We start from the raw sequence: 144179 nt of genomic DNA on the forward strand, positions 1-144179 counted from the left end.
TCTGCATGGACTGAAAAGTGACATTTGAATAGAGATGTCAGATCAAGTCACATGTCAGTATCAGGCCATAAAGAATGTCTTCTTAAGTGGATCATCTAGGAGACAATCCCACCTCCAGGCTAACAAGCCCATCCCTCCCCAAGAAAAAAATAAAAAATAAAAAATTTATCTGGAGAGATCTGGAGACTCGAGAGTGCTCTAAATCTAACAGTTTATTATATTTCATCTTGAGAATGTTTTGTTAAATCATGAAGTCTCCTTTAATTTAGATCGACAAGACCAACTTTTATGGGTTCCACCCAAGCGATTGACTCCAGCTCAACTACCTCTACAACTAATGTGGGAAGACCCAAATATTTTGTGCACATATAATCATTGTCTTTATGCTTTTTTCCCTACTGAAACTCATAATATGAAATATTATTCATGGTTGAACTTTAAATTCACATTTAAACACTTTCCATACTCTCTTGAGTTGAAAATTTCGACAAGAAGATGGACGTTAGGTCTTCTATCATATAGAACACCCCACCTTGTTAGTCACATGATAAACTGGTGATGGCGAAATGTATGTAAACTTGGTAACTCCTCAACAAACCAAGATTGACTAAGGCTGCATTTGGTAGGCATTCTTGAAATGCGTTATAAGTTATGTATTATCGGATGATATAAATAGTTGTTTTTATCATCCGAGAATGCGAAATCGATCTAGAATACATTCCAAGAATGCATACCAAACACAGCCTAAGTGTAGTTCAGTCCAATTTTATCGAATGTCTCCGAAGAGACACATTGACTAAGTGTAGCTACAGCTACACAAACTCCTCATATTTTGCGCAGATATTTCCTTTTTCTCTCTTTTTATTTATTTATTTTTGTTTTTTTGAGATATTAAAGTTTCTTCATGACATGTACTGAGATCAATGTCAATAATTTTCAATCCTTATTTCCTCTTATTGTCACAATGTTTTTTTTTTTTTTTTTTTTTTTTGTTTTCTTTTGTTTTGTTTTTCGGACTCTGGCTTTCTTTCAGCACCCAACAGGTACATAAAATTATTCTTTCCTATATTAGCATGAATATCATAATTGACCTACCTCTAAATTAGTATCAGGCATCACGACATTTTTTTTTCCTTTCATTCATTTTATTCTCCCACATGGTAAGCTCCCTATTGGATCTCACACTTACATGGGTGTGGATCCCAAACTCCAAAGGTGTGTCCCACATCCCATGGACGGTGTGAAATCCAATGGGGAGGTTACCACGTGGGGAGAGGAACTGGACTCCCCCAGTGCAGCCCTTTATGTATGTTTTCACTTTTCCTCAAGGATTATGGTGATCAAGTGCATTAGGGCAACATCCTTAACATAGCCTTTTTCTTTCTTTTTTATCCTCCATCCCCTTTTCTTGTGATAAACATGGATTGAGAGAGAGTTAGGGCAACATCCTTAACATAGCCTTTTTCTTTCTTTTTTATCCTCCATCCCCTTTTCTTGTGATAAACATGGATTGAGAGAGAGTGAGGGGTGAGGGGTGAGGGGTGAGGGGTGGGGGGAAACTGTCTGGGGTTTCTAGTCCAGTAAGTGTAGAAAAATTCATGGTCTGTAAACCTATTTCTACAACGTGACATGTTAGATGAAGCTGAAATTTTGTGGACAAGTAGACCTCAAGGTAGGATTCGCATATCAAGTTTCAACCCAGAGGGAGCTTACCAAAGCATTGAACAATCTGGGAATACAAAAAGGTGGTTAAGGACACACATATGAAGGTATGCCACTTGATGTGGGATCTATGAGTGAATTTGGATCTGCAATTTGACTTGGGGCCCATCTAGACTAACTCCTAGATATCCAGTGGTTAGACTTTCCCCAGCTCTCTTATTTTGATGTTTAACAAAATTTTCCATTCAGAACTAATTACACGTGGAATTGATCAACAATGTTCTGGTTGTCAATCTACCAATTTAACAAACATTGCAAGATACTGAGCTACATTTGAAAGGAACCATAAGTTGATATATGATGCGATATTGAGAAAACTTCAAAGGGAAATTAGTAGATCTACAGAGGATTACTCCTTTACAGCATCAATTTTTGCTTCCAGAGATTCAAGAAGGATCAGAAAGCTGACTCAGTTGCTTACTCCTCGCTCTCTGGAAAGACTATTCTCAGGTCCTCGTTGTCCCTATATACTTGAACCAAAGCAGCAGCCTTATAGGCAAACATCCCAAACATTGCTGGAACAAGCTGTGATAAGACAAACAAAAATTTGAATCCAAACTATCAACCTCCTGTTTTGATGAAAAATTGTAATAGGATAGGGGAATTCAATTGTTTTCATGTTCCTTCTACCAAAAAAAAAAAAAATGTTTTTATGTTCCACATTGTGTAAAAACCAAGTACAAAAAAAAAAGGGTTTTGCTGCTCTACCTGTAGAACATCCAAGCACTCCATTGACACGTGAATGTGCTTCAAAGGGGCCTTGTGCAAGCATAAGGCTCAAGCCTCAGAAGATGAGATTGTATTAATATTAAATTGAGCAAGTAAATATGAAAATGGACATGCCATTGGCCATAGTTGTCATGACAAGAAAGCAATGTCAAGGTGATGGCCAACTAATATGATGCCTAGGTGATCTAGGCGAGACTAAGGCACCCAACACTAACACCATATTCTGGGTATGTTTCCTTCATCTTATGGGTATAGATACCTTAATGCATAAGGTGAATGATAGCCTTGGGCATCAAGGCCCACCTTGTTTCCTAGATGATGCCTTGACAACTGTGCTGCCAGCTATAAAATGCTTAAATCCTACATTTAAAGGTTAACGGGCTTCTCCAATTTTCATATAGAAAGTCACTGGTTTTTCTTCTACTCTATGAAAATCCATACATCTAACACAGGAACTTAAGAACCAGAAGCACAAGATTCCCCTATGCGTATTCCACTATTCCTTCTATTAGTTTCTTTCCCATCCTTTCTTTCTTTGACTAATAGTTTTCTTTAAAGGTACACTGTCAAGTTTAAATGTCCAATGGAAAGATGCAGGTTTCTTTTTCTTTTTCAAGGGAAGAAGACTTGGTGATTCTCAGGGCCAGCATGATGCAGGAAAAACAAAGAAAAATATTTATTTGAGCGAAAATAAGAATTGGGATTTGGTTATTCATATATTGGGATTATAGTCCAATGGGTTTTGCATTGTGATGGGTTTCTTTTAATGAGCCTATGAGGCTATGATATGGGTGATAAGTAGGAAAATGAGTTCTGTTTAGGAGTTTAGTCCAGTTTTTATTTTCTTTGGTTTCTAAGTTTTAGTTTCTAATTCCTGTAATTAGAGAGGTTTGTCTTAGCAGATGATCAGTTTCTATTCTATCAGAAACTAAGCTCATAGAATAATTTCTAATTTCCGTTCTAGTTCCTAGGATAGTTTCTAAATTCAGGATGTTTTGTTGGCTCTATGAATAGTTGAATCTGGTTCTCTATTGGCCAATGTTTTTTATGCTAAAGTTCTGGTGTTTCACATATACTATCTCGATTTGTGGAGGTTCTGTTAGGGTTGGACTCCTCTAGGCTTCGGTATGGATTCCAAGGTCTGTTCCCTTCTATTCTCTGTCCTTTGTTGCTATTCTATTATCAATTCCTTCAAGTTTCTGTTTGAGTGTTTAGTCCAGTTATATTGTCTGATTTTTATCAAAATTTTAAATCCATTTCTGAAATTTCCTGGGTTTTCTGACAAAATTTCACTGCTTCGGTACATTCTTGTTAAAATCAGACCAGTTTAACAAAATTTTACTCAGTTCTCTCCGAATCTCGACAGAGATCAGGATCACTAAATCAATCTAGGGTTGGGGCTTTGATTTCTGCATACAGAAATTCTTCATCAGGAAGCTCTACGTGCCAAGAAAACCACAGGCAAACCCAAGGGGGTAGCTCAGTTGGCAAGGACCCACACCTCACAATTTAAGAGGTCATGAGTTCAATTCTCCTCGAGGCCTGCCTATCCAAGAACAAAAAAAAAAACCAAAGCAACCAAAGGCATATCTGGGAGAGCCTCTTGTGCCCAGATTATATGCTGCTTCTGGAGATTCTACAAATTGAGTTGGAAGATTACTAATGAAATAATTCCAGTCACACTTTTTTAGCAGAAGGTAGATTCACAAAATCTGAGAAGCAGAAGCTGGAGAAGCTCCCCCAAACATACACCAAGGGGTAATACCATATGCAGTGCTGTTACTTTTCCAAAGTAGACCAGGATTGAACAAGCTTGTGGGTAACTGGCCCAATAGGGAAAATAGGAAAAGTGAAGAAGAAATCTGATAAAAGTATCTGAGGACAGATCTGATCCTAATTTGATGGTTTAGTATGGATCAGATCAATTTCAAAGGCCAGGTACAAAGGAATATTAAGACAAAACTTAGTATCTAAAATAACAAAGAGCAACCCAGTGCACAAGGCTCCTGCTATTGCAGGGTCTGGGGGGGGCAAATGTACACAGCCTTATTTTAGTATCTAAAATAACAGAATTTTTGAAGTATATCGAGTTCTAGGGCTAGAGAGTATCTCAATTAGAATATTCATTATTCTAATCGAGATACCTAGCCCCTAGGTGTCTCCCTTTATGCTTATAATTAGGTGCTAGTTAGTCCTAGTCTTAGTTGGTTTCCTAGTATTAGTATGTTTCTAATTTTGTTTCTAAGATTCTTAGTAGGATTAGAAATCTTTGGTTGTATTTTGGTTTCATATAGAAATAAAGGTTTGTGAGAGGGGACTGACTAGTTCGATCCAATATCACTAATCAGTCCCCTTCTCTCTTCTATTCTCCACCCTCTCAGCCTTGGTTCTCTTGGGTTTATTTCGTCACAAGAATTAAATAAAAGGTAAAACTAGCATTAATGAGGAACTCAATAAACGTGGAGTGGATGTGGGAGATAGTGCTGTTGAGAGGATCAGAATTAGAGCTGAATGCTTGGATGGTCTAAGGTAGACCCCAAGCCATTTATTTATAATAAGGGATGAAAATTTCATGGACAGAATTCTCCCTATCATAGCCGACATGGCTGTACACGAAATAAAACAGTAAAAAGTCCAGAATACCCCCACGGTATTCTGGCCCATACAATCCAACACTCCCCCTCAAGTTGGAGCATATATGTCGTGCTTGCCCAACTTGACTAAGATAGGAAGAAACACTTTGCCACTTAGCCCCTTAGTGAACACATTGGCCAACTGGTCAACAGACTTCACAAAGGGAACACAGATGAATCCGGCTTCGAGCTTCTCCTTGATGAAATGTCGGTCAACCTCCACATGCTTAGCCGATCATGCTGGACAGGGTTATGAGCAATGCTAATGGCTGTTTTATTATCACAATAAAGCATCATAGGAAGATGGAATGCAACACCAATATCCTGCAACAATCCTCTAAGCCACAAAGTTCACAGATTCCTTGTGCCATTGCACGGAACTCTGCTTCAGAACTAGACTTTGCCACAACATTCTACTTCTTGCTACATCATATGACAAGGTTTCCACCCACAAAAGAACAATAGCCAGAAATGGATTTTCTGTTAGTAGAGCCAGCCCAATCGGCATCAGTATAAGCTTCAACCTTTAGATGATCATTGGGAGATAAAAGGATTTCTTTTCCTGGAGCAAACTTCAAATATCGCAAGATGCGAAAAACTGCCTCCATATGAGAGGAATAAGGATCATGCATAAACTGGCTCACCAAACTTACAGCAATGGCTATGTCTGGTCGTGTGTGAGAGAGGTAGATTAGTTTGCCCACTAATCGCTGATAACGACCTTTGTCAACAGGTTCACCTTCTTTCTCCTTAAGTCTTGTAGTAGCTTCCATAGGAATATCTGAAGGATGACAACCTAGCAACCCAGTTTGAGAAAGAAAGATGCCCTTTGAAGATCGAGCAACCTCTATCCCTAGAAAGTATTTTAGAGTTCCCAGATCCTTTATTTCAAACTCACGGTCAAAGAAAATCTTCAACTTGTTGATCTCATCACCATCATTTCCAGTCACAACAATATCATCAACATAGACAATGAGGATTTACCTTATTACCAATAAGTTTGATGAACAACGTGTGATCAGCATTGCTTTGCTTGTATCCCACAGAAATCATAGCCTTGTGAAACCTGTAGAACTAAGCTCTAGGTGACTGCTTCGACCCATAGAGAGCACGCTTCAATTTACAAACTTTGCCCTTGGTGGCATGTCCATATAGACCTCTTCCTCTAGCTCTTCATGGAAGAAGGCATTCTTTACATCCAACTACTGAAGATCCCAGCCAAGATTCACAGCACAAGATAACAATACCCTTACTGTGTTGAGTTTTGTTACTGGTACAAAGTTCTCCTGGTTGTCAACTCCATACGTCTGAGTAAAGCCCCTTGCAACCAGACGTGCCTTGTATCGATCCACTGTTCCATCTGTCTTCTGTTTGACCACAAACACCCATTTATATCCTACTGGTTTTTTCCCTGGAGGAAGAGCCATAAGATCCCATGTATTATTTTTTTTTCAATGCTCTCATTTCTTCCAACATTGCTGCCTTCCACTTTCCATCTATAGATGTTTCGTGCACATGTGATGATTGTGCCTTCTCTTAATCCTGGCCTGACAGTCTAGACTATTTCTACCCTCCTCTTTTGTGTTTATACCCACTTTTGTATAGAAATGATATTATAGTTTGTAAACATGTCTGTCTTGGGTTACTTTTGGAGAATTGTACAGTTGTAACTCAAGCTGAAATTATAATTATACGAATGAATTATCACTTAGTCTTCCCCATTACTGATGTTATCCTTATTATTTAATCTCTTCTGCTACGTTTAAATTACTATATTGTGATAATTGTTGTGAATAGGGTACTGCACTTGCGATCCTTGGGATTGGTTGGATGTCGAATGGCATCCAGTCATACTAGGCCCTTATTAACCGGGCCGGGGTGTGACACCCTCTAGTGATGGTTTTTTCTCAACGAAGTCTGTCTGGAATGAGGTGAGACGTCGCTCGTCTGAAGCTCCCTATTCCAGATGGATTTGGAACCAGACCTTGCCCACCAAGATTGCTTTCTTCACTTGGCAACTCTTTAATGGGTCGATACCTACGGATGAGTCTATCATGGCTGTTGGTATTACCTTGGCGTCAAAATGCAATTGTTGTGGGAGTCCTAGGAGTGAGTCTACGGACCACTGTCTTGAGTCCGACGGGACAACTTCCAAGGTGTGGAGGTTTTTCTCAGGGGTTTTTTATGTTTCATTTGTACATGCTCAAGATGTCAGAAGCAGGTTTTTGCTTTGGCATGAGTCGGCTAGCTGCAGCAGTCTCTCTGACTACATCATTGGGTACTTGCCCTCTTTGATTGTTTGGGAGCTTTGGAAGGAGAGGTGTAATAAAAGGCATGGGGAAAGGATGAGGTCGGCTATGGGGGTCATTGACTGCATTAAGGTTTGGGTGAGGCGCCTTCCATTGCCCTCCAAGCTTGGAAGAGCTTCCACGGTTAGAGGTAGGCAGATTCTTCATGCCCTTAGGATATTGGCTCTCTCTCCTAGACCGGCTCGCCCTCTTCCGGTTTTTTGGTGCCCGCCTTTTGTGTTGGTAAAGCTGAATATGGATGGTGCATGTAGAGGGAACCCTGGTGAAGGTGGAGGGGGAGGTGTTATTAAGGACATGAAGGGTTTCATCTTAGCTACCTTTTCCAATTTCTATGGTCCTAGCACGAACTCTATTGCTGAGCTCCGTGCTTTGAGAGATGGGTAGAAGTTATGTTATGACTTGGGCCTTTCTGGGGTTGTGATTAATTCGGATTCCAGCTCCACGGTGCGCATGGTTAGCCTTAAGAGATGTAATTTATTGAGGGGCTGGTACTGGTTTCAGGAATCCTTGGGGCTGATTGGGCTGGTCAAGCCTTGCATTGCATTTGCATATAGGGAGAGCAATAGGGCTGCCGACTGGCTGGCTAGGGTTCACCACGTTCAGTCATGACAATTGTCCTCAAGGAGAGTTCCAACGTATCCTACGGGAAGACAGATCAGGTTTGTCTATCCTCAGAACGTAGTGTCCAAATTCTTATGTTTATATCTTTTTTTGGGTTTAGGGGTAAGGTGGCATGTCCCCCCATGTATTCATTCATTCTTTTTGGATATTAATAAAATTCTAGGGGCTGCCCCGGGTCCCAGGTAATATTCGGGTTTAAAAAAAAAAAAACCTCTTTCATTATAGTTTGATAAAATGTATCAATGGCTGAAATACAAGAAAAGACTTAGATTCATATAATTTGTATGCTAATGTTTAAAGTGTGCTTAGTGAAACTTTGCTACGTACATGCAAATGATGCAATGCATGACATGCATCATACAGACATGTAATTACTTGTATAAATTATTGATGTGTGGATTTTAATATAATTTAATACTTATATAGTTATTTACTTTTGTTTGGTGTTTTGGACGATGCCTCAATAACAACACATTGGGTGGTTGTATTGTACCAAGATAAAGAACAACAGATTGCATACACAGTGTAACTTCTGTGGCACTCAACATCTTGGAGGTGCGGTAACTCGGCAAAAAGAACACATGGCAGGAGGATATGGAAATGTTGCCAAGTGTACAAAGTGCCATGTAGAATTAAGCAGGGCAATGCAAAAACACCTTAGAGATAAAAAAAAAAAATCCACCCAAGCACATGAGGATGAGGAAGTTTTGGTGGAAAATTTGATGGAAGATTTTGAAGCTTATGCAGGATCGGATATGGAAGCAGAGGAGGACCCAGAGTTGGCATGGGCAATGAGACAATCAAGACATGAAGCAAGAGAGGAACAATGGAGACCTGAGCAATTGATAAGAAGTCAATCAGCTCAACCCCAACGCCAGGGCCCTGTAGATATTGGTGTTGGCTCCTCTTGTCGTCCATTTGTAGGTAAGGGTAAGGAGCCTGCTGGCCTTAGTAGAGCAACCAGTGTCAAGAGAATGTTTGACCGGTTTACTAAGAGTGGTAAGGGTAAGAGAAAGAAGAGCCCAGATATCAGAGACATGGATCCTAATGTCTACAGACCAAGGGATGCTGGCCAACAGAGGATTGAAGAAAGCTTTTAACCCAAAACACTAGTAAAAGGATAGACAGAGCAATCTCCAGATGGTTCTACAATTCCATGATTCCACCACATAAGGCCAAAGATTCCCATTTCAAGGCCATGGTAAAGGAGATCAGCGGTGTGGGAAAAATGTTAAGCCACCCACACCTTATGAGATTGTCGGGCCTTACTTGGATGATATTGTCCAAAAGGTGCATGAGTATGTTGAGAGGTTCAAGGAGAAGTGGCCATTATATGGAGTAACCATCATGTGTGATGGATGGAGTGGACCAACAAGATTATTCATCATCAATTTCCTTTTCTATTGTGACGGAAAGACGATCTTCCACAAGTCAGTCAATGCATCTAGCCAAATCAAAGATGTCCGTTACTTGTATAAGTTAATGGATGAAGTTGTGGAGGAGGTAGGAGAAGAAAATGTTGTCTAGATAGTAACTGACAATGCAGCAAATTTCAAAAAGGCTAGTCAATTACTTATGTTGAAGAGACAACATCTATTTTGGACACCATGTGCGGCTCATTGTATAGATTTGATGTTCAAGGTCATAAGTGAATTGTCAAAGGTCCAACAGTTGATTAGTAATGCAAGGAAGATCACCAACTTTATTTATAACCATAGTTGGGTTTTGGCATTGATGAGGAGTCACACAAGAGGGGATTTAGTGAGGCATGCAACCACAAGATTTGCAACAAATTACATTGGAATTGATAGCCTCATTTCCCGAAAGGATGGACTGCTTAAGATGTTCACCTTTGCTGACTGGATGACTAGCAGTTATGCAAGGTCTGAAATTGGGAGATATGTTCAAGACCTAGTCACCTTCTCAAAGTTTTGGGATCAGATGCACCGACTTGATATGATTATGCACCCATTCTTTTGTCTTCTTCGAGAGGTTGATGGGGATAAAGAGCAGACCATGGGTAAGATGATAGGGCCCATGCAAGTGGTTAAGAAGAAGATCCATGATGATAACCCAACATCAAGCAAGAAGTATTTGAAGATTATAACCGATCGATTGGAAAAGATGTTGGTTCAAGATGTTCATTGAGCAGATAATCTTATAACTCATCCTTATGTAGATGACTTTGGTTTCATTTTAAACACTTACTAAGTTACTATTTATTTATTAGTATTCTAGGTTTCTAACCATCAATTACAAACCATCTGCAACACATTATTTGAATCCGGATCTTCAATACAATAATGATGTAGGGTGTAGACCGGATCTATTGAGTGCCCTAAGGAATATTGTCAACAGATTGGAACTAGATGTGGCCAAGGCCACACTTGCCATGGAAGAGGTTAGTAATACATTAGTTGTATAAAAGATTGAAACCAAGAATATGTCAAATAACAGTTTCAGTGGTAATTGGTGAACTAATATTTTAATTTTTAATACCTCTTTAAGTTAAGTATTTTCAGGAGGCCACTCGTGGTTTTGCTGATAGAATGGCTATCCATAGGAGCACAACGCCTAGGTAAGTTAGGTTTACCCAATTTATTATGCTATATAAAATTTGTTTCAAGGTTTAGTCTTTTAATATTTCATTTATTATCGTGCAGCTGATTGGTGGCTCAATTATGGGGATACTAGTGCTCCACACTTAACTCGAATTGCAATTCGAGTGTTATCCCTGACGACATAACTGCAGTACATTCGGGTTGATACACACCAAACCCCACAATCGTCTCAGTTATTCAAAGTTGGAGAAGCTAGTGTATGTCCAGTACAACATGAAGCTGAAGCTTAAATATTTAGAATTGGAAAGAGAAGGGGATGAAGTAAATGTCAACCCAATCGACATCAACCACCTAGGCACGATGAAGATCCAGTTAGAGCATGGATACAGGACACCGATAAGGTATTGGTGATGGATCAGTCAAGTGAGGATCGCCAGCCAACCAAACCTGATCCACTCATAGAGAACATCATTCGACAGATGGATGATGATGAAACACAGATACCATCAGAAGATCTTTATCCTAATGTTGAAGAGGATGACAGTAGCCCTGAAGAAGGTTTAATTAGGAGGACGAAGTCAGGTCATCCATATGGAGGAACTCAATAAGATGTTGATGATGATGATGAAGGCGACAATGGTGATGGTGATGGTGATGGGGATGGTGATGGTGATGATGGTGGTGGTGGTGTTGTTGCTGCTGCTGCTGCTGATGATGATGATGATGATGATGATGGTGGTGGTGGTGGTGGTGGTGATGGTGATGGAGGTGGCTATGGTGGTAGTAGTGGTGTTGGTGGTGATGCTGGAGGTGGTGCTGGTGCTGGTGCTGGTGGTAGTGGCGGTGGTGACAACATTATGCTGGGATGCAGTTCACAGGTGAGGCAGGATACACACATGCTACCCAAGATACTCATCATGGTGGTCACCATCTGACTTACACTCGGAAGGGCAAGGGCTAGGCTGGCAAGCGTTCCTACAAAGGCCACAATCCATATGATAGTGATGTGCTCATGAGTGACATGGAATCACTTAGCATTAGTTCTGATCATGCAGGTGCTTCATCAGGCCATGGGCGTTATGCATCAGGTTCTTCTTTAGGCTATGGACATAGGGCTTCTATAGGGTATGGAAGTTATAGATACAGAGAGGCACAACCACAACCTAGTGCTTTCATGACATTAGCAACTCCAGAGCAGTACACACGATTCTACTATGAATGGAAGAGTCACTACCATCAGTATTTCGACTGGGCTCAGTATTGTGCTTATGTTCGGTCAGTACACAACATCATCCTAGTTGCTCCTATTCTTGAAGACCCTTATAGACATGACTTTGATCCACCCTGACATTCTTCATGGCAATAGAGTGATTCTACATGTAAGAAATCTCATCTTTTAATCTTTTATAACAATTTCAAAGTGTCGCATTTGTCTGGTTATTGATTATTCACAATTTCTAGTGTATATGCATGATATATGACATAAATTGATTGTTTATATTGTTTTTTGTGTCCAAAAGTGTATTCCCATGTGTACTTTGATCATTTTCATGCGTTTCTGCACCGATCGATACGTATCTTCAATACGATACGATACGTAATCGCCTGATACCGATACTTTAAACCACCTTGGTGATCATGTGACTTGGTTAAGTGGTCATGTGACAACTTAAGTGGTTATGTGACTATTTAATTTTTATTTAAGTTGGGCTGGATTAGGACTTTATAAGTCTAACCATGTTTTGAGTTTATTTCCTTTGTTATTTCACTTTCCTAGTCAGTTTAGGTTACCTATTAGGTTAAACATTGGGTTAGGCCTTTCCTTTTTAGTGTAGGAGTCTATTTTTGAGTCTTTTATATAAGGTTGTAAGGTGGGCAAGCATTGAACACGAATTTTGATATTAATGAAAAGCTTTTGCTGCTCTTCTTCTCCATTGACGATTTTTGTCTTGTGTTTAATCAAGGCTGGTGGGATCAGTGTTTGATCCGATTGACACCTTGCGGTGGGAAGCCCGGGTGGTTCGTTGGTGGGATTGGTGTTTGATCCAATCGACACCCGGCAGTGTGAAGCCTAGGTGGTTCTATTGAAGCTTTCTTTCAAATTCTACTTTCAAGATCTGATTTTTATTCAAGTTCAAGTTCAAGTTCAAGATCTGCATTTTTTTTCAAGTTCAAGTTCAAAGATTTAATTTTTATTCAAGTTTCATCCTCAAACAAGCTGCTGCCAAGAGTAATCTGCTACTGCAGTAAGTTTGAGACATCCCCTTCCCCATCCTTCTACTTCTAATCCTCTACAACCCCAACCCTAGTTTTCCTCTTTGTTATTTTCAGTTTTTCCATACCCTAAATTCCCCACAGATCTAATCAGCCATCAGAACTTCATCAAATTTCAACCACAACACCCCCTGCCCATAAGGAAAATTCGATCTCCCTTGCTGCCCATCCCAACCACTGAAACCCTAATTTCCCCCCATCTCAAATCAAAATCCAAAACCCTAATTCCTGCCCAGCCCAAACCAACCGTCAGAACAGTCTACAAATCTGACCGATTACCTCTCATACCCTCCTAAGAAAACCATTCAAGTATACTTTAACTTCTGTCCAGCCAAACCCTAGAAATCCATCTTTTCCTCTTTTCCAAAACCTGAAACCCTAACCCTAACTTGCGGCCCATTCAAGTTTACACACTTCCGCCCATCAAAACATCTCAGGACCTTCACTGTTAGAATCCCCTATACCTACCTAGCATAACCAACACCTCAAACCCTGACTCTAGCCAAACACTAACCCTAATTTTGACCCAAAATCATATTCTGCCCTAATGGGACTACTAGTTCATATTAGATCCTGGTGTACTAGCTCCTAGTTGGTCTCCAACCATTCTTGGACTACATTAACGACCAAGTATAGAGGGTCATCAGTGCTACATGGTTCAACCACCTCAAAATCATAAAATAGAAAACATTGGTTTAATATTGTTTAGATCTTCTTCAGGGTTTAAGAAGATAATACTCTTGTTTTCCACTTAAACTCACCAGTTCAACAGCTGATCCATTTTTTGTGTGCCTGGATTTCTTAAATTCCTGAACCTTTTATGCATCTGGTTATCGGCCTCTTGCAAGATGAGCAGGTTTTAAATATTGTTTTTAAAGCATCTAAAATATGAAAGAGAAGTCTCTTAAACTATATAAAAGAAGGGAAAAGAATGCCTGATTGACAACCTGGAAATCAAAGAAATCATTGGAGAAATGCTGAGACAGGCCCCAAACTCCATATATTGCTGCAGGGATCACAAGTCTTGGAGATGAAAGAGCTATGGCAGTACCCTTGATAGATCTCTCTAACAGATTCTTTAGGTCCTCACTTCTTATTCCAATTCTGATTGAGAAAAAAGTTACGAAGTCAACAATAAAATCTGCAACATCAGTGCCAAAGCTCAAGGATGAAGCTGTAAATGGTGAACCTACTTCTTAGACTTCTTCACCATAAAGATCTGAGGAACAGTTTCCTTGGACAAGCTGTCAGCATGGCGGTACAAGAGCTGAAGATATAGAGAGCTGTACAAACAAATGAAAGACATATGGAAAACTAAGTTTCTGTAAAAAGCATTTATCTGTTAAATCAACACAAATTAGGATAATTGAATGAAGATGGCTTTTGCCCATTGTTCTGTGGTGATTCAGAACTTTGGAACTGTGGTGATTCCAATCAAGGCTTTGATGGTGATTAAGTTATATTCCTCTTTGGAACTTGTTAAGAGTTGTCGTTTGTAGAAAACCTAGGACCTGCAACCAATAACCTTTTAGAGGAGAAAAGAGAATAGAAAGAAGAGAAGAAGAATAGCTGCAAGGGGAGGAGCCGTATGTATTAAGTTGCTTCCTCCTTCAAGTATCTTATTTATAATAAAACCATTACAATCATAATAGGAAAAGGAAACTAAACCTAATCTAAAATAGGTAACTAACTTAGACTAGGAAACTGACTCCTAATTCCTAACAATTAAAGACATAAAACAATAAAGGAAACCATATGGACTCAACCACAATAGGGACACTCCCCCTATCGTGGTACACTTCTCAATACTCCCCCTCAAACTGGAGTATACAGATATCAAAAGAAAGGCTCCAGCTTGGACTAAAAAGAATAGAAAATCAAACTCAACACCAGTCTTGAATAGTAGTTGTAGACTTCAGTGAGCACAGAGGAAACTCCAATAAAACCAATAGAAATATCAGCCCAGGCACTGGACAATAGATAACATCAACCGCAATCCAAAAACAGCAGATAGGTAACGATGACAGATGTTCTCCAGTAATTGCGGAAATTGATTTCTAATAAGAGAATACTAGATCTTCAATATAAGGAAAGAACTCGATCTTCAAAGTAAGAATCAATTCAATCGCACAAAATGGAATTTTCCTGTTGATCTTCAAAAAACACCATAGCATTCTCAAAAGATGGAGGGTAGCAACTTTGAAGTTTCCCTTCAAAAGTAGAGATCTTCACTGAAATAAATCTTGAGAAATCTTCACCGAAATATTCTTGAGAAAGATAAGACTCTCCAATTGAGAAAGGTAAGACTCTATAATTGATGACTTGTTGATGACTTGTGCAGAGCAGATATGCAAATAATAATATCCAATTCCAATCTCCCCCTCACATGTAGCAGTACATGTGAACAAACAACAGCCAATAATCAACATCGCAAAGCATGGGCATCTCAAAAAATTCCATAAACAAGAGCACCGCAAATAACAGTCGTAGATAAAAGAATCCCAAAATCAGTTTCTAACCTCCCCTCACTGGAGCCAACAACCACCATGCAAGGTCCAACCTTCAAAGAAGTACAAATCCCACATGTGTTCGGGGCCCATCTGGGCAACTATACTTTAAGAATTTTAAAGAAATGCCGGAATTAAAAGGGCAATGGTAGTTTGGTATATGACTAGCATCTCAATAATTTCCAATCTCCCCCTCAAAACAAACTCCAACCTCAATATCATTTAAATACCAATTTGCCAAAAAACAAATTGATGTGATCTGGGCCCACCAAAGCAATAATATGGCATATATGTGAAACCCGGTCAAATTTCCTAATAAATTTGAACTTTTTGGAACTTGTGTAATTACAGGTTCCAACTCTCAATCTATGATAGCATCGATGCTATGGGCTGCATCGGTCGAGGACACAGAAGAAATACTCGACACACCTATGGAGGACTTCGAGGATCCTTCCAAATATGCCCTTCTGGAGTCAGAGGACCCCTGTGAGACCCCGCACCGGAGTTACTTGTGCCAGATCTGTTGCCTGGAGGCTATGTAGAGCCTCTCCCTGAATTAAAAACATTGTAAGTATGATTTAAATGAATTATATATATTGTTTGTACAACCGAATAGAAATTTAGGGGTATTTTAGTCAAATTGCCCCTGTGGGACCCACTTTCCCAATGAAGAATGTTGTTCTAGACAGTTACCCGTATTCGGATAATCTCTTATGTCATCCGGCATTACATTATGGTTAGAATAACCTATAGAAACGCATTTATAGTCATAAATAGCTTTAAGAATCAGTTTTAGGACTGATTTATGCCCAAAAGACTATTCTGCCCCTTAGTGCTTAAGTAGAGATGTATATATCAAAATCATCCTAAATAACCACTATTCACAAATCTAAAGAGGGGAAGCTGTAAAATTCGTTCCAGCTTTGGGAGCAAGAAAGAAAGAAGAAAAGAGAAAAGAAGAAAGGAGAGGAGAAGCTTATACCTGAAGGCTTGTCTTCTACATCTGAAACTGAACTTGGAACCTCCATTAGAAGGCTGATCTGCACCAAAGAGAGCTGCCTTTACCTTGTTTTTCACTTCTGAGTTCAGGTAGGCCATCATCCCATTCTTATTCCATCTTCTTCTTCTTCTAATCTTCACCATATTCTGGCCTAACTGCAATTCCTGCCATTAAGCTCTAAATTGAGCTCAAATACTAGAAATCCTACCCAATTGCTTCCTGTCCTAATGCTATTAAGGTTCAGCTATGCCTGAATCTGCATGGCAATACCTATAATGGGCCCAAATGCTGTTTCTAATGGCAAATTATAAACCCTAAGTTAACCAATTTAGGTTTAATTTATAAAATCCCCAAAGTAGGAAGTTAACCATTAAATTGAACCCCCCTTTAAGCTGACCCACCTTGAATGTGGCTTGGAACCTCAAATTGAAGCCATGCATGCAAGGATCTGACCATATAAATCAAAACCCCCAAATTCTGTCAAACTCCCGGATGGAGTTGCAGGCCTAAGGCCAGTCAACCGGCCCTCGAAGCCCCCTGAATCCGGCTGGTCCATTTTGTGCTGTTGCGGCCCTAGAAGTTTGGGAATTGACCTAACTTCTATTGGAGCCTAATACATGCTATTCTTATATATTATATAGGTATGTTCCTGCTGTTCTTTGACTGTTTTGCTTGGTTATCTGACTAGGACTAAACTACATTACAGGTAAGGGGACCTTGACCTTAATTTAAGCGTGTTTATCATTTTAATTTCACTGTTATGCTGAATGCCATGTCATGCATCATTACAAATATACTGATGCATATAGTTTTCTAGCTTATGATTTAATGCATTAGAATGCATGTGAGTTAGGCCGCACATTGGCATACTGCATTACACTGCATTGATATTTTTATTATGTGGAAATTGTTGAAGGTGGAAATGCTTGTATCATCATAAATTCATAATTAGACTGCACTGGGTTAGGTTGATATTCATTACCCAATACTACGCCCCTTACCAACAGGGGGAGAGGTGTTGGACAACCCGTGGTACAGCCGAAGGGAAATGCCGGGGTGCCATCTTCTGTCCCATATTAGTGTGTCCGCTCCGCTGTGGGAGTAAACAGTCAGGGTTGGTCTTTGGGGGTCTGTCGGGGTCCGACGTGTTAGTTCGGGAACTGGCGGGTCCTCACGGTGGAAGAATGGTTTTGCTCAGGTGACCGAAGGGTTAGTTCCGGGACCGAGGTTAGCATCTACCACCAGTAGTACTTAGACCTCATGAAACTTAGTACTTGTGCTAGGAGCATGTTAGTTAGGGCATGCATCATGGATTTATTGTGTTTGTATGCTTGTACCCCCCCTTACTGGGCTCAGTGGAGAGCTCACCCTCGTGGACGTCCTTCTTTTACAGATGAAATTGCTACCGTTGCTGTTGCTGGTTCTGTGGGGACTACTCCTACTGAGGATGCTTCTCCTACTGCTGGAGTTGATACTCCTTTCTTTGTTAAGCACGTTGCTTCGTGCTCCTACGACGACTGCGTGTTCTCCTGAACGTCCAGACTGATCAGGCTACTTCCTTTCCTTTTATTTATAACACTTTTGTAAATGTGATAGTATATAACTTTTTGGGTTCTTGAGTTACTGTCTTTTTGGGAAACACAATGTAACTGATGTACATACAAGTTCATATGAATATAATGCTATCATTAGTTTTTCCTTATTTATTGTTTTATTGCTCTATTATTGCTTCCGCTGCATTTTAATTTTGATAATTATAAATGAAATTGCAAATAGAACACTGCACTTGCGATCCTGGTGGGATTGATTGGGTGTCTGAGACATCTCGTCACACTTGGCCCTTATTAACCGGGCCAGGGTGTGACATTTAAGTGGTATCAGAACATCATGCTCTAACTATATTCGCAGTCAAATTCATAATATGGCAGCTCTTGGACTCATTGACCTGAAGGTGAGTTCAGTTAGGGATAACTAAAAATCTTAACTAAAAGCTATCAAGTAAAAATGAAATTGATTGTGAAATACAAGATAAGTAAAGAGATATGTAATTATATATATTCATACGTTCAACATGTCTTTACAAAATTTCAGCCCTTAGGCTGATTGGGTACATCAATAAACACACTACAATTAGGACCTAGTCCTTACAAGTTAAAGAAAGGAAATATAGACTACTTCTAGCATTAACTGAAGACAAGTAAAGTGAAACCTAAACTAAGTTGGTGACATGGCATCACTAATGTGGAGGTGGTAGTGGTCCCTGACTAGAGAAGAAAGACCTCCACTGGACTAACTCAGTCTCCACCGCCTGGACACGACCACTCATATCATCAAAGCCCTGCTTCACTGTCCTTTCTACCAAACTGACTGAGCAGCTGTCCCCAGGGAGTACCATCGATAGGAACAACTGATGTAGAAGAAGAAGCCACTGCATGACCATGAGTAGCATACTGGGGTGGATCTCTAGGTACATCTGCAGCCACTCTCTCTGTAGCCTCCTCTACATCAGTAGTCTGGCCTAGATCAGTGCAGTCTGGATGTCCAAGCTCTAGAGAGAATGGAGGGAGTTCTATACTCATCTTCACCAGAGTGACACGGTTGATGCTCATTCTCTTCTCTGTAGAGATCTCCTCATTCCTCAGGTTTACCCCAAATCTAGGAAAGATTTTGGTCAGAAGCCTACCAAGCAACAGGTTACCCCGCCCAGGATTATCATGCAGATGTGCCATGGTGCGCATGATAGCATAAGGCAGACAGATCTGGTAACTAGTGTAGAGACAATAAAAGGCTAGAATCTACATAGTAGACAACTCAGTCTGATGGCCACTCCTCTGGACCACATTATGCCCACAGATCCTAGAGAGTACGCGAGCTGATGGCAGTAAATCCAACTCAGATTTTGGCATATCATAGAACTTCCCATTGGTCAGAACTGAATACAACCATTCCAGCTCCTCATCAGCCGGGAACTCAGATGCATCTACAGCTGGAGTGCAATACCTCCACTCTCCCTCGTGAGAAACCTCCAACATCTGTGCCAAGTCGGCTGTGGTAAAGGTGATGGGTGTCTCCTTCACATAGGACCGGATCACAAACTCCTCACCCTCAAAACCATAGGTTAGGCTGCTTAGAAACAGCCGCACCAACCTAGGATAACAATGTCTCTGGGGCTGTAGCATAGATAGCCACCCCAGCCTTTCGAACCTCTCCTGGACCTTGAATGCAACAAGGTCAGGTAGCACCACATTCCTCTCCTCCTCTACTTTCCTTTCCATAAACCACTCAGTATAATACTCTTCTTCCTGCACACTTCAGAAGTACCTTGGGTTGAACTGAGGTGGAGCAACAACTCTGCCCCTTCCCCTGCCTCCCCTACCTCTTCCTCTTCCCTCTCGGCCTTGTGCTGCAGCCATCTTTTATGTGCTGCATTTATTAACAAGAAAAGAGTTTAATTAGTAAAAATGCAGGACAGCAAGCAAGCCCATTTGACATGAAACTAATAATTTAGCCTATGTTTGGGCACTTAGCCCAACATTAAATTATAGGATATTGTAAACAAGAACCTTAGTGGGTTATAGGATGACAACACATCAAGTATAGGCTAAGAACAACCCTAGGGTAGTACTAGAACAGAACTTATAAGGACTAGACAGTACATAGGCAGATCTGGAACAAGTAGTAAGTAATAGGAAAAAGGGGGAAAATACATAACTATGTAAAATAGGACTAAAAGAAAATATAGGAGAGAAGAGAAAACCCAGAATAAGTAAGAAAATAGGAAACTTTAGCAAAGTGTAGCAAAGATAGGTTAAAACAACTACATTTGGTTTAGAAACTTGAGAAAATAGAGAGATTATGTCTAGACTTACATAGGAAACAAGAAGAACAAAAAAATTAGAGAATTGGACACTTACTTGTTAGATTGAAGATCAAATCCAAGAATCAAACCTCAAATTGAGTGTAAGAACCCTAGAAAACCCTTAGGAAACCCTTAGAGAGAAGTTAGAAGAAAGAAAAATGAGTTTGGGACCCATTTGGGTGGGACCCGAGCTCTATTTAAGTGGACCAGTACCGCCAGCCGGTCGACCGGCTCGGCTTGGCTTGGCTCGACCTTGAATCTGGCCTGTGCATCTGGCTCCTCAAATTTTCTTGTGAAGCCACTGACTCCACTAGCGGACGATCCGGCTTGAATCCCTGTGAATCCGCCACTTTTTGAGTTTCCATCCAACAGATCCAATAAAAATACAAAAAAAAAAAAAAAAAAATTAAATAATTTTAATTAATTATAACTATATATTATAATTATAATACATATTATTTAAATATAATAGGTGTATTTCTAAGTTTTCAAAACAACAAAAAAAATAGAACTGATAAAGGCTATAAGCCTAAGTAAGGTGAAGGTGTATATATAATTGCAATTATATAGGTAATATATATATATATATATAATATATAATATATGTAAACTATAATATATTATAATGTGTCTTATCTTGTATAATGATGTGCCGTGTATTACGTATATAATATGTACATTTTTGTTTATTATATAAAATAATGCAGAAATTACTTGTATATTTATTGCTATATATGTACATACATCTGTGTTGTATATTATATAATATTGTATTATTTCTTTTAGGTATCCGAACCGTTGGCTTAACACATAACCACGACTCGAAATGAGTTATGTGCTAAGGCCAATTGAGGAATATGCCTACAACCCTAAACACATCGACGAGTTGAATCAAGTACTCGAGCTACTCGTCAATGACCGCTTGTACCTCCAATCGATCCTCTGGAATGACAGTAAGTCCTTGATGGCTAGGGACTTCTATGTCATCAATCGAAGGGTGGAATACCTTCAAGCTCACACCACTTGCATCGAATCCATCCTCCACAGATGGGCGGATAAGCTTCAAGGCCTTCCTTGAACTCTGTTAAGTATGAAGAATCATGCTTTATTGTTCTACTGCTTTATATGACTGTGCATTCCATTTTATCAAACTGATGCTTATGCTGATAGTTTGATGTCTATCTTTCTTTCTTTCTCAGATGATCATTATGGATCCACGGCCTCCTAACACATATCAGAGGCGTACTGTTGAGGGATGTGTACAAGCAGCCTCCTCTTCTAACCCTGCCCATAATGATCCTCCAGCTGGGGGTGCACAGGCAAATAATCCTCCTCCACCTGATATGACTCCCCCCGATGTGGCTAGTCTTATAAGAACCATAATGGCGGGACAACAACAACAGATGCACCAAATGATCACCGCTATGGGTGATCAGTTCCAAGCAGCCATCAGGAACATTCAGACTTCTCAGGCAGCCCCTGCAATTCCTGCAGCCACTGCTGTTCCTCCCCCTCCTGCTCCACAGAATGACACCGAAGGCCGCATGATGGAAAGGTTCTTCAAAATGCAGCCTTTCACTTTTGTTGGGATCAGCAAGGACACCCTGTTACCTGTCAAATGGGTGAAGGAGATGGAAAAGGCTTTTAACTTCCTTGGCTGCAATGAACAGCAGAAGCTTACTTGTGCTAGATACAGACTCCAGTACGAAGCACAAGCCTGGTGGGACACCACTAAGCCTATTTTACGAGCTGCGCACCCGGTCTTAACATGGGAGATTTTCAAGCAAGCTTTCTTTGGGAACTACTTCCCCACCAGTGTGAAAAAGAGGAAAGAAGTTGAATTGGCTGAGTTAACTCAAGGACCAAGGTCAGTGCTGGAGTACCAGCAGAAATTTGAAGAGCTGTTCTTCTTTGCTCCTCCTCACTTGGGCACTGATGAAGCTAAGGCACAGAAGTTCGAAGATGGGTTGAGGCCACAAATTGCCTCAATAATGGCCACCAGACCAACCCAAGCGTACTCAGAAACTGTGCAGACAGCGAAGAAGGTTGAGGATAAGCAGAGGGATGCTTATCATGTTGGTCAATCAACTGGCAAGCGGGCAGTCCCGTTCTATGATAGGGGTTATAGCAAATTCAGCAAGCCTTCTGGATCTACTGCAATACCATCTTTCCCATAGAGAACTCAGTCCGAGCATAGTTCAAAATCTCGTGAAATCTCGATCGAGATTTTGAGAATTTCAAGAATTTCGACCCCCTCGAAACGAAATGGCCCCTCTAATAAAAAAAATGCAAATTTCGATCGAAATTCTCGAGATGCACCAAATGATCACCGATATGGGTGATTAGTTCCAAGCAGCCATCAGGAACATTCAGACTTCTCAGGCAGCCCCTGCAATTCCTGCAGCCACTGCTGTTCCTCCCCCTCCTGCTCCACAGAATGACACCGAAGGCCGCATGATGGAAAGGTTCCTCAAAATGCAGCCTTTCACTTTTGCTGGGATCAGCAAGGACACCCTGTTACCTGTCAAATGGGTGAAGGAGATGGAAAAGGTTTTTAACTTCCTTGGCTGCAATGAACAGCAGAAGCTTACTTGTGCTGGATACAGACTCCAGTACGAAGCACAAGCCTGGTGGGAAACCACTAAGCCTATTTTACTAGCTGCGCACCCGGTCTTAACATGGGAGATTTTCAAGCAAGCTTTCTTTGGGAACTACTTCCCCACCAGTGTGAAAAAGAGGAAATGGCCCCTCGAATAAAAAAAATGCAAAATTTCGATCGAAATTCTCGAGATTTTGAAATATTTCGAGATTTTTTCAAAATCTTGCGAGATTTCAAAAATCTCGAAAACCTGCTGCATATAAAATACCATGTTTCGTCAGTCTCGGTCGAAATTTCGACCGAGACTGAGAAACCGAGAGCATTTTTCCTCCTTTGGCACTTTTGCTTGGTTTTTTAAGGTTTTTGCTCATTTCTTCTTCAATCTTCCACTTCCCACCTGAATCCTTGTCGCATCTACGCCGGAATCACTTGGAGAACAAACTTCTTAGCACATCTATGAAGCCTTTCCACCATTCCAGGTAAAACCATATTGTCAAAATTGATTTTTTTTAGGGAAATGCATGATCAGCATGTTTGTTTGTAATGAAATAAATATATGTTAGACATCGGAAGCCGATCTACGACTTCACGGTATCGAAATTTTTTTTGGTATATATATTATTTATTTATTTTTTGCTTCAAAAATTGGATTTATTTACAACAAAAATCAAAAAATAATAAGCGTTATGTATATTGTATGGTGATGAATTAAATATATGTTAGGCACCGTTGGCCGATCTATGGCCTCATGGTGTCAAAAATATTTTTCTGCCAATAATTAATTATTTTAATTTTAGAAAATTATAAAAAATATTTAAAAAATTAAAAAAAAATAGCAAAAAATAAGAAAAAAATGAGGTTTTTGTTTTAAAATTACTGAAAAATATAGAAGTAAATTGTGCATACTTCTTATTTGCTGCCCATTTACACATCTTTTCGATTTTGTTGTGCTAGGCCAATATTTATTTAAAAAATATTTTTAAAAATTGTTTTTAAATATGAGAAAAATATGAGGGTTAGGGGAAAAATACTAAATAGTTATATACTTATATACTTGTGTTAATGCTCTTAAATCTTAATTCTTAAACATTTAAACTAAAAGAATTGATGTGCTTCAGTGATTAATGAATTGTCTTTTATTCATGCAACAGTAAACTAGTCCGATTATGGCGAACCGTGGTAAACGACAGAGCCAGAGGCAAAAGGGGCAGAGGCAGCCGGCCCAGACCCAGGGGGAGGGGAGCACACCCAGGCACACTAGGGGTGACATTGCATGGTTGCATGGCACTCCAATTGATGGGGATAAAAGAAAATCCCAATGTAACTATTGTCACATGCAGTTTTTGGGAGGTGGTGCCACTAGACTCAAACAACATCTAGCTGGGAATTCTCCTGAAGTGATCGTATGTCATATGGTCCCTGTGGAGGTATCTAGGGCTGTCATTGATTACATGAAGGGAGGGAGTAAGAGGAAGGCTCAGAGGGAGAAGGCAAAAGTAGATCTTGAGGAAGCAATGAGGTGTACAGCGGGAGGCCAATCAGGCCATCGTGATGATGATGATGATGACAGTGATGATGTCTATGTTCCTGATGATATAGAGACTGAGCGAGAGGCTAGGGATTGGAGACGAGCACAGATGATGAGCAGAGCCAGTTATCATGAGGATCAGGAGAGACAGAGAGTAGGTGGTAGTGGAGGAGCTGGTACCTCTAGAGCTGGTGCTAGTGGTAGTGGAGCAGGTGCAAGTGGAGGAGGTGGGTTGCCTAATCCCTTTAGGAGATCACAGAGTACGAGGGCAGCTCCCCCTCCGCCTCCACCACCACAAGATGACCCAGCACTTCACCAAGCACCTGGTGTTTATAGAAAGAAAGGCAACAAACAACCAAAAATCAAGGGAGCATGGAAAAATCTGAAGGGGATGGTGAAGGAATCTATAGCTAAGTGGATGTTATACCATACCATCCCAGCAAACACAACACAAGGCCCGTTTTATCAGACTATGATAGATTCCATTGCTGAGGTTGGCCCAGGGTATAAGGGGCCCACCCCATATGAGATTATGAATGTGTATTTGCCTCAGTAGAAGAGAGAGCTTGAAGACTACATCAATGAAATGAGGGGGCTGTGGGAGAACTATGGGGTGACCATAATGTGTGATGGTTGGACTGGTCCTACATGAAAGTCCATCATCAACTCCATGGTGTATTGTGATGGGAGGACAGTCTTTCTGAAGTTTGTTGATGCATCCAAGGAGAAAAAGGATGCAAAGTATGTCTACAAATTGCTGAAGGAAGTGGTAGAAGATGTAGGAGTGGGGAACGTTGTCCAAATTGTAACGGACAACGGAAGCAACTACAGGAGTGCCGGTGAGAGGTTGATGCAAAACAGTAAGTACCAGTTGTTTTGGACTCCATGTGCTGCCCATTGTGTAGACCTCATGTTGAAGGACATGGGAAAGATCAAATTGGTACAACATGTTGTGGAAAAGGCAAGGCAAGGCAAATGACCAACTTTGTCTACAACCATGGGTTTGCACTAAACCTCTTGAGGGAGAAGTGTGGGGGTGACTTAGTGAGGCCAGGCATAACTAGATTCGCCACCAACTACATTGCACTCAAGAGTATAGAGACCAAGATGTCTGGACTGAGATCAATGTTTGCTTCTGAAGACTGGTTCAACTGGAATGGGTCCAATACCCATAGTGGTAGGGAAGCATAAGCTATAATTTCATCAGATGACTTTTGGTCTAAGTTGCATAAAGTGGTACAACTTCTAGACCCAGTGGTCAAGGTTTTGCATATAGTTGATTCTGCTCTCAAGGGACCAACCATGCCACATCTATATGCTGCCATAGACTTGATGAATGAAGGTGTTTACAATGCAAATCCACGAGGTAGCAAACACTTTCTCAAAATTATCAAGGAGCGCTGGGAAAATCAACTTATGCATCCATTGCATAAGGCTGGTGAGTGTACACTCTTTGTTTTTTATGCAATTACATCTTTTAAAGTTAATTTGAAGGATATATTACTGACTAGTCAATATGTAATATCAATTTCAGCATATTATTTGAACCCCAAGTACCAATACAGTCATAGGCTTGGGTTGAATAATAGTCTTATTGACGTAGTCAAAGAAGTAGTTGCCAAGTTGGAGCCGAATAGTAAATTACAGGCGATATGCAACAATGAGGTGAGTCTTATAAGTTATAATTCATTTGGAATTACTCAATTCAATACTAAATAGTAATGAGTCATTACTAATTTTAAATATTTTCCAAATGATTATAGTTAAAGACTTTTAGGGATGCATTGGGAAGTTTTGGAACCGATGCTGCAGAGCAAGGCTGGATACGCGATGATGCCGGTACTCATTAGTCATTACTTCATTAGTCATTACTCAATTCAATATCTTATTCTTTTGAAATGAAGGTGACATGTTTCTTTTGTTGTAATGCAGCTGAATGGTGGGTGTTGTATAGGGGTTCGGCAAACAATTTAAGAAAAATAGCAATCAAGGTTCTCTCTCAAACATGTTCAGCATCTGGCTGTGAACGGAATTGGAGTACATTTTCTCTCATCCACTCCAAGAGGAGAAATAGATTGGGTTCTGAACGTCTCTCAGACTTAGTGTATGTGCATTATAATTTGAGGTTGAAGATGCAACACATAAGCATGGGATAAGAGGGTATCAGGGAAAATATCGATCTCGCCGACATTTTTCAGGTGGCGTCAGATGATGAAGATCCTATTGTTGATTGGGTGAGGGATAGAGGCGAGCCAGTGTTAGATCATCGTGGAGGTAGACCTGACCCCATGATAGCTGAACACATAGAAGCTAATGTGGATGACTTCATGGCTGCAAAGGGTGAGGTACACCCACGGGACGCGTCACCCATACCGTTCCAGCCTACTGGTGGTGTTGATGTGGAGGATGAAGATTGGTCTATGTCATCTGGTGGAGATGGTGGTGGTGGTCCTAGTGGAGATGGTGATGATGGAGGTGATGATGAAGGTAATGATGGACGTGATGATGATGGTGATGGTGGTCAAGCATATGAGGGAACTCGAGTCACGTTTGTGGTACAAGAGCAGCAAGAGGCAATCCGTGCCGCCACACCAGCCACATGGCCCACATCTTCCACCTCGACCTACTCGAGAAAGCAGCGTGGCCAGTCCCGTCCTGGTGGTCGTGGTAGTGGTACTAGTAGGCAGGCTGAGCTTATGGACATTGATGCCCTATCTGGCTCTGTTGGTGGACTGACTATTGGCGATAGAGACAGTAGATCGAGTGGGCATTTCCGTACCCCATCTTTTCATGTAGACAGCAGTCCATCTCCAGCACAATCAGAGCATGGTCCATCTCATTCACATCCATATAGCGAAGGGCATTCTGGGCAGTACCCTTGGGGGCAGCAGCCTATATCTTCTCCATCCATTCCCAGTTTTGAGTATGTCTCCCACTCACAAGGATATAGTGGATCGTCTTTTGTGGATGACTTCTTTTCCTACCCTGGCTACCCTACCCACCAGCCGCAGCCGTACAACCCGTACATGCTCCTAGAGCCGTCATATGACTCATATCATAGTGGATCAGTGGGTAGTACTTCTTCACAGTTTAGTGACCTATATCCTAGGATAGGTTACCTTAGGCATGTTGATGATGCAGTTTACATGGCCACTGTGGATGACTACACTCGCTTCTTCTCCCAGACTATGACGTGGCATGCATTTGTCCTACAGTCAGAGAGCAATACACGTCGGCTCCAGCGGACCATGAGTGGGGTTGATCCTGGACGGCGGAGTAGTTATTATTAGCAAATTTTTAAACATTTGAGATGAATGATGACTAGTTGACTACTTGACTTGTAGCCTTGTAGGGGACAATTGGGGATATTGACATATTGTGATTTGGAATGTTTGATATCATCTTCTTAAATCTTAACTCTTAAGTTGTTATTTGTTAACTTGTTATTGACCTGATGTCTTATGTACTTAATATTAGGATTTATGACTTAACTTATGTTTACAACTTAGTTCCAAGTCAATTTACTTGTTTAATGTACAATGTGTATGTGTAAATATGTAATTAACTAAGTTATACATTAGGGTTCGACTGTACGTTACCAATCAATGATGCACACCCAAAACACCATTTTGGGTAACTATTTTTGCAATTTGAACATTTAAATGTGTTTATATGGCCTAAAACAGGGTTTCCATGAAGTTTCAGGCCTTAACTTGGCCTAAAACCCACCGAAATGACCTATCGAAACATACCAGAAAAAATACAATATTTCGACCGAAATATCCGAAATTTCGAATATTTTGGATATTTCGGTCAGCCCGAAATACCGAAACCAAACGAGTTCTCGAAATATGAGTCCGAGTCAATAGTGTCTGGACCCGTGTATGCTAATCCCAACACCAAAGTGACTGATGTAGTGACTCCAACAATTGCACCCACCTTCAAATGCTTCACATGTGGGCAAGTGGGGCATACTTCTAGGATATGCCAACACAGGAGACCTATGCATCTTACTCACCAGCCTACCACTAAGCCTCAAGGCCGGGTTTATTCTGTAACTGCTAGTGAAACTAAGGCCAGTCAGAATGTGGTTACTGGTATTCCTCTAAACTTAAACATGATGTGTTTTTATTTAATGATATCATGCATATATAATTATTGAATCATGGCATATAGGTACCATCCTTATCTACTCTACCCCTGCATATACTTTGTTTGATACTGGAGCGACGCACTCCTTGGTGTCACCGTTTTTTGCCAAGAGAACTGGGGTATCACCAAAATGTTTAGATGAGGGTCTAGCAGTTAGCACACCTACTGGATCAAGAATAGGCTTGAATACAATATTTGAGCCATGTGCTGTGACGATTGCCGGTAGAGATATGAACACCCATTTGATACAACTCGATATGACAGACTTTGATGTCATATTGGGGATGGATTGGTTAGCAGCACACAAGGCTAGTGTGCTATGTGCAGATAAAAAAATAGTATTCCAGCCTAGAGGCGAGAAGGGATTCGTCTTTGTGGGTGACAAGAAGAAGAAACCCAGAAAGATGGTGATTTCAGCCTTGAAAATGAAGTAGTTGTTAGACAAAGGATGCCAAGGATACCTCGTGTCGGTTATGGATACCAGGACACAGGTTAGGCCTATGTCAGAGATTCCTGTTGTAGGGGAATTCCCTGATGTTTCCCTGAAGACTTGACAAGTCCGCCTCCACCAAGGGAGAATGAATTTGTGATTGATTTGATACCTGGAGCGGCGCCAGTGTCTAAAGCACCATATAGAATGGTGCCGACAGAATTGAAAGAATTGCAAGCTCAACCTCAAGACTTGTTGAAGAAAGGGTTTATAAGACCGAGTATCTCTCCTTGGGGTGCTCCAGTCTTGTTTATGAAGAAGAAAGACGGCTCCATGCGGATGTGCATTGACTATAGAGAGCTGAATAAGCTGACGATCAAGAATAAATATCCTTTACCAAGGATTGATGATCTCTTTGATCAGCTTCAAGGTGCCCAAGTCTTTTCAAAGATAGATCTCAGATCAGGGTACCATTAGCTTCGGATTAAGGAAGCCACTGTTAGCAAGACAGCTTTCAGGACTCGATATGGACACTACGAGTTCTTAGTTATGTCTTTTGGGCTTACTAATGCCCCAGCAGCTTTTATAGCCTTAATGAACAGAGTCTTTCAAGATGTCCTGGACAAATTTGTGATAGTTTTCATTGATGATATCTTGATCTACTCTAAGAACGAAGAAGAGCATGCTCAACACTTGAGGTTTGTTCGACAAAGACTGAGAGAGAAGCGACTGTATGCAAAATTCAGCAAATGTGAATTTTGTTTGCCTCAAGTCGGATTTTTAGGCCATGTAATTTCAGCCAGAGGGATTGAAGTAGACCCTGGGAAGGTTGAAGCTGTAGTGAATTGGGAGAGTCCCAAGACTGTAACCGAAATCAGAAGTTTCCTGGGTTTAGTTGGTTATTATAGAAGGTTCATACAGAACTTCTCCAAGATAGCTATGCCTATGACACAACTTACTAGGAAAGGTGTTAAGTTTGAATGGAATGAAGACTATGAGAACAGCTTCCAGGAATTGAAGAAAAGGTTGGTAACAGCCCCAGTCCTAGTTCTTCCTAAAGGGACTGAAGGGATGATAGTGTATACTGATGCCTCCAAGACAGGGTTAGGCTGTGTATTGATGCAAAATGGAAAAGTCATTGCCTATGGTTCGAGACAATTAAAGGACCATGAGAAGAACTACCCTACACATGACCTGGAACTGGCAGCAGTTGTCTTTGCACTGAAGTTGTGGAGACATTACTTGTATGGTGAGAAGATTGAGATCTTCACTGACCATAAGAGTTTGAAATACTTCTTCACTCAGATGATTAGAGCTCATTAATGATTATGAGTTCGATATTTCATATCATCCAGGAAAAGCCAATGTGGTGGCAGATGCACTTAGCAGGAAATCTGTAGATTGGGATACTGGAAGGGTATTCATTGAAGATGAAGTTCTGAAGGATCTGAGTGCAATGAATTTAGAGCTCATATTTGGAGAGACTGAAGATTTGATTTCAGTATTAATGGTGCAGCCATCACTGCGAGCTCAGATCATTGCAGCCCAGTCTTCTGATGAAGAGTTCCAACGTATTGTAAGTAACATTCAAGCTAGAACACAAAAGGATACAGATTTCTCAGTAACAGCTGATGGAGTCCTGATGTTCAGAGACAGACTGTGTGTGCCCGCTGATACTCAGTTGAAGGATCTGGTTTTGCAAGAAGCCCATCGATCTCCTTACACTGTACACCCTGGTGGTACAAAAATGTACCGAGATTTGAAGCAGTACTTGTGGTGGCATGGAATGAAACATGATGTGGCAGTCTATGTTTCTAAGTGCTCTACTTGTCAACAAGTAAAGGCTGTTAGACACCGACCTCAGGGACTTTTGCAGCCTTTAGCCATTCCAGAGTGGAAATGGGAGGACATAACCATGGATTTTGTCACCGGCCTTCCTCGCACTAGGAAGGGAATGGATACAATCTGGGTAATTGTAGACAAATTGACCAAGACAACCCATTTCATTCCCATGAAGATTACTTACTCCATGGATCAGTTGGCTAAACTTTATGTGGATAATATTATCAGACTTCATGGGGTACCTGTGAACATAGTATCTGATAGAAATCCCAGATTTACATCAAGATTCTGGAAGAGTCTACAAAGGGCTATAGGTACTGAGTTGAGCTATAGTTCAGCACATCATCTAGAGACGGATGGACAGTCTGAGAGGACAATCCAGACTTTGGAAGATATGCTCAAGGCATGTGCGCTTGAGATGAGTGGCAGTTGGGATGAACACTTATCCCTGATTGAGTTTGTTTATAATAACAGCTACCACACATCTATCGAGATGACTCCATTCAAGGCCCTGTATGGTAAGACGTATCGTACTCCGTTATACTGGGATGAAGTCAGAGAGCGACGCATTTTGGGCCCCGAACTGATCCAGAAGACCTGTGAGAAGGTAGACTTGATAAGAGAAAAGATCAAGGCTACACAGTCCAGGCAGAAAAGCTATGTAGATAGAAGAAGGCAGCACATACAGTTCAAGGTTGGAGAAAAAGCATTCTTGAAGGTGTCTCCAATTAAGGGTGTTGTCAAATTTGGGAAGAGAGGGAAGTTGAATCCCAGATACATCGGCCCGTTCGAGATTGTAGCCAGAGTTGGTGCAGTAGCCTATCAGCTTGCACTGCCCCCATCACTTGCCGGTGTACATGATGTATTCCATGTCTCTATGTTGAGACAATACATCCCTGACTCATCTCATCTGCTGCCCCAACAACCACCTGAGCTGATTGCTGATCTGACTTATGATGAAGTACCTGAAGAGATTGTCGACAGAAGAGAGCATAATCTGAGGAATCAAACTATCTCTTTTGTGAAAGTCAGATGGAGCAACCACTCCGCTGCTGAAGTGTCTTGGGAAAGAGAAGATCTGATGAGATAGAAATATCCTTCTCTCTTCAATCTTCCAGGTACATCAATTTCGAGGATGAAATTTTTATTAGGGGGGTGGAGTGTGAAACCCGGTCAAATTTCCCAATAAATTTAAACTTTTTGGAACTTGTGTGATTACAGGTTCCAGCTCTCAGTCTATGATAGCATTGATGCTATGGGCTGCATCGGTCGAGGACACAGAAGAAATACTCGACACACCGATGGAGGACTCCGAGGATCCCTCCCAATATGCCCTTCTAGAGTCAGAGGACCCCTGTGAGACCCCGCACCGGAGTTACTTGTGCTAGATCTGTTGCCTGGAGGCTATGCAGAGCCTCTCCCTAAATTAAACACATTGTAAGTATGATTTAAATGAATTATATGTATTGTTTGTACGACCGAATAGAAATTTAGGGGTAGTTTAGTCAAATTGCCCCAGTGGGACCCACTTTCCCAGTGGAGAATGCTGTTCTAGACAGTTACCCGTATTCGGATAATCTCTTATGTCATCCGGCATTATATTATGGTTAGAATAACCTATAGAAACACATTTATAGTCATAAATTGCTTTAAGAATCAGTTTTAGGACTGATTTAAGCCCAAAAGACTATTCTGCCCCTTAGTGCTTAAGTAGAGATGTATATATCAAAATCATCCTAAATAACCACTATTCACAAATCTAAAGAGGGGAAGCTGTAAAATTCATTCCAGCTTTGGGAGCAAGAAAGAAAGAAGAAAAGTGAAAAGAAGAAGGGAGAGGAGAAGCTTATACCTGAAGGCTTGTCTTCTACATCTGAAACTGAACTTGGAACCTCCATTAGAAGGCTGATCTGCACCAAAGAGAGCTGCCTTTACCTTGTTTTTCACTTCTGAGTTCAGGTAGGCCATCATCCCATTCTTATTCCATCTTCTTCTTCTTCTAATCTTCACCATATTCTGGCCTAACTGAAATTCCTGCCATTAAGCTCTAAATTGAGCTCAAATACTAGAAATCCTACCCAATTGCTTGCTGTCCTAATGCTATTAAGGTTCAGCTATGCCTGAATCTGCATGGCAGTACCTCTAATGGGCCCAAATGCTGTTTCTAATGGCAAATTATAAACCCTACGTTAACCAATTTAGGTTTAATTTATAAAATCCCCAAATTAGGAAGTTAACCATTAAATTGAAATCCCCCTTTCGGCTGACCCACCTTGAATCTGGCTTGGAACCTCAAATTGAAGCCATGCATGCAAGGATCTGACCATATAAATCAAAACCCCCAAATTCGGCCAAACTCCCAGATGGAGTTGCAGGCCTAAGGCCAGTCAACCGGCCCTCGAAGCCCCCTGAATCTGGCTGGTCCATTTTGTGCTCCTGCTGCCCTGGCACTTTGGGAATTGACCTAACTTCTATTGGAGCCTAATACATGCTATTCTGCTATATTATATAGGTCTGCTCCTGCTGTTCTTTGACTGTTTTGCTGGGTTATCTGACTAGGACTAAACTACATTACAGGTAAAGGGACCTTGATCTTAATTTAAGCGTGTTTATCATTTTAATTTCACTGTTATGCTGAATGCCATGTCATGCATCATTACAAATATACTGATGCATATAGTTTTCTAGCTTATGATTTAATGCATTAGAATGCATGTGAGTTAGGCTGCACATTGGCATACTGCATTGCACTGCATTGATATTTTTATTATGTGGAAATTGTTGAAGGTGGAAATCAGTACTCTATAACTCAATCCATGCTTGTATCATCATAATTAGATTGCACTAGGTTAGGTTGATATTCATTACCCAATACTACGCCCCTTACCAACAGGGGGAGAGGTGTTGGACAACCCGTGGTACAGCCGAAGGGAAATGCCGGGGTACCATCTTCTGTCCCATATTAGCGTGTCCGCTCGGCTGTGGGAGTAAACAGTCAGGGTTGATCTTTAGGGGTCTGTCGGGGTCCGATGTGTTAGTTCTGGAACTGGCGGGTCCTCACCGTGGTAGAATGGTTTTGCTCAGGTGACCGAAGGGTTAGTTCCGGGACCGAGGTTAGCATCTACCACCAGTAGTACCTAGACCTCATGAGACTTAGTACTTGTGCTAGGAGCATGTTAGTTAGGGCATGCATCATGGATTTCTTGTGTTTATATGCTTGTACCCCCCCTTACTGGGCTCAGTGGAGAGCTCACCCCCGTGGACATCCTTCTTTTACAGATGAAATTGCTACCGTTGCTGTTGCTGGTTCTGTGGGGACTGCTCCTACTGAGGATGCCTCTCCTACTGCTGGAGTTGATACTCCTTTCTTTGTTGAGCACGCTGTTTCGTGCTCCTGCGACGCCTATGCGTTCTCCTGAACGTCCAGACTGATTAGGCTACTTCCTTTCCTTTTGTTTATAACACTTTTGTAAATGTGATAGTATATAATTTTTTGGGTTCTTGAGTTACTTTCTTTTTGGGAAGCACAATGTAACTAATGTACATACAAGTTCATATGAATATAATGCTATCATTAGTTTTTCCTTATTTATTGTTTTATTGCTCTATTATTGCTTCTGCTGCATTTTAATTCTGATAATTATGGATGAAATTGCGAATAGAACACTGCACTTACGATCCTGGTGGGATTGATTGGGTATCTGAGACATTCAGTCACACTTGGCCCTTATTAACCAGGCCGGGGTGTGACAATATATGTATAACCAATGGCAATTCTATAATTACATCATGCAATCTCCAATTGATGTGGAACCCGGGTCAAAATACAGTAGGCAATAACAAGAGGTAATGGCAGAACAATAATGTAAGTGAAATTCATATATATGCATAAGCAAGGCCAAATTTAAGGGAGGAGTGGCAATCTGGTAATAAACCAGAATTTGCAAGGGGGTTATGGGTAATTGAAGAAGTAGTGGGACATAATGGGAATTAAAATTACTGAAAGGGGACTAAATTGGAAAATAAATCAACCCCCTAATAGAAAGGGTAAACTAGGAAGTGGAAACAAACTAATGGCAATATGTAATTTAGGAAAGACAAAAGGGTAAAATTGGAAGCAGAAATATGCTTAAAAGGATAGGTAAGGATAAAAACATAAATCTAGGGTATTTTGTGAAAGTGGCTCAAATTAAAGCCAAGAATAAAGGAGGCATATACTTTACGCTTATCGTTTTCAAGAACAAGCCTCAGGTATTGCAGAAACCAAAAGCAGAGAAATCGACGACTTCAACAAGAGACCTCCAAGTCGTGGGAAACCAGCAAGAGATCGAAGGCAGCGCTAACCACGTGACCAGCGGAAACTAGTTAGTCTTCTTTTCAACCACGTCTTCAATCCTAGCAGTAATCGATCCAAACCAGATCGAGGAACTGCCAGCAATCAAACAAGAGCAACCGATAGCAATCACAGCATCAAATCGATTCAGCAGCAACGACAATGACGAGTTCGATCAGCATATAATCCCTAGTTCAGAAAAAATCAAATTGGTAGAAGCAGATCAGCAGTAGTAGCCATCGACCAATCCTTAGAACCAGCAGAAAGGAATCAAGAGACAACTTTCAAATTTCGACCAAGAGAACCAGGACTCGATTCAACAGCTGCACTCGATTCAACATCCATCAATAGCAATCGATTGCACAAGAATCAGAAATCAACAGCAGGACTTCAACCAGAAATCCAAATCAGTAGCAGCCATCTACTCCATGGAAAAAACATCACCAATGATGGCCGGTGACAGAAGGACGATAAGCACCAAGAACTTCATCATTAGTGTAGCCATGTTTAGGTACAGCTAGCCCTGCAGATCGAACTGATGGAAAGACAAACAAACGACTGTGGAAGATTTAAAAAAACGATAAAGATTAAATGATATTTGCTGATTGTTTCACCAACAATTGATCCAGATTGAACTGTTCAGCCTTCTTCATCTCAAGTTTATCAATTTTACCCTTGTCAGGGTTTTGGGCTGAAATCGATCTCTGCCTTGTCTGCTGGATGTGGCTGCCTCTACTCTATCTATATCCTAGGGCTTCTTTGGCAATTTTTTTATTTGATCTCATGGCTGATTCTAAGCCTCCTACGGACAACTTCAATTTACAAATTACCCCCATCAAACTGAATGGTGCCTCCAACTATCTCCTTTGGTCTCAGGCTTTTGAAGTTTACGTTACTGTCACCAGAAGATGACTTATCTTACCATGACACCACCAGATTCTACAGATGGCAAATATGATGATTGGAAGGCAGAAAATGCAACTCTTCTTTGTTGGCTTTGGATAGCATGGAACCTTCCATAGCCTCTAATGTTATGTTTCATAAAACTGCCAAGGGAGTTTGGGAAGAACTCAAGGAGAGCTATTCTCAAGATACCAATTTATCTCGCATTTATGACCTATATGAGAGGTTTTTCTCTTTCAAGCAAGACGGAAAGTCTCTTGGCGAATATTACAGTTCTCTGAAGGGGATGTGGAAAGAACTCAATGTGTACCAGCCTATATCTGCGATCCCTCTGTGATCAAATCCCAACGTTCTGAATTTTTGGTTGCGAAGTTTCTCTCTGGATTGGATCCTGATCTTCAATCCGTCAAAGGCCAATTATTGGCTAGTGAGAAGATCCCGTCTATGAATGAAGCATATTGTCGAATCCAGAGAATTGTTTCACCTTCGGTGGTGAAATCTGATCCAGCGCCCGTCCCCAAGGATAATTCTGCCCTCTTTATTTCTACTGGAGAGCGTGGTCGTGATGGTGGTACCTCTTCTCGAGGTCGTGGTTCTGGATCTGGCCATAGTCGTGGGGCTAGTTCTGGTGGTCGTGGGGCTGTTTCCAACCCTGCTGGTTCATCTTCTGGTGATGGTGCCTCTCGGCGATGTTCTCATTGTGGTCGCCCTAACCATACTATTGACAAATGTTGGCTGAAACATGGCAAACCACAATGGGGATGAGAGCAATTTGCAAACGCTGCAGTTTCTGATGGGGCGGCTGATCCTGTGCATCCTCCTGACACTACTTATGGTTCTACTGATGGTGGTAGTTTCTCTAATGACCTAGTTTCTCAGTTATTACAACGAGTTCAGAAACTTGAGGCATCATCCTCTATGTCCACAGCTGTCCTTGCCCACTCAGGTACATCTACTGCACATTTCGCCTCCTCATCCTCTCCGTGGGTCATTGACTCTGGTGCCTCTTCTCACATGACTGGTAAGCCCAATTTATTTGCATCCTTTACGCAGTCCACTGTTCCATCTCGGATTTCTATTGCCGATGGCTCTTCTATACCCATTATTGGTCATGGGGACATCCCCTTAACTTCTAATTTTTCTTTGACTAATGTTCTTCATGTACCTAAGCTTCCTTTAAATCTCCTTTCTATTTGTCAATTAACTAAGATTTTGAATTGTTCTATAACCTTTCATCCTTCTCATTGTGTCATATAGGATCTTGCAACAAAGACGATAGTTGGTGGCGGGCATGAAAAGGGTGGCCTCTACTATTTTGATTTGGCATCTACTACTACGGCAGCGGTTGCTACCTCTATTGGCGTGTCCCCATTACATTGGCACTATCGTTTTGGACATCCTTCCTTATCCAAGCAGCGCCATCTTGTTCCTAGCTGCAAATCTGTCTCCCGCATTGAGTGTGAAGCTTGTGAGCTTGGCAAGTATCATCGTACTGTTTTTCCTTTGAGTCCAGAGTCTAGGAGTACTTCTTTGTTTCAGTTAGTTCATTCTGATATTTGGGGCCCTTGTCGGGTGAAGAGTCGGTTAGGTTTTTCTTATTTTGTTAGTTTTATTGATGATCATTCTCGTATGACATGGCTGTACCTCTTGAAGGATCGATCTGAATTTGTTTCTATTTTCAAGCAATTTTATAATGAAATTCATGTTCAATTTGGTGTTTCTTTAAAAATTCTGCGTACTGACAATGCCCTAGAGATGATACAACGTGAGGTTTCTTCTTTTTGTTCTAACAATGGCATCCTTCACCAAACTAGTTGCTCTTACACACCACAGCAAAATGGTGTGGCAGAGCGCAATAATCGCCATTTGTTAGACATTACTAGGTCATTGATGTTTCATATGAATGTCCCTAAAGTCTATTGGGCTGATGCAGTATTAACCGCTTGTTTCTTGATTAACCGTATGCCTTCCACTGTTCTTAATAATCAAATCCCCTTTAACATTGTTTTTCCTGATCGGCCTGTTTTCTCTCTTCCCCCTCGTGTCTTTGGTTGTCAATGTTTTGTTCCTGTGCTTCGTCCTGGCCTTGATAAACTATCTCCTAAAGCTGTCAAGTGTGTGTTTCTTGGTTATTCTTGTACCCAGAAGGGTTATAGGTGTTTTGATCCTGTCTCTCGTCAACAATTTGTTTCCGCTGATGTTACATTCTTCGAAAACTCACCATATTTTGCTGGTTCTTCCATTGATGTTGATCTCAGTGTTGATATTGGTGGTGTTGATCGTATTAGTGCTGAACCTGTCCCTCCTCCTATCCCGTTAGTTGCACATCCTGGTTCCACCGCAATAAAGGTCTACACTCGCCGTACTCAATTGCAGCCGCTGCCACTGCCACCTCAACCTATTGATGATGCACCTCCTCCGCCACCAGCTGCCGCCTTGCCTGTGGACTTTAGACATTGATGATCTCTCTATTGCAAAGCGGAAAGGTTCTCGCACTTGCACTCAAACTCCCCTTTTATCCATTGGCCAATTGTGTTTCTGTTTCTCATCTCCATTATCACGCTTTTGCTGCTGCATTACATTCTACCTTTATTCCCAATTCTTATACAATTGCCTTATCCCACCCTGGGTGGAAAAATGCTATGGATGTGGAGATGGATGCCTTGGTCTCTCGTAAGACATGGTCGTTGGTTGACCTACCGCCTGGTAAGGATCTTGTTCTGTGTCGTTGGGTGTACACGGTTAAGTACAATCCGGATGGCACTGTAGAATGGCTCAAGGCCCGTGTGGTTGCCATGGGTAAACACACAGACCTATGGGGTAGACTACTTTGAGACTTTTTCTCCTGTTGCAAGATTGAATTCTGTCCGTATTTTGCTTTCCTTGGCAATCAATCTTGATTGGCCTCTCTAGCAGATGGATGTGAAAAATGCCTTCCTTTATGGTGAGCTACATGAGGAGGTCTACATGGAGAAACCTCCGGGTTATGTTGCTCAGAAGGAGGATAGTGTCCGGGTTTGTCGCCTTCATAAGGCAATTTATGGACTGATTCAGCCTCCCCGTGCGTGGTTTGATAAATTCAGCAGTGTTGTGGCTGGTTGTGGATTCTCTCAATGCTACTCTGATCATTCTATATTTGTTAGACGACAGGGGTCTAACGTGGTTGTCTTAGCAGTCTATGTTGATGACATTATTGTTACTGGTAATGATGCTTCTGGGATTGCAAAGGTAAAAACGTATTTGCATGACAATCAGATCAAGGATTTGGGTAGCCTCGGGTACTTTCTTGGCATTGAGGTTGTTCACAGCTCTTGAGGTCTTAACCTATCCCAACGAAAGTATATTCTTGATTTGCTTGATGAGACAGGAATGTTGGGTTGCAAACCTATTGATACTCCTATGGATCCCCATGTCAAGTTTGGCACTTCTGATGACAAGGAATTTAGTGACCCACATCAGTATCGACGTCTGGTCGGTAGACTAATCTACCTTACAGTTACTCAACCCGATATTTCCTTTGTTGTGGGGGTTGTTAGTCAGTTCATGCAGATACCTAAGCAAGTGCATTGGGATGCTGCTTGTCGTATTTTACGCTATCTCAAGGGTGCTCCAGGTAAGGGGCTGGTTTATCGTCGCCATGGTCATACCAGCATTGTTGGGTTCTCTGATGCTGATTGGGCTGGTTCTGATGGCAATAGAAGATCCACTACAGGTTATTGTACTTTCTTTGGAGGTAATTTGGTTACTTGGAAGAGCAAGAAATAGACCATGGTTGCTCGTTCCAGTGCAGAGGCAGAGTATAGAGCTATGGCTCATACAGCTGCAGAATTGATGTGGGTTCGTTCTTTTGCTCGTGAGCTTGGTTATTCCAGTGATCAACCCATGGAGATGTACTGTGATAACCAAGCTGCCATCTATATTGCCAACAACCCTGTTTTTCATGAACGAACCAAGCACATTGAAGTTGACTGTCACTTTGTTCGAGATGCTGTTCAGAAGAAGCTGATTGTTACTCCATTTGTTCGTTCCCAATTTCAGCTTGGAGATATGTTTACGAAGGCTTTGTTTCGACTTCAGTTCTTGAGTGGTTGTTCCAAGCTGGATCTTGGTAATGTCTACGCTCGAGCTTGAGGGGGAGTGTTAAGAGTTGTCGTTTTATGTTTACTAGATGTTGTGGGTATTTTTGTCTTATTCATATTTCTAGTTTATTCTTTCTAGTTTATTCTATTGTGAGGGTATTTTGGGGAGTTCACATGTAATTACTTAAGTGCTGTGATTATAAATAAGATTACCCTCTCACGATTTGCCCTCAACCAAATCATGAGAGATTTGACCCTCCCAATCGATCTGTCTTTTTCTTCTCTTTACTTCTTCTTCTCTGTTATTCTTTGCTGCTGATCAGACTTAGGGCTCTAATCTGTTACAGAACTTTAGTTGGACTCGGAAAAATGAACCCTCCCCCTCCTCCGTCTCCCCCCCTTCTTCCTTGCCTCCGGTGACCTCCACAGCCTCCACCACCCCCACCACTTCCTCCACCCTCACCGCCGCTGGGTCTAAACCTTGAACCTCCCTGTTCCCTCAAATCCCCTCCTCCTCCTCTGCCGGTTCTAACCTTCATTTTGTCGCACCATCCTCTGAAAATGGTATACCCATCGCCCATTGCCCTGACTCCCTCCTCTCTCCTGAAATCCCCAAATGGCAGTCCTATCTGGTTGGCCATTTCCTTGGTCCGAGACCCCCTTTTAACATCGTCAAAGCTTCCCTCACCAAACAATGGAAAACTTCTGGTTCTCTAGACACCTTCCTCCTCGATACAGGGGTGCTCATCTTTCGTTTCTTCTCGGATGAGGCTAAGGCCCGTGTCCTTGATGGCGCTCCTTGGATGGTTGGCCCGAAACCAATTTTCCTCCACCAGTGGACCCCTCATCTTCTTCTCCACAAGGTCGACCTCGGCACTATTCCCTTGTGGATCGGTGCCTCTCCGGTTGGGCTTCCGCTGCCTCCATCTGCTGAGTCTTCTTCGCTGGTTCAAGATTCTCTCGCTGCTCCTTCGCTAGTTCCCTCTTCTGAAAAAGAGGAGTCTTGCCTTTGTCCTTCCTCAGTTTTCCCTGACCCCTCTAGGTCCCCGAGACGAGGAAGATCCTCCTCTCGCTGCCACCGCCTCTATCACGCCCCCATCCCAATAAGGAATAAACTAATAGTAAAGGGGTGACTAGGACTACACATGTCATCCGAAAGACTACCAAAATCACTTTGCAGTGTCCCAATACAGAGTCACGGTCTAATATGAAAACATCATAAAGTCAGAGTACGAAAGGTAAGGAATTTCATTTCCAACAATCATAAAATAAGCGGAAGCGATTACAGTAGTTACCTCATGTTCATACGGCTAAGTGATACATAAATAGTTTTGACGGGTATCCCGAATGACCATAGCATAACTATCCCAAAATAAGCATAACAATAAATGTTTATACAAGGCACGCGGCCCCAAAAACAAAAGAGGGGAACAAGTCCCAAGTATCAATATGGCCTATAGGCGCAGTCGTCACAAGGACATCCATCACCGTGGTCCTCGGTCACGGCCTCGGGGTCCTCTATACCGATATCATCGTACTCCGAGGTCTAAACCTCGAGTCCCGCAAAATAAACATCTCTTGCAGCATCATCTAAAAAGGTGTGCACAAGAGGGGTTAGCTCCACTGAGCCAGTGAGGGGGGAGGGAAAATGCGTAAACACACAATACAAAGCAAACAATCCATGCTGCATGTGATTATTACCGTATTGCCACCTAACACACAATTCTAAGTCAAGGGTATATGCTACTACAATAACTCGGGAGATACTGTAGGTCCTTTCATTCTCACCACAGGGAATCCTCAGTTATTACTTTGGGGCCCACGCCGGCCGTAGCCTCATACCACCCAGAGGCAAACCCCGATAACCATTCCTACCCTTGTCCTGGCCTCTCAAACTCTCCACAAGCGGCAGGTGCTCTGGCTACCCAACACCTAAACCCCCATTGGTAAGGGTCGTAGCATAGGGAACTGGGCCTAACCACAGATATACTAAATGAATCCTATCGTGTCGAGAGGTACATTCGGCTGTGTCAACGTCCCATTCCATCTAACACCTGGGTACCAGCACAACACAGCGCATATAGGCAAGAATGAGATGCAATATACAATTTCACGTAATCCAGGGGTTCCGGTGCCAGTACTTCCCGGCACCATAACCCAACACATCCATATCATCCTAATCATCATCAACATCATCATCGAATAAGAATAAATGAAAATATGCAATCATGCTTGAATGATAATGTCGCAATATAATTCATAAAAGCATGAATAAGCAATAGTAAACAAGCCCAGACAGTCACCCAAACCTACTCACCGATTACTTGAATTAGGAATTTGATTAAGTGTAACGATTCCCGCCCGAGATCACTCCCTAGCACGAGTGTTGGCGCCTATGGAAGTAAATAAGAGTATGAGAGAATGTAGGGGAGGCGTCATAGAGAAGCTCCGCAGTTTACGTAAGTTATAGGCCTTGAAGCGGAGGCAACGTCGGAGGCGATCGTCGGACTCGGGACCGTGGCTTGCCTCGACCTTGCGTTCGACCTTTCCCTACGAGGTCGAGGCCACATCGGAGGCAACGTCGGACTCAGCGAGGCTTGCCTCCGACCTTGCGTTCGACCTTTCCCTACGGGCTCGGAGGCGCACATTGGCCTCGCCTTGCGTCGGACTCGAGCCACCGCACGTGGATCGGCCAGCGATGCCTCACCCAGTCGACCTTTTGAGCGCCATTGCAGCGTCGGACTGAGTCTGTCGTCGCCATTTAGGTCCTTAAAAGCCCAGGGTTGTCCCATTTGGTTCTTTAAGTCTCAAGGGACTAGGGAGGGGGTGTCTTGGAGTCTATTTAGGTCTTAGAAACACCCAACATCCAAAGATTAAAGGGGTTTAAAGGGGCCAACTACTCCATCTCCAGATTTGGGGTTTACCCTAGGTGGTTGGAACCTTAGGTCAAGAGACCCAGTTGGAGATCTCAAGGGATGCAAGGAAAATAGGACAGCATCCTACAAAGGGGAACCAAACATGGCTCAAGCCAACCATTTGGGTTCCAAAAAAGGAAAACCCAACCTTGGGGCTGCAACCCAAGGACCATCCAAGCTCAAACGAGCAAAAGGGGAAAGAGAAAAGGGGGGAAAAGGGCACTTGGCTTACCTGGTTTGAGGTACACCAGATGTGCCCTCTTTAAAGCTCCATGCCCAGCAACCGTTTCCTTCTTCTTCCCTTCCTTCTCCTTGCTAACCCTCTCTCCTCATAACTCCCTCCTCCAGCACGGTTAGGTTAGGTAGAAGTGAGCCAAGACTAATGAATAGTCCTACCCACCTCTCTCTTATAGCAAACACCTTTATTGGCCTGTTTGGATAAGGTCTCATAAGTGTAACCCTACGGTATGTTTGGGTAGGGTCACATAATTGTTCACCTTACACAAGTTTTAAAATCCTAACCTGGGCCCTAAGGTCCACACAAGTTCAAGTTAGCAAAAAGGGTAAGGGTAGGGTTAAACATGGCAAGGCACCAACAGCACCTTAGCCACAGGGCGTGTGGGCCCCTACACAGGGTCTCATCCACTAGAGTCCTTGTCAGCAGCATCGGATTCAGGGTCGGATGTTGCCAGTAACCTTGCATCCAACCCGAGTAAGAAGGTGGTTCCCACCATAAGAGGTCAAGGCCTTTGGACCGCACTTCGAGGGCTTTGAGAGGACAGTAAGCACACAACAAAATTAGGTCAGCTACTTACCCCTCACACGTCAAGGTGCAACCTCCGTGATCCCGAAGAGCTTTCCCACCGCGACGCCAAGTTCATCACCAAGTGACGTGTCTAAGTAGGGCGATACGGGGTGTACTGTCCGATACTCCTCACTCTTAGGACTAGTACTTGGAGGGTAGTCGACAAAGTCGCCATCTACAAATTTCCCCCATTCCGGTTTGAGGAATCTTTCCTCGACTGGCAAACCCATGTCGGAGTCAACAATCTTGTAGCTTGGTTTGACCACCATCGTGAACAGCTCACCGGTATACATGGCAGCACCCTCTACACGTCATAAGGATAAAAGAAATATTAGGATATCGGGTGAGGGAATAACAGCCTCGGCCATCACCGCCATGGCCTCAGTCATCGTTATCATAGTCATCGTCATCGTCGTCGTTCAGATTGCTCCGTCGCCAGCCCTCCTCCGTCTAAGGTGGAGGCCTCGATCCCTGTTTCCAAGAACATCGCAGTCCCTTCTGCTCTGGCTCCTCCTTCGCCTACTCCCCAGGCATCTGATCATCCACTTTTGAGCCAAGCTGACCCTATTGGACGAAGCGCCATCTTGCCTGAAGATCCTTTTGCTGCTAGTACAATTTCGCCTGAACTTTCTGACTAGGCACAGATGATGTCCTTGCAATCGATCAACGAAGCTCACTTGGGGCTTGGAAAACACATCAGGTCTCTTCCATTGCCTGATTTGGAGATTTGCAGGCTGCCTAGCCCTTTGGCTCCTCCAGTCGATGTCATTGTGGAAGCCCAGGAGACGCTGATAGACAGTTTCCATTTTCGTGCTCAGTCTTCACTTCCTGCAACAAGTTTCGATCCACTTCCCCCTTTTTCGGTTTATACCTCCCCCCCCCCAATCCCTTTTATCATCTCCCTTTCCCACTTTACCCCCCTTCTACCTAACCCCCCTCCTCCCTCATAGACTCCTCCATAAGCCAAATCTCAGCCCTTTCAGTCCTCAGCTGGGCCCTTGAGCCCTTCACATTACCCCTTTTTCCCCTCCCCCTCCCGAGCCCACATCCTAGGCCCACCATTGCCCCATCTCCATCCTCCTCCCCCCCCTTCACTCCCCCTCCTTCTCCGGGCCCATTTAATTGGCCCGTCCACGACCCAACATCCAACCCAAATCTTTCTTTACATATAACCTACCCATTTTCCAATCCCCAACCCATCTTTATCAAAAACATTATCCTAACCCTCCCCCCCCCCCTTCTATCTCTGCGACCCTTTCCCAATCCATTTCTGATCCTCTTATCCCTTCCCTTTTGCCTATCCCCCCCTAATCCCCCCCTTGATCCCTCATTGAACCTTTCCCCCCCCCTCCCATGGTCATCTAACCTTATCCGCTAAATATCACCCCTTTCTTCCCGGTGTAGCTTTGCCTCTTCCTACTCGTCGACCACTTGTTAGCAGCCCGGTTGTCGCCTATGCCCCTAGGCGGTACAAGAGTACACCCCTATGAAATCATTGCCCTCTCTCTTTAGTTTCCCATGTCGATTGGTTTCATTTAGAATGTCCGTGGTCTTAATTCCCTGGCTAAGCACCAGGATATTAGATCTTTCATTAAGTCCTCTCAATCCTCCTTTTGCGCTCTCCTCGAGACTCGTGTTATTCATGAGCATGCGGCCCGCATTACTGCATCCATCACCCCCTCTTGATCTCTTACTCCTCCCAACTCCTCTACCTTCGCTTTTCCTTTCCTAATTCCCCCTCCTCCTTTATTTCTGTGATCTATGCTTGTAACCAGGCTACCGATCACTCATCCCTCTGGGTTGATCTCTCTCTCCCTAAGTCTGGGATGGACTCTCTCCCTTGGGGAGTGGGGGGTGATTTCAATGTTGTTCGATCCTAATTGGAGAAAATTGGAGGCAAGCCCATCGATCTCTCTATTGTCAACCCCTTCAATGACTGCATAGAGGATCTTGGCCTTGATGACCTCCACTGGTCGGGTTCCCCTCTCACTTAGCACAATGGTCGAGTGGCCTTGACCTCATTGCTTGCAAGCTTGATAGATTTCTCATCAAAGAAGCTTGCCTCTTTTCTTCTCCAAGGTCTTTCTGATCACTGTCCCTGTCACATCCTCTTTCAGCCCTATTGCTCTTTTGGCCCCAAACCTTTCAAATTCTTCGACATGTAGACCTCCCATCCTCTGTATCTTCCAATTATTAAGAAAGCTTGGCACATCCCAGACTCTTCCCCCTCCTTCCCTCTTATTGCCTTAGCTAGGAAGCTTCGCCATACCAAAAGTGCCCTTAAAAGTTGGAATCTATCCACTTTTGGCAATCTCCCCTACCGGCTTTCCTCCTGCCGGTTTGATCTCTCCCTTATCCAATTCAAGCTTCAGCCTGACCCTCTCAACCCTGCTCTTGCCATCGATGAGAAAAAGCTCTCTGAAGAGTTATCCTCTCTCTCTTCCCACGACGAAAGTTTCTTGCGTCAAAAATCTCGCAATGAGTGGTTAGAGCTCAGAGACTCAAATTCTGCCTACTTCCATCATTCCATCAAAGCCAGGTAGAATTTCAACTCCATCACCTTACTGCATGCTCGTGATGGGACCACTCTCTCCTCTGTCCCCGAAATCAAGTCGAAAACCATTTCCTTTTTATCTTCTCTTTTTAATCCCCCCTCTCCCCTCCCCCTCCCCTATTCCCCCTGATCTCATTGATAAGTTTATCCTTCCTCTCTTAGCTAACTCCCTCATTGCCATCCCCTCAGATGGGGAAATCTCTGAGGCTATCCTTTCCCATAAATCCAACAAAGCCCCTGGTCCTGATGGCTTCAGTATGGGCTTTTTTCTTAGCTGTTGGGACTCCATCAAAGGTGAGCTCTTTAAAGCCATCCGCAACTTCTTCTTCAAGCCCAACCAGCTTGCTCAGATCAATCAGACTTTCATCTGCCTCATCCCTAAAAAAGATGGGGCTACTTCTTTATCTGATTTTAGACCCTTCTCCCTCTGCAATCTTATTTATAAGTTCATTGCCAAGATCCTTGCCAATAATCCAAGCTGTCATTCCCTCCCTTGTCAGCCCCAATCAATCGCCCTTTATCTCAGGTCGCTGCCGGTTTTTTTAACTCCAAAGTCGGCATCCGCCAACGTTGCCCCCTATCCCCCTTTCTTTTCTCCTTTGCCCTGGAAGTCCTCTCTCGAATCCTCCAATCCAAAACTGATCTCCACCTCATCTCCCCTATTCCCAAATGTAAGCATATCAACCTCACCCACCTGGCCTTTGCAGATGACCTGATGATTTTCTCTGAGGCCTCCCACTCCTCTATCTCTGCCATTATGAATTCGCTCCGTCTCTTTGAATCCCTCTCAGGCCTCGGCATTAACCTCCTCAAATCTAAATTTTTTCTCTATGGTATCCCTAACTCTAGTAAAGAGACTCTCCTTCATCTGACTGCCTTCTCTATTGGTTCTCTTCCTGTTAAATATCTTGGCCTCCCTCTTATTCCTGCTAGGCTTTCGAGCCATCATTGCTCTCCCATGCTTGACAACATTGGTAAGCGTCTCCAGCTTTGGAAAGGGAAGATTCTCTCCTATGCTGGTAGACTAGAATGCATCCGCTCGGTCCTTCAAGCTACCTATATCTATTGGATTGGTATCTTCAATATCCCTAAAGCCACCATCAAGGCTATGGAACGCATCTTCTGTGCTTTCCTCTAGAAAGGGACTGACACATCTAAATTCTTCCATCCCATCAACTGGAAGTCTATCTGTCTCCCAAAATCTGAGGGAGGTCTAGGCATTCGTCGCATTCATGACTCTAATACTGCGGGCATTCTCAAGCTTATTTGGAAAATTTCTTCCCTTCAGGACTCCATCTGGGTCACCTGGGTCTATTCCCACCTCCTTAAGTCTGACTCCATCTGGAATGTCTCTACCCTTGCTGATTCCTCTTGGATCTGGCGCAAGATTCTCCCCCTCCGCCCCCTCGCCCTTCGTGGCATTTCCTCCTCCATCGCTGATAGCTCCACCACTTCTCTTTGGGGTCCTCTTTAATTTCTTTGGCCCCAAATTGATTTACTCCTCTGGCCTCCCAAAAGCTACCCCTCTCTCCTCCCTTATTTCATTTAGCTCTTGGACCCCTCATCCTCTCTCAACCCTACTATCCTCTCTCAAATCTGGGCAACCCTTCCTCCTCTCCATTTTACCCACTCTCCTCAAGCGGATAAGGTTATTTGGCTCCCTTTCCCCAATGGTCTTTTCTCCTCCAATTCAGCCTGGAACTTCACTAGAGACCCTAGCCCCACTGTCCCTTGGCACAATTTGGTCTGGTTCAAAGGCCATATCCCTCGCCATAGCTTCACTGCTTGGAGAACCCTCAAACTTTGCCTGCCCACCCAAGCCTTCCTCATTCATCGCAATATCCTTCCCCCCCCCCCCCGCCTCTTGCAACCTTTGTTGGAATGGCCTTGAAGACCTCCCTCACCTCTTCTTTGCTTGCCCATTCACCTACCCCATCTGGAAAAAAGCCCTTTCCTCGATCTGGCCTCATAGCAGGAGAATACTTCCTTCGACCAAGAATGGCTCTGGCTGATCAAGACTTTCCCAGGGACCTCTATTTATGACACTATTGGGAAGCTTGTTTTTGGCGCTGCTATTCACCATATTTGGACGGAAAGGAACCTCAGGAGATGGACTTCCAACTCTCGATCTTATGATTTGATTTGGAAAGCCATCTCCTTCGATGTGTCCTCCAAGCTTAACTGCATTCGTTATAGGCACTTTTTGGATACCTCTAGGAACAGGCATATTGTTGTTTCATGGGGTCTTGATTTACATCTTTTGCAGTCTTCCACCTCTGCGTAGGTCCGGTTGATTGCCCCCCCCCCCTCTCTCCCCTTCCCCCTTCCTCTTCATGTATATTTCCTCTCTTTTTCCCCTGCCCCCCTGGGGTTCGGTAATATATTTATTTACCAAAAAAAGACATTAATTAGGTCTCAATATACAAAGTACAATTAGACAACTCCTGATATCAAGCAGTGACTTGGATGAGTTTAGCCATCTTTCATTCAAATGTCAAAGTGCGGATCTCATATAGTCAAAACAATAAGGGCCGTGCTATATCCGAAATGTACGAAATATAGTAAATATCGTAAGGGCGCGCTTTAGTTTCGATCACCATTCATTTGCAATACTTAACTGGCCTTCAACACCTTGGCAATACGTTCAGCAAAAATTTGAACGGTTTAGGGCCCTGTGGCTCAACCAAACTTTTAAAAGAACAAAATATATCTCAAGAGGAACTCCCAAACTGAGTTTAGGGACCATTCACCTCCATTCAACAGACAAATTCAAATCCATTTTCTTTTCTTTTTTTAATTAACGAAGGGAAAAGTGCAAGAACATGCGTTTGTTAGGCCTAGCAACATGTGAGCCTAGTTTTGAGCCACGCAGCAAATGCTGGTTAGATCAGGAGCTGCCTTGATTGCATCTACGTTAAGTTCAGCAGTCCAACTCTAACCATATGGTCCACCTTGTATTTGACTTCCACCACGTACTTCAAATGTTAATCTGTTTTACTTATTTGGGCTGAAATTTTACCGGTGGATAGTGAACCATTAGGTCTACCTCAGAACCATATTTGACTGCCACATTGACATTATAGGCTACTTGTTCTGCCAGGGCTGGTACAACGTTATTGTGCTACCAACTTCCAGCTAACAAATTAAACATGTTGAAAGACAATTTTTCTTAGGTAACTTATTTTCAACTCATTAGTTTTCTACCCTCCTATGTCAAGTACTTTAAAACAGTATACCCTCAGCTAATGTGAAAGTAAAGTCTCAACTAACCTGAAAAGAACTCCTGAAGCATAACTGATGGCAGCCTATCCATTTCAAAAAAAGACATGGATGAGTCATCTGCCAATACTTGAAGTGATTTATACCACAGGAAATAGAAACTTTTCCATAAATAAAATGAAGTATCTGTGACCTTCTCAAAGCATGAAAAATAATTAGTACATTAAGCATCTAACAGCATGTTTGACACAACTCTAGAATATGTCAATTACTTTCAAATTTACACCCACTCGGTGAACGTTTTCAGTACATAATTCAATGCCACCACCAAAAACTAACTCAGATAACTACTTTTTTGCCAGTTTGGCCAAAACATTTATCGAAATAAAGCCTATCATTTCTTTCCTCTCTAGCTCTAGTGATATTATTTTTCTTTGTGATTTAGATATCTCTAGGCCATAATCGATATGTCAATTTCTGCCTTAATATTCCTGAAATAAATTCATAGCCTATTTTGTTATTGTTGTTGTATTTGTTAATGTTCTAAAAGATTTTTTCCTCCATTTATTCAACTAACAACGGTTTGGGAGCATTTCAAACGATACTTCAGGATCCTTATTGATGCTATCAAGGGCAGCATAATTTTAACTTGTCTTATTTGACCTGGGAAAGGAACACAAGCGTATTTGGGAACATCATTACAGAAACATGACCTAGAGATAGGCCATCCATAATGGATCACAAACCCTTAGGCCTCCTTAAGCCACTACATTGGAAGATTTCATAGCACAGTCTACACCAATAATTTTCTCCAGTCTCAAAGTGCCTTGTTTTCTTTTTTTTTTTTTTTCTTCTTTTTTTAACACGAATATTAGTTGGGACCCGGGCCAGCCCCTAAGCTCTTATTGATTTCTAAAAAGAATGAAAGAATACAAGGGGGGGACATTCACCTTACCCCTAGCCCAAAAATCAATGGAAAACTACACTAGCATGGAAGCTATAATCTGAGAACTGGCAGGCCAGCCGTGTCCTCCCGAATGATGCGTTGGAAGTCTCCCTGAGGCAGATTGTCCTGCTGAAAAGTGATGGAGGACGTTATGTCGCAGGCGTGGTTGGCCAGCCAATCGGCAGCCCTATTGCTCTCTCTAAAAGCAAAGGAGATACTCGGGCTGACTACTCGGGCTGACCTTACCAATCAACTCCAGGGCTTCCTGGAACCAGTACCATCCCCTCCACAGATTACATCTCTTAAGACCAGCCATATTCAAGTTAAGATTTATGAATAGGTAAATACAAGAAGTAGGGTAAGAGAAAGGTGAAGAAGAAGAAGAAGAGACAATAAGAGAAGGAGGTTTGGAGAGAATACGATTGTGTGTAGAGAGATATCTCAACACACATATTAACTTCATTACTAACTTTTGGAATTACACTAACCTCCCTAGGGAGGTAAATGGAAATAAAGAAAGAAAAAAAGAAAAAATACAACTTAAGTCATGTCTTATAACAAGACAGTGACAGAACTACCCTTATACAAAATACTAAAAACTCTGACACTCCCCCTCAAGCTGGAGAATAAATGTCATACGTTCCCAGCTTGCTCAATAGGCTACTGAATAGACTAGCAACAAGACCCTTGGTGAAAACATCTGTAATTTGATCATCTGTCTTCACAAAAGGAGTACAAATGCAACCAGAATCCAGCTTCTCTTTGATGAAGTGTCGATCAACCTCAATATGTTTGGTTCGATCATGTTGAACCGGATTATGGGCAATACTTATAGCAGCCTTGTTGTCACAATAAAGTCTCATTGGGCCTTTAGTGTCAAAGCCAAGTCTTAAAGTAGTCCCTTCAGCCATGTAAGTTCACATACTCCATGAGCCATGGCTCTAAACTCTGCCTCCGCATTGGATCTAGCTACAACTGGTTGTTTCTTACTCCTCCAAGTAACAAGGTTACCACCCACAAAAGTGCAGTACCCAGAAGTAGATCTCCTATCAGAGACTGAACCAGCCCAATCCGCATCTGTGTAACCCTCAATCTGCAAATGGTCATGCTTGGCAAATAGAAGACCCTTTCCTAGACAGGATTTCAAGTACCTAATGATACGATACACTACATCCAAATGTCCACTCCTAGGAGCATGCATGAATTGACACACTACCCCAACTGCATAAGTGATGTCTGGTCGAGTCAAGGAGAGATAGATTAGTTTCCCAACTAATCTTTGATACTTGCTTGCATCTATAAGAGGAAAGCCACATTCATCCCCAAGCTTATGATTCGGATCAATGGGGGAAGTTACTGGCTTGCACTCCATAATGCCTGTCTATTTCAGAAGGTCCAAAACAAATTTCCTCTGACAGATATTGATTCCTTTCCTTGATCTAGCAACTTCAATACCCAAGAAGTATTTCAAGAGTCCAAGGTCAAAGATCTCAAACTGTTTGATCTTGAAAATGAAGACTCCACTGTCAAAAATGCTGCCATGATCCTGCCACCACCCCCCTCCCTTCCCTCCACCGCCTACTCCTCTCCACCCTCTTCGGCCACAATCCCCTCCACCAACCTACCCTCCTCCATCACCCCTCCCTCCCCACACAACTCCACCCTCCCCCTCCTTCTCACCCCCTGTAGTTGTCACTGCCTCCACTACCCCTGCCGGCTCAAAATCTTGGGCCTCATTGCTCTCCAGCCCTCCTTCCCCCCTGCTTTGGTCTCGCCCTTCACTTTGTTAAACCCTCTTCTAATAATGGTAACACCTATGCTCTCTGCCCCAATGAATTTCTATCCCCGGAGATTTCTAAGTGGCAATCTTGCCTCGTCGATCACTTTCTCGGCAGTAAGCCCTCCTTCAACACCATAAGGTCTTCCCTCTCCAAGCAGTGGAGAGCGGAGGGCTCCCTGGACATTTTCCTTCTGGACAGTGGAGTCTTCATTTTCAAGTTCTTCTCTGTTGATTCCTTCGCTCGTGCTCTCAATGGCGCTCCTTGGCTTGTTGGCAACAAACCCATTTTTCTCAGGCAATGGAACCCCTACATCCTCCTCCACAAGGTCGACCACAGCACCATTCCCTTATGGATCTCCCTCCCTGGTCTTCCTTTCCACTACTGGAGCCAGGAATGCCTCAGTCGAATTGGCTCAATTGTGGGCCATCCTCTCTACACGTGCGCACTCTCAAGATGGACAGGTTATCCTACGCTCAGCTCTGTACCGACGTCTCGGCAGATCACCGTCCACCTTCCTCCATCTCCATTGTTGAAGACGATGGTTTCAGCTTCGAACAGCCCATCAAATATGACTGGCTTCCTCCTCACTGTATCCACTGTCGTGTCTTTGGTCACCACTCCAAGAGCTGCTCCGGGAACAATCCTCTGCCTAAGGCTTGCCCTGAAGACCTTGCTGATCAATCGGTTTCCCCTGCTGAACTGCCCCGGACTTCGGCTCCATCTACAACCTGCCCCTCTTCGCCTTTTCCGGCTTCGTTGGGCATCTCGGCAACTCCGGCTGCGTCAAGCACACCAGCTCCCCCTTCAGTTTCTCACCTGCTCCCCCCGCTGGCCTCTAGTTCCTTTAGATCTCCCAGCAGGGGTCGACTGAAATCTCGCCGCAACCGGAATCGCCGCCATCCACTGCTGAGCTATTCTTCGCCTGCGCGCAGGGAAGCCTCCTCGTTTCCTGCACCTGCGACGACTTCATCTTCCTGCATCGCCCCTGCCAGTCTGCCTAAGTCAGTAAGTCAGACTTCTGCTTCGATTCTCGGCCCACCTCGGATGGAGCCCTCTTCCTCATCGAATCGCTTTGCTCCCCTCCAGACGATGGACCTGGCATCTGATTCGATGTCTCACAGTGCTGCTTACACCCTTTTGGCTCCTTCGACTGTTGAAGACCCTGAAGTGCCTGCCAGAACCACTCTGAGCTCTGCGCTATCAAGGTTTTGGGCTCTACCGCCTCTGGCCTCCCCTGGCGAGGTTGCAGCTTTCGCCTCCTGCTACTCGAACTCTGCCTCCAGGAGCCTCTCTCTCAACAGAGGTTTGTCCCTGCTTTTGGACAACGTGAATGAAACCCCCCCCTTTTTCATATCCCCCTCCTTTAGTCCCTTGCGACGTTTTGTGGCTTCCCAACAACCCCCTCCCCTCTTCTAGCCTCCCCCTCTCGCCACGTGCCCCCACCTTTTCCCCTTTTCCCTCTTCCACCCCCCAATCCCAAGCCCCACTACCCCTCTCCAACCCATTAACCAGGCTACTCCTTCAACCCGACCCGATACCCTACTTGATACCCGACCTTTGAACCATCTTTCTAACCCGTTCCCCAACCAATCAGCCCAGCTGTGCATTCCCGCACCTGACTACCCACTCCCCTCCCTCCTCGGTCCTTGGCAACCACCCCTCCCCCCTCTCGGGTCTAGCCAGATCCACATCCCCTCCCCTCTTGTTCCCTCCTCTAGGGCCCCTTGCCCTCTTGCTGCTTCGCGTATTGCCAGCCACCGCCCCACCCTCACGTATTTCCGCAAGAGATACCGTAGTGCCCCTCCCAGGATCTCGCTGCCCCCGCTCTTTAGTTCCCCATGTCTTCTGGTTTCATTTGGAATGTCCGGGGCCTTAATTCCTTGGCTAAACACCATGAAATTAAGAACCTCATTAAATCTTCCAACTCCTCTTTCTATGCTCTCCTTAAAACCGGGTTCTCTTCGAGAATGCCCCCCATATTGCGGCTGCAATCGCCCCTTCTTGGACCTTCCTCTCTAACTATGACCATTCTCCCAACGGTCACATCTGGCTCCTGTGGGACCCTTCCAAGATCCATTTCTTCATCTCCCACTCCTCCCCCCAACTCCTCCACCTTTCCACTCCCCAACTCCTCTCCCTCCTTCTTCCTTTCTATTGTCTATGCTTTCAACAGGGCAGCTGATCGCTCCCCTCTTTGGGATGATCTTCTCCTCCTCAACTCCAGGGTAGGATCCTACCTTTGGGGGGTAGGGGGACTTTAATGTTGTCAGATTCCAACATGAAAAAATTGGAGGCCGTCCCCTTGACCCTCTTACCGTCTCAGGTTTTAATGATTGCATTGAGGAAGTGGGTATTGATGACCTTCGTTGGTCCGGATCCCCCCTTACTTGGCACAATCGCCACATAGGCCCTGACTGGATTGCCTGCAAGCTTGACCGGCTCCTTATCAATGGAGCCTGGCTTTCTTCTTTCCCCCACTCCAATGCTTCTTTTCCCCTGTAAGGCCTTTCTGACCACTACCCCTGCATCCTCCACATCCTTCATTACTCCTCCTTTGGTCCAAAACCTTTCAAATTCTTTGATATGTAGACCTCCTACCCCCTATACCTACCTACCATCCTCAAAGCTTGGAGCTCTCCTGCCTTCTCTCCCTCCCTCCCTCCCTCCCTCTCATTTCCTTTGCCAAAAAACTCCGCCTCACCAAAGCGGCCCTCAAAGCTTGGAACGCCTCCACCTTTGGCAACATAAATTCCCGTGTTTCTGATTTCCATACTGAGCTCTCCTGCATCCAATCCCGCCTCCTAGCTGACCCCCTCAATCCCCTTTTGGCGGAGGAAGAGAAAAAGCTCTGTGACTCCCTTGCCTCCCTTTCCTCTCAAGAGGAAAACTTCCTCCATCAGAAATCCCGCATCTGCTGGCTGGAGCTGGGCGACACCAACTCGGCATTTTTTCACCGCTCTCTCAAAGCCAAGCTCAGCTCCAACTCCATTACCTTGCTCATTGCTTCCGATGGCTCCCATCTCTCCTCTGTCTCCGACATCAAATCTGAGGCAGTCTCCTTCTCCTCCCTCTTCAATCCCTCCCTCCCCCTCTCGCTAGCTCCCTTCTCGCCATTCCCTCGGACGAGGTGATCTCCAATGTCATCCTTGCCCTTAAGTCCAACAAGGCCCCTAGGCCTGATGGCTTTAGCATGGGATTCTTCCTGAGCTACTGGGATTACATCGAAGCTGAGCTCATCACTGTAATTCGCAGTTTCTTCTTCAACCCCAATCAGCTGGCTCAGATCAATCAAACTTTCCTCTGCCTCATCCCTAAAAAAGATGGTGCGTCCTCCCTCTCTTACTTCAGGCCTATCTCCCTTTACACCCTCCTCTACAAGTTCGTTGCAAAGATCCTGGCCAATAGGATCTAGCTAATCATCCCCTCCTTAGTGAGCCCGAACCAGTGTGCCTTCATCTCTGGTAGGAGCATTACTGACAACATCATCCTCTGCTCTGAAATCGTTAGAGGTTTCGACAGGAAATCCCATTCTCCTGCCTCCTTGATGAAGATAGACCTTCACAAAGCTTTCGACTCCCTTTGGTGGGATTTTATTGTTGACGTGATGTCTTTGACGGGCTTCCCTCCGCCTTTCATTAAGTGGATTCTTGCTTGCATCTCCTCCCTTGCCTTCTCGGTTATCATCAACGGTTCCCCCGTAGGATTCTTCCAAGCGAAAGCTGGTATCCGTTAAGGCTGCCCCCTTTCCCCTTTCCTCTTCTCCCTGGCCCTTGAAGTCCTCTCTAGGAGCCTCCAAGCTAGCACGGACCTTCACCTTATCTCCCCTCTTCCCAAGTGTAAGCACATCAATCTCACCCATCTAGCCTTTGCTGATGACCTCATGATCTTCTCCAAAGCCTCCCCTTCCTCTATCTCCAACATCATGTCCTCCCTTCACCTCTTCGAACGCCTTTCTGGGCTTCGTATCAACCTCCTCAAATCCAAACTCTTCCTTTCGGGGATCCCTGATGATGCTAAAGCCAATCTGCTCCATTTGACTGGCTTCTCCCTTGGAACTCTTCCTGTCAAATACCTTGGCCTCCCTCTCATCCTTGCCAGGCTCTCCAACCATCATTGCACCCCCATGCTCGATAATATCCGCAAGCGTCTCCAACTTTGGAAAGCCAAGCTCCTCTCCTATGCGGGCAGACTTGAATGCATCAGATCGGTCCTCCAATCCTCTTACATCTTTTGGTGCGGAGTTTTTGCCATTCCAAAAGCTACCTCCTTAGCTATGGAAAGACTCTTTCGCGCGTTCCTCTGGAAGGAAAAGGAAACTTCCAAATTCCTTCACCCTATCAGTTGGAAATCTATCTGCCTCCCCAAAGCAGAGGGAGGTCTGGGGATTAGGCGCATCAAGACTCCAACACTGCGGGTATCCTTAAGCTAATCTGGAAAATCTCTTCCAAGCATAATTCTATTTGTGTCCAATGGGTCTACTCCCACCTCTTAAAAAATTACTCCATCTGGACCGTCCCCATCCACCCCGATTCCTCCTACATCTGGCGCAAGATTCTCCACCTGCGCCACATTGCCCTGTGAGCCATCTCTTTCTCCATTGTTGATGTCTCCTCTACCTCCATTTGGCTTGATCCTTGGCACCCCCTTGGAGTTCTCTTCAACCATTTTGGCCCTAGAGCTATCTACTCCTCCGGCATCCCTAAGGATGCACTCCTTTCTTCCATCATCTCCCTTGGCTCTTGGTCCCTCCTTTCCCCCCCATCCCCATCCTCTCCATGATCTGGCCTTCCCTTCCCTCCCCTCCCTTCCCCCCCCCCCTCCCCATCCAATGCTGACAAAATCACTTGGCTCCCCTCCTCTACTGGCCTCTTTAGCTTCAGCTCTGCTTGGAATTTTATCCGCCCCCTTGCCCCCCCTGTTCCCTGGCTCCACCTGGTTTGGTTCAAAGGTCACATCCCCCGCCATAGTTTCCTTGTCTGGTGAACCCTCAACCATTGCCTTCCCACCCAAACCTTTCTCATCCACCGCCGGATCCCTGCCAACCCCTCTTGCACTCTTTGCGGGTCTGGTTCTAAAGACATTGAACACCTTTTCTTTGCTTGCCCCTTCTCCCAAACCATCTGGAAAAAGCCCTTTTGTTCATTTGGCCCCGCAGCAGGCGTCCCTTTCCCTTTGTTCGAGAGTGGCTCTGGATGCTCAGGTCTTTCCCAGGAGACTCTATTTGCAACGCCATTGGGAAGCTAGTCTTTAGAGCTTCGCTTTACCATATCTGGATGGAGAGAAACCTTCGGAGATGGTTTACCAACTCCAGATCTTTCGACTTGATTTGGAAGTCCATCGCTTTTGATGTTTCTACGAAGCTGAGCTTTCTCCCCCATAAATCCCTGAGTGATTCTCCCAGGAATAGGCATATTGTTAGAGCCTGGGACCTTGATTGTACCATTTTGCAGCCCCCTCCCTAGAGGGCTTGTAGCTTCTCCCCCCCCCCAGCTCTCCCTTGTACTTCTTTCTTGCCCATCTCGGGCTTTCTTTGGTAATACATTTTTTATACACCAAAAAAAAAAAAAAGGACTTCAATCTGTTTATCTCAGCCACATCATTCCCAGTTACCACAATGTCATCAACGTAGACAATGAGAGCTATAACTGTACCATTACCTCTCCTGATAAATAAGGTGTGGTCAGCTTGACTCTGATAATACCCGTTCTTCAGGATGGCTTGTCTAAATCTCTCAAACCAGGCCTTAGGAAACAGTTTGAGGCCATAGAGAGTTTTCTTCAAGAGACACACTTTCCCTTCAGCCGAGGAACACTTGAAACCAGGTGGAGGCTGCATGTAAACTTCTTCTACAAAATCCCCATGAAGAAATGCATTTTTCACATCGAATTGGTACATTGGCCAATCTTTGTTGGCAGCTACTGAAAGAAGAACCCTGATTGAGTTATGCTTGGCTACAAGGGCAAAAGTTTCCTGGTAGTCAACACCATACACCAGACTATACCCTTTTGCAACCATCCAAGCTTTGTATCTTTCCACTGTACCATCGGATCTATACTTGATTGTATAAACCCATCTGCATCCCACTAGAGTTCTCCCCCTGGTAAGATCAACAAGTGTCCAAGTATTGTTTTTTTCCAGAGCCACTATTTCCTCAGACATTGCTTGCATCCATTTTGGATCGGATAGGGCCTCTGTGACATTTTTGGGAATAGAAGAAGACTCAAGGGCAGTGGAAAAGGCAATAACTGTAGCAAAAATAGAGTCATAGGAAACAAACTGGGCTATGGGGTTAGTACATGCTCTCTTCCCCTTTCTCATAGCAATGGGAAGATCTAATTCAGAAGGAGAAGTATTACCTGACTAAGGAGGATGAGACTGAGGATGTGGATCCAAAGAGGGATTTTGGCAGGGTTCCGTTCCCTTCATCACATACCATGGTTGCTTTCCTTTCTTCTTCAACAAGCATTCACCTCGTGTAAATACATGATCTTTGAATCTTGTTCCCTTTACTAGCATCAATATCAACAACAACATCCTCCCCTTGAACTTCTCTGTACTTTCCAATATCAAATAAGAATGGGGAAGTAGAGGTAGGTAAGGGAGATACAAAAGGAGTAACATCAGCATCATGTTCACTACTAGCATTCTCCCCCTGAACAGGATGTTGAGTGGAAGAAAAGTAAGGAATAGACTCACAGAAGGTGACATCTTTGGAGAGAATTCGCCTTCGGGAAGGAGGATGGTAGCACTTATAGCCCTTGGTTGAATCAGAGTACCCCAAGCAGATGCACTTAAGAGCTTTGGGGTCAAGCTTGGTGCGAGCTGATTTGTTGACATGAACATAACAAACACAACCAAACACTTTTGGAGGCAAGGAGAAGACTGAGGATTGAGGAGAAAGGAGAGCCAGGGGAGATTTGGAGCCAAGGAGTGGAGATGGCATCCGATTAATGAGAAAGGCAGCGGTTAGAAGTGCATCAGACCAAAAAGTCTTAGGCACATGCATGCCAAAGAGGAGACCCTCGTTATTTCCAACAAGTGGCGGTTTTTTCTCTCAGCCACCCCATTTTGTTGAGGGGTGTCCACACACGCCAGTTGATGGATGATACCGTTATCAGTAAAGAACTGTTGGAGCCCGTCATACATGTACTCACCCCCCTTATTAGACCTACCAATTTGGATCCAAGTACCAAATTGAGTACTGATAAGTTGATAAAATTCTTTAAAAGCAGCACAAACATCACTCTTTTGTTTCAACAAAACAGTCCAAGTAGACCTAGAATAGTCATCCACAAATGAAACAAGTAACGAAAACCAGACACAGAAGTAGTAGGGGAAGGGCCCCAAACATCAGAATGAACAATAGAAAAAGGAACAGTGGATCTACTCCCATGATAAGGATAAGATGTTCGACAATGTTTAGCAAAAAATAAAAAATACATGATTCACATTGAAAAACATAAGAAGAAGGGAAAGCAGTAAACAAATGACGTAACTGTCTCCTCATAACAGCAAAAGAGGGATGACCAAAGCGTTGGTGCCAAAGCATTACAGACTCCAAAGTACTACGGTCACTCCGACCACAAACATAAGTTGCAGCAGTAGATGGCCCCAGTAACCGTGGTTCAAGATGATATAGTCCTCCTTTCTCAGTCCCACTGCCAATTACCCTCTTTGTCTCCAAATCCTGAAAAAGACAATTGAAAGGGAAGAAGATGACACAACAATTTAAGGATTTGGTTAGGTGACTCACAGATAATAGGTTAGTAGCACGATCAGGGACATGAAGGACAGACTCAAGGGAAATAGACGGTAACTCTCACATTACCCTTACCAGAGACAGAAGAAAGGGAACCCTCAGCAACCCTTACCTTGTCCCGGCCTGAGCAAATGGAATAGGAGTCATAATACTGTGATATACCAATCATGTGGTCAGAGGTGCCTGAGTCAATAATCCAAGTGGGAGCAGTGGACGGGGCAGATGAGACCTGTAAAGCTGAGGCAGAAGAAGCTAACCCTCCAGAGGCAATACCAGTGGGGGGACCCTCCAAGGTGGGACATAAGCCGGCGGAGGGCTGCAATGTCATTCTGTGAAAGGGAATCAGAATTAGGCCGGGAGACAGATGTCGCAGGCTCAGATGTGATAGAGTGTGCTCTAGCTCCCCCTCGCTTGCCACCACGGGCACCAGAAGAACCACCACGCATACTAGGGGGCTGTCCATGAAGATCCCAACACCTGTCCTTGGTGTGTCCCAGTTTATCATAGTGATCACATTTAAATCTCTCACGGTAATCTCCACGAGTTGGTCCTTGGCCTTTCCCCCCACTTTTCCAGTCTTTGTGGGAACTAAAGACAAGAGCAGATCTCTCAGTAGATGGTACGGTGTCTATAATTGTTCTCCTGGTTTCTTCACTTTGCAAATAACTGCAAACTTTATCCAAGTATAGAAAAGGGAGCCTCCCTAAAATCTACAGACGAATGGGCTCATACTCTGGATTGAGACCACCAAGGAGAGAAAAAATCCGCTCAATTTCCTGATTCTTGTAAACTTTGGCTTCATCTTCAGAGTTTGACAGCCGAAGATACCTGTAGTAATCATATTCTTGCCACAGGCCAATAACAGTGTTGTAGTAGTCAGATATGCTCCTATCACCCTGCTTCATATTGATGACTTTTTTGGTGAATTTGGTACACTTTTGCATAGTCACCAACTCGATCAAAGGTCCTGGCAACACTATCCCACATCTCCTTGGCAGTATCCTTGTCCATAAATCTCCTACTGATCTCAGGTTTCATGGAGAAAACCAACCAGGTCATAACTGTGGAGTTCTCAGTCTCCCACTTCAAATATCCTGGATCAGTAGTGGCAGGATCCGTAATATAGCCAGGGATATACCCCAACATTCCCCTACTTCTAAGGGACATCTTCACAGCACGAGACCAGTCCAAGTAGTTGGTATTGTCCAACTTTACAACAGAGATTTGGGTGTTGGGGTGATCGAAAGAAACCATAGTTGGAGAAGCACTACTTGGCTTGCTAGTAGGCTGTCCAGCAACCTCAGTTGGTCGAGTGACCTCAGAATCATTCCCAGTCATGGTAGGTGTGGTTCCAAACAAATGCTCAACACAGAGTAAACGCAGCAGAATGGTGACTTACACAACTAACAAATGGGGAGAAAAAAAACTCTACCCAATCATAAGGAAACAGCCAAGTAAATAGTCCAACTCAAAGAAACATGTTGCATAAACAGGTTACATAGCAGTTCAGCCAACAACTGAAGGGAAATCCACACTCACAAAGCAATTCGGTTCCACTCCATAATGGTTAAGTGCACTGAAATAGGTAATACTACCAAGCAACAAGAGTCATCTATGCTATTTCTGCCAAAAAACAACTCACAGGCATAAAAAACAAATTCTGCCGATAACAGAGAACCAGCAAAGGATCGAGCTATGCTCCTCAATCAAGGACTTTTGACAACAGGGCTGTTGGGGGTCTGAAAGAGGACCCCTAGGCGATCTAAAAGCTGCAGTTCACATGCTAAATGATAGAGAGTTGAGGAGGAGATGAGCAGAACACTCTACAGCTGGCAGAAATGCTCTGTCCAGCTTCCAGGGCCTCAAATCCATTCCACGAGCAAGAGAACTCCCTCCACTACTGTTGGGTTGAAAGAAGCAAGTGAAGGACTGCACTGATACCAAATTAAGATTTATGAATAGGTAAATACAAGAAGTAGGTTAAGAGAAAGGTGAAGAAGAAGAAGAAAGAATAAGAGAAGAGGGTTTGGAGAGAATACGATTGTGTGTAGAGAGATATCTCAACACACATATTAACTTCATTAGTAACTTCTGGAATTACACTGACCTCCCTAGGGAGGTAAATGGATATAAGGAAAGAAAAAAAGGAAAAATACGACTTAAGTCATATCTTATAACAAGACAGTGATAGAACTACCCTTATACAGAAATACTAACAACTCTAACAATTCACGGTGGTAACTGAGTCAGAGTTAACCACAACCCCAAATAGGCCCAAGTCACAGCAAAGCTTTAGACCATCTCTCAAAGCACGAAGTTCAGCAATAAAATTCGTGCAGGCACCATAGAAGTTAGAGAAGGCTGCAAACACACGCCCCTCCCTGTCCCTTATAACTCCACCCCCTCCACCTAGACCTAGGTTTCCTCTACACGCACCGTCCACATTCAATTTGACCGACACAAACGGCAGGCACCACACAACCGGTAGGGGTTGAGAAGGCCTAGGATCGGGAGCCGAGATCCCCAATACACACAGGATCTGCCCACCATGAACCGATGACCCATTGCGAAGCTTAGGGGGCAATGGTAGGCGGGTGACCCAGACCTTAATGCACTCAATGATACCCATGGCCGACCGCATCCTTTCCCCATACCTTCTGTTGCACCTCTCCTTCCACAGTTCCCAAACAATCAGAGAAGGCAATAACCCAGCAATGAAGTCACTTAGGTTCTTGCGGCTTACAGACTCCTGCCAAAGCAGTGGGCGGCTTCTGACGTCCTCTACATGGACCACCACTACATCAAAGATCCCTGAGAAGAAACTCCACACCTTTGTGGCCGTCCCACAAGACACAAGGCAGTGGTTTGTGGATTCACTCCTTGGCCTCCCGCTGCAGTTGCACTTTGATACAAGGGGGATACCAATCGCCATCAAATTATCATCAGTAGGAATCAACCCATTAAAGAGTTGCCAAGAGAAGACCGCTATCTTCGTAGGCAGGGTTTGATTCCAAATTCATTTGGCGTAGGGAACCAATGGCGAATGCTACTGCACCGCATTCCAAACAGATTTCATTGAGAACCGACCATCACTAGATGGGGTCCAAACCAGCCGGTCCTCATTGGGAGAGAAAGTGTAATTACTCGCCAGGATACCCTGTCTTACTCCGTCCGAATCAATCAGTAGCAATATATTCAGATCCCATGAGCCATTCACCCCCAGAACATCCTTCACACAAAGCGTAGTGTCAGCCCGTAGGGCGTTGTCCATATAATCAATCAAAGGCCCCATCCCTGACCAGTCATCTAGACAGAAGAGAACATCACCTGACCCCAGCAACCATCTTGAATTGGTCAGTAGGACCTCCTTACATGCCAAGGCATTGTTAGAGTTGTTAGTATTTTGTATAAGAGTAGTGCTGTCACTGTCTTATTATAAGACATGACTTAAGTTGTATTTTTCCTTTTTCTTTCCTTATTTCCATTTACCTCCCTAGGGAGGTCAGTGTAATTCTAGAAGTTACTAAAGAAGTTAATATGTGTGTTGAGATATCTCTCAACACACAATCGTATTCTCTCTAAACTTTCTTCTCTTATTCTCTCTTTTTGTTCTTCTTCTTCTTCACCTTTCTCTTACCCTACTTCTTGTATTTACCTATTCATAAATCTTAACTTGGTATCAGAGCCAGTCCTTCACTGGTTTGAGAGTCGACTAAGGCTTGGTTGGTCTTCTTTTACCTCTTCTTGGAACCCTAGAAAAGTAAAGGGTTCCATTAGAGGCTGTATTATGTGAAATACCAACTATGCAGCATTCTTTGGAGTTGCTTCTTTCAACCCAACAGTAATGGAGGGAGTTCTCTTGCTCGTGGAATGGATTTGAGGCCCCAGAAGCTAGACAGAGCATTTCCACCAGCTGTAGAGTCTTCTGCTCACCTCCTCCTCAACTCTCTACCATTTGACATGTGAACTACAGCTTTTGGATCGCCTAAGGGTCCTCTTTCAAACCCCCAGCAGCTCTGTTGTCAAAAGTCCTTGATTGAGGAGCATAGCTCGATCCTTTGCTGGTTCTCAGTTATCGGCAGAATCTGTTTTTTATGCCTGTAAGTTGTTTTTTGGCAGAAATAGCATAGATGACTCTTGTTGCTTGGTAGTATTATCTATTTCAGTGCACTTGGCTATTATGGAGTGGAACCGAATTGCTTCGTGAGTGTGGATTTCCCTTCGGTTGTTGGCTGAACTGCTATGCAACCTGTTTCTTTAAATTGGATTGTTTACTTAGCTGTTTCCTTGTGATTGGGTAGAGGTTTTTTACTCCCCATTTGTTAGTTGTGCAAGTCACCATTCTGCTAAGTTGAGCATTTGTTTGGAACCACACCCACCATGACTGGGAATGATTCGGAGGTCACTAGACCAACTGAGGTTGCTGGACAACCTACTAGCAAGCCAAGTAGTGCTTCTCCAACTACAGTTTCTTTTGATCACCCCAACACCCAAATCTCTATTGAAAAGTGGGACAATACCAACTACTTGGACTGGTCTCGTTCTATGAAGATGTCCCTTAGAAGTAGGGGAATGTTGGGGTATATCACTGGCTCTATTACGGAGCCTGCCACTACTAATCCAGGATATCTGAAGTGGGAGACTGAGAACTCCACAGTTATGACCTGGTTAGTTTTCTCCATGAAACCTGAGATCAGTAGGAGATTTATGGACAAGGATAATGCCAACGATATGTGGGATAGTGTTGCCAGGACCTTTGATCGAGTTGGTGACTTTGCAAAAGTATACCAAATTCACCAAAAGGTCATCAATATGAAGCAGGGTGATAGGAGCATATCTGACTACTACAACACTGTTATCGGCCTATGGCAAGAATATGATCACTACAGGTATCTTCGGCTGTCAAACTCTGAAGATGAAGCCAAAGTTTACAAGAATCAGGAAATTGAGCGGATTTTTTGTCTACTTGGTGGTCTCAATCCAGAGTATGAGCCCATTCGTCTGCAGATTTTAGGCAGGCTCCATTTTCCATCCTTGGATGAAGTTTGCAGTTACTTGCAAAGTGAAGAAACTAGGAGAACAACTATGGACACTGTACCATCGACTGAGAGATCCGCTCTTGTCTCTAGTTCCCACAAAGACTGGAAAAGTTGGGGGAAAGGCCAAGGACCAACTCGTGGAGATTACCGTGAGAGATTTAAATGTGATCACTATGGCAAACTGGGACACACCAATGACAGGTGTTAGGATCTTTATGGACAGCCCCCTGGCATGCGTGGTGGTTCTTCTGGTGCCCATGGTGGCAAGTGAGGGGGAGCTAGAGCACACGCTGTCACATCTGAGCCGGTGACATCTGTCTACCAGCCTAGTTCTGATTCCCTTTCACAAGATGACATTACAGCCCTCCGCCGACTTATGTCTCACCTTGGAGGGTCCCCCCACTGGTACTGCCTCTGGAGGGTTAGCTTCTTCTGCCTCAGCTTTCCAGTTCTCATCTGCCCCGTCCACTGCTCCCACTTGGATTATTGACTCAGGCGCCTCTAACCACATGACTGGTATTTCACAGTATTATGACTCCTCTACCATTTGCTAAGGCCAGGACAAGGTAAGGGTTGCTGAGGGTTCCCTTTCTTCTGTCTCTGGTAAGGGTAATGTGAGAGTTACCCCGTCTATTTCCCTTCAGTCTGTCCTTCATGTCCCTGATTGTGCTACTAACCTATTATCTGTGAGTCACCTAACCAAATCCTTGAATTGTTGTGTCACCTTCTTCCCTTCCTATTGTCTTTTTCAAGATTTGGAGACAAAGAGGGTAATTGGCAGTGGGACTGAGAAAGGAGGACTACATCATCTTGAACCACAGTTACTGGAGCCATCTACTGCTACAACTTATGTTTGTGGTCGAAGTGACCGTAGTACTTTGGAGTCTGTAATGCTTTGGCACCAACGCTTGGGTCATCCCTCTTTTGTTGTTATAAGGAGACAGTTACCTCATTTGTTTACTGCTTTCCCTTCTTATGTTTTTCAATGTGAATCATGTATTTTTTATTTTTTGCTAAACATTGTCGAACATCTTATCCTTATCATGGGAATAGATCCACTGTTCCTTTTTCTATTATTCATTCTGATGTTTGGGGCCCTTCCCCTACTACTTCTATGTCTGGTTTTCGTTACTTTGTTTCATTTGTGGATGACTATTCTAGGTCTACTTGGACTGTTTTGTTGAAACAAAAGACTGATGTTTGTGCTGCTTTTAAGGACTTTTATCAACTTATCAGTACTCAATTTGGTACTCGGATCCAAATTGTTAGGTCTGATAAGGGGGTGAGTACATGTATGGGGGGCTCCAACAGTTCTTTATTGTTAACGGTATCATCCATCAACTGGCATGTGTGGACACCCCTCAACAAAATGGGGTGGCTGAGAGAAAAAACAGCCACTTGTTGGAAATAACCAGGGGTCTCCTCTTTGGTATGCATGTGCCTAAGACTTTTTGGTCTGATGCACTTCTAACCGCCCTTTCTCATTAATCAGATGCCATCTCCACTCCTTAGCTCCAAATCTCCCCTGGCTCTTCTTTCTCCTCAATCCTCAGTCTTCTCCTTGCCTCCAAAAGTCTTTGGTTGTGTTTGTTATGTTCATGTCAACAAATCTGCCCACACCAAGCTTGATCCCAAAGCTCTTAAGTGCATCTTCTAGGGCTACTCTGATTCAACCAAAGGCTATAAGTGGTACCATCCCCCTTCCCGAAGGCGACTTCTCTCCAAAGATGTCACCTTCTTTGAGTCTATTCCTTACTTTTCTTCCCCTCAACATCCTGTTCAGGGGGAGAATGCTAGCAGTGAACATGATGCTGATGTTATTCCTTTTCTATCTCCCTTACCTACCTCTACTTCCCCATTCCTATTTGATATTGGAAAGTACAAAGAAGTGGAGGATGTTGTTGTTGATATTGATGCTAATAGTGGTGGTGATGCTACCATGGAAAAAGAATACAAGGGAACAAGATTCAAAGATCATGTATTCACAAGAGGTGAATGCTTGTTGAAGAAAAGAGGAAAGCAACCATGGTATGTGATGAAGGGAACGGAACCTTGCCAAAATCCCTCTTTGGATCCACATCCTTAGTCTCATCCTCCTCAGTCAGGTAATACTTCTCCTTCTGAATTAGATCTTCCCATTGCTATGAGAAAGGGGAAGAGAACATGTACTAACCCCATAGCCCAGTTTGTTTCCTATGACTCTATTTCTCCTACAGTTATTGCCTTTTCCACTGCCCTTGAGTCTTCTTCTATTCCCAAAAATGTAACAGAGGCCCGATCCAATCCAAAATGGATGCAAGCAATGTCTGAGGAAATGGTGGCTCTGGAAATAAACAATACTCGGACACTTGTTGATCTTCCCAGGGGGAGAACTCCAGTAGGATGCAGATGGGTTTATACAATCAAGTATAGATCCGATGGTACAGTGGAAAGATACAAAGCTAGGCTGGTTGTAAAAGGGTATAGTCAGGTGTACGGTATTGACTACCAGGAAACTTTTACCCCTGTAGCCAAGCATAACTCAATCAAGGTTCTTCTTTCAGTAGCTGCCAACAAAGATTGGCCAATGTACCAATTAGATGTGAAAAATGTATTTCTTCATGGGGATTTAGCAGAAGAAGTATACATGCAGCCTCAACCTGGTTTCAAGTGTTCCTCGGGTGAAGGAAAAGTGTGTCTCTTGAAGAAAGCTCTCTATGGCCTCAAACAGTCTCCTAAGGCCTGATTTGAGAGATTTAGACAAGCCATCCTAAAGAACGGGTATTATCAAAGTCAAGTTGACCATACCTTATTTATCAGGAGAGGTAATGGTACAGTTACAGCTCTCATTGTCTACGTTGATGACATTGTGGTAACTGGGAATGATGTGGCTAAGATAAACAGATTGAAGTCTTATCTGGCTAAACAGTTTGAGATCAAAGACCTTGGACTCCTGAAATAGTTCTTGGGTATTGAAGTTGCTAGATCAAGGAAAGGAATCAATATCTGTCAGAGGAAATTTGTCATAGACCTTCTGAAAGAGACAGGCATGATGGGGTGCACGCCAGCAACTTCCCCCATTGATCCGAATCATAAGCTTGGGGATGAATGTGGCTCTGCTCTCATAGATGCAAGCAAGTATCAAAGATTAGCTGGGAAACTAATCTATCTCTCCTTGACTCGACCAGACATCACTTATGCAATTGGGGTAGTGAGTCAATTCATGCATGCTCCTAGAAGCGGACATCTGGATGCAGTGTATCGTATCATTAGGTACTTGAAATCCTGTCCAGGAAAGGGTCTCCTATTTGCCAAGCATCACCATTTGCAGATTGAGGGTTACACAGATGCTGATTGGGCTGGTTCAGCCTCTGATAGGAGATCTACTTCTGGGTACTGCACTTTTGTGGGTGGTAACCTTGTTACCTGGAGGAGTAAGAAGCAACCAGTTGTAGCTAGATCTAGTGCGGAGGCAGAGTTTAGAGTCATGGCTCATGGAGTATGTGAACTTATATGGCTGAAGAGACTACTTCAAGACTTGGGCTTTGACACTAAAGGCCCAATGAGACTTTATTGTGACAACAAGGCTGCTATAAGTATTGCCCATAATCCTGTTCAACATGATCGAACCAAACATATTGAGGTTGATCGACACTTCATCAAAGAGAAGCTGGATTCTGGTTGCATTTGTACTCCTTTTGTGAAGACAGATGATCAAATAGCAGATGTTTTCACTAATGGTCTTGTTGCTAGTCTATTCAGTAGCTTATTGAGCAAGTTGGGAATGTATGACATTTATTCTCCAGCTTGAGGGGGAGTGTCAGAGTTTTTAGTATTTTGTATAAGGGTAGTTCTGTCACTGTCTTATTATAAGACATGACTGAAGTTGTATTTTTCCTTTTTCTTTCCTTATTTCCATTTACCACCCTAGGGAAGTCAGTGTAATTCCAGAAGTTACTAATGAAGTTAATATGTGTGTTGAGATATCGCTCAACACACAATCGTATTCTCTCCAACTTTCTTCTCTTATTCTCTCTTCTTCTTCTTCACCTTTCTCTTACCCTACTTCTTGTATTTACCTATTCATAAAACTTAACTGTCATTGCGCCAAGATTTAGAATCCACACCATTAGGCAACACCAAAGCTAGATGGCAGTTCTTCAACAACTTCGCCTTGAAAAAGTCACTCCAAACGGAGTGATCAGACATAACCCTCCAAAGGCCTTTTATCCTTGGAGAAAGTCCCACCTCCTTCAACAGCCTGACCCCCAAGCCACCCTCTTCCAGCGGCCTACAAACCTTACGCTAGCTCACCCAATGCCTTCGCTTGCCTCACCCCGATCTACCCCAGAGGAAGTCCACCAAAATTCCATAGACCCGACGTAAGACAGCCTTGGGAGGCTCTAGAGTGGCAAGCACATGTATAGGGATTGAAGCCAAAACGTGCCTCAACAGGATAACGCAACCCCTTGATGACAACAACTTAGCCTGCCACCCCGCCACCCTATTCCTCAACTTGCCAACTAGGTCATCAAAGAAATAGATTTTCAGCCGCCCCATGTGGAGAGGTGCCCCCAAGTAGGTAAGAGGAAGGTACCTCCTCGTGAAGCCAGTAACCGCTCCCACCATACAAGCCCTAGCCCCTAAGGTTTTGTCACCCAACACAAAACAGCTCTTCTACTTGTTAACCAGTTGCCTTGAGAAGCCTTCATATCTGCCAATGAAACCCAGAATCTGTTTTAAAGACTGTTTCAACCCCCTGGTAAAGATGATGGTGTCATCCGTGAACAAACAATGAGAAATGCCAGGACACCCCGAGGGAGACTAAAGTAGGCTGCCCGCCCTTCTAGGAAAAGGTTCTTGATGCCTCTGCTAAGGACCTCTTCAGCCAAAATAAAAAGAGTTGGAGACAAGGGGTCCCCTTGGCGCATACCCCTAGTCAACTTAAAATAACCAGACGCAGCACCCCCCATCACAATAGAGAACCAGCAATTCTCCACGGTTTTCCTGATTAGGCTTATCCATGCGTCACCAAAGCCAAAGCGGGAATGCACCATATAAAGGAAATTCCACTCCAGACGGTCATATGCCTTAGCCATGTCCAGTTTGAGGACGACGTTGCCACCCCGAGCCTTTCTATTCAGTTCCTGCATGACCTCTTGGGCGATGGAGATATTGTCCTGGATGCACCTGCCCTGCACAAAAGCTCCTTGCTCTTCCGCTACCAAGAAAGGGAGCAAGCCAGCCAGCCTGGACACAATGATCTTAGCAATAATCTAGTAAGAGAAATTACAAAGACTAATCGGACGAAGATCAGACATTACCTTCAGATTGTCCTTCTTAGGATGAGTACCAGGTTTGCGGAAGTATAGCTCCTTGGCAGCGTCCCCCCTTCAAAGAAGTCCCGAACTGCAGCCCAAACATCATGACAGACCACATCCCAGTAGGCCGTGAAAAAATATCCAGAGAATCCATCGGGGCCTGGGGCACTATCGCAGGAGAGCGAAAACACAGTCATCTTCACCTCCTCCAAGGAGGGCGAAGCTAGCAAGACCATGTTATCCCCTTCCGTCACCACCTGGGGGATAACAGCAAGTATCCCCTCATCCATCACACAGCCCTGAGAAGTGAAAACACTTGAAAAGTGGTCCACCGCTACCGCCTGCACCCCCTCTTGACCTGAGACCCAACTGCCACCACTAGAACGAATCTTGAGGATCTCCCCCCGCCGCCTTCGGGCATTAGCCGTAGAGTGGAAAAACTTGGTGTTCCTATCCCCTCCCTTCAACCAAGAGATTCTGGATTTTTATTTCCAGAAGATCTCCTCCTGCAATAACACCCCCTCCAATACTTTTTTGGTCTCCTCCAGAGTCTCCACAGCCTGAGTGTTTGCGGTCTGGTCCGCAACCACTTCCGCTCTACTTACCGCATCCTTTGCATCTCTGACCTTCTGGTGGATATTGCCAAAGATCTCCCTATTCCATGCACGAAGGGATACACGAAGGCGTTTCAGCTTTAAGAACATAGTCACAAGGGGAGAGCCCATAGTAGGTGCTTCCCATTGACTCTTCACAAACTCCTGAAAGTTAGGATGGTACAACCACATTTGTTGAAACTTGAAACTAGAGCGGGGGTGGCTCCGAGTGTCAGAGCAAGAGAGCCACAAGGGTGCATGATCAGAACAAACACGGCCTAGGTAGGTCACCTCGCACCTTGTAAAAGCCGCCCGCCACTCCGTCGAGACCAAAAACCGATCCAGCCTAGGCAGGACCCTCTCGGAACCACTCTGGTTGTTGGACCATGTGAAGCCATTGTCCACATAACCCGCATCTATGAGCCCAGTACTACTGACAAAGTCACCAAACTCATCCATCTACATCGAGCACGCAGGCCTCACGCCGATCATGTCCCGTGGCAACAGAACGGCATTAAAATCACCACCCACTGCCCAGGGAAGGCTAGAAGTGGCAACAAACTGAGAAAGAGCCTCCCACATATCCCTCCTTTCCCCCATCTGCGGAGCCAGCCACCAGACACTCCAGAGTAACAAACTGGTTGTTCTCTGCCACCACCTGCACTTGCGTCCCTACCCTCCAAAAAATCCATATCCGCTCTAAAGTCCACAGCAAGTCCAAACCCACCCTCCTCAAAATCAGTCGCGCCTTAGGTTCCGCCATAGCGACAATGTCGGCTTTATGCTGATGAATAAGTGTCTTCAAGCGCCTAGACGTAGGCTTGTTCCCAACCCCTCTGGCATTCCAAAAATGCAATTCATGAGGAGGCTGCAGAAGGCGAGCCAATCGGTCCCATAGGCCTTTGATTTCCACCCTACACCGAATGAGTGCCCTTCTTCATTTTTATTTTTTTGTGCCCCATGAAGTCCCCCCGAGCACTCTTAGAAAACCGAGCACTTTTAGGCCATTTTCTTTTGTAAACCAAAGAGTTTCTGACAGTGGCAGACCTAGAAACATCCACCCTAGAAGGGGGGGGTCTAAGGGCGTCATCGTGGTCCCCTCAACCAACCTCCCAAGAGTACTGCTAACTCTTCCCCCAAGTGAAGCCTGGAAGGCTTGAAGATCCTCCAAGAAGGCTGCACGATCCACCTGTACAAGCTGGACTTTATCTACCTGGGAGACATCCCTGCAACTAGGCCGGCAAGAGCTGTTCTCAAAATAAGGCGCTGAACAAGCCTCCACAGACCTAGCACGGATATCCCCACGAGCACCCCCTCTTCCCTCAACCCCGTCATGCGCCCTGCTAGTAGCCAAACCCATCTGAGACGGCACGGCTCTTGACTGTTCTTCCCAACTAAGCTCCGCAGGCTTCTCGACTTGAGAGACGACCAGCACTGACACCTCTACGGCGTCTATCAATTCTAGAATCTCCCCCTCCTCTATCGCTGGACCTGCGTCAAGTTCCTGCTCACGAAAATCTGCAAGCCCAGCCAACGAGGCATCCACACCTGAAATGGTGACCCCCGACGGCCTGGTTCGAGTAGCCACCACCCCCCGGTTTGCAATTCTCCAGCGCCCTCCTCTCTTGTTGTCAGTCGCGGGATCCCTGTGGTGCAAGGCACCCCCCATCGGAGTAGCGGCAGGCCTCGAGGGGCCCTCGTCCGACAGAATAAACACCCCCAGCTCAGAGCGGTTCGCATCCTTCCCCCTGGCAGCAGCACCTTGCAACCCCTCGGCTGGACCCTATTGGGAAAGACCCACACCCTTAGAGGGCACCTTCAAAGCCTTCCTGCAAGCCTCCTTGGCGTGGCCAATCTTCGAGCAGAATGCACAGTACGACGGAACTCGCTCATAGACCACTTTTTGATGGAAGCTATCAGAGCCACACCCAATCCAAATTTGCAAAGGGAGAGAGTCTCGCAAATCAATTTCTACACAAAATCTAGCTGCTACTGTACGAGTGCAGTTCGCAGTCGCGCTATCCACTTTCAAAATCTTCCCAATGGAGCCGGCAATGGAGACCAAGAAGTTTCCCTGGAAGATGACTGGTAAGCCTGGCAGAGAAACCCATACCAAAGTAAAGGGTGACTCCCACCCCGGGACAAAATCCGACGTCCATTTCATGAAGCCTAGAAGGTGGCCCTGGATGTGGACCTGTTCTTTCATCCAGGTTTTCGCAAAATCAGCCTGACTCGAGAACCTCAGTAGGACATGCCTTTGGTCCAACAAGGACACCACCACCTCTCCTTGCAGGTAAAACAGCTTTTGAAGAGAATCCTTGATCGAGAAGAGAGAGGGACAACCGTAGCTACATTTGGCAATCAGAAAGGAAGAGAAAACCTGCTCAGAACGAGCCACCTCTTCCGTGGAGAAGAAGACTGCCGGAACACCAAAGTAGGTCGAAGGTTTTTTGATCTCCACAGGCACCGGCGCCGGAGCCAACGAGCGAGAGACTGCCGTGGCGAAAGTGGCAGGCTGCAACAACACTGGGACCCCCCCAAGGCCAGGATCAGGGGGGCGATCCTCCCAAAAAGGAGGAGCTGCCATACCCTAGCAGCCAAGCCATGAGGAAAAATCCAAAACGTAACCTGCGCCACCAGAGCTTAACCTACAACTATCCGAAAAATGATTTGTTTATTTTTCCAGCCTCAATGTGCCTTGTAATTTTTGTAATTAGAAACAAAATAAGTTATCAATCATTGAATCGATAATATAAGTTTCATCAGTCCCTTCAATCCCTTCTCCAGTTACAAGTTGGTTCGTAAAATTTGGTCTATCCTTTCCTTCTAATTATCTATCAAATTGGATTATGAGATATTTTGGTAAGGCGTGTTAGTAGGGAGGCATCTTTAAACTTCTTGGATAGAAAGAGTGCTCCAAGAATTTTATTACGCATCTATAGCTGCTTTTCCAAAATTCTGTTTACTCCCCCACCCCGGCGGTCCCTTTTATTCCAGCAACCATTTGTATCTGTCAATAGTTGTAGTTCATGGAGTTATAATTATTTTGAGAAGAGATGGGAGAGAGAGAGAGAGAAATGTATTAAAGCTGTTATTCATGAATCTCAGTAAATGTCCTATGGAAATTAAATCTTAAAAGAGAGAAGGAAGAAAAATATCTCAGTAATTAAATGCCTTAAGTACTAAATAGATTTTGCTTTATTTGTGAAACTTTACCTGAACTGAAAAGGCTACCAAACAATATCCGCTGCATGCAGCTCCAATAGCAGTATTTAGAAGCATCAACTCCTTCTTAAGCTGAAGAAGAGACAAAAGTCAGTCCCCCTCAACACAAAAACAGTTCCTATTTGTAGTTCTTAAGTTTCATTACCGGATCAGACACTGTAAAAGAGGTTTCAAGAAGAGAAGATTAAGAACATTCATAGATGCATACCCTTGAATCTTAAACAAATTAAATTCTGGTCATCCTTCAAAAATTAATGTTCTATGCAGCTTCCAAGGCATCTTGGTATTATAGTTCTTGGTTCAGTGCAGTTAAAATTATATACATATTTCAACCATACTTTTGAAATCTGGAACAGACTGTTTCGAGAAGAGGTGACCTCTTTCAGTTCGGAATGCCAAAAGAAATCTAACAACTCAAAACTGGAAAATAATAATAATAATAAAAGGGGAACAGGACTCCTATTCGGTTTGATCCCTGGTCAGGTTTTTAAACCTATGACTCCAACCATGGCTAAATTGCTATATCATTTCCCAAGTGCTTGAAGCATGCTTTCTCATCACAATCAAAAGATGCTGTACAAGATATTAGCTCAGCCAACTTTTCAGTATGTTAGAAACATATATGCACAAACAGAGAAATATAATGATAGGAGAAGTAATCTTTCCATGACTCTTAAGTGAACTTCCTGATGCATAATGCAATTTGCTGCTATAGGCCACACATTTGGGCTGGGTGGTACCATGCATAATTTACCAACCATTGTTGAAATTGTAAGTTGTAACCCAATAATCATCGTCATCATGGATTCCTAGATTTGAGTTGTCTTTTTCTCAGCTTAGGTCCAATGAATCATCCCGTGAGCTTTGTTATTGTGGTCCATGGTCATGATGCCCATGATGGAAAAACTCATATCAATAGGGGTTACCAGGAAATGGGCATGTGGTCAATCATCAATGAACCAGTGCTAGCAAACCATCATGCACAAGAACGCTTCCACTGCCTGCATGTGCTGACTTGTTGTGTCTTAAAGTGAAGCTAATGTCTTATATAGATCAACAGGAGTTTAACAAGAAAAAATTCTGATTTCAGAGGAAGTATCATACAGCTTCATACTTGAGAAAATTTAATCTCTTCCTTCTTTCGCTATTATTCTGCAACTCCTGTCATTATGCATATCAAGAAGTTACAACCATATCTGAAGTTTCTTCCTGAAAAGGAAAAGCTATCTTTAATTTCCATGGATACCTATATAAAAGGGGGAACCACATCGAACACCATAACGTAATACTGATAATTTAAAGATAACCATCCAAAGGGATACCTTTGTAATGGCTTTCTTATTGATTGGTGCAATATTGTCACCCAAGACCCACTCTTGTGTTTTTTTCAGCTTCAAAAATCCACCATCATTTTCCCTTTCAATGACCTAGAAAGATTTGGAGAGTTGAATATTGTATCAGAAAATCAGTAGCTTTTGTTTCATAAATACTTAACATATAAAGATAAAAAGGAAGTATCAAAAATAGTTTATAAATAGACTTTTGCAACTAATGAAATTTCCATTATGAAAAAGAGTTTCTCATCATACTAAATCAGGGAATACTTCCAAAAATCCATAAAGAGCCTTCTGTGAAAATAGAGGTTTATACTCCAAGCTGTTCAAAGTCTCATTATAAATGTCACGATGCTTATTTCCTTTCCCTTTTACTTCATGGGGAAAAGTAATAGAGAATACTATAAGCAAACAGATTTCATGGTTTGATCACAAAGCTTCTCCATTAAAGAGCTTCCATATGATTTTTTAGCTATTATTAACTTTCCATACAAACTACTGCGGAAGAAGACTGTTCCTAATGCGGGAGCACCATCAACTGATTATCCCAGTCAAACTTATTGCAAAGAAGTGCTGAATCAGTATTCAAGGTTATACTTTGGGGCTTCTTTCAGGGCTCGTCATGGCTGCCCTAAGGAATAGTCTAGACATGGACTTCTCTTCAGCTTCTAAGTGGACCTATGTTGGGCCTCAAGTGGGAACCACACTTGGCCTCCAACCATTCAGTTTCTTTTCGCCCCTTGCTGGACAGCCCCTAAATCTTGCAGCTAGCTGTCATATATAGTTGTTTCAATTCCCATAGTAATAAAAAATAGTTTAGATCATGGTTTAAAGTATCGACCGATACGATACATACCGGTACGTCTCTTTTTTTTTTTTTTTAAATGGACTGTCTCAAATTGTATCGAAATGTATCGGTCGATACGGGCCGATACGATACGAAACAACAGATACGTATCGATATCGATGGTATCGATACCATTGATACGTCCAGTAAAGGTTCTGTGTGTGGTTTAATACGTATCGGCCAATACGGCTCGATACATACCAATATGTACTGATACCATCAATACATTCCATAAAAAAGTCATTTTCACTCACAGACTCGATACAACTCCTAATACAATGAAAAAAATGAAGGAAAACTCTCAACCAAGAGTCTAAAATCTTGCATTTAATCTTGGTTTTTCACACTTTTAGACTCAAAAACGAATCAAGGAGTGCTACAATATCATCTTTTGCATCATCCAATACTCTTCATGGCTATAGACGATTACAACATGTAAGAAACCTCATCTTTTATAACAATTTCAATTTATTGCACTTGTTTGGTTATACATTATTCTCCATTTTAGTGTTTATGCATAACAATTGTTATATATTGCATATTTATATTATTTTTTTATTCTAAAAGTGTATTTCCATGTGTATCTTGACCATTTCTTTGCATATTTGTATTGTTCGATACGTATCTCTGATACAATACGCTACGTCTCTTAAAATCACCCGACCGATACAATACCTGATACCGATACTTTAAACCTTGGTTTACATTATAGGATCTAGGGATTATATTTACTTCTACATTTACAATTTTTCATCATTGATTTTTCTTTTCTTTTTTTTTCTTTTTTTTTTTTTTGGTCTTTTTTATCAATAAGAGCTTTATTGGGCACATAGCCAGGATCAGGAATACTGTTCGAGTATCAGTACATCACGATACAAGAATCTACAATCCAGCAGAACAGACTCACAAACACAAACTAGACCTCACATCATAGAGCACTGCTCCACCACCCAAAAAAACAAAAAAGTTTGCTTGGACCTATATTCACTAGTCACAGATGGAAACTTTTGGATTAGTATGTTCCAACAGAAAACATTTATATGAAAAATTCTTAATAGCAAAGAAAATTGTACAGGAACGAAAACAGAGAAACTATATCGTTGAAAAGCACTATAAAAATTTGGAAAACACCTCGAAGTTGATTTTCTTGATTAAAGGTGGCCATCAAAGGATTCGAAATATGCTCCTCTAACAGGCAGTTGGATTTGATGCCAGAGGGTGATGCAGCTTTGGTCATCAAGCAGTTGAGCTTGAACATGTGAGGCGCCTGGAAATATGTGTATGTCATAGGGAAAGACAGAACTCTTTCCTTGAGTTGGAATTTTCCTTGGAGGCTAAGATCAGCAACAGTGAGGCTGATGATTAGCTAGGGTGGGGGTAGACAGATGGTTTTTATATTTGGGACATTTCCAAATATGGGCAGTCTCTCTGTTTATGGTTGTTGTACTACAGTATATTGATGTAGCCTTCATTATCTGTAATAAAATCATTATTTATCAAAAGCCATCCCACCTAAGCTTGACTAGGTGACTGCATGGCGTGCCCACCTAAGCTTGGCTGGGTGGCTCACTTAATTCTGCCACATGGAAGTGTGAGGTGGAAATTGCCCATAAAAAAATCAATTTTGCACATCCCCCCCACCCCAAAAAAACAAAAGAAAGGGATGGTATCTTGTTCAATCACACAATTGCCACCCATTAAGGAGACAATCCCCATCAAATGTCGGATTATTTTCTCAATCAACCATTTACAAATAAGGGTAAATGAAGATGTTTAAAATAAATCAGACTCAAAACTATCATTCCTAATCATTAACCTTTATTAATTAAACTAAAAATAAAAGAGGAAAATCAAACACTAAATCGTATTCACTCTAAATGAAGCCCTTTAACCAGGTCTTTTACCTAACATTAAGACTCCTGAACCTAGAAAATCTAAGTTCCAAGTGAAATAGACTGACCCAAACTAGAAATAATAAAAAATATATATACAATAATGAACAGCCTATGTGTGGGACCACTAGCCCAAGGGCTTGGACTGCCTACAGTTCGACAAGGGTTTCAATCATTTTGTAAGTGAACAAATAAGGTGACATTGGTGAGTGGCCATTTCATCGACTAGAACAAAATATAGTCAATCTCTTACAGAAACAAAACCTTAGAAAGAATTTACCAAAAAGTATTCATGCAGATCATACCTCCTCCAGTTGGGGAATCTCGTCATATATGCTGACCTCCAAATTGACAGATTCCAAATTACCCCTCATCCAGAAAAAGTCTGTAGCTTTCGATATAAAATCTCCATTCAACTGTCTCTCTCTCAGAAACATTTGTAAAGCATCTTCTGTTGCAAGTTCATTCCCTAGAAGAACAGGAAGAAAAAAAAAGGGAATATGACGATGATACTATTTCTAGACATGCAATCGTGGTGAAGACCTTAAGAGGAACAAAAAAATCATAATCTTGGATTTAGGGCTGACTTTGGGGGTCAACGGATCGGATACAAGCATAACCAGACCCGAAGAGGCACCTTTTACATGTGACAGGTTTGTATCTTGCTGGATCAAAGACTAAGTAAAAGATGTATGGTTCCACACCTGACCTCCCAATAGCCACAATAGATTCTCGGGGAGAAATTGATGACTTAAGGATTTTTAATCACCCAATTTTCTCACGCAGATTGGCAGATTCAAAAGCTAAATATACGTTTTGTTGGTACTACAACTTGAATGTGTTTCAGTGCGGACATTATACGCCACTAAATGTGCATGAGTTGGTATCATTCTGGCTTCTAACTCTTGGGTCAGGGGATCTGTTTGTTGGGTATACAAGTAAATGAACAAACTGACCTGAAATATTAAAAATGCTGTTTCTTACGAGTAAAGTATGTGACATAACCACCGACTTGAATGCATTTCTTCTTGTAACCATTGAAAAACATACAGCAAGAGAACAACAAATTACAAAATTCAACTACGATGTTCCATTTGCTTATGAAGATAAGTGTTGCATCTGGGTTCTTGGGAATAATTCATATGGGCAACAGGACAGAATTTAGCCAAATCAAAGGGTATTTTGTGTGTGTGCGTGTGTATTGGTCAAGTGTTTGTAAGACTACTTCCAGTAATCTTAAGATTATTACTGGTGCATGTAATTTGAGTTAATTGGCAGAGAGCAAGACCACTCCAGAATTCTACTGTGAATTGTCTATCAATATTGCAATATTTTCTGGGACTTTCCGAAACTGACAGTTTTGAATCCTCTATTTTAACCTAAATGTTCCATGAAGATGTTCTTTCAATGTCAAGTGGAGAGCTGGCTGCAATATGTAAGCATGCATTTACATTTGTTGATATTTAATGGCAAATAGTTGTTCTTCAAGATCCTAAAACTTAGGACCCCCCCCCCTCCCTCAAAAGAAAAGAAGAAAGTGAAAGAGCCTGCCACTTTAACCGAAAGCGAATCCAGATGTGGGAATAGAAATGGGAGGGAGACCCATTCAGGGATCCAAAGCATACAGGCCAGTCAATTTCCAAGACATTATTGACCATGGGGCAGGATAGAATCAGAAGTAGCAAACAACTTAAGCATGAAGATTAATGGTTCTAAGTTCAGTTTGCTTATTCTAGCAATAAGCAAACTGAACTTATAACTGAACAACAACAGTTTGATAAGAGAATTCAGGAACAGGGGAGAACAGAGGATAAGAGAAGAAGAAGGAGAAATAGAGAGAGAAGAGATTTTTGTCTTAATTTTTCCTGCCTTTCATTACTTTCCCATTAGCTATATATAATCAACCAGAACCTATTCCATTACAGATATTTCCCAATTCGAACTTATTTACATATTACCCTTAACAGCTGGGTTGAGCATCTTCGAAAGTGTGGCCACATAGGCAATGCCGTTGTAACGGGCTGGTCTACGAGTAGTCCTCTTGGGTCTACTAGTGCTGGGTGTGTCCCCCACTGCTAATGGACTATCATTTCCCTATTCCTTCCAGTATAACCTTGTTCTCAAGGTTGAAAGTTGGATATGTTTGCTGGAAGTGATGCAAATCGACCCAAGTGGCATCCTCAGGAGGCTGATCAGTCCATTGGACTAAAATCTAGGTGACTGTCTGACCTTGGTGGACTAGCTTTCTGTGACCCAGAATGGCAATCGGTTGGAGTAGTGGGTGGTCATCCAAGAACTGACCGGGAAGAAGTGCTGCCTGGTTATTGGGGTCTCCGTGGCACTGTTTGATGAGAGAAACATGGAACACCGGGTGAACCTTAGCAGTAGCAGGAAGGTCAAGCGGATAAGCAACTGGGCCAATGCGTTTGGTGATACGGAAGGCACCATAATAACGCTTGGAGAGTTTGAGGGAGTGACGATTGGCCACCGTAAGCTGCCGGTAAGGCTGTAATTTCACAAACACCCAATCTCCAACAGTAAACTCCTTGTCTCGGCGATGTTTGTCAGCCTGGTTCTTCATTCGGACCTGAGCCCTGAGCAAGTGGTCCTTCAAGGTGGAGAGAACAGCCTGCCGACGGGAAAGCTCATCGTCTAACGATGCCACCGAGGTGGAAGCCTGCATATAAGAGGTAATGCTAGGCAGAGGGCGCCCGTACAAAGCCTCAAAGGGAGTCATGCGAATTGAGCCATGCCAATTTGTGTTATACCACCATTCAGCCAAGTGCAGAAAGTTAATCCACTGTTTGGGTTCATCACTCACAAAGCTCCGAAGATAGATTTCAAGGCAGCGATTCAAGACCTCCGATTGGTCATCTGTTTGAGGGTGATAGGCGGTGCTCATGCGAAGTGTAGTGCCTTGAAATCGAAAGAGTTCTTGCCAAAAGTGACTTACAATTAACCTATCTCGGTCACTGACAATTGATTTAGGAAACCCATGGAGACGGCAAATTTCTTGGGCGAAAACTGCTGCTAATTTTGAGGCTGTGATGCCAGCTGGGAGGGCAACAAAGTGACCGTACTTGGTGAGGCGGTCCACCACCACCAATATTGTTGACTTTCCAATTGCTGGTGGGAGTCCAGTGATGAAATCCATAGCAATGTCATCCCAGACCTGCTGAGGAATCGGAAAAGGCTGAAGCAACTCCTGCGGTAAGGCGGTGTCGTACTTGCTGGCAAACATGACATACTCGTGGACTTGCTTGCGAATATGGGGCCAATAGAAGGCTGCCAATAGGCGGAAGAAGGTACGTTGCACCCCTGAATGGCCACCAAGTGGCGAGGCACGAAACTCAAGCAGCAGAGCCTTCTGAAACCCGTTGATGTCAGGTACCACTACCTTGCCATGGAAAAAGTAAAGGCCATCTCGCTGGACATAATCTTTTGAATGTTTGTGTGAATGGAGCAGGGAAGAATTGGTAGGGTCTTGCCAACAAGACTGAAGCTCATCCAGAATGGAAAAAATTGGGGAGGAAGTAGCTAATAATGAAAGACAAGTGGCGGTCTCCCTTCGAGATAAAGCATCAGCTGCAGCATTGGTACTGCCTGGTTTATAAAAGATTTCAAAATCAAAACCAAGAAGCTTTGTCAACCATTTCTGCTGCTCTGGGGTTTGCAGGTTCTGCTGAATGAGTGAGCGGAGGCTTTGTTGATCAGTATAAATGGAGAAACGACGCCCTAACAGATACAGCCTCCATTTTTTATTGCCTCAGTGATAGCAAGCATTTCCCTAGCATAAGTTGAGGCCTGCTGCATTCTAGGGCAAAGCCGTTTGCTAAAGAAGGCAATGGGATGACGCTCTTGGGAGAGTACTGCACCAACGCCAACAGAGGAAGCATCCGTAGTGATGACAAATGGTATAGTGAAGTTAGGTAAAGAGAGCACTGGAACTGTAGTCATTGCAATCTTCAAGGCATTAAAAGCCTCGGCTGCCTTTGGAGACCATGTGAAACCCTCCTTGCGGAGAAGGTCCGTAAGAGGGGCAGCAATTGACGCATAATTACGGATCAAGCGTCGATAAAATCCCATCAGCCATAGGAACCCACGGAGCTGCTTCACAGTGGAGGGTATCGACCAAGAAACCATGGCCTCAACCTTGGAGGGGTCGGCTGCTACTCCAGAAGCCGAGATAATGTGGCCTAAATAATCAATTGTTGCTTGTCCAAAGGAACACTTGCTAAGTTTAGCAAAGAAATGATTACTTAGGAGTGTGGAAAGTACCTGAGATAAGTGGTGTAAATGATCCGGCCAAGAGAAGCTATACACTAGAATGTCGTCGAAGAAGACGAGCATGAAGCGACGGAGAAATGGCCGGAAAAGGTCATTCATGGCAGCCTGAAAGGTGGATGGTGCATTCGTCAGCCCAAATGGCATAACCATGAATTCAAAGTGGCCGTCGTGCGTACGGAACGCCGTCTTCGGTATGTCTGGTGGGTGAAGGCGGATCTGATGATAACCTGCCCGAAGATCAAGTTTGGAGAAAATAGTGACACCGTGGAGCTCATCAAGCAACTCGTCCACAGTGGGAATCAGAAAACGATCCTTGATGTGGATGGCGTTGAGTGCCCTATAGTCGACACAAAAGCGCCACGACCCATCGCGTTTCTTCACTAATAATATTGGGGAGGATAAGGGACTATGGCTGAGCTGTATAACTCCATCCCGAAGCATCTCAGCAATCAAGTTTTCCATCTCAACCTTTTGGAAATGGGAGTAACGGTAGGGCTTGAGGTTGACAGGGTTGGCAGATGGTTCAAGATGAATATGATGATCATGGAGGCGATGAGGTGGTAAGGAGTGGGGAGTATCAAAAACAGGGGCATGGAAATCAAGAAGAACCTGCAAATCTGGTGTAAGGTTGGGTAGGGGAAGGTCGGTGGCGACTGAGATATGGAAAAGGGTGGCGATGGATTTGGTTTGAAGGGAGCACCGAAGTTGGTGGTAGGAAAGTTGGGCAGGTTTGGGAGAGGAGTCACCATAGAGGCGTATCGGATGTCCATCAAGCCGGAATTCTATGTACAAGCGCTTATAATCAAAGAGGATAGGACCTAACTGAGCCAGCCATTGCACCCCTAAGACCACATCTGCACCATGAATCGGTAACAAGTGAAATCCACTGGAATTTTGTGTTGATTCAGAACCAAAGGTACCTGAGAACAGAGACCCGAACAGAGCAATTCCTTACCATTGCCAATCATTACTTTGAGATGAGGAGAAGGCTGCACCGGTAAAGATAAGAAATGGGTGAGAAGTGCTTGGAGGAAATTGTGCGTACTTCCCCCATCTATAAAGACTGTAAGTGGCTGACCATGGATAGTTCTGCTCAGTCGAAGTGTCTGTGGAGTCGGATGGCCCGAGAAGGCCATAAGGGAAATGGCAGGGGTTGTGGAATCCGGGAGCTCGTCCAATGGAGGGTCATCCCTATTATTGGAATCAGAAGAGGAATGGTCATCAACCTCTGTAAGGAGCAAAAAGAACTGATTGCGTTTGCAACGGTGACCCAACACGAATTGGTCATCGCAGTTGAAACAAAGCCATTTCTTCGACGGGCCTGCATCTTAGCGGCATTCAATCGGCGAATGGGAAGGGGAGCGGGGGGTTTTGAAGCCGATGTAGGTAGGGGTTTTGGTGGTAAGCTGGAGGACAGTGGAGGGGAAGGGCTGGTGTGGCGGGGAACAAAGGAGCGAGAGACACTGGCAGGAATCGAACCCAGTTTGTCCTCAATTAGGCGAGCAAGGGCCAGAGTATCAAAGATGGTCGTTGGTTGAAGGATGGAGATCTCACGTTGAATGTCTAACTGGAGGCTGGAGATGAAGCAATTAAGGATTCTGGCGTCGGGAGAGACCTTGAATGCGGTTGCAGAGGGTCTCAAATTCCTACTGATAAGCGGAGACAGTGCCGCTCTGGTGGAGTTTGAACCGGGAAGCCTCGTGGTTGACAAAAGAAGATGGGCCAAATCGCTGCTCGATGGCCTTTTTAAGCGCCTCCCACGACTGCAATTGATGGTTCCGAAACATCCATTGAAACCACCCTAGGGCTTGGCCAGACATATAGAAAGAAGCTATGTTGACGCAGTGCTCGACCGGTGTCTGGTAAAAGGCGAAATAGCGATTGGCCTGGAAGATCCAATCCAGGGGGTTAGAACCACCGAAGAAGGAGAGTTTGACGCACGACAGCCGGATCTACAACCGTAGCCTCCCCGAGTGGTGCTGGAGTGAAAGCAGGCATCGGTAACAAAGGAGGAGACCGTTCAGAGGCTTTTTCCAAGCGCGTAAGCTTAACCAAGATTTCATGAACCAGTGTGGTCTGGGAGGCATGAAATTCCTCTTGCTGGCGGAGATCGTCTCAAGAGCTATAGCGTGCTGCTGGACAGTGCCCTGAAGCTGGGTGAGTAGGTCATCGAGAGCTCGCGGGCGGGTGATCATACCGTCAGCCATGGAGAAAAGAGCACACGAATGCAGGGAAGGAAGCAACGAAAGCACCAAATGATAAGAGAATTCAGGAACAGGGGAGAACAGAGGATAAGAGAAGAAGAAGAAGGAGAAATAGAGAGAGAAGAGATTTTTGTCTTAATTTTTCCTGCCTTTCATTACTTTCCCATTAGCTATATATAATCAATCAGAACCTATTCCGTTACAGATATTCCCAATTTGAACTTATTTACATATTACTCTTAACAGCTAGCTAGGTTGAGCATCTTCGAAAGAGTGGCCACATTGGCAATGCCGTTGTAACGGGCTGGTCTACGAGTAGTCCTCTTGGGTCTACTAGTGCTGGGTGTGTCCCCCACCGCTAATGGACTATCACAGTTCTGCATTCCTGAAGAACAGGGTCGATGTTTATTTGTGCTGAATGAATAGTGCCTGTTGATTTCATGTCACAATGCACTACATGTTACATAATTGACAAATTTTCTCATAATCCAGATTCTTCATCCAACCAATGCATGATACAAAATCATAATCCTAGCACAGTACAGAAGTTAACCACAGAAAAAAGGAACAAAAAAGTATCCAAATCCAAAAATTTCCATAACTAGTCAGGAAGATAGAAACGGGAAAGGAGCAGATAAGAAAAGGTCACAAAATACCAGGAAGAGCGTTTCTGAAAACAGAAACTCTTAGATTTCTCCTCGACAGGGCATAAACACGATGAAATGAAGATTTTCTGATAGGAAGTGGAGTAGGGCATGTTAGCTCTGCAAAGTTGAGGCTGCTTAACAAACCAGTTCTGGAAAGCGTCTCCATATTTCTCACTCAGGTTTACTACAGGATATCATCCAAAACCAGTAAACTCAAAAGGGAATGAGTGAGTTTGAAGGTTTTTGAAAGCAAACATTATCCAATCAATAGGGTAAGGCCAGAGTCCAGACTCCAGACCCACTTGAAAAGTATCTCTTGTATCTCTTCCGAGTCGTATCCACTAATTTAAATTTACGTGTTTTACCAGAATTCGCATTCTGTAATTACAGGTCCAGAGGATGGTTTTCCAACTGCGCTCCTCGTCAAGGTTCAAAATCCAAATCGGACTTGGTATTGGTCATGGCCCATACCTTTCCGGATCGGTCAAAAACATTCAAAAATCGTTTTTTTATGGATTGTGATACATCCAAGATTCACGGACCCATCAGCGGCCACCACGTGTCACAGGGCGACCCGCCCCAGAAGCAAGGAGAACGAACCGGGGGTCCCACCCAGGCGCGGCCACCAGGAGCGGCCCAGGCGCGGCCACCAGGCACAGCCCAGGCGCGGCCTCCCCCAGGAGCGGCCCCAGGCGCAACCTGACCCAGGCGCGGCGCGGCCTCACCCAAGAGGGCATGCACCCAGGCGCGGCATCGTGGACACGGACGTGACATACACGAATACCAAGGCCACTCGTCTATGACCCAATCGTGTCACTGCAGACTCATGTCATCACCAGGACTCTAGGCCACCGCTTAGAAGTCACGTCACCCAGATGGATTCAAGCACCAATAACGTTATCACCACACGCGGGTATCTATCCAACAAGGATCTTGATGCCACCAGGACACTCCCTCCCGCGGGGAGATGGCCAATCCGGATAGAGCCCTGTTACCCAGGGCTTCTATCCACTCAACGGCACACTCACCATCAAACTGAGACTCTCCACACCGCCATACACTACTATAAAAGGCAAGGTACACAACCCCATCAGGGGACATCTAAACTCATATTGAATAATCACTATTCATCTATTTGCTCAGGAGATCTAACTTTGGCATCGGAGAGCCCTAGGCCGGAACCACACCGGTTCTCTCTGGTGACCCCTTGGTCCACTTGCAGGTGACGGCACTCGCAGGACCGCTGGACGGTTTCTTGACGCAACAGATTGGCGCCGTCTATGGGAATGACACTAGCCATTACAGCTACTAGCTCGCTTCCATATTCATTCAATGGCACGAAGGAAGACTACCACCACCAACAACGGAGCAAGGAATGGATCACCACCCCCAGAGTGCTCTTGCCGCAGAGCCAATGACCAAGACCATGTCCCTCTGGAGGAAGAGATCCCCCTTAATGACCAGTTTGTGGTTGACGAGCCCAACAATGACGAGGCAGATGATGTGGTGGTGGAGGTGATACCTGACCCCAATGCTCCAGCCACTGTGGGTCAGATCAACGACCTGCAACGACAGATCCTCGATGAACAACGACTCTTTAGAGAATACTTGACACAGCGTCGTCTCACCGTCGAAGGACTTCGCCATCAGCAAGGGTGGAGTCCGTACCTCGACAAGAGCCGAACCCTAGGAGATCATCTCCTAGGGGCATGAGATCAGAGAGACTTGCGCAATGGGCAACCCCCACTCCGCAGCGGGGGGAGCCTTCCCAACATCCCAGGAGAACAAGAGACCTCTCGCCACGGTCAGAACGTGGGAGGATGTCAACACCCAGGGCGAGGGTGTCTAGCCCGCAGAGATCGGTCCGGAGGTCTATGTTCGACGGACGACTTGAAGAAGGTCACATACCACGACGAAGCCGGACCTACAGAGAGGAAAGCCTCTCACCTTCACGACAGGGTTCATCACGATGTGACCATTCACCATCCCGCCAACACTCAAGGCGGGAGGGGACATCCAGGAGAGAGCGTGAACGGGGTCGCAGCGAATGTCCAGCCAAGCGTGAAGGGCAGACACGGGACGAGGAGCTCGATCGAAGACTCCACGACCTGGATGAGAAGCTGGAAGGGCTAAAGAAGCAGACCAAAGGCGAGACACATTCCATACCTGGACAATACCCATTCTCGACGGATGTCATGTCAGCCACGCTACCTTCCAGGTTCCAACTACCCACCTTTGAACTTTACAGTGGTACCACTGACCCTAATGACCACATCAACTACTTTAATGGCATGATGACGTTGTATGGTGGGTTGGACGTGGTCTCCTGTCGAGTATTCCATGCATCCCTCAAGGGAGCAGCCACATCATGGTTCTCCAGGCTACGACCGAGATCTATATGCTCATTCGCAGAGTTATGCGAACAGTTTGTCAACCGCTTCCAAAGCAGTGTCAAGCAGAAGAAGACCACCGTCTATCTACTGAATGTGGTACAGAACCCTGGGGAATCTCTCAGGGAGTACGTTAGCAGGTTCACCAAAGAGTCCCTGGAGGTGCGAGACTTGGACGACCAGGCACAGCATTCAGCCCTAGCAGGAGGCATCAGGGATCTGGACCTGATCAAGGACCTGGCACGTCATGAAACCAGGACTATGAAAGAGCTCCTAGAGCGGTGCAACAAGTTTGCAAATATGGCCGAGGTACTACAAGCTAGAACGAAAATAATCGGGGCTAAGCCGCAGGACAACAAGAGGTCAGCACCTGATGACCGCAAAGAGGGCAAGAGGTCAAGGACAGAGAGTCGACAAGAGAAGGGCGACCGCCCATCTGGGAGGATAGACCGTCGCCCAGAGAGAAGTGAGAGGGCAAGCACCCCTGAGTTCACACCACTAAACACCACCAGGTCCCAGATACTCATACAGATCCAGGACCGTGACCTACTCCATTGGCCACGACCCATGCTAGCAGGACCAGAGAAGCAAAACCCTAACAAGTATTGTCTCTTCCACAAAGAGAATGGGCACGACACGGAGGAGTGCTATCAATTGAAGAGAGAGATAGAACAACTTGTAAGAGCAGGAAGCTTGAATAAGTATTTGAAGGGGAGACATGACAACCGCTCAGGCCAAGGAGACAGAGGTCGTGACGGAGACAGAGTGGAACCAAGACGAGAAGAAAGAAGAACAGATCGAGAGAGAGACTGCCCAGAAGAGTGGAGAGATGCAACAGAACCTAGTGGCACCAAGGGACCTCCTATCCTCACCATACTTGGAGGACCGGGGCAAGAGTCCACCAGAAATTCGTGGGAGTGGCAGAGAAGCCAAGCAAGATAGCCAAGACCGAGGCGGTGATCTCCTTCTCGGATGAAGGCCTGGAAGGACTAAACTTCCCACATGAAGATGCCCTGGTAGTACAGGTGGAGGTAGCCAATCGGCCTGTACACAAGGTGCTGATAGACACAGGGGCGTCTGTTGACGTACTCTCTTTGGACGCCTACCGACAATTCGGGTTCAGGGACGATCAGCTCAAACCAGAGCCCACTTACCTCCATGGATTCTCAGGTGCCACCGCCTCCATCAGAGGTACCATAGAACTACCCGTCACCTTCGGGGTACACCCTCGACAAGTGACTATCATGGCGAATTTCATGGTAGTCAAGTCCGTGGTATCCTTTAATGGCCTCCTAGGGTGGCCATCTCTGACAGCCCTTAGAGGAGTCATATCTCCACTTCACCTGAAGATGAAGTTCCCCACCGAGAATGGGGTAGGTGAAGTCCGAGGAGATCAAAAGAAAGCAAGGGAGTGCTACGCCACCTTCATGAAAAAGAACAATGGTAACACCCGTGGAATGGCACTCTGCCTAGAGAACATAGTCAGTGACCAGAGAGATGAACTGACAAAGAGAAGGGGAAGACCAGTGGAAGACCTCATCCCATGGCCCCTCAGCCGGGATGACCCCTCCAAGGTCTTTCAGGTCGGCTCGCTACTAAGCAAGGAACAGAAAGAAGGGCTTAGAGATAAGCCAACATGGATGTCTTTGCATGGTCGACCTCCGACATGCCAGGAATACCACGTTCCATAGCAGAGCATTGACTACATGTCGACCCAACCAGGAAGCCCATTCAACAGAAATGGCGTAACTTTGCCCTCGACCGACAAGCAGCAATCAAGGAAGAGGTCAAGAAGTTAAGCCGATCAGGGTTCATCAGAAAGGAGAAGTTCCCAACTTGGCTAGCAAACGTGGTCATGGTACCAAAGCCAAGTGGGAAGTGGAGGATGTGTGTCGACTACACCGACCTGAACAAGGTATGCCCAAAGGATGAGTACCCACTGCCCAGGATCGACCTACTGATCGACGCCACCGCCGGGCATGAGATGCTGAGTTTCATGGATGCCTACTCCGGATACAACCAAATCCTCATGCATGAGGGTGATGAGTCCTACACCGCATTCCGGACGAACAAAGAGAACTACTGCTACAACATCATGTCGTTCGGGTTGAAGAATGCAGGGGCCACCTATCAGAGGATGATCAACAAGATGTTCGAGGAGCAGATCTGGCGCAACATGGAGGTATATGTGGATGACATGCTCGTGAAAAGCATCCACGCCAACCAACACCTGACCGACTTAAAGGAAGCATTCGCAGCACTGAGGAGGAACCAGATGAAGCTAAATCCTACAAAGTGCGCCTTCGGTGTAACGTTAGGAAAATTCCTGGGGTTCATGGTCTCAGTACGTGGAATAGAAGCCAACCCATCTAAGATCAAGGCCATCCAAGAGATGACACCTCCTCGAATGGTCAGGGGAAGTGCAGAGGTTGAATGGAAGGGTCGCCGCCATTTCCAAGTTCGTGTCACGATCAGGTGATAAGTGCTTACCATTCTTCAAAACATTGAAGAACCTCCAAAGCCCTAAAGATTTCACATGGACGGAAGAGTGCTAGAAGGCGTTCGAAGAATTGAAGGAGCACCAAGAGAGCCCACCACTGCTTGGGCGACCAGAACCTAACGAAGAGTTACAGCTCTACCTGGCCGCCACCCCTGTCGCGGTCAGCGCAGTACTGCTGAAGGAAGAAGACAAAGTCCAAAGGCCTATCGACTACATCAGCCATGTTCTGCTCGATGCAGAGACCAGGTTCACCAGGATCGAGAAGGTAGCCTATGCATTGGTAGTTGCAGCTAGGAAGCTACGACCATACTTCCAAGCCCATACCATCACGGTCCTCACAGACCTACCTCTGAAGAAGATACTCCACAAGCCAGACGTCTCCGGACGATTAATAGCATGGGCGGTGGAGTTAAGTGAGCATGACACCAGGTTCCAACCAAGGACAGCCATCAAAGGCCAGGCTCTTGCAGATTTTATTGCAGAGTGTACCCTGTCTGAGATCGAATCAGAGATAGGGGAGCCCAAGGAGAAGGATCAGGGATCATGGGACATGTTCGTGGACTAGTCGAGTAACGCGGCGGGAAGCGACGCTGGCCTCATATTAACCAGCCCCGAAGGATTCCGTATCCAATATGCTCTCCGATTCACCTTCCAAGCATCCACTAATGAAGCAGAATACGAAGCACTACTAGCTGGACTCCGGGTGGCCAGAGCCATCCAAGTCACATACCTATCTACCCGTAGCGACTCCCAGCTTGTGGAGAATCAGGTGAATGGAGAGTACGAGGCAAAAGATGATAGGATGGCATCATACCTAGCACGTGCTCAAGCATTGATCGAGGGTTTTGTGAAGTTCGAGATGGTTCGAGTTCCCAGGGATGAGAACGCCGCTGCCGATGCCCTATCCAGGCTAGCCAATGAGGAACTCCAAAATTTGGCTATCGTAATCTATGTTGAGATCCTGCATGAGCCAACGTCTAAGGAAAAGCAGGTTAACGAAATCGAGGAGGGACCTAGCTGGATGGACCCTCTACTCAACTACCTCCAGAACGACATCTTACCAGAAGACAAGGCCAAGGTAAGGAAGATCAGGATGAGAGCTATAAAGTACACCGTCCTAGATGGGGTACTGTACAAGTAGGGGGAAACAACACCACTACTCTGGTGCCTAGGACCCAAGGGGGCAGAGTATGCCCTAGCCGAAGTCCATGAGGGGATATGTGGAAGCCACATGGGGGGACGAGCCCTAGCCTACAAAATCCTCCGCCAGGGACTATACTGGCCACGAATGCAAGAGGAGGCCATCCAATATGCCAAGAAGTGCAAGCAATGTCAGTTGTTCACCACAGTACCCCATCTACCCGCCACCAAGCTGACATCAATCCTCAACCACATACCTTTTACCATGTGGGGACTAGACATCTTAGGCAACTTCATCGCAGCATTGGGAAACAGAAAGTACCTAGTCATCATGATTGACTACTTCACCAAGTGGGTCAAAGCTAAACCCTTGGCCAAGATAACAGATACAGAGATGGAGAAGTTCGTCTGCGACGACGTCATCTACAGGTTTGGGGTACTATAGATCCTCGTCTCAGACAATGGCAAATAATTCAACAACCCCAAATTTTAAGCATTTTGTCACAGCTACAACATCGACTATCGGCCTGTATCGGTAGCATACCCACAGGCCAATGGTTAGGTGGAGGTCACCAACAGAACACTACTGGAAGCAGTAAAGAAAAGGCTAGAGGGAGCCAAAGGAAAATAGGTCGAAGAGCTACCAAGTGTCCTGTGGGCATACCGAACCATAGTACGGACACCCACAGGAGAGAGCCCATTTTGCCTAGCATATGGCACTAAAGCATTGGCGCCAGTAGAGGTCTGCGCCATGTCCCATAGGGTTCTGCACTTCAACGAACGTACCTATATCGACGGACTACGGGCGAACCTAGACTTTATAGATGAGGTCCGTGAGAGAGCACTACTAAGGAACGTCGCCTACCAGCAACGTACTGCCAGGTACTATAATGTCAGGGTCAAGGAAAGGCTATTCCACCAGGGAGATCTAGTCCTACGGAGGGCAAGTGCATCACAGCCATAGAAGGCAGGGAAGCTGTCAGCCAACTGGGAAGGACCCTACATAGTCTCTAAGCATATACGTCCAGGGACCTACTGCTTGAAGACTCCGGGGGGCAAGAAGGTAGACTGTACCTGGAACTCAGAACACCTGAAGAAGTATTACCAGTAGAAGCAAATAGCTCCATCAATAGTAGCAGTCAAGTAGTAGTAGTAGTGGTAGTGGTAGCAGCAGTAGCAGTAGACAACATCACTGTTTCAAGGGCAACTTGAAAATTTTTCATTCAAAATAAAGAGGTGTTTCAGGAATACTTGTCTTCTTCTACCACTCAATCGAATCACTGCCACTACACCAAGGCATTACGCCACCACGAAGGCTTTATGCCTAAGGCAACATGCCACCACTGAGGCTTTATGCCTAAGGCAACATGCCGCCACTGAGGCTCTATGCCTAAGGCATTATGCCACCATCAAGGTTTTATGTCAAAGGCGTCATGCCACTACTGAGGCTCTAGGCCTAAGACGTCATGCCACCATTGAGGCTTCATGCCTAAGGCGTCGTGTCATCACTGAGGCTTTATGCCTAAGGCAACATGCCACCACTGAGGCTCTATGTCTAAGGCGTCATGCCACCACTGAGGCTTCATGCCTAAGGCGTCATGCCACCACTGAGGCTTTATGCCTAAGGCGTTATGCCACCATCGAGGCTTTATGCCTAAGGCAATATACCACCACTGAGGCTTCAGGCCTAAGGCGTCATGCCACCACTAAGGCTTCATGCCTAAGGCAACATGCCACCACTGAGGCTTCATGCCTACGGCATCATGCCACCACTGAGGCTTCATGCCTAAGGCAACATGCCACCACTGAGGCTTCATGCCTAAGACAACAAGCCACCACTGAGGCTTCATGCCTAAGGCATCATGACACCACTGAGGCTCCATGCTTAAGGCGTCATGCCACCACTGAGGCTTCATGCCTAAGGCAACATGCCACCACTGAGGCTCCATGCTTAAGGCGTCATGCCACCACTGAGGCTTCATGCCTAAGGCAACATGCCACCACTGAGGCTTCATCCCTAAGGCATCATGCCACCACTGAGGCTTCATGCCTAAGGCGTCATGCCACCATCGAGGCTTTTACGCCTAAGGCGTCATGCCACCACTGAGGCTCTGCCTAAGGCGTCATGCCACCACCGAGGCTTTATGCCTAGGGCGATATGCCACCATTGAGGCTCTACGCCTAAGGCGTTAAGCCACCAAGGTCCGATGACCACCAAGGCGCAACGCCACTACCAAAATCCCATGACTATCGAGGGTCATAGGGCATCAACGCACAAACAACCACCAAGAGACAATGCAATCAAAGAAAAGCAACAGTGATCACATAGAGAAGTCATAATAGTTACAACTCAAGTTCAAAAAAAAAAAAAGGTCAAGACGTCTACGAGATCGATATGGCCATAGGGTCAAGGGACCACAGAGGGGTGGGTCACCTCTGACCCAGCAGGAGACATCATGTCCACCTCATGAAGATGCGTAGCAGCACCCCCCTCAGGCAGGGCAGCCTCCACCTCTGACACTGGAATGCTTTCCACTACCGCTACACTAGGAAGCGCCGCAGCAAACTCAGAAAACCCCAAGACAGAGAAGTCATAATCGGGGGTCACCTCCAGGACACAAGCGGCTAAGTCTCAGACCCCTTCCTCATAGGCAGGCTGAAGCTACGCCTGATACAGCGCCGAGAACGCCGAGGAGGCCTGGAACTCAGCTACAGCTCGCTCGCCTACAGATGCCAGCTCCGCCTCATGTCTCCCCCTCAACGAATGAAGCTCCTCCTCCAAGGTAAGAACCCTAGCCGAGCTCTCGGCCGTACTAGCAGAGGTCACACGAAGCTCCTCAGACACCTCTAGGAGCTTCCGAATGCAACCCCGAGCTCCCCCGATGCCCTCTGCGCGTCGGCCTCGGCCCTCTCACGGGCATCGATCTGTCCCTGGAGCTCCCTCTCCACGTCACGTAGGGTGCGCTGTATCTGTACCTCACGAGAAGCGTGACTCTTCAATCGAAGCACCGCCTCAAGAACACGGTGATGGACCTACAATCAACATGCCAAGCGATAAAACACTCTAAGAATAAATGGAGCAACGAACATGACGAGACAAAAAAGGGATAACTCACTGAAGCCATATCATGGTAGAGAGTCTGGGCCAGACAAGCATCGCTAAGCCTCTGCAAGGCCACCCTCGCGGTAGGGAGCCTACCCCTGTCCACCCACTCCCGTAACATGCCGGCTCCAGCCAAGGTCGAGCCCTCTGGCATGCCCAAGGTGATCACCAGGGACTCATCCAGCGCGGGAAGATCAGTGGCAGTACCACTAGAACTCACCCCTTTACCCTTGGAGAGGGGCAATGCAGAAGACTCGGAAGGGGCGACGGAGGGAGGCAGAGGCACAGAGCCAGAAACGCCATCATCATCAGGAGAAGTACGGGGAAGGAGGACACGCACACCAGAGCTCGTCACATGGGCATGTCCTGGATCACCCTTCCGCTTCGTTCCAATAGCCACAGGCCCAGAGGCACCACCAACATCGGTCACGCCAGCAGATGGACCACTCTGAGAAGCGGCCTTCCTTCGCAGATTACCACGGAGCAAATTGAAGTCCAGATGCATATCCACTGCATAGACCGCCCAACCAGTCAGATGACATATATATTCAAATACCAACATGCCAATCAAGTACAAAAGACAGTGCTCTTACCAGGACTCAGCTTCCAGAGGGACAGGAAGGCCTCTGAGTCCAACTCCTGGACGTGGAACAGATCGCGACCTAGGCACAGCTTGAGGGAGTCACCCTCAAAATCACTCAGCTCAAGCCCCTGATTGACCCTCTTGAGGTCAATGACGTCCCTAACAGTCCGTAGTGGGCATCGGGGGACCGTGGCAAAAAAGAAGCGATCCCTCCAATACTTCACATTGCTAGTGATCCCCGTAAGAAGCTCCACAGAGGCATAGGGCCCCTTGAGCACGCGGCGAGCAAAGTGATAACATCCATGATTCCCTTTCTTCAACAGATAAAAGTGGGAGAATAGGGGAATAGTGGTGGCACGCCCCAGGTGGGCGAAAAAGACATAGAAATCCAAGATCACCCTCCAAGAATTGGGCAACACCTGCCCAGGGGTGAGGTGCCAATGCTCTAACACCAACTCGACAAAGCAAGGGATAGGAAGGTGAAGGCCCTGGAGAAAAAAGGAACAGTAGAGACAGATCTCATCCGCACGGTGAGAGAAGGCATAGTCGCCAGGTCCGGGAATACGCAACATGACCTCAGCTGGAATATGGAACTCCTCACGAAGGGAGACCAAGTCAGAAGGTGACAAGATGCTAGCAGCATGGCCCAACCTATCAGCAGGGTCGGCGACTGAGGACGGCCTACGATCCCTACTGGGACCAGAGACACTAGAAGGTCCCACACCTCCATCAATAGCATTGGGAGAGGGTATAGAGGATGGAGTACCCACAGAAGAAGGTGATCTTAGGGAACGCTCCTCTGAAGATCCAACCCCGACTGAAGCAGGGCCAAGGTCACCCGAAAATGACATGAACGACAAGAGAGGAATGGACTACTTACTCGAGAAAGTGATCTCCCAGAAGCTAGCAAGAAAAATGAAATGAAGGCCACCTGCAAAGTATAAACAGCAGATCCATCACAGACAAGAAGAAGAAAAGTGTAGAAGCATGAGGGTCCATTACACCCATGTCGCGACCACCATAGGCAAGGCCTCACACCGCAGGTGGCCTCAAGCCTGCAGGCGCAGCCACTCCAAGCGTGGCCCCACGTCCACAGGCGCGGCCACCCAGGTGCGGCCTCACTCCCCACAGGCGTGGTGACCCAGGCGCGGCCTGCACGCCCCATAGGCTAGGCCACCCAGGCGCGGCCTCACGCCCCACAAGAGCGGCGACCCAGGGGTGGCCTCGTGCCCGCAGGCGCGGCCACCCTAGGCTAGGCCACACCAGCAGGCGTGGCCTCACCTAGGCGCAGCCCTAAAAAAAAAAAAAAAAAAAGAGAAAAAGAAAGAGAAGGGGTCGAACTTACCTCAGGGGGAAGGCGACCACACGGGGAGGCAAGCACACGATGGCGCAGCCACACCACGGGCACGATCAAGTGACAGAGACCACCAAAGGCAAGGCACTCAAGCCAAGCACCACTCAAGCCCTCCAAGCAAACAAGGCACCAAGTGAGCACAAAGCAAACACAAGGACCCAAAATCAAGCAAAATGGATACTAGTCTAGGTGACCCAAAGACAAGCACATGGTGGGCACCAAAAAGAGGACAAAAGATAAAAAGTGGAATGTAAAGGGGAAATTAAAGAAGAGCAAAATGGGAGACAAAAAGTAAGAAAGAGAAATGAGAAGTGAAAGAAGAGAAAGTGAAGGAAAGGAACATATATCCACAAAAAACAAAAGAAGAAAAAGTGTAGGAGGAAAGGTTTGAACCCCCAACCTCTCCTACCTCATTAATGGATTTACAGACAAGCCCCGCAAAGAAAGTTTATTCGTAGCGGACCCCTCACTAGGTAAAGGCATCTACTCTCTTAGACATCCTATCTCAAGAGAGTAGGGGGCAAATGATACATCTAAGATTCACGGACCCATTAGCGGCCACCACGTGTCACAGGGCGACCCACCCCAGAACCAAGGAGAACGAACTGGGGGTCCCACCTGGGCGCGGCCAACACCTAGGCGCAGCCTCACCCCGGCACGGCCACCAGGAGTGGCCACCAGGCGCGGCCTCCCCCAGGCGCGACCTACACCAGGCGCGGCCCCAAGCGTGGCCTCACCCAAGCATGGCCTACACCCATGCGCGGCCTACAAGGCACGACCTACATCCAGGCACGGCCTCACCCAGGAGGGCATGCACCCAGGCGCGGCATCGTGGATGCGGACGTGACATACACGGATACCGGGGCCACTCGTCTATGACCCAATCGTGTCACTATAGACTCATGGCATCACCAGGACTCTAGGCCACCGCTTAGAAGTCACGTCACCCAGACGGATTCAAGCACCAATAACGTTATCACCACACGCGGGTATCTATCCAACAAGGATCTTGATGCCACCAGGACACTCCCTCCCGCGGGGAGATGACCAATCCGGATAGAGCCCTGTTACCCAGGGCCTCTATCCACTTAACGGCGTACTCGCCATCAAACTGGGACTCTCCACACCGCCATACACTACTATAAAAGGCAAGGTACACAACCCTAGTAGGGGACATCTAAACTCATATTGAATAATCACTATTCATCTGTTTGCTCAGGAGATCTAACTTTGGCATCGGAGAGCCCTAGGCCGGAACCACACCGGTTCTCTTTGGTGATCCCTTGGTCCACTTGCAGGTGACGGCACTCGCAGGACCGCTCAACGATTTCTTAACGCAACAGATTGGCTCATAGAATGTCATCACTAAAACATAAAAACCATTAATGTTCACAAATTGTAATTTTGGCATCCTTTGCCTCAACATTTTAATGAGACTAACTAATATTATATGGTATTTGAATTAGGTAAAATACCTAATGGGATTCTCCCTCTTGCCACTTTATAGCATAAATGACATTATGGAAAAATAAAATTAATTGTCTATGGGATTCAAAATCTCAATCACATAGTAATTGAGAAGCCCACTCAAAGTGGGCAACCCACTTTATATAAAGAGACTAAGGGGAGAGGGTAGCCAACAATTTTGGCTACTCCCCTCCCTCTATCAAATTTATGTCTCTTGTTCATTCTTTGGTGAAAAATTAGGGTTTCTTGAATCCTAGGTGAGAGAGTGTCAATATGGATTCCCAACGAACACAACAATTTTGTGTTGTGTTCCTTGAGTTGTCAAGTATAAAAAGTTAAGATTACGCGGAGGAACTACACTTGCATTTCAAAAGGTAACCGTATCCCTTTTTAAAATTTTTGTTCTTTTTAAAATTTGCATGTGAGAAGAGATTGATTTGATCCTCTAAAGATTCGGACCTTGTTCGACACCCATGAGGTTTAATTCTCAACAATAGTCTAGATCAAAGTGAATGGTTAGGCAAATTTCTAATATGGTCGATCAATTATATATATATATATATATATATATATATATATATATAAGAGAAAGAGAGAGGACAATGTTGTAGTTTTGAAATTCACCATTTCCCTACATCTCTGTAAAGGTAAGAAGTGCATCTTTCCCCAATCCCTACTAGTATTATATAAGGGTGTCAAAACCTAGCCCGAACCGTTAAGACCGATCGGAAAAAACCCGGACTGAACCGAACCAATCCTTATTGGATTGGTTTTGGACTGGGGTATGACGGGACCAGCTGAAAACTGGACCATACCGGACCGACCGATAGCAAACCAAAACCCAAACCCAAACCGAATGAAACCGATAAAAAAAAATCATTGAGTTAGTAACAAATTTCTGGTTGTAAGGGGAATTGTTACAAATCAATGAGTATGAGGTTATGAAAAAAGAAAGCTTGACCGTTTTCTTGTGAATGAGCCTTGGCTCTCTCCCTCCCCCACTCCCATGCCTCCTTCCTTCTCCAAGGTCTTTTTGACCACTACCCCTACCTCATCTCTCTCCAGCCTTATTCCTCGTTTGGTCCTAAACCTTCAAGTTCTTTGATATGTGGACTTCTCACCCCCTTTACCTCCACACCATCAAGAAAGCTTGGCGTCTCCCAGTCTCCTCCCCCTCTCTCCCTTTGGTTGCCCTGGCCCGCAAGCTCTGCAACACCAAATCTACCCTTCGAAGATGGAACCTATCCACCTTTGGCAATATCCCTTCCCGTCTTTCTGCTTGTCGGTCTGACTTCTCCTCTATTTAGTTTAAGCTCCAGTCCAACCCTCTAAACCCGGCTCTCACTGCTGAGGAGAATCGCCTCTCCGCTGATCTCTCCTCTCTCTCCCTCTCTGAGGAAAGCTTTCTCCATCAGAAATCGCGCTCTAAGTGGTTGGAGCTTGGTGATTCGAATTCTGCCTATTTCCATCGCTCCCTCAGAGCTAGGTAGAATTGGAATTCCATCACCCTCCTTATCGCTTCTGATGGAACCCACCTCTCCTCCCCCCTGATATCAAAGATGCTGCTTCCTCTTTCTTCTCCTCCCTCTTCAACCCTTCCTTCCCCCCTCCCCTATCCCCCCCTCTCTCATTGATAAGTTCATTCCCCCCCCTTCTTAGCTCTCTCATAGCCATCCCCTCTGATGATGAAATCTCTCGGGCTATCCTTTCCCATAAGTCCAATAAGGCTCCTGGCCCTAATGGCTTCAGTATGGGATTCTTTCTCAATTACTGGGACTCCTTTAAAGGTGAGATCTTCAAATCAGTCCGTAGCTTCTTTTTCTAGTCTGGCCAGCTAGCTGAGATCAATCACACTTTCATTTGCCTCATCCCTAAAAAGGATGGGGCTAATTCTTTGACTGACTTCCGGCCTATCTCCCTCTGCAACCTCATCTATAAGTTCATCGCCAAAATCCTAGCCAATAGGATCAAGGGAGTCATTCCTTCCCTTGTCAGTCCCAACCAATCGGCCTTCATCTCCAGCCGAAGTATAGCGGACAACATCATCCTCTGCTTTGAGATTGTTTTGGGGTTTTGACCTCAAATTGCATTCTCCGGCAGCCCTCTTGAAAATTGATCTTCACAAAGCTTTTGACTCTATCCGCTGGGATTTCATCTGTGATGTGCTCTCCCTCATGGGTTTCCCCCCTGTTTTCATTTGCTGGATCTATGTCTATGTTTCCACCCCTTCCTTCTCAGTCTTGGTTAATGGCTCGCCCGTCGATTTCTTTTGCTCTAAAGTTGGTATTCGCCAAGGTGGGCCTCTTTCCCCTTTCCTCTACTCCCTTGTCCTAGAAGTCCTCTCTAGGAGCCTGCAAGCCAAAATTGATCTCCATCTAATCTCCCCTCTTCCCAAATGCAAGCACATCAACCTCTCCCATCTGGCCTTTGCTAATGACCCGATGATTTTCTCTAGGCGTCCCACGCGTCCATCTCTGCTATCATGGACTCACTCCATCTCTTTGAATCCTTTTCTGGTCTCAAAGTCAACTTGCTGAAATCCAAAATCTTCCTTGCTAGTACCTTTGACTCCACTAAAGAAGCTCTCCGCCTCTTAACTGGTTTCTCCATTGCCTCTCTTCCAGTCATGTACCTTGGCCTTCCTCTGATTTCTGCCAGGCTCTCGAGCCACCACTGCACCCCTAGGCTTGACAACATTTGCAAGCACCTCCAACTTTGAAAAGGTAAGCTTCTCTCCTATGCGGGTAGGCTTGAATGTATCCGCTCGGTCCTCCAAGCCACTTACATCTACTGGACCGGCATCTTCTTCATCCCCTCCTCCACCATCAAAGCTATTGAGCGAATCCTCTGTGCCTTCCTTTAGAAGGGTAGCGACACCCCCAGATTTATCCACCCTGTTAACTGGAAGTCTATCTGCCTCCCCAAGTCGGAAGGTGGTCTGGGAATCTATCGCATTGGCGATTCAAACACTGCAGGCCTCCTTAAACTCCTCCGGAGAATCCATTCCCGCTAGGAATCCATCTGGGCATCTTGGGTCCACTCTCATCTCCTTAAATCTGACTCCATTTGGACTGTTCCCATCCATGCCGACTCCTCCTGGGTTTGGCGCAAGATCCTCTCCCTCCACCCCCTGGCCCTTCGTGATATCTCTTCTTCTATTTCCACTGGCAATTCCACCTCTCTTTGGCTTGATCCTTGGTACCCTACGTGCATCCTCTTTAATCTTCTTGGCCCCAGGGCCATCTTTTACTCTGGCCTCCCTAAGACTGCCTCTGTCTCCTCCCTCATATCCTCTGGCTCTTGAACCCCTCATCCCTCCCTTAACCAAGACATCATCTCTCTGATGTGGGCCACCCTTCCTCCCTTACCCCTCTTACCCACCACCCATGCGGATAAGGTTATTTGGCTCCCCTCCCCCTCCAGTTTATTCTCCTCCTCTTCTGCTTAGAACCTTTCCAGGGTCCCTTGTCCCTCCGTCCCCTAGCACAACCTTGTTTGGTTCAAAGGCCATATCCCTCGCCATAGCCTTTCTGTTTGGAGAGCCCTCAGACTCTGTCTACCCACCCAAACCTTCCTTATTCACTGAACCATCCCTATTGCCCCCGCTTGTATCCTTTGTTGGATTGGCCATGAAGATATCCCTCACCTCTTCTTTGACTGTCTCTTCTCTTCCACCATCTGGAACAAAGCTTTAGCCTCTATCTGGCCACGCAGTAGAAGGACCAGGTGCTTTGATCGCTAATGGTTTTGGCTGCTCAATACTTTTCTAGGAAGCTCTATATGCGACACTATAGGGAAGCTAGTCTTCAGCACTGCTATCCACCATATCTGGATGGAGAGGAACCTAAGGAGATGGACTTCCAAATCAAGATCTTTTGATGCGATTTGGAAAGCCATCTACTTTGATGTATCCTCTAAGCTCAGCTGCATCCGTCAGAGACCCTCCACTGACAACTCTAGGAATAGGCACATTTTGGATTTTTGGGGCCTTGATTCTGCCCTTTTGCGGTCAGTCACCTCTGCGTAGGCAGGCTGCCCACTCCCCCCCCCCCCCTTTTTGGTTGGCTGGTTGTCGGCCTAGTAGGCTTCTTTGTTCTTGCCCCTCTTCCCTCTTTGTATATTGTTTCTTTGTTCTCTCTTCCCTGCCCCCTCCTGGGGTTCGGTAATATATTTATTTACCCAAAAAAAAAAAAAAAAAATCATTTTAACAATGCTTCTTCCATTAATCTCCTTGTTTACTATACAAAATTAGTTGGTTGTCAAATAAATGATTTGAAAGTAAGGTTCATTCTGTGATTTCAACATTAATTATCTTCTTAGTGACTATTCTTTGAATTCAATTTTAATTATCTTCTCCTTACAATTAATGATAAATAATTATATGATTTGTAACAATAATTATCCATTGATTTGAATATGTCTTCCATTCTTCCCCATATAATTTATTCTTCTTTGTTTGAATTACAACATGAACATATTAAATCAATTTTCTTGTTTATGGTTGTATACTTGTTTTGACTTGGGGAAGGTGAATTAAGGTGTTTTTATCGAATCTTTCCTCACTATAAATTATTAAGATTTCATTGTTTCTCAAACCCGAAAACAAACCGATCTAAACCAGTAATAACCCGATATTGAAAAACAGAAATAAACCAAAACCATACTAGACCAAAACCAAAACCGAACGAAAACCAAAATTTCTTAATGGTTTGGTTTTGGTCTCACCATTCCAAGACCGAAACCGATTCAGCCCGACCGAAACCGAGCCAAACCGACCGTTTGACACCCCTAGTATTATATATGCAAAATGTGTTGGAGTGGAATTAATGTAGTGAAAAGAGATTTAGAAGCAACCAATTAGGTATAATTCGACAGTCACATGTGGTTGTGAAGCTGTGAAAAAAGAACAAAACCAACCACCTCCTTCTGTGTCTTGCTTTATCCATATTTTCTGCGGTGGGGGATGGTGGAGCACCAAACACCAATGAGGAGGGTAAAACATCCCAAAGGAAGAGCGGTGGGTGTGAGGCTGACGTCTGCTCATGTTAGGGTGACGGTGGTCGATGAGAATCTATTTTGCGGTAGCATGTGACGGCAGGGAGTAGGTATCAATGGTTTTTCATGCATGACTATTAGTTTTGCTTCAGGCAAAGAAGTGGAAAAAAGTAGGACCGGTCCAGCTGCTCGGTTGGGGCATCTATACCTTACGTTACTTGCTCTAACTTCTGTCTTGTTGGAAGTCATGGGTTCATCTTAATTAAATGCCATGGGAAATCAATCATAGGAAATTTTGATTCTTGAAATTTTCGAAAATAATCTCTTTCTCATCCCATAAGAATTTGGAGAAAACATCTCTCCCATCATCCCATGGGAAAAGGAAACCATCCTATATCCGAATTTGCAACGGAAAGAGATCGATTCAGGTTTATTTTGCATCCCACGAATATCAATTCGTACAAGAATAACCACAAAAGAGGTGATTAGATTTGCTAACCTGAACAGCCTCAAGTGTTGCTTCTCCTCCAGATAGTGGTTCTTCCTCCAATGAGCAAAGCAGGTAAGACAATCTTGAACTTTCTTGGTGCAGCCAAAGTTCTCCAAGCCAATATGATCTCTTTTCAAAGCTTCAGAGAAGCCAAGGTTTCAACAAACCCACACTCTGAAACACTAGAGAGCAAGAAGAAGGACAAGAGACAAAAAGAGAGAGAGAGAGAGAGAGAGAGAGAGAGAGAGAGAGAGAGAGAATAATTGACCAAGAGTTTTGTCTTTATATTAGAGCTGCTCTAGATTTCCTAGTGAGAGTCTGACTCTCTCTCTTTCTTAACTTGAACCTGTCTAATTCCAGTGTGTTGCTAATTGGTGAAGAAACATAATCTTAAAGGGAAAATTAAATAAATTAATGAAAAATTTACTTGGACACCCCCTGTACTATGGCCATTTTGCTTACGATTATCAACATTTTAAACAATTACTTGACACCCCCTGAAACCTGACGGTTTTAGTCTGTTGTTGGTGTTTAAATGAAAATGTCTATTTTACCCTTATAACTATTACTGTTGAAATTTGGAAAGTGTAAATTACAGATTTGTCCTTTACATGTTTTAACCCTAAAAAACCCTAAGAAATTCAAACCAACTATCTTGCAACCGTTGGAGAAGAAGCTTGGCAGTGCTCCATCACCGACGATAGGAGAGAGTGAAAAGGTCTCAAATTTCTAGCAAGGATTGACCGCTGCAACTTCCGGAAAGGTATTTCTCTTCTTGTCCTCTCTTCTAATTCGTTTTGTATATGCTCTATATTACCTCTCTCTCCCACACGATCTGAAACTAGGGCAAATTCCACTGGTTTGGTTCCTTTTGTAAAATTAGGGTATAATTTGTTGTTTCTTTTGTAAATTTATTGCATAATATGTTGTTCCTCTAGTAAAATTAGGGAATAATGTGTGGAACCATAGAAACCTAGAAACCCCAAACTGCTCAGGGTTTACGGGCAAACCATAGAACAAATGAGAACACATCTTGAGAAGAGGAGATGGTTCTCAGATGGTTCTCTAATAGCTTATATTAAAGCCTTTAAGTTGCGATTTGATTTTTAACACAATATTTGGAAAACAAAGACCCTGAAGATCACCTGAAAACACAGAGAGCTCAATCAGATTCTTTGGTTTTATTCTTTCCTAATAGACTAGTGTTTACTTTCCTAAATTAGAGTTAGACTAGGATTGGACTTTCTTTTGTAATTTTTTTGGTTATAAATATGCGATCAGGGGAACTGCTAAGCTATCGAATGTTATTCTTGACAGTCCCTTCTATTCTTCTCCCTTAATATCTTTCTCTCTTCTCTCCTCTCTCCTCTATTGCAGTTACTAGTTGTAGATCCTGGTTTGTCTTAATAACCAATATCAGAGTCCAAGTCAATCATCTACCGTTGAAGTTTCAGCCCATACAGATTCAACTGAGTTTGAGTGATCATGTCAAGAAATAGTTAGAAGAGGAGATGGTTCTCGAATGGTTCTTTAAGATGGCCTCTAAGAAGCCTAATTTTAATTAGGAATATGCGTCAAATTACTTGGACAACCCCTGTCACCTCTAGATTCAATGGTGACCTTGTGTAGTCTGTTTTAAATTCCAAAGATATCATCTCTTCCATAAACTAGCTGAAAGCCTCAAAAATGAAAAAGAATGCTTTTTTCTAGATTGTGACATTAATTAATTGGATCAATTTTACTTTCCTTGTAACTGTTACTCTTTTTTTGCAGATATGATGTCTTCTTCAAGAGTGTGTGACAGGAAGTATGAAGGGCCAAAGTATGTTAATATGGTTTGTAGATGTGGAGTAAGAGTTGTTGTGAAGATATCGGAGTCTGTGGATAATAAGCACAAGCTTTATTATGCACGTGGAGGTCCTACTAACAAATGTGGGTTTATCTTTTGGTGTGATCCCATTAATCCATACCCTACTATTTCTCCGGTCACAGAAGCACCAATAAACAATCTCAATCCTCCTGAATGTCAACAATCGAACGAGGAAATGCAAAATGTGAAGCTAAGAGTGTTGATGTTGGAGAAGTTCAATGAATCATTAAGTACTTTGGTCAATTTGTATTTGTTTTCTTTCTTGTAATCGTTGTAGCGTTATTATGAAATTAATGTAAAACTATGATGAAGAGCAACATTTGTGGACACTAGTACTTATGCTTTTTGTGTTAAAATGGGATTGAAATGATTGGAGAAGTAATGGAATATTTCATTGGTTCACAACTTTGTTTCTGATCTGATTCTCTATGGTTTTTGTGTAATCCAATCAAGGTATTTACATCCAAGAAATGGACAGCTCTTACCTAGACAAACTTACTAAATATTCAGTGCAACCACACATTAGGTTGGAATGTTCATATAAGGGATACTTGCAATGTTTGCTTACAAAACAAAGTAAATGGATTGGAAAATGGATGACATCCATTTTCCAATCCATTAACAACACATCCTTCTGACTCCAATTAATAATAAGAGAACTAAACATCATGCTGAATCCAACTACGAAGAAGAACAAACCATCTACCAATCCATATCACAATCCATAGGTCATTACATCCATATTGAATACATAAACAAAATAACTTGTTGAATCCATGAACTAAAAATCCATATCATAATCCATAGGTCATTATATTAATGTCAACTCCCAAAATAAACATCATCTAAACCAGTACCATTACCTAAAGAGAATTAAACACATAATCCATAAAACAAACCCAAATTTCTGTCTTGTTCCTCAAATACAATACATTCATTCCCAATGTCTGAAATAAACAACAACTACAATTGCATTCATCTTTCTCTTCATTTATTATGCTTTTCTACTATTTTTGCTTTCCTCCTTGCAATCTTGGCAGCCATTTTGTCCCTTATCTTGTCTTCTGAACACTCAATTGTGGTCACATTAGATGCCTATGATCTAGTAACTCTCTGAGAGCTGCATGCCTCCTCTTGGGTCTAGGTCTCACTTCTTGTTTTTCTCTACATAAACACGAATTTCATCAGTCAAAGATTAAGTAATGAAAGATGCTCAAATACACTTTCATAATCAAAATTATACCTTCACACTAGCTGTTCTAGTACTAGATCCTCTCTTTTCCTTCACTGATTCTCTCTAGACTTTTTCCTATATTAGAATGAAATTAAACCTCATCAGCACTTCATGGCTTAGATAAGTATGCATTCTAGGATAAAAAAATCCAATAAATATACCTGCACAACAGCCTAATCCTACTACTAGATGCTCTCATGTCCTTTACTGGTGCTCCTTGGCCTTGTTCCTATATTACCATGAAATTAAAACATAATACATTAGAGGGACAACCATCAATACTTTATGGCTCATAATAGCATGCTCAAACATAAATATAGCATAAAATATTAAGAAATTATGCCTGCACAACAGTTTTAGTCTTACTACTAGATGCGCTCATGTCCTTTACTGGTGCTCCCTGGCTTTGTTCCTATATTACCATGAAATTAAGCCATAATACATTACAGGGACACCCATCAATACTTCATGGCTCAGAATAGCATGCTCAAACATAAATATAGGATAAAACATTAAGAAATTATACCAGCACAATAGTCTTAGTTTTACTACTGGATGCTCTCTGACATTTCCTCTTATTGTGGCCCAACTGCTTGCAATTGTTACATCTGATAGTTCGACTCTTCTTTCTAAATTCAGTAGTAGGAGCCTCATCTTGTTCCCTTCTTCTATTGACATGAGGTCTACCAGGCATCCTTTTCAAAAGAGGAGGTTGCACCACATAGTTCATAACATCTTCTCTCAACCCATTCAGAGCAGGAAGTGGGGCAATGAACCCTGCATATGCTACCATACACTTCTGCATATTGTAATATGCATCACAATATGTCTCAAGCAACTCCCTTTTGTGTAAGATAGCTGCTGCTGTATGTTTGCATGGCATACCAGTAGACTCCCATACTTTGCAACAACATGTACGATCTTTCAAATTGACCAGACATCTACTTGCAATGTTGTCTGTCAGTTCATACTGAAAGTCATCTGCTAGTAGGACCCGAAAGATCCTAGACTCTTCTTGGACCTTGTTTAATTTGCCTCTAGCTTTTGGTGTTAATGTATCATGATAGGTGCGTCCCCTTGAATACATTTTGTAAAATCTGTCCATTAGTGTGCTTATTAATTCATCAACCAATATGAGAATGGGTTTGTTTCTCAGATCTGTAATCCAGTTGTTGAAGGACTCACTCATATTATTTGTAATATGATCACTTCTTGCTCTATTGTCAAAAGTATGCCAAGCCAACAAGTTTGGCTTATTTCTCATCAACCATAGGTAGGCATCATTATCAATCTCCTTGACTGCATTCATTTCCCTTTAAAACACAATAGGAGTGTAGGATCTCGAGGCTGACCAAAAATGATTCTTCAATAACAATCTAGGAAAATTTTTCCTAAAATTTTGGTATTAATGCCTATTGCAACACCTTTGATATGCATGTGGGAAGGTTACAGTAATTATTGAGGTTTTGAAGTCTTGACTTCTAATGATGGAGTACTGCTGTGTGGAGCCTCCGTGGGTCAATCACACTATATGGGTATTTTGGTAAATTTGTTGCATAGGGTTTTTGCTATAGATTTGTAGCGAGAGTTCTTTCTCTGTATTAAAAAAATCTGAGAGAGGTGTGAGGAACGAGTGACTGTAACCCTATTCTCCATTGATAGTGAAACAAATCTCATCTCACGATGGACGTAGGCAACCTTGCCGAACCACGTAAATCTTTGTGCGCATTGTGTGATTGTGTTTGTGATTTCCATTCTTCTCTGTATCGTGTTAGATTTTATAGTAATGGCATCTGACGGTCCGTACTACATATACAAATAGAAAATCAAAGTCAATCATTTATGAGTATTCATTTGACAAAAAAATTAAATAAATCCATAAGTATTAACTTAGATTTTTTACCTTCTGTTTATCTGACATAAAGATCAAATCATTTGTACCATTGTGGAGAGCCTCTACTAACATCTCTAGAAAAAACAACCAACTACTTTTGCATTCAACCTCTACTATTCCATATGCAACAGAACACAATGAGTTGTTCCCATCAACAGAAATAGTTTCAAATAGTTGATAATAAAATCCCTCCATATTTTTCCTTGAGGTGGTAGCCATCAAGTCCTATAAAAGATCTACATCCCCTAAAAAACCCTTCACTGCATGCTTTGAAGCAAACAAAAAGCCTCTTGAATCTTAGAATTTCAGACATGTCTTGCCTGTCATCGTATTTGAGAATGAACATGCTCCGAGGATTCTTTTCTAAAATCAAATCAACATAATGTGGTAACATTGCATAAGAATGAGCATGGTTACCTTCATTGATTTCTTCAGCAATTTTTTTTGCCCTCCACAACTTCATGTAAGTAATTGTAAGACCGTATTCCCTAATCAAAAAATTCATTAAAATTTACTTTTACTTTCGGATCATTCTTAAGTAGAGGAGCAATGGTCTCACCTATCCATTTGCAAGTGGCATCCTTATTTGTACTCAACTTTGCATATGTATGTAAACCATTATATGACTTCACCATAAATGTTTTACCATCATCAGCAAGGGAGGCATAAATTCTCCAAGGACACCAAGAACTTTTACACAAGGCAAACATTTTATGTTTCTTATTCTTCCTTCTCAAAACCTCTACCCTCTTGTATTGCATACTTTTTTAGGGCCTTCTTAAATGCATATACATCAGCAAACACATGACCAACATCAAACATTATCTTACCTTCAACAGCAATACCTTGTGCAAGCCCCAAAAACTCTTCAAAGTCATAGTCAAATAAGTCACATGGAGGCACAACCTTTGTGCCATCACCATCCATCAAACCATCAATCTCAGTTGGAACATCATTACCATCAATACCCTCATCATTCCCCTCATCACTCACCTCATCACTCCCCTCATTACTTAGTTGTGTCCAATCTAAATCATCACTTACAGAGTTAACAGATTGCAAAGAATCACTCCTTGTATCACTCTTGGTAAGACTCTTAGTAGCACTCCTGGTCAGAGTCCTAGTAGCACTCCTGGTAAGACTCCTACTAGCACTCCTGGTGTCACGCCCCCATCCCGTTAAGAAATAATCTAATAATAAATGGGTGACTAGGATGACACGTGTCATCCCATAAGACTACCAGAATCACGATTACAGTGTCCCAATGCACAGTCTTAGTCTAATATGAACATACCATAAAATTCAGAGTCAAAAAGGTAAGGAATATTCCATTTCCAACGATCATAAAATAAGCGGAAGCGTTTACAGTAGTTACCTCACGTTCATACGGCTAAGTGATACATAAATAGTTTGGATGGATATCCCGAATGACCATAGCATAACTACCCCAAAACAAGTTTAACAATAAATGTTTACACAAGGCACGCGGCCCCAAAAAAAAAACAAAAGAAGGGAACAAGTCCCAAGTATCAATACGGCCCATAGGCGTAGTCGTCACAAGGACACCCATCACCATGCTCCTCGGTCACGGCCTCAGGGTCCTCTGTACCGATATCATCATACTCCGAGGCCTGAACCTCGAGTCCTGCAAAATAAGCATCGCCGCACCTAAAAAAGGTGTGCACAAGAGGGGTTAGCTCCACCGAGCCAGTGAGGGGGAGGGAAAATGCATAAACACACAATACAAAGCAACAGTCTATGGTGCATGTGATTATTAACATATTTCCACCTAGCACACAATTCTAAGTCAAGGGTATATGCTACTGTAATAACTCAGGAGACACTGTGGATCCTTCCATTCTCACCACAGTGCAACCTCAATTATTACTGTGAAGCCTGCGTCGGCCGTAGTCATCACCACCCAGAGGCAGACCCCGATAACCATTACTACCCCTGGCCTGGCCTCTCTAACTCTCCACAGGCAGCAGGTGCTCTGGCTACCCAACACCTAAACCCCTGTTGGTAAGGGTCGTAGCATAGGGAATTGAGCCTAACCACAGATATACTACATGAATCCTAATGTGTTGAGAGGTACATCCGGGTGTGTCAACGTCCCATTCCATCTAACACTCGGGTACCAGCACAACACGGCGCATACAGGCAAGAATGAGATGTAATATACAATTCCATGTAATCCAGGGGTTCCGGTGACAGTACTTCCCGGCACCGTAACCCAACACAAAATCCATTACATCCTAATCATCTTCATCATCATCGAATAAAAATAAATGCAAATATGCAATCATGCTTGAATGATAATGTAACAATATAATCCATAAATGCATGAATAAGCAATGGTAAACAAGCCCAAACAGTCATCCAAACCCACTCACCGTTTACTTGAATTAGGAATTTGATTAAGTGTAACGATTCCCGCACGAGATCACCCCCTAGCACAAGTGTTGGCGCCTACGGAAGTGAATAAGAGTGTGAGAGAGTGTAGGAGAGGCCTCAATGAAAAGCCCCGTAGTTTGCATAAGTTATAGGCCTTGAAAACCATGTCGGAGGCAACGTCGGACTCAGCAGGCTTGCCTCCGACCTTGAGTCCAACCTTTTCTGTAGGCTTAGACCACATCGGAGGCAACATCGAACTCACACAGACTTGCCTCCGACCTTGAGTCCGACCTTCCTGCAGGCTTAGACCACATCGGAGGCAACATCGGACTCACACAGACTTGCCTCCGACCTTGAGTTTGACCTTTCCTGCAGACTCAGACCACATTGGAGGCAACATCGGACTCACACAGACTTGCCTCCGATGCAACCCAAGTGTGATTTCAAGGTCTTAAAAGCCCAGGGTTGTCCCATTTGGTTCTCTAAGCCTCAAGGGACTAGGGAGGGGGTGTCTTGGAGTCTATTTGGGTCTTAGAAATACCCAACATCCAAAGATTTAAGGGGGGTTTAAAGGAGCCAACAACTTCGAGTCCAGATTTAAGGTTCCTAGGTGGTTGGAACCTTAGGTCAAGAGACCCAGTTGGAGATCTCAAGGGATGTAGGGAAAATAGGACAGCATCCTACAAGGGGAAACCAAACATGGTTCAAGCTAACCCTTTGGGTTTCAAAAAGGAAAACCCCATCTTGGGGCTGCAACCAACGAACCACCCAAGCTCAAACGAGCAAGGGGGAAGAGAGAAAAAAAAGGGGGGAAAAGGGCACTTGGCTTACCTGGTTTGAGGTACACACGATGTGCCCTCTTTAAAGCTCCAAACCCAGCAGCCGTTTCCTTCTTCTTCTTCCCTTCCTTCTCCTTGCTAACCCTCTCTCCTTATAACTCCCTTCTCAAGCACGGTTAGGTTAGGTTAGGTAGAAATGAGCCAAGATTAATGAATAGTCCTACCCACCTCTCTCTTATAGAAAATCACTATTAATGGCCTGTTTGGATAAGGCCTCATAAGTGTAACCTAGGGTCTATTTGAGTAGGGTCAAACATGGCAGGGTGCCAATAGCACCTTAGCCACAGGGTCTCACTCACAAGGGTCCTTGTCAGCAGCATTAGATGCAAGGTCGGAGGCAGCCAGTAACCTTGCATCCGATGCGAGTAGGAAGGTGGTTCCCGCCATAAGAGGTCAGGGCCTTTGGACCACACTTCGAGGGCTTTGAGAGGGCAGTATGCACACAATAAAATTTGGCTAACTACTTACCCCTGACATGTCAAGGTGCAACCTCTGTGATCCCAAAGAGTTTTCCCACCGCGACGCTAAGTTCGTCACCAAGTGACGTGTCTAAGTAGGGCGATACGGGGTGTGCTGCCCGATACTCCTCACTCTTGGGACTGGTACTTGGAGGGTAGTCGATGAAGTCGCCGTCGATGAATTTCCCCCACTCCCGATTGAGGAATCTTTCCTCGACTGGCAAACCCATGTCGAAGTCAACAATCTTGTAGCTTGGTTTGACCACCATTGTGAACAACTCACCAGCATACATGGCAGCACCCTCTACACGTCACAAGGATTAAAGAAAGAAAATATTAGGACACCGGGTGCGGGTATAACATTCTCCCCACCTTACAAGAAATTTCGTCCCCAAAATTTGAGGCAGCTAGGGTCTCAAGTATTAAGGGTTGTTGGATAACAACATCCCAAGTCACCCACATCTTAAATTAAGTCAAAGGTCGAGTCAAGATGAGGCAATGCCTACATGGCACAGCAAGTCAGGTTCCACAATTCTCTTTTCCTTACAGGGTCACATTACCATAGGAGTGTGGTTCACAATAACCCTAGGAAAACAGGGTTCCAACTACTAAGTTAAGTCTCAAGGAACAGAGGTTGCCTAGATCTTCTAGATCAGGTGATACTACTCTAGCCTTCACTACTCTGGTCATTCTTGGGTTACAGGATTTAACCTGTCCATTTCCAAACATAGGGTTCACATTCTGAAGGCTTTCACATTTGGTTGTCTCATTACCTAACCCAACTTTAGAATGATTGGGAATATTTATGGAATCTCCTATTGTTCACTCCCAGTACGGAGGGGACGCATTTGGTGATCCATTACCCCATTCATATCTGTTGTTGGAGAAGGTCTTGTTACATCCTTCAGTTTTAGCTTTTATAAACTTTAAACCTACTACATAGTTATCCCACAGGGAACAATCCACATCAGTCCTCTTTCGAGAACCAATAACCTTTTAATAGTTTTGGTCCAGGTCAACTCTTCAAGCAAGTCTCAATAATTTAACATATCTGGTCATTAAATTTATTATTCATTACCCTAAGGTTTGGTCAACCAAGGTCAGGGCACCAACTAGTTTCATAGCAAGGTCGAGGTAAGGTCATACTTGTAGTACTAGAGAATCACTCTAGTCACACAAGTCCAAGGTTCTAAGGGATATCTATATATATATTTATCACACCAATATGTAGGCATAGATTCAATAATTACATTCAAATCCCTATGGACATATCTGTCATCTAGGTCAATCCACCAGAACAAGAAGTTCTCAGGTACGGTTCGCTAAGTCCTTTTTTGGAAAGTCAAATCACGGTGTAGGACTTTCTCTATGAGTCTAAACAAGGTTTGGATGGACCAAGTAAAGTTCAAATAGAGTCGTCACTAGCTTGAGGTGTTATGAGTGACTTCCAAATACACGTGACCTTCATGGCTTACTCAAATAAACAGCCCAAACCAGCCTATTACTTTCCTTTCCTAGTACCTACCCACAGGTTTAGATTCTACGTACCCCATTAAGGGTCTCTACCCGCATAGATTTAGGTTTCCCTATCCATAAGGTTTGAGTCCTTACATTCATAGGGTCTATGGATCTTCATCCTCAAGGGTAACTCTTCTCCTTTTATGTAAGAGAGGAGTCACAATGATTACCAATGCCTGCTAGTTCTTATTAGCTGGCCCAGTCGGGTACAAGTCCGAACCTCTTTCCATTTCCAGGTATTAACTAGACTTAAGTGGTCCCCACAAATGGGTCACACAACAGGGGTGTCTGATCTAGGGTATAGGCACATAATCATCACATATAGGTGTGGTCAAAAGGTCTCCAAAATAGACTCAAAATCTTAAAAGAAATTGGGTGGACTCATGAGCGACGTCAGCACTCTGGGTGTGTTCGTGGCTCCTCCGTGAAAATAGGTAGAGCGGACTAACGGGCGGATGTGGAATGCAAATCCGTTTGTTCGTCCGGTCTCAGAAGTCTCAAAGGTCGAGAGAGTTGAAGTCAAACGGATCTACGGATGGACGCATGAGTGTGGATCCGTTTGTTGATCCGCACAGTTTTAAAATGATAATTTCAAGTTTTGTACGGAGCGGATTCACGACAAGTGGATCCATTCGTTCGTCTGTTCGTAGAATTTTTAACAAAACAGAGCCACGAGTTTTAAAACTCATTTTTTTGCTCCAAAGAAAAGGACATAACCACAGGGAGAAAAAGCTCTACAGGGACTTCCGTTCAAGCTCCCCTTAGGTGGTTTTCTTGTAATCCTAAGCCTCAAGGTTCAACTCTCAGTTGTTCAAGATATGGCTTTCTTTCCATTTCTACTTCCTCTTTTCTTGGATTTGGGATGAATCATCTCAAGTTGTGATCATGTCTTGATTTTGCTTGTAATCCCATGGCCATGTACACCAAATCCATACCATACCGATTGAAACTAGGGTTTTTGGGTGTAAATCAAGTCCTATTTGATCGATAGCACTAAGTTGTTGGATCCTCGTTTGAGTATTGCATCTTTTATAAATTTTTAAGTCTTTGCAAGCATTTTAGAGATTGTTGCTAGGTTTATCATGTCTAGTTGAATTTTACTTGGATTATGTCTAGGTTTTGGTGGTGGTAAAATCCTCAATTCACAATATTTTGGAGAAACTTTTCAAGTTTAAGTTTAATTCCTTTGCATGCCATAAAATCTCATAGAAAATTATCACATTGTCTTATCTTCAAGCATATTCCCTTGTATATATGATTGTTGATAAAATCCTTAGAATCTTTCCTCTTCTCTTTTGCCATATTTGATTCAATTTTACTAGATAGGGCTTAGCTTACATTCTCTGAATTGTCACAAACCATATTTACTTGTTTCCCAAGATTCAAACTTCCAACCACAAAATCTGAAAAATTTCTTTGAAGTTCAAGGCATGCTCCATGATTGAATAAACCCATTTCTTGCTTGAACCCACTGTTTTGTACAAAATATTACTTTCTAGGCATATTATGACCATGAATCTTCATTATTTATCATGTCATTCACATAATGGCCATGCCTTTCCTTTTTCCCCAACTTCTTAGATCATAATTTGATAAAAATCAGAATTTTCTAGCCTAAGAATCTTGCTATAATTTAATTTGCTTTGGGAAAAGAATCAAAGGCTAGATTTTAAACCTCATAACCTTACATTGATCATCTACTTAGGCCTTAGCATTCAATGTATTAATTTGCTATCTACTTGGCTTTTGGCTGCATGTTAAAATAATCAATGGCTCCAAGAACACGGCGTGCATGCGTGGAATAAGTTGCATCAACTGTCCTAGATCCACTATGGTTTCAAAAGATAGAGGACCAAGAGCTTTACCAAGACTACTTCTGCTTCAAAAATATAGTGAAAGGGGCGGAATGTAGTGTTGGATGATCTCAAAGCATACAAGGTGGAACAGAGATTCGAGGCATTGGGGTGGACTGACATTCTCAACCTCCCTGAACCTTATTACCCAAAACTCATCCGACATTTCTATGCAAATCTGAACACCGGGAACCCGGGCACACAAAACTATCGGGTTGTTTCATATGTAAAGGGGGTTCCTATAGCCTTCACTGCAGCACAGTTGGCCGGCATTATCAATGTCTCCATTGGGGAAGAGAAGACCTACTGTTCACTTAGAAGGAATCCCTACTCCTTCATCAGGCGAGAGGTAGTGACATTCTGTCGGCCATCAGGCGACTGAACCTACGAGTGGTGGATGGCTTCGATGAGGTCACAAAGCAACTCTTCGACCAGACTCAGCGCTTAGAGGGTATCGAGAGCGGGGTAGATGACATCAACACCTTTCTTGGTTGCGGTGGTGGCGGTGGTGCAAATGACTAGCCCAGCTTTCTCTCAACAAATTGAAGTTTTCCCGGATCAGTTCTTCTAGTTCTTATCTTAGGATGAACAGTTGGGAACTTTTAGAAATGGTAGACTTGTATATTTAATCTGAGATAACTAGAATCAAATATTTCGAATTGGAACAAATGGGATCTTGCATTCTGAGTTGGGAAAGGCACAGTTATGCCCAAACAGAGAATCTGGAACAATTATGGTGTTTAGATTGGTATCTCTTGATTGAGCAGGATGGAGTCATATGTTTTTGTTGGAATGGATGAAATCATGAATGTTGAAATGGGAAGGATATGATTGCCTCCCAAGAAGATTTGGAACAATTAGATATTTGTAATTAATCTTATATGTATCTCGATGTATTTGCTTAATTCTCTCTTGTTTAAATCATTATTGATATTTGAGCTTGGTTATGATTGATTCATTATTGTTTATGAATTATAGCATATAATTGTCCATCTATGACCTACTTAAGACTCAACCAAGCAATTACATAGTTGTAGCTTAACAGCCTATGGTTCAAGTCCTAAGTTCCATGTTACCTATTATCTTCTAAGTCCTTGTTTCACCACAATCAGTCTTCTCCTATGACTACACACAATCATTTATGTTATTGAAGATTTTTAGTTTAGAACCTAATTGTGGAGAGTAAATCAAGAGTCCACAAGACTTTGATCGGTGCAGAGCATCATTGCTCTGATACCATGTTGTCACGCCCCCATCCCGTTAAGAAATAAACTAATAATAAAGGGGTGACTAGGATGACACGTGCCACCCCATAAGACTACCAGAATCACGATTGCAGTGTCCCAAAGCAAAGTCTTAGTCTAATATGAACATACCATAAAATTCAGAGTACAAAAGGTAAGGAATATTCCATTTCCAACGATCATAAAATAAGCGAAAGCATTTACAGTAGTTACCTCATGTTCATACGGCTAAGTGATACATAAATAGTTTGGATGGATATCCCGAATGACCATAGCATAACTACCCCAAAATAAGTTTAACAATAAATGTTTATACAAGGCACGCGGCCCCAAAAAAAAATAAAAGAAGGGAACAAGTCCCAAGTATCAATACGGCCCGTAGGCACAGTCGTCACAAGGATACCCATCATCGTGCTCCTTGGTCACGGCCTCAAGGTCCTCTGTACCGAAATCATCGTACTCCGAGGCCTGAACCTCGAGTCCTGCAAAATAAGCATCTCCTGCAACCTCACCTAAAAAAGGTGTGCACTAGAGGGGTTAGCTCCACCGAGCCAGTGAGGGGGAGGGAAAATGCATAAACACACAATACAAAGCAACAGTCTATGGTGCATGTGATTATTAATATATTTCCACCTAGCACACAATTCTAAGTCAAGGGTATATGCTACTGTAATAACTCGGGAGACACTGTGGATCCTTCCATTCTCACCACAGTGCAACCTCAATTATTACTGTGGAGCCCTCGTCGGTCGTAGTCATCACCACCCAGAGGCAGACCCTGATAACCATTACTACCCCTGGCCTGGCCTCTCTAACTCTCCACAGGCAGCAGGTGCTCTGGCTACCCAACACTTAAACCCCTGTTGGTAAGGGTCATAGCATAAGGAACTGAGCCTAACCGCAGATATACTACATGAATCCTATTGTGTTGAGAGGTACATCCGGGTGTGTCAACGTCCCATTCCATCTAACACCCAGGTACCAGCACAACACGGTGCATACAGGCAAGAATGAGATGCAATATACAATTCCATGTAATCCAGGGGTTCCGGTGCCAGTACTTCCCGACACCGTAACCCAACACAAAATCCATTACATCCTAATCATCTTCATCATCATCGAATAAAAATAAATGCAAATATGCAATCATGCTTGAATGATAATGTAACAATATAATCCATAAATGCATGAATAAGCAACGGTAAACAAGCCCAAACAGTCATCCAAACCCACTCACCGTTTACTTGAATTAGGAATTTGATTAAGTGTAATGATTCCCGCACGAGATCACCCCCTAGCACAAGTGTTGGCGCCTACGGAAGTGAATGAGAGTGTGAGAGAGTGTAGGAGAGGCCTCAATGAAAAGCCCCGTAGTTTGCATAAGTTATAGGGCTTGAAAACCATGTCGGAGGCAACGTCGGACTCAGCAGGCTTGCCTTCGACCTTGAGTCCGACCTTTTCTGCAGGCTCAGACCACATCGGAGGCAACATCGGACTCACACAGACTTGCCTCCGACCTTGAGTCCGACCTTCCTGCAGGCTTAGACCACATCGGAGGCAACATCGGACTCACACAGACTTGCCTCCGACCTTGAGTCTGACCTTTTCTAGAGACTCAGACCACATCGGAGGCAACATCGGACTCACACAGACTTGCCTCCGATGCAACCCAAGTGTGATTTCAAGGTCTTAAAAGCCCAAGGTTGTCCCATTTGGTTCTCTAAGCCTCAAGGGACTAGGGAGGGGGTGTCTTGGAGTCTATTTGGGTCTTAGAAACACCCAACATCCAAAGATTTAAGGGGGGTTTAAAGGAGCCAACAACTCCGAGTCCAGATTTGGGGTTCCTAGGTGGTTGGAACCTTAGGTCAAGAGACCCAGTTGGAGATCTCAAGGGATGTAGGGAAAATAGGACAGCATCCTATAAGGGGAAACCAAACATGGTTCAAGCTAACCCTTTGGGTTTCAAAAAGGAAAACCCCATCTTGGGGCTGCAACCAATGAACCACCCAAGCTCAAACGAGCAAGGGGGAAGAGAGAAAAAAAGGGGGGGAAAGGGCACTTGGCTTACCTGGTTTGAGGTACACACGATGTGCCCTCTTTAAAGCTCCAAACCCAGCAGCCGTTTCCTTCTTCTTCTTCCCTTCCTTCTCCTTGCTAACCCTCTCTCCTCATAACTCCCTTCTCAAGCACGGTTATGTTTGGTTAGGTAGAAATGAGCCAAGACTAATGAATAGTCCTACCCACCTCTCTCTTATAGAAAATCACTATTAATGGCCTGTTTGGATAAGGCCTCATAAGTGTAACCTAGGGTCTATTTGGGTAGGGTCAAACATGGCAGGGCGCCAATAGCACCTTAGGCACAGGGTCTTACTCACAAGGGTCCTTGTCAGCAGCATTGGATGCAAGGTCGGAGGCAGCGAGTAACCTTGCATTCGATGCGAGTAGGAAGGTGGTTCCCACCATAAGAGGTCAGGGCCTTTGGACCACACTTCGAGGGCTTTGAGAGGGCAGTAAGCACACAACAAAATTTGGTCAACTACTTACCCCTAACACATCAAGGTGCAACCTCTGTGATTCGGAAGAGTTTTCCCACTGCGACGCTAAGTTCGTCACCAAGTGAAGTGTCTAAGTAGGGCGATACGGGGTGTGCTGCCCGATACTCCTCACTCTTGGGACTGGTACTTGGAGGGTAGTCGATGAAGTTGCCGTCGATGAATTTCCCCCACTCCCGATTGAGGAATCTTTCCTCGACTGGCAAACCCGTGTCGAAGTAAACAATCTTGTTGCTTGGTTTGACCACCATTGTGAACATCTCACTGGCATACATGGCAGCACCCTCTACACGTCACAAGGATTAAAGAAAGAAAATATTAGGACACCGGGTGTGGGTATAACACCTGGTTACCCTCTTGGTAGGAGTCTCACCAATCTGTAGTTTTTTTCAATCCACTACTAGTTGTAAAGCTTGTACTAGTAGCTTTTCCACTTGGTTTAGTGCTACTCTTGGTCTTTGCAGTTGCTTTTCCATTATCAAGATATCTGGCATTGGCAACACCTCTAGCAATAACACTACCATTACCATCACCATTACCACTGTTGGTGGCATTAGAAACAGCCATTCATACACCACCACCCCTTCTGACATTATGCTTTGACATATTATACCAAGCACTATCTCTTAGCAAAGCAGTCTGACCATAATCATCAACTATGGAAGCAAATCCACCTTCCATATCTCTTTGAATTTCCTTTTCTCTTTGACTTTGTCTTTCTCTGTAGACTATACTATTGGGAAACCCATTGAATGTATAAGTCTCACTGTCAGAAGGACTTGCTTCAAGATCATAAACATAAAAATTTATGTCATCTAAACCATGAGAAGCAAAATACTGATACAGAGTGTTATCATTTGTCACTTCCACTTCACCGTGGCTCGGGAGTATACTTTTGATCATGAATTTGACATTAGGTCCTACAAGGACATGGTTAATGACTAAATTATAGATGTCAAAGACCATGTCCACATACCCATATCTATCTGGGTCAAACCATTTTCTTTTCATTATACCATTCCAGTGGAAATAAATAGGATACTCCATACTTAATGCTGGACAATTGAGAAAAAAACCATAATACATTAGAGGGACACCCATCAAGATCATCATATTACATAGAGAATACAATTCAAATTTAGATAAAAAAAAAAAAAGAAGCATAATCTTTAAGTATGTAAAAATTTATTTCTGCATAAAATCCAACAATCCAAAGTAAGTGTGTGTGTGTGTTCTTACTGTTATAATAAGAAAAGTTCATGTTTTTCTCTAACAGTGTAATTTTCAAGCAAGTCTGAATTATCAAAACATGGTTGAAAGAGGAAGATTGAATTAAACATGCTTCAGGGGAGCTTCCTTGGGTACTTTTATTATATACGGATGGTGAATACCATAACTTTATAAAGGCAAGATTTGATGAAGTGAAACCAATTACAAAAAAAAAATCTAAATATCAGTAGAAGTAATGTACAAGACAACTCAATTACAGAGAATCATTTCTTTCAAATTAATTACAGTATCAAGGCAAATATACCATACAATTTCATATTTCGCATCAATATAAGTGTATGGAAGCAGGAAAAATGGAAATAAAAATATGAAAGAATGATTCTGCAATTTGGTTAAGTTCTTCACCTCGGTCTTGAATATCAACTTAAGAGAGTATATGAACCTATCGAACAAAGAAACTGAAGAGTGCTCTCCAATATCCAACCAACTGCATCCACATATATACACTCAATCATTTCACTTTTGAAAAAAAAAGGTCTTCTCTTTGGATTTTTCTCCAAACAAGTGGTGGATATCACAGTCTTCCCAATTCACATTCTACCATATAACAAGTATATCATTACAATAAGGGATCTCTTACAATAAATAGGAGATAAAGTGCAGAGATTTCATGAGATTACCTGAATGATGCAAATGGAACGAAGAATCAAATGGTGCTTCAACCGGATTTGGGAGATTCTGCCTACGAATGTCGGATTGGAGTGTGGTTTTTACACACTCGCTGCTGGAGTTAGGGGAGTGGTAAGGGGAGGTCGCAGGAGGTAGGGTTGAGGTTGGGGCACCATTGAAGGTTTGGTATGGCTTGTGGTGAAGGTTCTAGGTTAGGGTTAGATATAAGAGAGAGGGATTCAGCAAGGATTTGTGGTATAAAGGTTACGATTTTCTTACCTCAACGACGGTATGCTCACAAGGGTGCCTCAGATAAAACTTTCACACGGTTTACTTCATCAACTTCGGCAACTGTAACTCACCATAAGGACTGGAGCAGAGTGGAGAGTGGAGAGTGGAGACTAGAGGGCGGAGGATAGAATTAGGTGTTATTCGTTTAGGATAGGAAAGGGTAAATATGTCACTTCACTACACCTTAAGGGTAGTTTAGGTATTTTAAAAAAAATTAACCCATGGTAACGGTGACTGACTAACGGACAAGGCTACTTGAAAGAAATGGTGAACTCCAGGGGGTGTTCAAGTAATTGTTTCAAACGTTGGGGAGAATAAGTAATTAGGCCATAGTACAGGGGGTGTCCAAGTAATTTTTTATAAATTAATTAATTAATTAGTAAATCCCCAAAATAGCCTTACATAATAACATCTTATTATGTACCAACCCTCCACTAATCAACATCGTCGTTATGGAACTAGGGCATGTACACAAATACTGCCAAACCCCCATCATCCACTTGAACCCAAACAGGTAAAAATATATGATCTAGAAAATAAAAAATAAATAAAAATAACAATAAAGAAGTTTTTACCCCATCATAAGCAAGAGAAAGGCCCATCTCACTGTCAAAGGTGTTTGGGGGAAGCAGGATCACATCTGGTCTCCCACTCTCTGGGGTCGGAATGGTCCACCCTCGATAACCTGAGATATGGTCGCTCATGCCAACTATCTGGTGACAAGGATCTCTGCCTGAGGTCCCTGCCCGAGAATCTTCTGCTATTGTCCGAGAACTATGAGAAGACTATCCCCGGCCATAGCACCCAGGATAAAGATCACGGTCAAGATACTACAAGAAAGAAAGTCAGATTCACAGTTAAATTCATGATGATAACTAAATTCTTCAAGAGAAGAGGGAAAGTTTGAGTACCTGAGGACCCCTAGTGGTGAGAGGGACATAGACAGTCTCCCTGTAGTGGAACGCCTCATAACTATCTTCATCAAGAATAAAGTGCATGGCGTCCTCTCCTCCTCTCCAATGATGAATTTCCTTCGATCGAAGGAGGTCTAGAGTATGCATCTGAGCTGGTGCCAGGGCAGGGATTAATCTCACCTCGGACCACTAAAGGGACACTCGCTCCCCCAGATAAAAGGTGCACCCCCAAGAGCCCTCAAAAAGGATCCACCAAGAACAGAGTGCTGAGGGCCTGGCAAACCACTCAGGCTCAGGGAGATACTCTACCAAGTATGGTTAGAGAGTGACCTGTAAGACAAAAATGATGATAAAATAAAAGAAATAATAAATAATGAAGAAAGAAAAAAAAAAGGAAAGAGAATCAATGATAAGACTCACATCCTCGAGCCTCAGCTCATCTAGAAGGGTGCGCACAGAAGGTAGGGTCTTGTGGCGACCGCTTTTAGGAGAGACCCCATCTACCCATCGATGTGCTAGGGGAAAATAGGGCCAGGATCCTTGCCAGGCTTCTAGGTAGGGATCCAAAAGCGGAGAACCTCATAACTCGATGTCTGTAAGGAAAAAAAAGATAAATCAGAAATCAAATAAAGGAAAATGTGAAGAAAAAGATTAAAGGAGAGGGAAGGAATTTGCCTCATTTTACGTGCCAAAAGGTGCCTAAGGTGGTATCTAATGGCTTTGCTTCATTTTGTGTGCCAAAAGGTGCTTTTGGTGGTATCTAATGGCTTTGCCTCATTTTACATGTCAAAAGATGCCGAAGGTAGTATCTAATGGCTTTGCCTTGTTTTAGGTGTCAAAAGATACCTAAGGTGGTATTTAATGGTTTTGCCACATTTTGCATGCCAAAAGGTGTCTAGGGTGGTATCTACTGGTTTTACCTTGTTTTGCATGCCAAAAGATGCCTAAGGTAGTATCTAATGGTTTTGTCTCGTTTCACGCACCAAAGGTTATGACTAGGGTTTACTAGTTACATAAAATAAAAAAATAAATAATAAGAAATGGTAACATACCAGCTTTGCATGTCCCCAAATGGCGCAGCATATGTGGCAGCGGGTATCTCTCAAGGTATCCCCAGTAGTATACCAACTGGCCCGCTCGTCCTCGTCTATCGTAACCAGAAGAGAACCCTGTACAACCTGTCGGGACGCCTCCGGAGTGCCATCAATGGTAAAAAGAACTAAGGTTGGGCTCTGAAGATAAAAAGACAGGGTTTCGCTGCATAGGGAGAGGGAAAAAAGAAGGGAAATGACCCCCCTTTTGCCGCCCTCTCATGTTTGATTTTCGGTTGACAAGGTGAATGCGCGCCGTAGTAGGGTTTTACTGCTCAAATTACGGTAGCTTGACCACGGTGCCACGTTTGGCCTTCCACTCTGTTGTGTTTTAAAAAATATTAATAATAATAATAATATATTTTATGACTCTTTCGGTCGAGGGGTGCCATATCATCCTTACGTGGTTGATTTTTGGTTGAGCGGTGCCACATCACCCTCACATGTTTGATCTCGGTTGAGCGGCGCCATATCATCCTCACATGTTTGATTTTTGGTTGAGCGGTGCCACATCACCCTCACACCCTCACATGTTTGATTTTGGTCGAGTGGTGCCACATCATCCTCACTTGTTTGATCTCAATCGAGCGGTGCCACAACACCCTCACATGTTTGCTTTCGGTCAAGAGATGCCACATCACCCTCATATGTTTTTTATCGAGCGGAGCCATATCAACCTCACTTGTTTGATTTTTTGGTCGAACGGTGCCACATCACCCTCTTATGATTTTATCACATGAATGATGATTTCTTTTGAGGTTTATCGAAAGATTTCGTTGTGATTAACTGCTTATTTTGCAACTCTGCCGCCTTTGAGCAAAGCGTCAGCAGTACATGCTCTTGGTGACAAATCAGTTGTTCTTTTGTCTGTGCTCTTCGACTGTTGGCACAGGCCTCGCCCAAAGAGGGATAAATTACAGACACTAAAATTTTGCCACCAATCCTAGCAATGATGACAATGGGACACGAATGGAAGGTATCATGCCCAACCCTTAAAAAGGCCCAAAAAGACCCAAAACCCATTGGGAACCCAAAAAATGCCATGGTAATGTCATATCCAAAGCATGGCACCATGGAAAGGGATCCATGGTGCCATAGAAAATCCACGTGGCATCACGAAAAAGGACAAACATCATCTTTGTCACGTCATCTGCGGCACCGTGGAGTTCTTCTCCAAGGCATCATGGACGACCCCACACAGTGCTGCGTTTTATGGGGTACCCCTATAAATAGAAGGGTCCCCCTCCTCCATTTGAGAGGAGGAAAAGGGTGAAGGGAGAGGGTCCTAGTCCATTTTTGGCCTTTCTTCACATCCCCATTCAAGTCATTTGAGTGATTTCAAGTTTCCCTCCGAGTTATGGGTAGATCCTTCGATTACCCTACTTGAAGAGTGAGTGTTCCCATCCCTATGTGAGCCATTACTCTGTCCGCATATGGATAACGTAAGCCTCCTTTTTATAATTGTTATTCTGTCGATGTGTGGGTAACATGAGGTCTTTTCATAAGTTGTTATTCTATCCAAAGAACTGGTGACAATTCAACCATGTATCTCCACCTGAGCCAAGGAATCATCGACAGTTAAGAAATCTTTGTATAAGGTATAATCGCTGCATTTTATTTTGGCACAATGTAGTCTTTTGTGTTTTCTATTTGAGCGTAAATATTGTAAATATCAATAGAATAAGCATAATGTAGTTGTCATGTAAATATGCCATAAAGAGAGAAAGACCAGATCAATTGGGCAAGGTGGGGTGCTAATACCTTCCTACTCTTGTACCCTAACCCCTTACCCAATCTCTGACCAGACCATATGGAATCACGTAGCCTGTTTGTTCTCATCTTGGATAAGGGCTATACTTATTGGGTCCTAGCCCCTAATCCTAGGTGGCGACGCCATATTTTGACAGACTGAACAATGCTTTGTGTTAGACAAAACAGAAATTATGGGAATGCTTGAATGATCGAATTGATCAACCAAGCCATCTATTTTTAATGTTAGAAATTACATCCTAATGATAATAATGCCCCTAGTATAGTCGACATAGCTAGGCAGTACATAAACAAGCATAAAACTATAAAAAGACCAGAATACCCCCACGGTATTCTGGTGTACATTATTCAACACTCTCCCTCAAGTTAGAGCAAAAATATCAATCATGCCCAACTTGACTAAATTAGGATGAAACGTCTTTAAGGACAGTTCCTTGGTGAATATATCAGCAAGCTGATTAGTAGACTTTACAAAAGGGACATAAATCAATCATTCTTCTAATTTTTCCTTGATGAAATGCCTATCCACTTCAACATGCCTAGTACGATCATGTTGTACCGGGTTATGTGCAATGCAAATTGCAGCCTTGTTTTCATAGTACAACATCATAGGAAGACGGAAAGGTACCCCAAGGTCTTGTAGCAAACCTTTTAGCTAGAGCAACTCACAAATGCCTTATGCCATTGCATGAAATTCTACTTCAACACTAGAACAGGCCACCGCATTCTGCTTCTTGCTACGCTAAGTGACAAGATTGCCACCTACAAAAGAACAATACCCAGAGATAGACTTGCGAACCAGAAAGCCAACCCAATCAGCATCTGTATATGCCTCTCTCTGTAGTTAATCATGAGGAGACAAGAGAATACCTTTCCCAGGAGCTGACTTTAAGTAGTGAAGAATACGAAGAACAACCTCCATATGGGAAGAGTAGGGATCAGTACTTATAGAAATAGCAATGTCAGGACGTGCGTATGAGAGATAAATCAACTTCCCTACAAGTCTTTGGTATCGACCCTTATCAATAGGTTCACCCTCCTTTTCTTTTAGACGAACATTAGCATCCATAGGAGTATCTGAAGGATGACATCCTAACAAACCAGTTTTAGCCAATAAGTCTAGGACCTACTTCTTTTGGGAGAGACAAATGCCTTAAGAAGATCTGGCAACTTTAATCCCAAGAAAGTATCTCAGCTTTCCTAGATCTTTAATCTCAAACTCCTATCCAGGAAAGGTCTTCAACCGGCTGATCTCATCACCATCATTGCCAGTAACCACAATATCATCAATATAGACTATAAGCATAGTTAGTTTTTTTCCAACCTTCTTTATAAAAAGAGTGTGATCAGTATTGCTCTGCTTGTAGCCTACAAAAATTATAGCCTTGTGAAACCGGCCAAAGCATGCTCGAGGTGACTGCTTCAGCCCATAAAGTGCACGCTTCAATTTACACACTTGGCCTTGGATTTTGTCACAAGAGAACCCTGGTGGAATGTCCATATGCACCTCCTCATCTAGTTCTCCATTAAGAAAAGCATTCTTCACATCCATCTTTTGTAAATCCCATCCAAGTTGACTACACAAGAGAGCAAAACTCGAGCAGTATTTAGCTTTGTAATAGGGGCAAAGGTCTCCTAGTAATCAATACTGTATGTTCGAGTAAACCCCTTTGCCACGAGTTGTGCCTTATATCTATCCACAGTGCCATCCACCTTCTATTTCACTACAAACACCCACTTGTATCCAACAATCCTTTTACCTGGTGGAGGGACCACAAGCTCCCATGTGTCATTTTTTCAGAGCTTCCATTTCTTCCATCATTACTGCCTTCCACTTTTCATCTGATAGAAGTTCCTGCCAATTGTTGGGAATATGAGCAGGAGAAAGAGAAGAGACAAAAGCACGAAAAGATGGAGAAAGGAAGTCATAGGAAACAACATGGTATATAGGGTGCTTAGTGCAAGCCCTAACACCTTTGCGAACAACAATAGGTAGATCAAGAGAAGAAGTATTACCAAGTGGAGAAGCAAGTTCTGGATCTAGGTTCGGCAACTGGATGTGTACTGGTGCAGTAGTGGATTGAAGCTGCTTATGTTTCCTTATATAAGTTTGCACATTAGATTCATTAATCCTCCTCTGAAATTCACTAATGGTTTTCTGGACTAGAGTTTGCTGGACAAGATTTATCTCCCCCTAAATAGGAAAGTCAACATTATCTGTGATGGTCTCCCCCTGTGTAGGAACCTCTCCCCCTGAGTTAGAGGGAGGACTAGTAATAGGAGGAACAGGAACAGACTCATGGTGAACATATAGAAGAGGAAGTTTTATTGTTAGCACATCTTCACTAACATTCTCCCCCTGAAGAGGTGGGGACAAATAATAGGAGACCGTTTCATGAAAAACAACATCCATACTTACCAAGGTACGTCGGGCAAGAGGATAATAGCACTTGTACCCCTTATGAGTAGCAGAGTAACCTAAGAAAATGCAGTGGTGGCTAGGAGGTTCAAGTTTACTAGGGGACCTAGTATCCCTAGCATAACAAACACAGCCAAACACCCTAGGAGGAACAAGAAAAGATGAAGAGCCACATAATAGCTCGGCAGGGGACTTGGAGCCAAGAACCCGACTAGGCAGCCTATTAATTAAGTAAGCCACAGTGAGGATAGAATCTCCCTAATAAAAAGATGGAATATGTCGAGCAACCATGAGTCCTCGAGCCACCTCCAAGAGATGACGATTTTTCCTTTCAGCCACACCATTCTAGCCTAGAGTATCAACACAGCTGGTCTGATGTAAGATCCCATGGACAGTAAGGTATTGTTGGAACTGACCTATCATATATTTTGTCCCATTGTCACTTCACTAGACTTTTAGAGTGGCATTAAATTGGGTCTGGACCAGCTTATGAAAATGTTGAAAACATAAAAAAACTTCATTTTCAATGTGCTCTGGATAGACCCAAGTGGATCGGGAATAATAGTCGATGAAAGTAACATACCACCTATGACCAGAAATAGAAACTTTGCAACTAGGACCCCACACATCAGTATGAATCAATTGAAATAAGGAAGAAGACCTTTTATTAGAAATAGGATAAGTTGAACGTGTCTATTTGGCCAAGGCACAAGCCTCACAAAAAAAAAATCTTCCTTATTACACTTTGTAACTAATGCTGAAAATAAATGTGATAGAGTTCCTAAAGGGGTGTCCTAGTCTAGAATGCCATTGGTGTAATTCAGAGGAGAAAAAGCAGGATGACATAGTTGAGAAGGTAATACTTGTGTAGCAAGATGTCCACCATCAAGCAAGTACAATTCACCATGCACTTTACCTGATCCAATCGTCTTCCCCGAGTCCATTTCCTAAAAGGCACAATGAGTTGGAAAAAAAGTTACTTTGCAATTCAGATTTTTTGTAATACTACTAATAAAGAGAAGATTAGTAGTGAAATTGGGAATATGCAAAACAGAAGATAAGGTAAGAGAAGGGGAGCAACTAATGGATCCTTTCTCGGAAACAGATGAGAGGGATCCATCAGCTATTCTTACTTTATCCTTACCTGAAGTAGGAGAATATGTATAAAAAAGGCTAGAAGAACCTGCCATATGATCAGTGGCACCGGAGTCTACGATCCATGGAGTGGAGACAACCGATGTACAATAACCAACAAAGTAAATACCTAAGCAGGCAAAGTGGGAACCTGATGGAGTAGGGTAACTGCCAGGAAGAGATGTAGTAGGGGCAGTGGAAGACTGTAGCATGCGCCTGAAAGCTTGTAATTCTTCCCGTGAGAGACCATTTTTAGCAGTTGGGGCTGTAGCTATACTTTCAGTGTGATTAGCTTTGTTTTTAGATTTACCACGACCACGTTTGGCCTCAAAATCAGCGGGCTTCCCATGTAATTTCTAGCAAGTAGCTTGGTGTGATATGGTTTGTTACAGTGCTCACACTTCACAGGCTCTTTGGCTGAAGCAGCCAAAGTAATACTCTCAGAGGTAGTAATAGGGCTGGAACTAGCAGCTTGTAAAGCTGATCTCTCAACTGTAGGAGTCAACATCATAGTAGTCCAACGTGTCTCTTCAGCATGAACATAAGCAAAGGCTTGCTCCAATGTTGGAAAAGGAACCTTACCAAGAACTTGCACATGATTTGGATCAAATTCAGCATTAAGACCAGCTAAAAAATCATAGACACGAATCTAGTCCACATATTTTTGATAGGCAGCAATATCGGCAGGTGTAGAAGGTTGGAAACGAGAGTAGTGAACCAACTGTTGCCATAAGCTCTTAAGGGTAGCATAATACTTCGAGATAGACAACTCCTTCTGGGTAGTGGTGTGGAGTGTCTTTCGAATTGCTTAAACTTGAGCATCATTACCTAACTGGCCATAAGTTTCCATGGCAGTAGTCCATATTTGTGCAACTATTTCAAGGAGAAGATACTGACTAGAGAGATCAGGTTGCATGGAGTTCAGTACAGAGGACATAACCGTCGCATCAATTAGTAGTCCAATAAGCTCGAAGAGGGCCCTCATCAAGGGGCTGTATAGAGGTGCCAGTAAGATGGCCAATAAGTCCTCTGCCAGCCACAGTTAAAGAGAGAGCCCACATGAGGTAATTGGAAGCATCAAGCTTACTAGCAGTAGGATATGGAAGAAATTCAGTCCTAGACTGACCATCTTCTCCTGAAGTAGCAGTGGTAATATCAGATCCAGGCATGATGTAGTCAGCCAAGCAAGGAACAAATCGATAAAGGCTGAATCGACCAAAAAACTTGAAAAAATTAGATCTTCAAAAATCTCCAACAGATGAGGCTGAAACTGAGGTCGAGTGCGCCAATAATATAGGGGAACCAACCCTTAAAAAATCTCCTCAAGCAAACAGCAGAAACCCTGTTTGCACAAAATAATAACCGCAAGTGTATGGATCAGTCGTAGCTACGGGTCGAACTCAGGGAGATATACGCAATCCTATTTTACTCACTTTAAAGTAATGCAAAGTGAACCAAATTAAAGTGTTAAATTAAACTAATTAAACTAACAAAATTAACGCGTCCTAACTCACAAGCATCTGCCAAAATTACGCATCTAGGAAACTGAATTGGCATGAATTGATTGGCATCCTAACACATAAGCATCTAACCTATCAAACTAACACGGATTGAAAGGAATAAATCGCAGCCACAAACCACAACCACATAAAAAACACAAGGAAAAACTAAAGATAAGAGATTAGAGAGGTAAACCCAAAGGTGCTTGAATTGGACTGAATTTGCTTGCTTCTCACACTTGAAATGGCACTACCAAATCTGAAATTAAAACAAAATTAATTAAATTAAAATCCTAACATGATGATAATAGTGAATAAAAAAAAAAAGAATCCTAAAAGCATGATTGAACTAGGGAGATAGAGAATGAGAATAAACTAAAAATAATGGAGAATTAAAATTCCTAATAGAGTGGAGGGATTAATGGAGATGAGAATACTAATAAACTAAAACTAATAGAAGAAGAAAGAGGTAGAGAATAAGAAGAAGAAATTAGAACCTAGAAAAAATTAAGAGGTTAAGAGGTAGAAGAACATAAAAATAAAAATAAGAAATTGATACTCCCTTCTACCAAAGTTGAATTGCATGAACTAATTAATCCTTACATGAATGTAATTTGATGAAGCTTGAACTCTTGAATAATCCTACCATGGTTTCCTCTTCCAAATCTTCTAAGTCTTCTCACTAGAATTTAGAAGGCTAGACTAGAAAGCTTGAAACTAAAGTAGAATTATTACAACCATATTGAAAACATAAAATTAAAGCATGAATCAAAAGCATTATACCTATGGAATTGAAAGCATGAAATCAAACTAGAACTTAGAAAGCCAAAAACTAGAAGAAGAAATGAAGAAATTTTACTGAAAATTGAACATCTTACAAGCTTAAACCCATAGGGTATTTATAGGGGAGAGGGGAGGAGAATAGAGAAGAGGGAAGAGGGAGAGAGCCTCCACGGTTTTGGGGCCTCTCTCCTTCTAAAAATCATGGAGAGGAGAGAGAATGGGAGAAAGAAATCCAAAAATAATGGAATATTCCCTTCTCCTTCCTCCTTTACAATGCTTGACTCCCAAGAAAAAAGAGAAAAAATAGAAAGAGGGAGAGAAGAGAATCCTAGCCACATAAACCTTCTATTTTTACAAAAGTAACTTTCTAGTTCTAACTTGTGCTTCCTTTTCCTTGTAGATATCTTCTCCAAGCAATGAGATCAAGGCATCTTTGACTCTTCAACCTTCCAAAGATAAGAGCATCTTTTTCAAAAGAAATCTATCCATAGTAAAATTCCAAAAGTGCCCCTGAAAAGTTGAGGGAGAGAGAGAATAAGGGTGATGACTATGATTCCACTCAATCAATTAATCAAATACCCATTAAGTCCTCTAGAAAAATCGTGGAGGGTGTGTGTGCACCCTCTAAAAATCATGGACAGCTATGGGCCTTCAAAAATCGTGGAACCCTGTGGTAGTGAGGGTCCCCCCATGTGGGTAGCAATCCTTCTCTCTCTTCAAGAATGAAAAATTGCCAAAACAATCCTGTACTTGCAGTAGATCTCCACCATTGCTTAGGAGTACCTTCTTTAATGTCAAAAATGGCCTTGGGCAGTGGCGAAATGACTATGGGCTTGCACTACAGCTCCTTTCTGACCCATTATCCTTTCCTAGCCTGAAAAGAATAATCGATTGCATGGTGGCCTAAACGAATGCGTACGTGCGTTCCGTCACGTCCATCTTGCTCCAAATTTAGTCCTCTTTACAGGCAAAGAAAGAAAAATGGTAACTTTACGTGTAACCTGGGACATGTTGCTCCCGATAGTCTAGGATAGCCCAAAACTTGAAAGCACAAGAAAGCACCCAAGTAACTCTGTCCAATGTGGTAAAATATATGCTTTATGCCTTAAGATTTCACACATAAATGTGTTCATCAGATTCCCCCACACTTGAACGTTACTTGTCCATAAGTAAAGAAAAAGAAAAACTAACTTAGAATGCAGAAAATCCTAACTCACTTTCGTAGGAATCACGGTTGCACTTAGCATGTACAATAAGCCTTTGAACCCCTAGGTTACCCCTAGTGGACAAATTGTGTCTCGTGGGTATTTGCAGTGAATGTATACCCAAAATTCAATAAGAAAGAATGCTGCAAATTTCAATCATGATTTAAGTAGGAAAGTGCACATAATCCCAAAAAGTGCTCAATTAAAGATCAAGGAGCCAAAGGTTCCCCCACACTTGAATTTTATCACCCCACATCAATTCAAGTAATAAGCATGCATCAAGATTAAGGGATCTCCACATATTTTTTTAACACTACTCACCTTCAGGTAAACCACTCATAGCATCAATGGAACCAAAGACTCAGGCTTTGAGTATTTTTGACCATACTTTCTTTTCAGGCATTAAGGCAAAAGCTTTTTTCTTTCACAACAGTAAACTCTTTTTCTACTCCACTACTGTTCCCTGAATGACATGGTGGAGCATACACCAGAAACCTAAGTACTTGGTAGCTTCGCTTTTTGCATATATCTAATAAGATTTTGAGACATTGATGCAAGAGTTTTTTTTTTTTTTTTTTGAGTTTCCTTCCAAGGAATTTTGATCAAGTCACCCTACTTCATGAGACATAGTGCCCAATCTAGTCCCAAGGAAGACAACTTTTCTTTCTTGTTCCCCTTTTTTTTTTTTTTTTTTTTTTTTTCTTTTTCTTTCTTTGCCTTGCCTTGCCACAAATAAATTGGTCTAGCCAAAAGATCAAGGGGTCCATAAAACACAAAGAGGAATTTAGCCATCAAATGAAATAACGCTCATATTTTCCAACTCAATCCCTCTCACCGGATACAAACCAACTACCGTTCTTGAAAAGGGATTTTTTTATTATTTCGCATGCTAGGCCACCTAATTCCCTCTCTCTATCTCGCTTTGCCCTCAAAGAAACGTATGCATAAAACCAAACTACTGTCACAATTAAAATTTAAAAAATTCACCAATTAAGTCCAACACACCTGCCCCCCACCCCCCACTTAATTTATGCAATGTCCTCAATGCATGCAGAAAAGAAAGAGTAAGGACAAGGGAGGGGATACATACCAGGAAGTCAGTCTTCAAGGTAAAGAGGCTCATGGAGATCCATGACCTCTTCCACACTTGGAGTAGGCATTTCAATGAATGGCTTTAAACGTTGGCCATTTACCTTAAATTTAGCACCTGTACTAGGATTGACAACCTCAACAGCTCCATGAGGATAAATAGTCTGAACAAAATAGGGGTCATCCCATCTAGACCGCAGCTTACCTGGAAAGATGTGCAAATGAGAATTATACAACAAAACTTTCTGACCTACCTCAAAAGATTTTCTCAAAATATGCCTATCATGGAAAGCCTTGGTTTTTGCTTTGTAAATTCGGGCATTCTCATATGCTTCATTCCTATGCTCTTCCAACTCAGATAGTTGGAGTTTCCAATGGGCACCTGCAGTGGATATATCAAAGTTAAGCTTCTTAATAGCCCAAATGGCCTTGTGTTCAAGCTCAACAGGTAAGTGGCATGCCTTTTCATACACCAGACGGTATGGAGATTGACCAAGATTGGTCTTGAAGGCTATCCTATGGGCCCACAATGCATCTACTAACCTATTAGGCTAATCCTTACGGTTTGGGTTGATGGTTTTCTCAAGAATTTGCTTTATCTGCCGATTTAAAACCTCAACTTGCCCACTAGTCTGGGGATGGTAGGGTGTGGCCAACTTATGGATGACACCATACTTTCTCATGAGGGCCTCAAAGGATCGATTGCAAAAGGGCTTGCCCCGATCACTAATGATAGCACGAGGAGTACCAAAACGGGAGAAAATGTTCTCCTTAAAAAATTTCACAACCTCCTTGTGGTCATTGGTCTTACAAGCAACTGCCTCAATCCATTTGGACACATAGTCCACAGTAAGTAATATGTACAGGTTACCAAAAGAATTAGGGAAAGGCCCCATGAAATCTATACCTTATACATCAAGCACCTCAACCACCAGAATTGGTTTGAGGGGCATCATATTCCTCCTAAAAAGATGCCCTAAAGATTGGCATGAAGAACACGCCTTGCAATAAGTAAAAGCGTCTTTAAAAAGACTAGGTCAATAAAATTCACACAATAAAACCTTGGCCGTAGTCTTATTGGGCCCAAAGTGGCCTCCAGAAGCCTGATCATGACAAAAAGATAAGACAGATTGTTGCTCATGATCAGGAACACATCTACGGATAACTTGATCCGGACAATTCTTAAACAGATAAGGATCATCCCAAAAGAAATATTTGACCTATGAAAAGAAACGATACTTATCTAGGGTGGACCAATGTGAAGGTGTCACACCTGTAACCAGATAATTGTCACCAAACCAAGGTTCACTAGACACTGCCATCTGATACTCATCAGGAAAGTTCTCATTGACTAGAGAATCAACAGTCAAAGAATTAGGCAACTGGGATAGATGGTCTGTAACCAAATTTTCACTGCCTTTCTTATCCCTAATTTTAAGATCAAATTCCTACAATAAGAGGACCCACCTAATGAGGCGAGCCTTGGTATCCTTCTTCTACACAAGATATTTGATAGCTGCGTGGTCAGTGTAAACAATAGCATATGATCCAATCAAGTAGGACCTGAACTTCTCTAGAGCAAATACAATAGCCAAAAATTCTTTCTCAGTGGTAGTATAATTAAGCTGTGCATCATCTAGAGTCCTACTGGCATAATAAATCACATGGGGAAATTTGTTGATTCTTTGCCCAAGAACAGCCCCTATAGCAAAATCAATGGCATCACACATAAGCTCAAATGGCACTGTCCATTTTGGAGCTTGCATAATGGGCGTAGAGGTCAATGCGCCTTTCGATTGCTCAAAGCTCTTATGACACTCAGGAGAGAAATCAAATGGGCAGTCCTTTGCCAAGAGGGTAGTTAGACGTCTAGCTATTTGGCTAAAGTCCTTGATGAATCTTCTATAAAAACTTGCATGGCCTAAAAAAGATATAATGTCCTTCACACTCTTTGGGTGGTGGTAAATTGGCAATAAGGTCCACCTTAGATCTATCAACCTTAATCCCCTCTTTGGATACAATGTGACCAAGAACTATGGCTTGCTTCACCATGAAGTGGCACTTCTCCCAATTCAAGACCAAATTCTTTGCTATGCATCTTTTAAGAACCAAAGAAAGATAATGCAAGCAATAAGAAAAGGTAGAGCCGTGAATAGAAAAACCATCCATAAACACTTCTAGGAAGTGCTCTACCATATCAGAAAAAAATACTCATCATGCACCTTTGGAATGTAGCAGGGGCATTGCAAAGCCCAAAAGGCATACGTCGGTAAGCAAAAGTTCCATAAGGGCATGTGAATGTGGTCTTGTGTTAGTCCTCCAAAGCAATAGGGATCTGATTATAGTTTGCATACCCATTAAGAAAATAATAATATTCATGGCCAACTAGTCTCTCTAATATCTGATCAATAAAAGGCAAGGGGAAGTGGTCCTTCCAAGTTGCCGCATTCAATTTGCTATAGTCAATGCACACTCTCCATCCAATTTGAATACGGGTTGGAATCAATTCATTATTGGCATTCTCAACTACAGTGACTCCTCCTTTCTATGGCACAACCTGCATAGGACTCACACATTGGCTATCAGAAATAGGATAAATTATGCCATGATCCAAACACTTTAGGATCTCTTTCTTGTTTGCCTCTTTCAGGATAGGATTAGCCCTCCTTTGGGGTTCCCTAGAAGGTTTGGAACTCTCCATCAGATGAATATGATGTTGAACAATGGAGGGATTAATGCCTTTGAGGTCTGACATGGTCCAACCTATGGCTTCCTTATGTCCTTTCAAAAGCATAATCAACTCTTTTTCCTATATAGAAGTCAAATCAGAAGCAATAATTACAGGGAGAGTGTCATCTTGTCCTAGGAAGGCATACTTGAGGTTGGAGGGCAATGCTTTCAACTCTAATGTGGGGGGCTCAATAATAGAGGGTTTAGGAATGGAGGTGGATAGAGTCCAAAGGGCTCCAATGGTGGTTGGATGCTCCAGACCTCAGACAAGGTGGTGTCATCAACACCTTCCAATTCCTACCTACTTTCTTGAAATCCTGAATCAAAATCAATCTCGAAGAAAGTATCAACATCATCAGGAAATCCTTGAAGCATATGTACCTTTTCATCCATATCAGGCTACTTGCCCAACCTAAACACATTAAAATCGACAGAAGTGTTGCCAAAAGACAGTTTCATGAGACCATTCCTATAATTAATCAAAGCATTACTGGTAGCAAAGAAAGGTCCACCCAAAATAATTGGGATTTGGTTTTTAAAATTGGCAGTAGGTTGGGTATCTAAGACAATAAAATCCATAGGAAAGATAAATTCCCCAACCTTTAACAGAACACTGCCATCAGATACTCATTAGGAAAGTTCTCGTTGACTGGAGAATCAACAGTCAAAGAATTAGGCAGCCAAGATAGATGGCCTGTAACCAAATTTTCACTATCTTTCTTATCCCTAATTTCAAGATCAAATTCCTACAATAAGAGGACCCACCTAATGAGGCGAGCCTTGGCATCCTTCTTCTGCATTGGAAGGGTGATGACTTAGATCCCACTCAATCAATTAATCAAATACCCATTAAGTCCTCTAGAAAAATCATGGAGGGTATGTGTGCACCCTCTAAAAATCGTGGACAGCTATGGGCCTTCAAAAATCGTGGAACCCTGTGGTAGTGTTGGTCCCCCACGTGTGGGTAGCAATCCTTCTCTCTCTTCAAGAATAAAAAATTACCGAAACAATCTTGTACTTGCAGTAGTTCTCCACCATTGCTTAAGAGTACCTTATTTAATGTCAAATATGTCCTTAGCAGTGGCAAAATGACTATGGGCTTACACTACAGCTCCTTTCTGACCCATTATCCTTTCCTGGCCTGAAAAGAATAATCGATTGCATGTGGCCTAAACGAATGTGTACTTACATTCCATCACGTCCATCCTACTCCAAATTTAGTTCTCTTTACAACCATGGAAAGAAAAAACCGTGTAACTGGGATCGCCAATAGTCCAAAATAGCCAACTCAAAGCACAAGAAGCACCTCGTCCAATGTGGTAAAATGTATGTTTTATACCCTAAGATTTCACACATAAATGTGCTCATCAAACCCTAAGATCGATATAGTGACAGGGTTTTCAAAAACCCTGATAGTTGAGATCGATGTAGGGATAATGAGGGTTGTAACTTGTAGGTCTTCAATCATAGGTGATGGAACTTGATAGATGCTATCCAGAGGCCTGCTAATGGAGCTCCAAGGTGAACAATCAATATCCCAAACTAGTAGGGTTGATTTTCAAAGAGTAGAGGTAGTTCCAAAATATCGGAGAAGATAGGAGGCAGCAACTATCAAGAGAAAAAATAAATAAATCATCAATGATGAGGTGAGATGTAGGGCAGCATCTTGAATGCTAGAGAGAACTAAGGAGAGAAGAAGAGAAGAAGATCAGAGATCGAGAAAGAGAGAAGGAAGGGGAAAGTGGTGAAAATTTTGTTTAACTTAGATTAGAATTGGCTCTGATACCATGTTAGACAAAACAGAAATTATGTGAATGCTTGAATGATCAAATTGATCCACCAAGCCATCTATTTATAATGTGGGAAATTACATCCTAATGACAATAATGTCCCTAGCATAGCCGACATAGTTAAGCAGTACATAAATAAGCATAAAAATATCAGAATACCCCCACGGTATTTTGGTGTACATTATTCAACACTTTGTTATGACTAATGTATTATCATGTTACTTCTGATTGTGATTTGTTCTGATTAATGTACTATCATGTTACTTTTGATCGTGTGTTTGGCTAATTTGAACATGTTTGACATAAGTACTAAGTTTATATTTCTTTTTCTTTTTTTTTTTGTTATTTACAATCAGAATTGATCTAATATTAATCCTTAGCTCAAAATGGGAGAGCACCTAGGAATATCCAGGGTATGATTGTTCGAATCCATCAGGATTCATATATTGTTCCAAACCAAACTATAACCATGGTTTCAAATATCAATGTCGGATTGGCCGTATCAATATAGCAAAAATGTCCAAGTCTTATTTTTTTTTTTTGTAAGAAAAAGGAAGGCATTTGCATTTTCCAGTTAGGTCATTGCAGCAAGTTCAGCCAAGTTTCTGCCATTGTTGGGTATGCTTTGAACACTCTCATTTGCTTGAGATTTTGAATTGGGTTTGAACTTTCCGTCAAAGAAGATTCAAGTTGTGGAATGTTGGCAGAAGAAAGAGTCTGAGATTCATTTGAGTTTCCTTGATGATACAGAAATAAATAATCTTTTGAAACCGGCTTTAGATCTACAAATCTGCATGTGCAGGTTTCTTCTTTCTTGGCAGCTCTTATTATGTAGACTTGGAATTGCCATTATAGAAACACGATTATGACCATCAAGCATATATTTTCACGTGCTGATCGGATGAAAGTTTCAATAGAAACATCACTACTACTTCCATCCACATCTAAAGCCACTTCAGCAACAGGAAAACCTCTATCAATTTCCATAGAGTTCCTCATTGATAGAGCAACCATGACATTTGAAAATTCCTTGGAAAGGCTAGGCACCTGCGGTAGACATGGTTTACAAATCTTCATATCTATTAAAAGATAGACATGGATTACAAATCTCATACTTCATGAGAATATACAAAATGTGAAATCCTTGCACTGTTACATTAAAAGTACATATTAACTAGGAAAATGCTACATCTGATATTTAATAGTCATCAATGTAGTTCCGTATGTCTTCTTGCTTTAAAAAGAGGAACATCAAATAAATTACTTCCATCTTTACACATCTAGGAATACTGTAATATACTGGACAAAATTTCTAAAGATAAAATGGAGAAAGAAATCTGAGAAGTAACTAGCATCAATTACTAGCTTTGAATCCTAGAAATACAAATTCCTTTAAAACTTTCAAGAGAAATTGTCCATCTTGAGGGCCGAAAATTCCTTTTAAAAGAATAGGAAGTTTAAAAGAATAGAGGGATGAAAATAATCCACCACTTACTATAGACACCTAGTTGCAACCCATAATCCAAAAGGGGAGTAGATCTATAGATATGTTATTATGAGGCCTGATGGATTCGAACCATCATACCCTGGATAATCCCAGGTGCTCTTCAATATTGAGTTAAGGACTCACCTTAAAAAAAAAACATGTTAGATCTGAAGATACAAAAAAGAGAGACTGAGATACAAAGAAAATAAAAATACCTTTGCGTATATGGAAGAGTACTGTTGTACTGGGAATGAAATGCTACATCTTTGTTTCATGGAGTTTAAGTAGCTCTTCCGCTTTCAGAACAAATTCTCTTGTTTGTGCCTCATAAAAAGAACTAGCAGGTTGGTGTATCATTACCCACTCAACAATATGGAATAACACTTCTATACTGGGAATGAAATGCTACAAAAAAAAAAAAAAAAAAGAAGGGTATACAGTGGCCATAACATAACAACTCATGGTTCATAGTACCCTTAAAAGAGAGACAAAAAAAAAATAATATTCTCAAACCAATGTTCAGAAAATAAACATTCCACTCCATACTAGTGTTTTTGAAAATCATAATAGATGTTTAAAAAGAACTACATAGAAGTGAATCATGAGCTACTCTAATTGTAAATGAATCATGAGCTATTTAATCTTGTTCTTGGAAATTGTGCATATGTTTTGTTGATGCTTGAGAAGATACAACTAAGGAAAGATCATTCACAGAGGTTCCCTGCATAAATTCAATAATGGAAAAATATTAAATTCAATAAGTGAATCATTGGAAGTAATAGTGAAGCCAATATTGTCATCCATCTTAAAGTAATCTGGTACATTCTACATTGAAAATGCACCACTGGTAGGTGTAGGAGCTGAATGGATTTCTTGTGAATCTTAAGTGTTTCTTGTCTCTCTTCTTTTATTTTTGTTTTTTTTTTCTAGCGCTTCTTCCGTCTACCACCTGTACACTTTTGTTTCTTCTTCAACCCTATTGCAGACATGGGGACCTCTTCAGGGACAACCACTTGTGGGCCGTCAAATGCAGTGATACTATCAAGCTATATACGTAAATTTTTTGTAACCTTGTTTCCGAAAACATAACCATCTCAGTTGAATTTGAAGCTTGTGATACTATCTTAACAAGTTTAGGACATAGACGTCGATATCGTTGTGAACTGTCTAAGTTAACATCTTTTTTAACTTGTTTTTCTTCATTGTCTATCACTACCATGTTTCTTGATGCCCATGTCCATCTCTTCAAAGTATAAGATGCAGGTATACACTTGATATCTAGCACATCCAAAACTTTCAAAGAATGGCAACAAAGAATGCCAAATATCTTATATTTTTTGCAACTACAATTTATCATAAGTTCATATGGGTAACAACATACTTTGTACTCACATTCTGAATTCATAAGATCAACCAAATATTCACACAAGGGATTACTTTCATTCTGATTTTTTATGAGGCAAACACTAACCCAATTATACTGCTCTTGAAAGAGTTTAAAAAATCAAAGGAGTGTAGACTTCCCCAACTTGTTTTATAACAGGTGACATCAAGAACATGTGTCTTGGAAGCTTGTTTCTTGAATCAAACACAACTTTTAATTCATTAGCTCGCATATCATCCACAACCATTTTTAAAGTGCTTAAGAAAATGCACAATGTCCATAAATAATCCTCATGTCACTATTCGAACTCTCACTAAGCTTTGTCTTCTGCATACCTAATGTGAAAGTATTTTTCATATAGCACTTTGCCCATATATATATATTAATAATCCGTACATACGCTGCAACCATGAATTATCCTCACTCCATAATTACTAAGCAATTTCATCCATCCATCCTCAAATTGTATTTTCGCCTTATACTGAAATATACACTTTTTCAAATCTCCGAGAAAGCGCGAGCCATTCTTCATCAAATTGTCCAGAAGCTTAACGTCATTTTGCATTATGTGCCAAGTACACAACCCATACCATGTCTCAAGCCACACCTCATTTAATGTCTTTGCCATAGTAGTATCTTGATCCATGAAGATGGTAATAGGCTTCTTCTGTCCATGTGCTTCCGCGAATGCCTCAAATAACCACTTGAAAGATTCAGCTGTCTCATCATATAAAAGTACAATCCCAAATATAATGGCTTCTTTGTGATGATTAAACCCAACAAATATCTCAAATGACCTACACTCTATTTGTGCAAAATGTGATGTTGAAATTGTGCATAATCAATTATCACCAATTATCATTTTCAAATCGGCTAAAAAATTATAAGTTATTTGTTCATCACTGTCTAATTGCATTGATTATGTAAAAGAAAGATTGATCCTACATTGGTTTTCAAAATACCTCAACAAACTCCCTACCTCACCATAGGATAGTGAATGTTGTCTTTTAGTTCAAAGATAGTTCTTATGATCTTACTAGTGTAGCCAAGGTTCTCCTTCCCACCTGCTTGTTTACCCATATACTCAAATATGGCCTGAGGTTTAATCCCTGAATCATCAGCCAAATTAATGTCATAGGTTTGTATGTCTCAAAATTTTCTCTGTGAATGCATCATATGATTAGTAGTTGGAAGATGAAGAATGTGCTTATGTTCTTCAACAAAGTTGCGACAATCATATTTTCCATTTTCTAACAAATATATGGACTTTTGTGACAGACAATTTGTTCTTGTCTCAGCTCATGGCTTATTTGTGTAAATATCTCGCTTATCTTTCTGTCGATAACCAACTTTATAATATACAAATCTCTATGAAGTTATGGCTATCTTATCTTTTTTGATCTTATTTGCATAATCTCTCCTAATACTTAAACTAAGACTTCATCCATATCTGTTGTAAAAATCATAAGCCTTTGGTTCTGAATTAAACAACATACTGATTTGAGGCTTACACTCAACATCTCCACTTAACTCAGTCTCAGGGCTTATGGTCGGATTCTCCATTATTATGTTAGAATGATGTAATATCCAAAATAACCATAGTATCTGAATTTTACAAATAACACAAATGATGAAACAATTTAGAAACACATTTTCGAACCCAAAAGTTACGTAGAGTATTTTTAGAGGGGGAGGGGGTGAAAGAAAGATGGACAACATAACAGAGAACCTATTACTTAGTTTTCTAGCATCTAATCTAATCCATGAAGGGTGACTGGTATTTAGGCCATTACATCTAATTCAAAAACATTAACATTACTCTGCAAGAAAGGAAACCTGTTTCAGATCATCTGTTAATTAGGAGGGAAAAAAAAAAATAACAATAGTCCTTCAACTAAAATTGTCCTATGTCCTATGAAAACAAACAACCTATGGCAAAGAAGGGCATCCTATTTCAGATCATTTTTTAATTGGGATGAAGAAAAATATTGCAAAAAATCCTACAGAAACATTTTAAAATGCTTCATGAGGATTAATGAAATTAAGAACAAAGAAAGTACTGAAGTAATAAAAAACTAAGTGAGAACAGTTGATACTTAAGGAGATTAATTTTCAATGGAAATTAAACTAGTAACCAATAATACAATTAAAAATGAGAAAATAGTTAAGGAGATTATATCACTTTCACGCATTCATTTTATAAAGGTCTACTCACAAATGAAAAAAGAAAAGGAAAATAAAAGTCTACTACTCCTACTATTCTCATTATTAGGTTACCATTAATCCTGCCTTATTATTATTATGATTATCATTCCACCAAAACATTTGTTTCCATTGTTAGAACTTGTTTTTGTTTTGGTGCAACTTATTATTATTGTTTAAAGTCAAGACAAGATATATTTTTCAGCAAAAGATGATAATGAAATAGAATAAAATAAAAGAAATAAAACATAGTGTGAACTGCAAATAACTCCATTATTCACTCCATTAATTATGTAATCCACTTTACCCACCCAACCTTCACTGGAAGGATTCCTCTGATGCGTCTGAGCTACCTATTCTCCATTCCCCCTTTCCCTCCCCTCACGATAAGAAAGAAAACTCTCAAAAAGAGTGTCAACTCCCAAACACAGCACAAAAACACAACCTTTCTTTCATAGAAGGTGAACCAATCAAAGGAGAAAACATAACATGAACTTGGAAACTTGAAAAAGGACAATAGAGGGCCTTCACCATCTTATATCACTTAGAGGGCCTTATTAAAGAGTTTCAAATTGAAGACAAAGAGTTTTTATTATAAGGCTTTCGATCGGAGTTCTAAGGTTGAAGAAAATAATACATGTGCCTATGTTTTCGCAAAATAGGAAGCACGCAATGCCTAAGCCACCGGAGGAGATTTGGTTTCATTCCGTCTGAAGATTGAAACCACAGGGGAAGCTACTGTCGAGAGAAGGAAGAGGGAAAAGGATTCGTGAATTTTGAAATCGATTTTGATGAGTTCTCTTCACTAGTCGGGCGGGTAATACCTCAACTTGGTACTCTAAATGGGTCTTTCATTTGAAATGTGCCAAAAGAATTTCAACCGCACATCATCCATAGCCACGTGGCATTACATGGAACCCGCACTGCAAGATTTAGGAATTGCAAAGGATTTTTATCTAAATGATATATGTAGTGTTGTAAAGGATTTCTATATACATGCTATTATACCTAAGGGAATCAATAACAATTTTGTTATACTTATCCCCAAGATTGATGGAGCCTCTTCCCTGGACAAGTTTCGACCTATATGCATGGGAAATATTTTTTGCAAGGGGCTTACAAAAATTATGTCCATGAGACCCCTTCTCCCAAACTTATATCAAAAGAAAAAGAGAGCTTTCTAGAAA

At 43.2% G+C, this 144179-nt stretch overlaps 2 protein-coding genes across 3 annotated transcripts; both read right to left on the minus strand.

Annotated features, from left to right (window-relative positions):
• Positions 1 to 1906: 1906 nt before the first annotated feature.
• Positions 1907 to 85649, minus strand: LOC122642895. 2 transcript variants are annotated; one of them, XM_043836513.1, is made up of 9 exons: positions 85438 to 85649; positions 78596 to 78759; positions 75540 to 75644; positions 75322 to 75378; positions 74209 to 74289; positions 49626 to 49660; positions 14043 to 14132; positions 13794 to 13953; positions 1907 to 2190 (listed from the first exon to the last, which is right to left on the minus strand). In XM_043836513.1, the coding sequence occupies exons 1-9, from the start codon at positions 85592 to 85594 to the stop codon at positions 2140 to 2142; spliced, it is 900 nt and encodes a 299-aa protein (XP_043692448.1). In that variant the 5' UTR covers positions 85595 to 85649; the 3' UTR covers positions 1907 to 2139. The 2 variants fall into 2 exon arrangements, with proteins under 2 accessions (XP_043692448.1, XP_043692447.1); XM_043836512.1 differs by having other exon boundaries at positions 1907 to 2247; positions 13797 to 13953; positions 85438 to 85645.
• A 20753-nt stretch (positions 85650 to 106402) lies between these two features.
• LOC122643493 lies at positions 106403 to 107863 on the minus strand. Its single transcript, XM_043837110.1, has 4 exons — positions 107081 to 107863; positions 106898 to 106966; positions 106716 to 106783; positions 106403 to 106484 (listed from the first exon to the last, which is right to left on the minus strand). The coding sequence occupies exons 1-4, from the start codon at positions 107861 to 107863 to the stop codon at positions 106403 to 106405; spliced, it is 1002 nt and encodes a 333-aa protein (XP_043693045.1).
• Positions 107864 to 144179: the final 36316 nt, after the last annotated feature.

This window comes from Telopea speciosissima, chromosome 10 (assembly GCF_018873765.1).
Source record: "Telopea speciosissima isolate NSW1024214 ecotype Mountain lineage chromosome 10, Tspe_v1, whole genome shotgun sequence".
Lineage (NCBI taxonomy): Eukaryota > Viridiplantae > Streptophyta > Magnoliopsida > Proteales > Proteaceae > Telopea > Telopea speciosissima.

Bases quoted from the DNA above. Each gene is read 5' to 3' on its own strand.
- LOC122642895 (XM_043836512.1), bottom strand. From the start codon at position 85,594: ATGGAGACGCTTTCCAGAACTGGTTTGTTAAGCAGCCTCAACTTTGCA. The intron at 75,645-78,595 runs GTATGATCTGCA...AAATCTTTCTAG, and splicing joins AGATTCCCCAACTGGAGGAG to GTCATTGAAAGGGAAAATGA. The intron at 13,954-14,042 runs GTAGGTTCACCA...TTTCTCAATCAG, and splicing joins ATGGTGAAGAAGTCTAAGAA to AATTGGAATAAGAAGTGAGG.
- LOC122643493 (XM_043837110.1), bottom strand. From the start codon at position 107,863: ATGAATGCAGTCAAGGAGATTGATAATGATGCCTACCTATGGTTGATG. The intron at 106,967-107,080 runs GTATAATTTCTT...ATGGTAATATAG, and splicing joins AAACTAAGACTATTGTGCTG to GAACAAAGCCAGGGAGCACC. The intron at 106,784-106,897 runs GCATAATTTCTT...ATGGTAATATAG, and splicing joins AGACTAAAACTGTTGTGCAG to GAACAAGGCCAAGGAGCACC.